General features: G+C 43.1%; 1 non-coding gene across 1 annotated transcript; it reads left to right on the top strand.

Annotated features, from left to right (window-relative positions):
- The first annotated feature begins 70803 nt into the window (after positions 1 to 70803).
- Positions 70804 to 70874, top strand: Trnag-ccc. Its single transcript has one exon. It is a non-coding gene; the product is annotated as a tRNA-Gly (tRNA).
- Positions 70875 to 144179: the final 73305 nt, after the last annotated feature.

Below are 144179 nucleotides of genomic sequence, written 5' to 3'. Positions count from 1 at the left end.
GTAAAAGAATTGATCTATAGTATTCGTGGGTATACGGAGATACACTGTCATAAGTGCCGAATACAGCAGTACACTTTCCATAGTAGAATTTCTCGACTCAGTGGCGTTCGTAAGACTGGTTGAAATCGCTTGGAAAGTCGCTATTGCGAGCGTCAGGTTGCAGGCGATATCGCATGCGATGTATCATGCCAGCAGTCGCTCGTATATGGCGCTATGGCTGGAGGCGAAGCAAAACCTTAATCTCTCAGCGTATGGTCTCAAAACTTTATCAAAAGTAAAACTGACGTGGTCGTTACAGAGAAAGAAAAGGAGGAGCCATGTATTCCTGTTTCAGTTTTGATCATCACTGAGTAGGAAGTATGGCGGCCATATTTAGTTTAAATACCGCTTTGTAGTTGTCTAGGTTGTCCAGGCGACGAGTTGTCTGCTAGATGCTTAACACTAAGAAAACGTTGGCTCGGAAGACAAAAATGTATGTAAAGATTTGCCCAGCGTTATCGGCCTTTTAAGGGCAATGCCCGGCGATGTGCAAAAGAGCAAAAATGTGCCACGCCATCGGAGCTACTTAACTGTCGATTGTGAAAAGACTTTTCCAGCCGCTTCCGAGAAGTGCCACTAATCCTCGTTACGGAGAAGGACTTCCACTGCTGGAATTTCCGCTACGAGCCGCCACCAGCTGTGCAATTCGTGTGGGCGGCCTGCGTTGTTTACCGGCCCCTCCAAGGAGAGCTGGTCGTGTAATTTACGCTCGCTCCGGCCTCTGCGACAGCTACGTTCTTTGGCGCCAAGTGCGACACCAACCGACCGCGTTTCCTCGATAACAATGGCGGCTTTCAACTGAAATATGTGTATATTCTGTGATCCTTAAACCGTGAATGATGTAGTCAGCCAGCGTTGCCAACCATACGATAAATTATCGCGATATACGATAATTACAACGTGAACACGATATACGATAGTACATTGCTGATAACTGCGGAATCTACGATAATTTTTGTGAAGATTTAAAATGAAAATAAACTGATACTTGTAGTAGTTTCATACGTTAATAATCTGTTTTCATATATTTAAGTCCATACTCCATTCAATATAAGCAACTTCCTCTTTTTCTCTCGTCCACTCCCCGCAACAGTCCAACGACTCTTAACACTGTATATTCGCTTCCGGGGAATACCCTTACCGCCTAACGAATATTGTTTCACAACAATATGGGCTGTAAGGGCTAGGCCACTGTCATCAGTTGCTGGTGAAACTGGGACTTGAATGCACGGGTAGTTGTCTTTGTGCTCTTAAAAGAATAATAATTTTTTGTTCTTAAGGGAAATAAAAGTGTGGTGTTCTTTAAATAAATACTGTAGTAGTGTATTCAAATATAAATAATGGAAAGTGACAACAGTGATGTAGATTCTCCACGGACCCCACAGAAGAAATTGAGGCTGCGTGGTGAGTTGAAATTAAAACGTTTGAAACAAAAGTTCAGAAAGGAATGGTTGACTGATTTATCTTTCAAGGATTGGCTACAACCTGTTAGTGATGATGCATGTAAAGCTCGGTGTAAAGTTTGTAGATGTGAATTCAGTGCTGAGTTGACTGTAGTGAAAAATCACGCTAAAGGGAAAAAACATTTAAGTGCCGTAAAATGTGTCGGGCCTCTACAAAAGAAACTTGACTTTTCATCATAATCAAAATCGTCTGATACATTTGATAAGCGGGGCAAGAGGGCTGAAATATTGCTATGTGGATTTTTGGCAGAACATAACATCTCTATTAATACAGCCAATCACTTAACAGATGTAATTAAAAGTGCCTTTCCCGATTCTAAAGTAGTTGAGAACTTGCAGTTGGATAGAACAAAAGCCACAGGGGTGATAAAGAATGTCATAGGTAAATGCCATTTGGATGAACTGAATGAAGTTTTACGGAGATAAAAGTTCGGTTTCATAATTGATGAATCTACCGACATTTCCACTACGAAAATTTTGTGTATGTGTATGGGGTATTTTGGTGAAGATAGCTCCAAAATACATATTAAATTTTGGCAGTTGTTATAGCTGTTTGACGAGAAAAATGCAGAGGCCGCTCATGAAGGTGCCACTGCTAATCGTTTGTACGATCTCGTACGTAAAACCTTGTCAGTACATAATATTCCTCCCGAAAATTTGGTAGGATTTGCTTCGGATGGGTGCAACACAATGATGGGGAAAGATAATTCTGTTGCTAGTCGAATAATTAGAGATTTTCCTGGTATTTTTATACAGAAATGTATATGTCTTTCATTGCACCTATGTGCAAGTGAGGCTTGCAAACAATGACCAAGACCATGTGAAGACACAGCAAGGGATACATATTCATTCTTTAAGAATAGTTCAAAAAGAATAGCCCAGTTTGTGGAATTCCAACAGTTTTGTAATGTCGAACCTCACAAGATACTGCATCCGTCTCAAACAAGATGGTTATCTTTGTTAACTGTTGTTTCACGTATTCTAGAACAATGGAATGCATTGCAATTATTTTTCACTTGCAAGTGGGAAGAAGAAAGACTGTATGCAGCTCAACAGTTAGCAAAGTCATTCAGGGACAACTTTGTACGTGTATTTTTTATATTTCTCGAGTGGATTCTACCGAAATTTGTGTCTCTGAATCAATATTTTCAAAGCGAGAAATTAGTAATTTGCTCTTTGCATGATAAAATGTGCAAAATGTACAAAGAAATCCTTCTCTGCTATATATCTCCTGATTATATCAATACAACTGATTTGACAGATATAGATGCAGCAAACTCAGCCCAACTTGTGCCTTATACGCAAATGTATTTAGGCGTAGGTGTGATGGACTTCATGAGCCAATCTGAAAACATCTCACAAAAATCTAAAGTGACTGATTTCTACTACAGAGTGCAAGTTTCTTATAGTATCTTGTTGTGAGATAAAAAAGCGGTGATTTCAACAATTCTGTTCTAAAAATGAGTTGGTTAACACCAGAAATAGCATTGTCAAGAAGTGCTGCAAGGCCGTCAACGCTTGTTCCACTTATGAAGTCGGTTCAGAGGATTTCTCCAAAAGACGAAAGGCTTATGCAAATGATTGATGATCAGTGGAGAGCATTGCCACATGCAGAACTTCCCGAAAATCTACGGTCTAAAGAGGTGGACGAATTTTGGGTGTTCATAAAGGACGCTAGGGACCTTCATGATAAACAAGAGTTCCTCCAAATAGGAATCTTTGTGCTGGATATATTAGCTTTACCACATTCTAGTGCTGATTGTGAGCGAGTCTTTTCAAAAATGAATCTAGTGAAGACACCATTGAGAAATAAGTTACATTCGGGTACAGTCAGCGCATTACTGCTCACTTCCCAGCGTGTGAAGAATTGTGTACAGTTCGAACCAATCAGTGCAATGACTGCATCAATGAACACGTCGACATTTATGATAAGAAGAAGGAATCTCATCGGGATAGTGACGCCGATTTCGCCGATGTGGAGTTCGACAACGATGCTTATTAGGGTAAGTTTAATTATGTTATTATTTTTAATTATATTACGTACACAGTGCTACTTTTCCATCGGGGTTAGCGAATTTTCCTTGCAAAAAATCTGTGATGCTTTCGACAATTCCGAGTTTATCTGGTTCTGAACGTATTTTTAGTACTTAGCATCGCGATTAGAGACGTTTTGGTTCGTAATTAGGAGGTTTTATGGATAAAAATTTTAAAAGATGAGAAGACTTTGCCATTCGCCATTGAAAACAAGTATTGTGTACGTCATATTATCAGCATTATTGTTTTTGTTTTTTTAAGGTTATCAATATACGATAATTTTAGATAAAAAACGATAATTTTAAATACAAAATGCCATAATTTTATCTTCTGGGGTTGGCAACGCTGTAGTCAGCACAAGACGTCATTACTTTGGATGTCACATCTGCATCTGCTGACTAGTGGCGTCGTTCATTTGCAGGCAACTTCGGAAATACTTTTCAATTCGTTTTTACTGTAAATGTACTATTTTCAATAAAGATTCTTTTTACTACAATGGTTAAATCTTGTGAGCGTTTTGTTTCTCAAAAAGATATATGGGAGCAACTAATATTTCGTTCCACAGCTAAAGTTATTTTAAAACATGAACAAAATTTGCTTACACTTCTTACGAGATTGAGTCAGTGAGTTTACTGGCTGAAGCAAAACATTGAGTCGTTACCATAGAGTAAATATCTCTGGAGTGAGCATTGCGTTCTGCGCATGTTGTCAACATTAAACCAGGATTGTCACGTATTTTCGGGACTTTGCTGTGCGTGTGTGCTTTCCGCAGCGTTTGAAGTTTATAATATCAAGAGTTTTTGTTGTGTTTTCACCGTTTGTTGATAGTGTAATAGCGATGGTGGATTACTGTTGTTGCTACGGATGCAAAGAAAAATATGTGGAAGGAAGGATAGTAACTTTTCATGGGTACATACCACGTAGGTCTAATTATAGTTATCATATTAGTAAGAGACACTGTATACGTTAATAATTTCGAGACGCATTATAATTAAGGCTTGATTCTGTAGACCTATTTTTCAACGATTTTATGACTATATAATAGATATTACGGCTCGTAAAAAAGCTTACAAACAATCGCTTCCTCTCGTAAATTTGCTAGTGGAACAGGAAAGGGAATGGTTAGTTGTTTCAGCAAATACTATCCTCCATGCATTTATCAGTGACTTGTCGATTATGTGTGTAGATTACTCAGTCTACTATTTATTTAATAAACTGGGAGCCATTATGTTCAATGCGTTAAATAAATAAATAAAAAAGTTTCACAAGTAAGAAAAATTGTGCTTTAAGTCACAAAACGAGAAAATAAATAACCAGAATTATCAGCAAAAAGGACGATTTAGCAGGGATATAAGCACTAATGTGTGGCAAATTCGGTGTTTTTCGGACACTTGCAAAAGTACTCGCGTACTGTCAAGTCGTTTTGCAAGACTATCACTGCAAAAATGTATGTCAGGCTCTGTAATACTATAAAGTGCCGCATCGTACCGAAAACTACGGTACCAAAAATCGAGTCCATCTGAAATGTGACACCTATCGCAGAGAAGCAAAATGCAATATCACTTGCCCTTAAAAGTTACGTAGCTGGTTTATTCCCGGTATCAAATGGATACTGTTAAAATGTCTGCGCAACATATATAAATAATCCACGACACGTACGAAAAGAATCCGTCTGTACTAGGGATGTAGTGTCATTCTAAATATACAGGGCGCTACACGGACAAACGCACGACGTCCCGAGAACACGTGACCAGACCGGCAATGAATGATGACAACACAAAATCTGTTCTGCGCATGTGAATGCCCACTCCAGAGATATTTACTCTATGGTCGTTACCAAGGACAACTACTTTGGTGTCCTTATCTGTGCCCAAAAATGGATCTCATTTTGTTTTTGTTAAAAAAAGTGAAAACAGAGAAATACATGTTTTAAAATATTTTCCTTGCAATATTATAGAACACCTACATTTTACTCTTACAGAATATAAAGAAGAGTTAATACAAGGAAAAATTATTTTCAAGAATCTTACACTAGCGAGACTGAAAAATAGTTTCCGAACTCGGCCCCCTGTAAACATAATCAAAATAACACTAAACAAAGTTACCAGTTGGTATTAAATCAGAGGAACATAATCTAGTTTCACAGTAGGTATAACATAAAATCTTGCAGAGAGTTGTAGGATTTCTGTGCTGACCCCAACACCCGTCCTATACAATGTTTCTGAAGGCTTTAAATCTGACAGTTTGGTTATGTGGAGTTTGAGAAATTTCGTCTTTGAAAGGATGCCCATTATTATTACTCTCTGGTAATTGTGCGCCCATTTTTCACAAACCGCTGCGAGTAAGCCCACAGCAGTTCTTCTGCACGATATTTAGTCTATCTAAAACTGTAACTTTGCCACAGTACTCCAAAAGAGGACGGACAAACGTAGTGTAGGCAAGTCTCTTCAGTAGATCGGTTTCATCTTCTGAGTGTTCTGCCAACGAAGCACAGTCTTTGGTTCACTTTCCCCGTTTTTTCTGTTTGTTTTTTCCAATGAAGATGTTCGCAATTATAGTTCCTAGGTATTTTGATGAATTTTCGGCATTTAGATTTGACTGATTTATCTTGTAACCGAAGTTTAACGGATTCCTTTTAGTACTCATGTGAATGACCTCAGGCTTTTCATTAATTAGGGTCAATTGCCAACTGCCAGCACAGAACCACAAAATAGCAATATTCGAAAGACCTGCCAAATTGGGGAATGTAGAGAGAAGAACAGGAGAAATCATTTCTGTACAAAGAGCAGCAAGTATGTTTGTGGATCATGTTTAGGCAACGCTGAACGCAGGTGCTAACAGCAGGTGGCTTTGACAAAGCGAAATCAGGGTAATAAATGTTTTTTCTACTATAGATTGTGTTTTTGCTGAGGGAAGTTATGCATTTTACATTCTGTTATTATATATATCTGGCCTGATAATTAGGTATAAAATGTTGCTTCTAGCATGTAATTCTTGAGAAAAAAGCACAACTATATCCTGGTGAACTGTATGAACAGTATGAGACAAGTTAGCATGTATCCAAATTTGTTTACTGTTTAAAAAAAAAGGCAAATAAAACTGTACCCGCCAAAATAAGTGGTTCAACTGGCTCTGAGTACTATGGGACTTTCATCTGAGGTCATCAGTCCCCTAGAACTTAGAACTACTTAAACCTAGCCGGCCGCGGTGGTCTAGCGGTTCTCGGCCCGCAGCCCGGAACCGCGCGGCTGCTACGGTCGCAGGTTCGAATCCTGCCTCGGGCATGGATGTGTGTGATGTCCTTAGGTTAGTTAGGTTTAAGTAGTTCTAAGTTCTAGGGGACTGATGACCGCGGATGTTGAGTCCCATAGTGCTCAGAGCCATTTGAACCATTTTACTTAAACCTAACTAACCTAAGGGCATCGCACACATCCATGCCAGAGGCAGGATTCGAACCTGCGACAGTAGCGGTCACACGGTTCCAGACTGAAGCGCCTAGAACCGCTCTTCCACAGCGGCCGGCCAAAATAAGTGCTTGGTCCTTCTAGACAGACTATTATCCTCAGTCCTAGTGTTAAACGCAAGAATTATTGAATCTGCAGGCAGAATGGCACCTAAGAAATGCGAAACTTAGGAATCTTTTACTACTCTTGATAATAATAGATTGTGGTGCAAACTCTTTTTCAAAACTTTGATGTCTTCGGGAAAACCCAAAACATGAAAAAGAAATAAAGAAAACATATACAAAAGACCCTACGACATATCTTAGAAGCTAGATTAAGGAAAGGCAAACCTACGTTTCTAGCATTAGTAGACTTAGAGAAAGCTTTTGACAATGTTGACTGGAATTTTCTCTTTCAAATTCTGAAGGTGGCAGGGGTAAAATACAGGGAGCGAAAGGCTATTTACAATTTGTATAGAAACCAAATGGCAGTTATAAGAGTTGAGGGGCATGAAAGGGAAGCAGTGGTTGGGAAGGGGGTGAAACAGGGTTTTAGCCTCTCCCAGATGTTATTCAATCTGTATATTGAGCAAGCAGTGAAGGAAACAAAAGAAAAATTTGGATTAGGTATTAAAATCCATGGAGAAGAAATAAAAACTTTGAGGTTCGCCGATGACATTGTAATTCTGTCAGAGACAGCAAAGGACTTGGAAGAGCAGTTGAATGGAATGGATAGTGTCTTGAAAGGAGGATATAAGATGATCATCAACAAAAGCAAAACGAGGATCATGGAATGTAGTCCAATTAAGTCTGGTGATGCTGAGGTTATTAGATTAGGAAATGAGACACTTAAATTAGTAAAGGAGTTCTGCTGTTTGGGGAGCAAAATAACTGATGATGGTCGAAGTAGAGAGGATCTAAAAAGTAGACTGGCAATGGCAAGGGAAACGTTTCTGGAGAAGAGAAATTTGTTAACATCGAGTATAGATTTAAGTGTCAGAAAGTCGATTCTGAAATTATTTGTATGGAGTGTAGCCATGTATGGAAGTGAAACATGGACGATAAATAGTTTAGACAAGAAGAGAATAGAAGCTTTCGAAATGTGGTGCTACAGAAGAATGCTGAAGATTAGATGGGTAGATCACATAACTAATGAGGAGGTATTGAATAGGATTGGGGAGAAGAGAAGTTTGTGGCACAACTTGACTAGAAGAAGGGATCGATTGGTAGGACATGTTCTGAGGCATCAAGGGATCACCAATTTAGTATTGGAGGGCAGCGTGGAGGGTAAGAATCGTAGAGGGAGACCAAGAGATGAATACAGCAAGCAGATTCAGAAGGATGTAGGTTGCAGTAGTTACTGGGAGATGAAGAAGCTTGCACAGCATAGGGTGGCATGGAGAGCTGCATCAAACCAGTCTCAGGACTGAAGACCACAACAACAACAATACAATAGATGACTATTGGCTGCAGTGTCTTGCTTGCTTGACGCAATTGTCAAAAATATGCATTTTCAGCATCCCACAGCTTGTACTCGGACAGTATCAACAATAAGGCACTTAACAGCAACTAATCTTGCAGCTGCCGTTGGCACCAGAGGCAGCGCACCAGATAGTGATGTTACTCTAGGAATGGTGTACGACATTTGGAGTCATCAATAAACATAAGAACACCCCAAACAAAAGGAATGAAATATGCAGCAGTCGCCTGCTTTAAATATGGAACATGGTACGAGGCTTTGTTTTTACAACAACTATGCCGCCACTGTGGGCTAATCCTTGAGAACACTCAGAAGAACTCCTATGTCACCAGCTGTATAAGCGAGCCAAAGCGTAATTGACAGTTCCAGTAACGACAGTGTCCCCTGAGTATTTACTTTCAAAAGCAGTCAGTACGCTGTCAAAGTCAAGAAAACATATTATCAACGAAACATGTGCAGAAGAAGAATGGGAAGTTCAGATAAGATTAAATGTATTTAAATTTGGGCACCATTCAGCTACTTTCCTGATAATCTGTTCATTACCTTCGTATTTCAGATTATAAATTTTAAAAAAATTGTAACCTTTAGTTACTACAAATAATGAATGAATGTGTGGTTTGTTCGTGCGTGTTGCAATATGGTGTGGTAGCAATACATTAGAAAACGTTTATTATAGAAAAAACTCTTGTATTGAGTTACGTATCCGTAGTGTCATATCAAAATCTTCGACGTCATTCATTGAATTTTTCGCCTGAGAACTAACATATTTTTACTAGATGGATATGCAGGGTGATCCAAAAGTCAGTATAAAATTGAAAACTTAATAAACCACGGAATAATGTAGATAGAGAGGTAAAAATTGACACACATGCTTGGAATGACGTGGGGTTTTTATTAGAACAAAAAAAACAAAGTTCACAAATTGTCCGACAGATGGCGCTCGCCAGCAAAACGTCAGTGACTGCGCATGACAATGGTGTATAAAAGGAGCTGTAATGAGAGAGAGAATCAGATGCGCCAGCAGTCGCAGCATGTTGATGTTACCTGAAAAGGCGCTTTTAGTGAAGCTGTATTATCAGAGTGGGGAGTGTGCTAGTTCAGCGTTACGATCCTATAGCCATAGGAGGGGATTCGAACGGGTAAAGGTCCATCGACAGATGCAGCTGTGGCGAGAATGATTTCGAAGTTCGAAGCCGCGGGTTGTTTAGACGATAGACCCCATAGTGGCCGACCGAGCACAAGGCGTAATGCTGCTGAGACAGTTCAGGAAGAAATGGAGACGGCAGTGGGTTCGTCTATGCACGGGGCAGTCAGCGCTCGTGCAGTCGCACTTCCCACCGGCATTCCATACACTACTGTTTGGTTGGCACTTAGGCGTACCCTCCGATGCTATCCGTACAAAATCCATCGGCATCATGAACTGTTACCTGGCGATTTAGTGAAGCGGAGGGCATTTGCGGTGTGGGCGTTTCAAAAGATGGAAAAGATGGTGGAAGATGACGATTGGTTGAGTAACGTGTTGTGGACCGACGAAGCTCATTTCGCGCTCCGAGGGTCTGTCAACGCCCACAACTGCAGAATTTGGGTTACCGAAAATCCTAGAATTGTCGTGGAAACTCCATTGCACGACGAGAAAGTCACGGTATGGGTTGGATTTACACATCTACCGTTATCGGGCCTTTTTTCTTCGAGGAAATGTTCTGGTTTTGTAACTGCTACCGTGACAGGTGAGAGGTACGCCGATATGTTACAGAAGCGCATCATCCCCAGCCTGGCTGATAAACACGTGCTGGAACGTACGATGTTTATGCAGGATGGCGCTCCACCCCAAATTGCTAGACGCGTGAAAGATCTCTTGCGCGCGTCGTTTGGTGATGATCGTGTGCTCAAGCCGCCACTTTCGTCATGCTTGGCCTCCCAGGTCCCCAGAGCTCAGTCCGTGCGATTATTGGCTTTGGGGTTACCTGAAGCCGCAAGGGTATCGTGATCGACCGACATATCTAGGGATGCTGAAAGACAACATCCGACGCCAATGTATCACCATAACTCCGGACATGCTTTACAGTGTTGTTCACAACATTATTCCTCGACTACAGCTATTGTTGAGGAATGATGGTGGACATATTGAGTATTTCCTGTAAAGAACATCATCTTTGCTTTGTCTTACTTTGTTATGCTAATTATTGCTATTCTCATCAGATAAGGCGCCATCTGTCGGACATTTTTTGAACTTTTGTATTTTTTGGTTCTAATAAAACTCGATGTCATTCCAAGCATGTGTGTCAATTTGTATCTCTCTATCTACATTATTCAGTGATTTATTCAGTTTTCAAATTCATACTGACTTTCTGATCACCTGGTATATGTTGAACCTTAACAATCAACTCGAAAAGTGCCCTGTACTGCAGCTGTCTCCCTCCCCTCTCCCTCCTTCCCCCCCCCCCCCCACCCCCCACCCCCCTGCCTCCTCACCATAGCGGACCCTTAGCCTCTCGATTCTGCATTCTCTTGGACGCTAATGGGACCATGAAAAATTAATAGTGTAGGCTTTCACCAAACTGTAGCAGGTTGCAGAAGTTACCCGCTTCACTTGTTCCTTATCACTTATCCATTATGCTTTGACAGTAGAACAAGTTTTTGAGTGTGCTGTGTTTTCCTTTATTTATCCTAGATGTTGGCAGGTAAGCCTTTCAACCTACATGTATCATGGAGTAGAAGGATTCGAGGTTGGTTGATGTTTATGATGAAATCGTTTCATTTAGATACTTGGTCAAAAATTTATTGTTTTAACAAAACGTAAGCCCTAGCCGCGTAGACTGGACCCCTTTCGGTTGCTTGCACGGGAATCCTCACTTTTTCATGTCTAAATTCCGCCTGCATTAGGGCACGCTGTTTCATCTTTGAACTCTCTTTCAGATTCCAAAAGCAAAATGGTGAGGGTTGATAAAAAAGCGGGGTCTGTCTAAAATGACTACAGTTACGATGCAGTTCAGAAAATGAAGACAGGTCGGACTAACGGCGTTAAACACTTACGTGATTGTCCAGCGTGAAGTACCGTACACCTGCGAAAGCAGCAAGACAGGGTTAACAGGGTACATCGAGGAAGTTCAAAGAAGAGCAGCACGTTTTGTGTTATCGAGAGATAGGGAAGAAAGTGTCATGGACATGGCAGAGGATTTGGGGTGGACATCATTAAAATAAAGGCGATTTTCGTTTCTTCGGGGTCTTCTCCCTCTGCCAGGCACTTAAATGTGATTTGCACAATAGCCAAGTAGAAGCAGATGCAGGAGTGTATTTGGTACTCTTGTGGCCTTATATACTGAAGGTGACTCTTTTGCCAGCTTGTACGTAAACTGACGTCTGCTTACTTTTAATCTGTTGCCTCCATATAGAGTACCCATGCATTAATAGCTGCCAAGCGCAGTACATTGGAAAAACATGCATGGGGCATCTTCAATATCTATACTTCTCATTGTCAAGTCCAGCCATTCGATTAATGACGTCAACACTGTACTTGCTGTTATTCAAGTAAGTCACTGACTCTGGTAGCTTTTCGGAATGTCGTTCATCGATAGTAAATGTTTCATGCATTCAACTCAAAAGAAGCACATTTTGAGTCCTTTTCCCCTAAGCTAAGCTAAGTCCCGTTCAAGGTCACCCCCCTAGCGTGCTACCAAGAACGACACAGCCACCAAAACAAAAAGTGAATACATTTTTTTATTAAAAGGAAGAGAGATAAGGAAAGGACAGAACACATTTTATTGTCTATAATAAATCATACAATCACCGTTGATCTTTATTTTACAATTGCCATTGCCAACTTCAGCCCATAAAAAGAGTTACTCATCAGCATTTAATTTCTTCTTCCTTCTCGTAGTCAAAACAAATGGCATGCTTGGAACAAGAGTACCATAAGGCTGTTTAGCCAACAGTTCTGAAGTCTCAGCAATACTCCATGTCTTCCAAGCCAAAATGTTAGCATCTGGAAATGCTTCAAGGCCACCATAATCTGCTTGATTGCCCCATACTACAGCAAGTGACAGCCAGGTACTACCTCCAAACACTGCTTGTACATCACAGGTAAAGTTCAGATGGAGTCCACGAAAAACATTTAGACCTCCAATCAATTGCTGTTTATTAAACTGCCCAGCCAAGTCAATATCAATAGCCTTCAAACTGCGATACACAGGTACACATAATTTTGAAAGTATGCTTGTGTGCAACTGCGCTGCAGCAGATTTTGCTAATTGAGGGATTTCCCTTCTAGATTGCTTCACTGTGCCTTCACTACTTGTGCTCTTACATTTCGGCTTTCTTCAAGGCATCTGGCTGTGAAAACATTCTCACATTTAACATCTCTTCCTGAGATAACAAAGGCGTGCTCAGCCAGAGGAAAACATGTCGGGCGGTGCTCATCTTTGCCTGGGTAAGGAAATCCATTCACCGATCACTCAGAATTTGTATCAACTACAAGCCAAAACTTTATTCGAAATTTAATTTTTTGCTCTACAATGAATGATAGAGCATCTAGCGTTGCATTGAAATAGTTGCTCGTCCACAGCGACATTTTCACTTGGAATGATGTAACACAGTGAGGAATTGGCAATGAAAGGATTTAACAAGGACGTAGCAGGTGAAAAGTAATCTGTCCTGAGTCTTTGGGAAGGTGTGGTCTTTCCATCAAGTCGCATAAACAGCAAAATTTCAGTAAATTTTTGTTTACACATCTGCACCCATCAAAATGCAGGATGACGATATTTCCAGTAGGAGTTCATTGCGCCAATTTCCAGAAAGCTTCTAAATGCTTAGTTCTTTGCCGTCATGTACCTCATAAATATTTATTAACGGTCATAGAAAATGGGAACTGTAGATTAAACAATTTACAAGGATTAAGTCCACTAAAACAGAGCACCCGTCAGAAACTTTAATAAAACTTTACTCAGATGATTAAGCAAAATAACAAATGATGATCAATTCGGCTTTTAGAAAGGTAAAGTTACCAGGGAAGCTGTTGTGACGTATACTTTTTAAAGAAAACAAGGCCGAAGCAAAATCAAAACATGTTCATCGGATTAGACACCAAGAAAAAGCGTTCGAGAATATAAAATGGTGCAAGATGTTTGAAATTCTGAGGAAAAAAGCAGTATGATGTAAGGAAAGACGGGTAACATACGGTACGTACAAGGCACAACAGGGGACAATATGAATAAGAAACCTAGAACGAAGTGCTGGGATTAAAAAATAAAAGAAAAAAACCGGATAAGACAGAGATGCAGTCTTTCGCTCCTATTGTTCAATCTATACATCAAAGGAGAAAGGACGGAAATAAAGATTCAGGAGTGGAATTAAAATTGATGGAGTAAGGTTCTCAACAATAAGACTCATAACATTGCTATCCTCACTGAAAGTGAAGAGAATTACAGGATCTTGCGAATGGAATGAACAGTGTCATTAGTACAGAATTTGCAGTTAATTTGCAAACGAAGGAAGACGAACGAGAAATTTAACATCTGGATTTTTGAACACGAAGTAGATTAAGTTAAGGAATTCTGCTACCTAGGCAGCAATATAACCCATGACGGACGGAGCAAGGAGGTCATAAAAGTCGGACCAGCAATGACAAAAAGGGCATTGCCGGCTAAGAGTGGAGTGGTAGAAATGTGATTAGCGAGAAAGTTAACATCAAAATTGATGAACAGGATACAGACGAAGTTAAGTAATTCTGCTACATTGGAAACAAAATAAGACGTGATGGAGGGAACTACAGGCAAAGCACAGGCAAAGAGAACATTCCTGGCCAAAAGCAGGAGACTACAAGTATCAAACATGGGTATAACGCTAACAATACCAACTTATTTTCCATAACGTTTGTTACCAGGGGGTGGGTGTACTTCATGCCAAGCCTAAAAAAATGAAAAAAGAATACAAAACCAGCTAACTGTTATTGACTTATATTAACAAAATATTTTTAAAGACATGCAGAGCTGTTGGTAGTGTCCTGAACATGAAAATATCTTTTAGCATACTCCAAGAAACATCACCGCGCTTTCAATATCGTGTGAAAATGAGTGTTGTTGACTTTTACTCGCTACATACTATTTAAAGACATATTGATGTGTAAGTAATGTCCTGAAACTGAAAATGTTGAATAAAACATTAATTAGGAAAAGTTACATATACACTAAGACAAACTTTTTTGATAAGTTTGATTGAAAAATTTATAGTTTTTATTTCATCTGGTGTAAGAAGTCATTATAGATAATAAATATTTGTTTAAAAATTTTAAAATTTAATTTAACTGAGCAGATTGTAGTATTGTCAAAGAGTACACAAGTACCTCCATCCCCTTGGTACTACGGGGGTTAATTTGAGTAACAAATTTCTCGGAATGTGCGTTTGGAGTAATGTGTAGTGTGGTAATCAATCATTTACTGTGAGGAAACCTGAAAAAACGAGAGTTGAAGAGTTCGAGAAGAGGTGCTACAGAATGCTGTTGAAAATTAGATGGAAGGTAACAGATGAGGAGGTTGTCGGTGGCGGCATGTGTTACGATGTCAGCGAATAGCTTCCATGGTAGTGGAGGGAGCTGTAGAGGGCAAATGCTGTGGGGGAACACAGAGGTCTTAAAATGTCCAATCAGTAGTTGAGGACGTAGGTTGTGTTACTCTGAGATGAAAAAGTCGAGGATAGAAATTAGTGGCGGCCCGGGTCAAAACCTTATCACTAGGATCATTCATTACGAAACCTGTTGTAAAGCACTAATAATGAGTAAAAGCATCGGTTAGTGAAATGTTGGTGTCGCATATTCTTTTCTTTGGATCTACAGCTCTTGCCGTTCTTTCCGTGTTTGCAGCTAGATCATAGGACCCAGGTTCCGCCATGTACGCAAAAATTCTGTTTTTTTTTATTTTTTTAAATTTTTAACCAAACATGTTTCTTCACATCTGTGCCATCATCAGTGGATTTTGTTAATTGAAAACTATAAAAAATGAACATAGTTTAGGTTGTAACTCATCTAGCTAAAAGTGCGACCTAAAGGAAGTTTTTCGCTCGGTTTTCTTCTTACCGCGATTGTACATTAAATGGTTTTGCAGGACAATCTGTATGGTGTTCTGCGCTGATAGCTTGTCATCTGCAAATCAAACGATGTAAATGTGAATTTCATCGGCGAGTTAACAGATTCCTTAATTCTTAAACGTTTTGCCACTTCTAAATCACGTCCTTTAAAAATCAAGGGATGTCTTCACTCTCCGATGAAATTCACATTTCCACTGTTCGGTTTGCAGATTTCAAGCTGTCAGTTCAGGAAACCATACAGTTGGTCGTTCAAAACCATATAATGTTAAATCACAGTAAGAACAATTTGCTAGATCAGTTACAACCTAAACTACACTACTGGCGATTAAAAATTGCTACACCACGAAGATGATGTGTTACAGACGCGAAATTTAACCGAAAGGAAGGAGATGCTGTGATATGCAAATGATTAGCTTTTCAGAGCATTCACACAAGATTGGCGCCGGTGGCGACACCTACAACCTGCTGACATGAGGAAAGTTTGCAACCGATTTCTCATACACAAATAGCAGTTGACCGGCGTTGCCTGGTGAAATATTGTTATGATGCATCGTGTAAGGAGGAGAAATGCGTACCATAACGTTTCCGACTTTGATAAAGGTCGGATTGTAGCCTATCACGATTGCGGTTTATCGTTTCGCGACATTGCTGCTCGCGTTGGTCGAGATTCAATGACTGGTAGCAGAATATGGAATCGGTGGGTTCGGGAGGGTAATACGGAACGCTGAGCTGGATCCCAACGGCCTCGTATCACTAGCAGCCGAGATGACAGGCATCTTATCCGCTTGGCTGTAACGGATCGTGCAGCCACGACTCGATCCCTGAGTCAACAGATGGGTTTGCAAGACAACAACCATCAGCACGAACAGTTCGACGACGTTTGCAGCAGCATGGACTATCAGCTCGGAGACCACGGCTGCGGTTACCCTTGACGCTGCATCACAGACAGGAGCGCCTGTGATGGTGTACTCAACAATGGGAAAACGTCATTTTTTCGGATGAATCCAGGTTCTGTTTACAGCATCATGATGGTCACATCCGTGTTTGGCGACATCGCGGTGAACGCACATTGGAAGTGTGTATTCGTCATCGCCATACTGGCGTATCACCCGGCGCGATGGTATGGGGTGCCATTGGTTACACGTCTCGGTCACGTGTTGTTCGCATTGAAAGCACTTTGAACAGTGGACATTACATTTCAGATGAGTTACGACCCGTGGCTCTACCCTTCATTCGAGTCCTGTGAAACCTTACATTCCAGCAGGATAACGCTCGACCGCATGTTGCAGGTCCGGTACAGGCCTTTCCGGATACAGAAAATGTTCGACTGCTGCCTTGGCCAGCACATTCTGCAGATCTCTCCGCAACTGAAAACTTCTGGTTAATGGTGGCCGAGCAACTGGCTCGTCACAATACACCAGTCACTACTCTTGATTAACTGTGGTATCGTGTTGAAGCTGCATGGGCAGCTGTACCTGTACTCGCCATCCAAACTCTGTTTGACTCAATGGCCAGGCGTATCAAGGCTGTTATTACGGCCAGAGGTGGTTGTTCTGGGTACTGATTTCTCAGGATGTATGCACCCAAATTGTGTGAAAATGTAATCACATGTCAGTTCTAGTAAAACATATTTGTCCGATGAATACCCGTTTATCATTTGCATTTCTTCTTGGTGTAGCAATTTTAATAGCCAGTAGTGTATGTTCACTTTTGTACAGATTTAAGTTAACAAAACACACTGATGACGGCACAGAGACGCCGAAACATCTCTGGGTAAAAGAAAGAACAGTGTTTTTGCATACACGGCGGAACCTATAACCTGTCATCTGTCGGTGTCGATACGAAAGTGAGATGGATACCAAGGAAATCGATACGTTTTCCGCGTCGCTAGGCGGGAGGTTCGCGTGCCGCCGCGCCGCCCTTGGGGCGTACCACAGCTGGTGACATTGCGGCGTCCCGTCCGTGCTGAGGTTCTTATCGGCGCTCCGGCGCGGCGGCGTCAACAAGTGAGCGTGTGTTTGGCTGTGGTGGGAGGCAGCGGCAACGCCGCCCGTCACACGCTGCACTCCAGAGCACCACGCCCACCTGCTCGTGACGGAACATTCGAGTACTCCACATGTGAAGCTGGCCAATGCGAACGGGGACCGTGGTATCTGGCATCTCCCGGTAAACACTTTACAGAATGTTACGAGAGGCGACGGGAACACCGTTATCTGGGCGTCTGTGCCTCTTTATTTAACAGTTGTATACCAATGGGGGGTCAGTAACTGACCCGAACGAAGTTTTTAGGCTAAAACTCCTGTCGTGTTCAATAGTTTATTTAATAAATACATGACATTTGTTGTTGTGGTCTTCAGTCCTGAGACTGGTTTGATGCAGCTCTCCATGCTACTCTATCCTGTGCAAGCATTTTCATCTCCCAATACTTACTGCAACCTACATCCTTCTGTATCTGTTGGTCTCCCTCTACGATTTTTACCCTCCACGCTGACCTCCAATGCTAAATTTGTGATCCCTTGATGAATCAGAACATGTCCTACCAAACGGTCCCTTCTTCTTGTCAAGTTGTGCCACAAACCTTTCTACTCCCCAAAATGGCTCTGAGCACTATGGGACTTAACATCTTAGGTCATCAGTCCCCTAGACTTAGAACTACTTAAACCTAACTAACATAAGGACATCACACACATCCATGCCCGAGGCAGGATTCGAACCTGCGACCGTAGCAGTCCCGCGGTTCCGGACTGCAGCGCCTAGAACCGCACGGCTACCACGGCCGGCTCTTCTCCCCAATTCTATTCAATACCTCCTCATTAGTTACGTAATCTACCCATCTAATGTTCAGCATTCTTCTGTAGCACCACATTTCGAAAGCCTCTATCCTCTTCTTGTCCAAACTATTTATCGCCCATGTTTCACTTCCATACATGGCTACACTCCATACAAATAATTTCAGAATCGACTTTCTGACACTTAAATCTATACTCGATGTTAACAAATTTCTCTTCTCCAGAAACGTTTCTCTTGCCATTGCCAGTCTACATTTTATATCCTCTCTACTTCGACCACCATCAGTTATTTTGCTCCCCAAATAGCAAAACTCCTTTACTACTTTAAGTGTCTCATTCCCTAATCTAATTCCCTCACCATCACCCGATTTCATTCGACTACATTCCATTATCCTCGTTTTGCTTTTGTTGATGTTCATCTTATATCCTCCTTTCAAGACACTGTCCATTCCGTTCAACTGCTCTTCCAAGTCCTTTGCTGTCTCTGACAGAATTACAATATAAAATATTCAAATAATTTTATGGGGATATAGTTAGCCGAGTTTTGTTGAAAGTTCATATATATCGTAAGACTCATGCAGCAAAAAAACAAACATATAGATGGTAGAGCACTTGCCCGCGAAAGGCAAAAGTCCCGAGTTCGAGTCTCGGTCCGGCACACAGTTCATATCAGCGAACACTCTGCTGCCGAGTGAAAATCTCATTCTGGAAACAAATACAATTTTCAAGTTGCGATAATAGACCCTCGTGATTTCCTTGCAACACGCCGAGAACGAAGAAGCGCTATGAATGTACGAACCAGAGGCATCAGTGGCATGATTCTCCTATGGTACGTGCCACAGCAGCCGTGAAAGCAAACGAGGCTTCTGTGAAAGGTGCTGCAAGAATATTCGGAGTGCCTCGTACCACTTTGCAGAGATTTATTAAACTTGATAAAATCACTAAACAAACGGTTCAAAAGACAAAGCTTGGAAGGAAACCGACTTTGAATGCAGACCTCGAAAAACAGCTAGTTTGTTAACTGCTTGAGATGGAACACAAATTCTTTGTATGTCCTTTGGTGGTTCTGAGAAGAATGGCATTTTTACTTGCCCAGAGAAATACACTACTGGCCATTAAAACTGCTGCACCAAGAAGAAATGCAGATGATAAACGGGTATTCATTGGACAAATATATTATACTAGAACTGACATGCGATAACATTTTCACGCAATTTGGGTGCATAGATCCTGAGAAAACTGTACCCAGAACAACCACCTCTGGCCGTAATAACGGCCTTGATACGGCTGGGCATTGAGTCAGTCAAAGCTTGGATGGCGTGTACAAGTACAGCTGCCCATGCAGCTTCAATACGATACCACAGTTAATCAAGAATAGTGACTGGCGTATAGTGACGAGCCAGTTGCTCGCCCACCATGGACCAGATGTTTTCAATTGGTGAGAGATCTGGAGAATGTGCTGGCCAGGGCAGCAGTCAAACATTTTCTGTGTCCAGAAACCCCCATACAGGAACTGCAACATGCGGTCGTGCATTGTTGTTGTTGTTGGGGTCTTCAGTTCTGAGACTGGTTTGATGCAGCTCTCCATGCTACTCTATCCGTTGCAAGCTTCTTCATCTCCCAGTAACTACCACAACCTACATCCTTCTGAATCTGCTTGGTGTATTCATGTCTTGGTCTCCCTCTACGATTTTTACCCTCCACGCTGCCCTCCAATATGAAATTGATGATCCCTTGATGCCTGAGAACATGTCCTACCAACCGATCCCATCTGCTAGTCAAGTTGTGCCCCAAACGTCTCTTCTTCCCAATCCTATTCAATACTTCCTCACTAGTTATGTGATCTACCCATCTAATCTTCAGCATTCTTCTGTAGCAACACATTTCAAAAGCTTCCATTCTCTTCTTGTCCAAACTATTTATCGTCCATGTTTCACTTCCATACATGGCTACACTCCATACAAATACTTTCAGAAATGACTTCCTGACACTTAAATCTATACTCGATAACAAATTTCTCTTCTTCAGAGACGCTTTCCTTGCCATTGCCAGTCTACATTTTATATCCTCTCTACTTCGACCGTCATCAGTTATTTTTCTCCCCAAATAGGAAAACTCCTTTACTACTTTAAGTGTCTCATTTCCTAATCTAATTCCCTCAGCATCACCCTACTTAATTCGACTACATTCCATTATCCTCGTTTTGCTTTTGTTGATGTTCATCTTATATCCTCCCTTCAAGACACTATCCATTCCGTTCGACGGCTCTTCCAAGTCCTTTGCTGTCTCTGACAGAACTACAATGTCATCGGCGAACCTCAAAGTCTTTATTTCTTCTCCATGGATTTTAATACCTACTCCGAATTTTTCTTTTGTCTCCTTCACTGCTTGCTCAATATACAGATTGAATAACATCGGGGAGAGACTACAACCCTGTCTCACTCGCTTCCCAACCACTGCTTCCCTTTCATGTCCCTCTACTCTTATAACTGCCATCTGGTTTCTGTATAAATTGTAAATAGCCTTTTGCTCCCTGTATTTTACTCTTGCCACCTTCAGAATTTGAAAGAGAGTATTCCAGTCAACATTGCCAAAAGCTTTCTCTAAGTCTACAAATGCTAGAAACGTAGGTTTGCCCTTCCTTAATCTAGCTTCTAAGATAAGTCGTAGGGTCAGTATTGCCTCACGTGTTCCATCATTTCTACAGAATCCAAACTGACCTTCCCCGAGGTCGGCTTCTACTAGGTTTTTCATTCGTCGGTAAAGAATTCGCGTTAGTATTTTGCAGCTGTGAGTTATTAAACTGATAGTTCGGTAATTTTCACATCTGTCAACACCTGCTTTCTTTGGGATTGGAATTATTATATTCTTCTTGAAGTCTGAGGGTATTTCGCCTGTTTCATACATCTTGCTCACCAGATGGTAGAGTTTTGTGAGAACTGGCTCTCCCAAGGCCGTCAGTAGTTCTAATGGAATGTTGTCTACTCCGGGGCCTTGTTTCGACTTAGGTCTTTCAGTGCTCTGTCAAACTCTTCACGCAGTATTGTATCTCCCATTTCATCTTCATCTACATCCTCTTCCATTTCCATAATATTGTCCTCAAGTACATCGTCTTTGTATAGACTCTCTATATACTCCTTCCACCTTTCTGCTTTCCCTTCTTTGCTTAGAACTGGGTTTCCATCTGAGCTCTTGATGTCCATGCAAGTGGTTCTCTTTTCTCCAAAGGTCTCTTTAATTTTTCTGTAGGCAGTATCTATCTTACCCCTAGTGAGATAAGCCTCTACATCCTTACATTTGTGCTCTACCATCCCTGCTTAGCTATTTTGCACATCCTGTCGATCTCATTTTTGAGACGTTTGTATTCCTTTTTGCCTACTTCATTTACTGCATTTTTATATTTTCTCCTTTCATCAATTAAATTCAATATTTCTTCTCTTACCCAAGGATTTCTACTAGCCCTCGTCTTTTTACCTACTTGATCCTCTGCTGCCTTCACTACTTCATCCCTCAGAGCTACCCTTTCTTCTTCTACTGTATTTCTTTCCCTCATTCCTGTCAATTGTTCCCTTATGCTCTCCCTGAAACTGTGTACAACCTCTGGTTTAGTCAGTTTATCCAGGTCCCATCTCCTTAAATTCCCACCTTTTCGCAATTTCTTCAGTTTTAATCTACAGATCATAACCAATAGATTGTGGTCAGAGTCCACATCTGCCCCTGGAAATGTCTTACAATTTAAAACCTGGTTACTAAATCTCTGTCTTACCATTATATAATCTATCTGAAAGCTGTCAGTATCTCCAGGCTTCTTCCATGTATACAGCCTTCTTTTATGATTCTTGAACCAAGTGTTAGCTATGATTAAGTTGTGCTGTGTGCAAAATTCTACCAGGCGGCTTCCTCTTTCATTTCTTAGCCCCAATCCATATCCACCTACTACGTTTCCTTCTCTCCCTTTTCCTACTACCGAATTCCAGTCACCCATGACTTTTAAACTTTCGTCTCCCTTCACTATCTGAATAATTTCTTTTATTTCATCATACATTTCTTCAATTTCTTCGTCATATGCAGTGCTAGTTGGCATATAAACTTGTACTACTGTAGTAGGCGTGGGCTTCGTATCTATCTTTGCCACAATAATGCGTTCACTATGCTGTTTGTAATAGCTTACCCGCATTCCTGTATTCCTATTCATTATTAAACCTACTCCTGCATTACACCTTTTTGATTTTGTGTTTATAACCCTGTAGTCACCTGACCAGAAGTGTTGTTCCTCCTGCCACCGAACTTCACTAATTCCCACTATATCTAACTTTAACCTATCCATTTCCCTTTTTAAATTTTCTAACCTACCTGCCTGATTAAGGGATCTGACATTCCACGCTCCGATCCGTAGAACGCCAGTTTTCTTTCTCCTGATAACGACATCCTCTTGACTAGTCCCCGCCCGGAGATCCGAATGGGGGACTATTTTACGTCCGGAATATTTTACCCAAGAGGACGCCATCATCATTTAACCATACAGTATAGCTGCATGCCCTCGGGAAAAATTACAGCCGTAGTTTCCCCTTGCTTTCAGCCGTTCGCAGTACCAGCACAGCAAGGCCGTTTTGATTAGTGTTACAAGGCCAGATCAGTCAATCATCCAGACTGTTGCCCCTGCAACTACTGAAAAAGGCTGCTGCCCCTCTTCAGGAACCACACGTTTGTCTGGCCTCTCAACAGATACCCCTCCATTGTGGTTGCACCTACGGTACGGCTATCTGTATCGCTGAGGCACGCAAGCCTCCCCACCAAGGTCCATGGTTCATGAAGGTGGGGGGGGGGGGGGGGGGGGGGGTCGTGCATTATCCTGGAGAAATGTAGGGTTTCGCAGGGATCGAAAGAAGGGTAGAGCCACGGGTGGTAACACAACTGAAATGTAACGTCCACTGTTCAAAGTGCCGTCAATGCGAACAAGAGGCGACCGAGACGTGTAACCAATGACACCCCATACCATCACGCCGGGTGATACGCCTCGAATACACGCTTCCAATGTGCGTCAACCACGATGTCGCCAAACACGGATGCGTCCATCATGATACTGCAAACAGAAACTGGATTCATCCGAAAACATGACGTTGTGCCATTCGTGCTCCCAGGATCGTCGTTGAGTACACCATCGCAGGCGCTCCTGTCTGTGATGCAGCGTGAAGGGTAACCGCAGCCATGGTCTCCGAGCTGATAGTCCATGCTGCTGCAAACGTCGCCGAACTGTTCGTGCAGATGGTTGTTGTCTTGCAAACGTCCCCATGTGTTGACTCAGGGATCGAGACATCGCTGAACGATCCGCTACAGCCATGCGGATAAGATGCCTGCTAGTGATGCGAGGCCGTTGGGATCCAGCACGGCGTTCCGTATTACCCTCCTGAACCCACCGATTCCATATTCTGCTAACAGTCATTGGATCTCGACCAACGCGAGCAGCACTGTCGCGATACCATAAACCGCAATCGCGATAGGCTACAATCCGGCCTTTATCAAAGTCGGAAACGTGATGGTACGCATTCCTCCTCCTTACACGAGGTATCACAACAACGTTTTACCAGGCAACGCCGGTCAACTGCTGTTTGTGTATGAGAAATCGGTTGGAATCTTTCCTCATGTCAACACGTTGTAGGTGCCGCCACCGGCGCCAACCTTGTGTGAATGCTGTGAAAAGCTAATCATTTGCCTATCACAGCACCTTCTTCCTGTGGGTTAAATCTCGCGTCTGCCGCACGTCATTTTCGTGGTGTAGCAATTTTAATGGCCAGTAGTGTAGTTTGACAACCCCTTTTAAAGGAGGGGAAGCAGGACGAGCTTGGGATGACCTTTTTCTTGAGAGACTCGAGGATCATCCGTCAATTCTTGAACTTTTTGGAATTTCATATGCCAGAACGTTAGGTTTCCATAAAGAGAAGGTGATGGTTTTCTTAGTTTTATTGGCAGACGCTTTCAACAAACACTCATATCTAGCAGACCGAGTTTATAACGTGGACGAGACAGGACTGTCATTGTCCAAAGCAAAATTCCAAGAGTAATAGGGATGAAGGGGAAGAAAAAAATAGCATCTCTAACGTCTGCAGAAAGAAGGGCTACAAACACAGCTATCGCATGCTTGAGCCCTTCGGGACAAATTTCTCGAGAGCCAACGTGTCCCAAGCTCAAATGAGAGGCTGCTACCCTGGTGCAATTGGTTGAGCCCATCCTTCAGGATGCAACCGCCTGACATACGAAGATCAGTTGACGAAGTCGCTAGACAAAAGTGCTGTCAAGGAGAGGTCGTTGAGTTTCTCTGAGGCCGCCCTGCAGACAGAGGTGCAAAATCCAAAGGCCTTCAAAAAAAGAAAATTTGTTCCACAAAACTATGTGATTCATCATCTGACTCTTCAGGCTCCTGCAGCCCTCACCTCGTGCACCGCAGAAATGAGCTTCATGTGAACGATGGGGATTCACCAGACTCAAGCGATCCGAGCTGCATCTTTTGTGACGAAAAGTTTCCTCAAGACAGGATAGGTGTGCATTAAATGTGTTATGTGCCAAATGTGGGCACACTTAGATTATCTTGTGGCTAAAGGAGCTGGTTACGTTTGCGAGCCGGCCGCGGTGGTCTAGCGGTTCTAGGCGCGCAGTCCGGAACCGCGCGACTGCTACGGTCGCAGGTTCGAATCCTGCCTCGGGCTTGGATGTGTGTGATGTCCTTAGGTTAGTTAGGTTTAAGTAGTTATAAGTTCTAGGGGACTGATGACCTCAGATGTTCAGTCCCATAGTGCTCAGAGCCATTTGAACCATTTACGTTTGCGATTACTGTAAATAATTTCAGATTTCATGCTTTTTGTAGACTATTCTACCATTTTGTACTGTTTTTACCCATTTAATAAAAATACTTCAAAAGATTTCTTGCTCCTGTTTTTGGATGCCCGTATTTGCACCCCCTTTTCTTAAGTTCCATTTTACAAGTTTTTTGTAAAGCGTTGTTCCCGAATAGAAGTAATGGATACTAATGATTGTTTCGCCTCTCATAATTCCTTGGCTTTTATTGAAGGTTTTATGTATTCGTATGGCTAGGATCCCCCGCCCTCCGTCGGCAGACCGTTCACCGGGTGCCGGCCTTTCAATTAGACGCCACTTCGGCGACCTGCAGTCGATGATGATGATAGGATGATAATGACAACAACACAACACCCAGTCCCTGTGCGGAGAAAATACCCCGACCCAGCCGGGAATCGAACCCAGGCACGTCATGCTGTACATTCAGCTACCGGGGGCGGACTGTATTGAAGGTATATGAGACGTTGCGGCTCATATCGATACTGCCACTCTGGTGGTTTATCTTTCCTGCCACGGTCAGGGCGGTAAGCAGCGCCCTCTGGGGCCTACGCGAGGAGTAACGAGGCGAGGTCCTGTGGGGGGTGTTCTCCGGGACGTGGTGGGAGACGGTTGTCGGGTTGACGCAGCGGGTGTTGGACTGGGCCTATTGCATGGAGATATACAAGTTGGCTCTGAACGGAAGGCGCCGTAGCAAGCAGCGGGAAGCGGGCGTCCTGTAATTTGTGTGAAGGAGTAACGATTTTTGCATTGGATGTCCCAGTGGCTCCCGAGAGTTGCGGTGGCTGCTTTCGGAGAAGAGAATTGGTAAGAGCTTGTGTCTACGCTCTTTTCCGTACGATGTTGCTGCCTGCCGTTATAAACGGGTGAAAATCAGGCGCTTGTATTGACTATACCGGAACTGGTGAAGTAAAATTACATTTGTGATTGAGTCTCACTTGTACTGTGACAATTTAGAGGCGAAAACTGTGGTGGTTTCATTAGGTCTGGTTCTCTGCTGTGCAACTGAGAGAGTCAGTTATTTGGGGTAACTGAGGGAGCACCATTATGTTGGTCTAAGTGATACGTTCTCCACGTTTGGTCTATGGCTTTGCGAATCGAAATCGTGGGGGAGTACACGTGAGAGCAATTTGCTATTGTATTGATGGTTATGCTGTGTAGACTATTCTGTGGTGTGTTAAATCACGCGCTGATTTGTAGCCGATCTAAGCAGAAGTTACCATTGCTACTTGCTTACGTGCTACTGTCCTTATGATTGGCCTTGTTTGTCTTTTGATTGTGCGTGTGCTCACGGCAAAAAAAAATTACCGCTATTATTCATAAGAGTTGTCTAGTAGGGAAATTGCTTTAGCTTTTATCATATGCTGGTCTGTTTGCCTGTCACATTGGCTTTCTATGCAGTAACTGAAGGAATGTGTATGGTTGTTCAAGATTGTTGGCTTACTAATATTTGAACTGGTGTTGAGGTTAAGGGCGAGATCAGCATCCCTCAAACCCGCACGCTGCGCGTGGTTAAATGTTCCGCTATTGGGGAGCCGGCTCTCTGTTCTTGGATTGTGTAAGGATACGTGATGAGTGCATCGCTGTAGTTTTTCGCGTGCTAAACTGCGGGGTGTCGGTGCCGTCCTAGGGCTAGACTAGTGATGTGTGTTATGTTGAAATGGAATTAACTGTACCAAACTTAAGAGAGCTTTTAGTTTGTTTTAGGTCTGTACATGGAATGATGTTGATGTTTTGTCGATTGCGGCAATAACTTCCTGTGTGGGGAGATCCTCTGAGGGACTTGTATTGTACTGTTGCAGTGCAGTCCATCTGAAACGTGCTGCTTAAAACTTGGGACTGCAGCTCTCTGATGTTATATATTACTGTTTAATCTTAAATGTCTTGGATGTAATATGGCTGTTGAGGATTATGTAATTAATTTTGATCGCTGGTTCCTTAAAGGAGGTATTTCGTTTTAAAAAATGTGCTCGGTCAGAGCCTTTTTAAATATGATTTTAACTCATCATTCAAATTTTCTAGTCTTGCTTTCTTACAAGGGTTTCAGTTAAATGATTGCTTTACCCCTGTTTCAATATTTGAGTGACTTAAAGGAAAAGAATATTATTTTGTAATTTGTACTGATTGTTCCTTATGGGTAATACCTGACTTGTGTTCAATAAATGAGTGTCTAGTCAATGGTGATGCACTGTTCTATTGCTAACCTACCCCTTCCACTCCACAGCCTATTGAGCTGCCTTGTGTCGAAATTGCGTTCAGAACACCCCTCTGACCTGACACCGCAGTATAAAACCTAGAATTTTTACAAAAGAAGGTACCTTTAGGTCAAAAAGAAAAGAGGGTGTGCATATTTACGCCCTTTCCAACACATTTACAAAAATCACTGTTTATGAAGAATGTGTAGTGTTGTCATGATCGACAACGGTAGCTGACGGACACATTAAAAAAAAAAACTTTTAGTTACGAGTAAGCAAGAAGAGACAGCGGAGCATGGTACGAAGCCGAAGCCATTTAGCGATTGGTGTTTTCGTTGAAGAGTCAATGTACACACTGTCCAAGCAGCAGAGAGAGAGAGAGAGAGAGAGAGAGGAGAAGAAGAAGAGAGAGAGAGGGGGGAAAGGAGGGAAACAGAGAGAGGGTTTTAACCGGTAAGTGGAAAACAAGTTGACACATCCGCTGCAGAATGTCACGTCGAGGTCAGCAGGAATGTTTCCACAAAGAAGCAGACCTGAGCATTTCGTGGCGTTCGTGTGCCAACTTCATTCGCGGTTTCCATATTTTTTTTTTCCTCCTTCTTTTGCCCCGCCAGCCTGCAAACCGGATGTTGAGGAGGCAACTGTGTGTAGAGAGTGATGCCAGGGTACGCACGCGGCCGGCTCCTGACGTAACTGCTTGCTGAGGAGAGTGTGTTTGCTTTCGCAGGCGCGCAGTCCGCGGGTACAGAACGGCCTCGCGATATTCACATCGCGACGTTGCGTGGGCGGTGACGTACGTAGCGTCAGGCGCGCTGCAGCCGGCTCGAGCACGTAAACACGACCAGCTACACACTGCAACCGGATAGATTCTACAAGCCGCCTTTTTTTCTTTCTGTGTCACAGATGTCAGCATTATAAAAGTGTTACGTCCAGTGGCGACTTGTGCGAGATTCTACCAATATGCCACAATGTGTTGGCCTACAGCATTTTGACTTACAAGGGTAGTAATGGTGACTAAATTGAATATATCAAGGTATACAATTTGCAGTGTTTACACCGATGAGCCAAAACATATGATCACCTGCTTAATATACTACTGGCCATTAAAATTGCTACATCAACACGAAATACAGATGATAAACGGGTATTCATTCGACAAATATATTATACGAGAACTGACATGTGATTACATTCTCACGCACTTTGGGTGCGTAGATCCCGGGAAATCAGTACCCAGAAAAACCACCTCTGGCCGTAATAACGGCCTTGATACGCCTGGGCATTGTGTCAAACAGAGTTTGGATGGCGTGTACAGGTACAGCTGCCCATGCAACTTCAACAAGATACCACAGTTCATGAAGAGTAGTGACTGGCGTATTGTGACGAGCCAGTTGCTCGGCTACCATTGGCCAGACGTTTTCCATTGGTGAGAGATCTGGAGAATGTGCTGGCCAGGGCAGCAGTCGAACATTTTCAGTATCCAGAAAGGCCAGTACAAGACTTCGCAACATGCGTTCGTGCGTTATCCTGCTGAAATGTAGGGTTTCGCAGGGATCGAATAAAGGGTAGAGCCACGGGTGGTAACACATCTGAAATGTGACTTCCACTGTTCAAAGTGCTGTCGATGCGAACAAGAGGTAACCGAGACGTGTCACCAATGGCACCCCATACCATCAAACCGGATGATACGCCACGAATACACGCTTCCAATGTGCGTTCACCGCGATGTCGCCAAACACGGATGCGACCATCATGATGCTGTAAACAGAACCTGGATTCATCCGAAAACATGACGTTTTGCCATTCGTGCACCCAGGATCGTCGTTGAGTACACCATCGCAGGCGCTCCTGTCTGCGATGCAACGTGAAGGGCGGATAGCCCGTGCTGCTGCAAACGTCGTCGAACTGTTCGTGCAGATGGTTGTTGTCTTGCAAACGTCCCCATCTGTTGACTCAGGGATCGAGGTGTGGCTGACCGATCCGTTACAGCCGTGCGGATAAGATGCCTGTCATCTCGACTGCTAGTGATACGAGGCCGTTGGGATCCAGCACAGCGTTCCGTATTACCCTACTGAATCCACCGTCCAACGCGAGCAGCAATGTCGGGATACGATGAACCGCAATCGCTATAGGATGGATGGATGGATATGGTGTTATGGGACAATCGCTATAGGCTACAATCCGACCTTTATGAAAGTCGGAAACGTGATGGCACGCATTTCTCCTCCTTACACGAGGCATCACAACAACATTTCACCAGGCAACGCCGGTCAACTGCTATTTGTGTATGAGAAATCGGTTGGAAACTTTCCTCATGTCAGCACGTTGTAGGTGTCACTGCCGGTGCCAACTTCGTGTGAATGATGTGAAAAGCTAATAATTTGCATATCACTGCATCTTCTTCCTGTTTGTTATATTTCGCGTCTGTAGCACGTCATCTTCGTGGTGCAGCAATTTTAATGGCCAGTAGTGTAGCTTGTTGGACCATCTTTGGAACGAAATACATCACTGATTCTTCGTACCAGGGATTCGATAGTCTGATGGTACGGCTGAGGCGGTATGTAGCATTAAATGTCTACACACAGTTGCACACATTTCGCGTAAGTAACTGGTCGCTGATATGCGTACGCTGTGATAACGTCCCATAGCGAGCCAGATCGGTTCTGTAGGATCTACATTAGGCGAATTTGGTCTCTGAGGTATCAACCTCACTATAATGTTTCGCAATACTTGTGGCATCTGTAAACAAAACGAACTCTGCTTCTGGCAGTGTGACTGATGAGAGATCAAAAATGGCTCTGAGCACTATGGGATTTAACTTCTGAGGTCATTAGTCCCCTAGAACTTAGAACTACTTAAACCTAACTAACCCAAGGACATCACACACATCCATGCCCGAGGCAGGATTCGAACCTGCGACCGTAGCGGTCACGCAGTTCCAGACTGTAGCGCCTAGAACTGCTCGGCTACTCCGGCCGGCGATGAGAGATCATTAACGTACAGTGAGCAGTGATTAAGATCTCTGGTTGGTAATTTGTCAGCCTGCGTTCGATTCCTGCTGCCCCCATAATTTTTTTTCATTTATTTTATCCGTCGCAATGTTCAACGATTAGTCACAGAATTTAAATACAACTTCTGTGATGAGCCAAAACGTTATGACCACTGCCCACTGCGACATTGGATGCCACCTGGTGGCGTTGCGGGCACGTGACACGGTAGCAGAGGTACGTAAGTAGAGCAGACACGGACGGGGATCACCCTAGCGAAGATGTGGGTGTAGATGGGTAAAACCATTGAGATAAGCGACTTTAACAAAGGGGAGATTATTATTACACAGTGCCTGTGAACCAGTGTCTCGAAATCGGAGAAGCCGGTCGAATGTTCACGTGCTACTGTCGTGGTCAGTTACAGTAAGAGGTCGAAGGTCAGTGACACTACCTGTAGGTAGGTGCGACGTCCAAGTCTCTTCACAGAACGCAGGGTTCGGAGGCTTGTCTGCTCTGTAAAGTAGGCACGGAGACAAGGACAATTATACTGTTGAAAGGTGACATCGCCGTCGCGGAAGACGACAAGCATGAATGCAGGCGTTTCGCAGCTGTCAGTGTGCCATCGATATCACTTCGGGTCCCATCCAAGTTCACGAGAATATCTCCCATAGCGTAATACTGCTCCCACAGAACTGCTGTAGCGTCTTAACAAATCTCTGTTTGCAATGCGAATTTTGTCAGAACTAGGGGATATAAAAATGAACAAGCTGGTGTACTATGCTTTCTTTCATTCCATAATGTGATATGGGATTATTTTTTGGGTAATTCATCAAGCCGAGCTAAAGTTTTCTGGGCACAAAATTGTGCAGTAAGAGTTATACATGGTGTGAACTCAAGAACATCCTGCAGAAGCCTGGTTAGGGAACTAGGGTTACTAACTACTGCTTCCCAATATATTTATTCCTTAATGAAATTTGTCATTAAAAATATATCACTTTTTCAAACCAACAGCTCGATTCATGGAATCAATACTAGAAATAAGAATAATCTTCACAAGGATTTAAAGTCACTTGGTCTTGTACAAAAAGGTGTGCATTATTCAGGAATACAAATTTTCAATAGCTTGCCAGGAGCCATAAAAAGCTTAACAACCAATGAAATTCACTTTAAGAGAAGCCTAAAGGATTTATTGGTGGCCAATTCCTTTTACTCCATTGATGAATTTCTCACAAGGGAACTTCCCCATCGCACCCCCCTCAGATTTAGTTATAAGCTGGCACATTGGATAAGCCTTGAGATACTGAACACAGATCAATCGAGAAAACAGGAAGAAGTTGTGTGGAACTATGAAAAAAATAAGCAAAATATACAAACTGAGCAGTCCATGTGAAAGATAAGCAACATCAAGTATATTCCTGACTTAGTAGCGCCGTGGTCCCGTGGTTAGCGTGAGCAGCTGCTTAACGAAAGGTCCTTGGTTCAAATCTTCCCTCGAGTGAGAAGTTTAATTTTTTATTTTGAGACAATTATCAAAGTTCAGGTACTCACACATAATCAACTTCGCTCTCCAAAATTCCAGTTCATGTTCAGATTTGCTTGGACATATGCAGGATTTGACGGTCTACACGCGGAAGAATTTGAAAACGTTAAAAACATATGTTTTGACAGAGCACAAGGAAAACTGTGCGACTGTGAAACTGTTGCATTCATTTGTTGCAGTTTATGTGACAAACTCTTATGTTTTCATCACTTTTTTGGAAGTGATTATGACATCCACAAGAAAACCTAAATCGGGCAAGGTAGAAGAATCTTTTCACCCATTCGCCAAGTGTACAAGTTAGGTGGGTCGACAACATATTCCTATCATGTGACGCACATGCCGTCACCAGTGTGGTATAAAATATACCAGAGGTGTTTTCCTGTGGAGGAACTGGTTGACCTATGACCTTGCGATCAAATGTTTTCGGTTCCCATTGGAGACGCACGTCCTTTCGTCTACTAATCGCACGGTTTTGCGGTGCGGTCGCAAAATACGGACACTAAACTTATTATAGTGAACAGAGACGTCAATGAACGAACGGACAGATCATAACTTTGCGAAAATAAAGACGGTAAATTTTTCAATCATGGGAAGACTTGAACCAAGGACCTTTCGTTCCGCAGCTCCTCACGCTAACCACGAGACCACGGCGCAACTATGCCCACAACGTACTTAGTGTTACATATCTTGCGAATGGACTACTCAGTTTGTGTAATTTGCTTATTTTTTTCATAGTTCCACACAACTTCTTCCTGTTTTCTCGATTGATCTGTGTTCACTTTTTCAAGGCCTATCCACTGTGCCAACTTATAACTAAATCTGAGGGGGTAGCGATGGGGAGGTTCCCTTGTCAGTAAAACCAACTGATTTATATATAGAAGCACAATATAACTTCTGCACAATTTCAGTGCAGCAATGTGTTCATTGTAAATATGTGTGTGTGTGTGTGTGTGTGTGTGTGTGTGTGTGTGTGTGTGTGTGTATGTGTGTGTGTGTAAGTACAATCTAACTTCTGCACCATTTTAGTGCAGTAACGTGTTCATGATAAATAAGTATTATAGTAGTATTACATGTTTATTACCTTATAAATAAACATTTTAATTTTAAATTCAGTGCATTAGTATTTGTAAAATGACTCTTTCATATAGTGTTCATTAATAAATGACGATCATTCCACTTGCGACCTGTGGAATGGTACATCAGCTTATTTGTTTTAGTTGTAAATATTTGTCATGTATTGTTTTTCTGACATGTTCCATATCCTGGAGGACCTCCTCGCTACGGATCAATTGGAATGAAAGTACATCTAATCTAATCTAATCTAATCCACCCGCCTGCGTCCGTGGTGCGCTGCACGTTTCGATTCGCCGCTCACTTCGACGACGGCATTTGTGGAGGCGACCATCGACATAGTGTAGCAGCTGATGAGTCGACGCGTTCCATTGATCGACGGCTGAATCCTGATGGTCCCTTGTTCACTGCAATCGTAACTGACGATGTCGGTGGGTCAACATGTCATACTGTATTTATGGCCTGCTGCAGAGCTCCATATTCAACAACGTAAGATGAACAATGTGCTCCGAAACACTTGTGTACGCACCAGCATTGTGTTCTTTCATCAGAGAGGCTACAGGTCGCCATCTATCCTACTTTACAGAGCAGACAAGCCTGCGAACCCTGCGTTCTGTGAAGAGACTTGGACGTCGAACCTACCTACAGGTAGTGTCACTGACCTTCGACCTCTTACTGTAACTCACCACGACAGTAGCACGTGAACATTCGACCGGCTTCTCCGATTTCGAGACACTGGTTCACAGGCGCTGTGTAATAATAATCTCCCCTTTGTTAAAGTCGCTTATCTCAATGGTTTTACCCATCTACACCCACATCTTCGCTAGGGTGATCCCCGTCCGTGTCTGCTCTACTTACGTACCTCTGCTACCGTGTCACGTGCCCGCAACGTCACCAGGTGGCATCCAATGTCGCAGTGGGCAGTGGTCATAACGTTTTGGCTCATCACAGTAGTTGTATTTAAATTCTGTAACTAATCGTTGAACATTGCGAGGGATAAAATAAATGAAAAAAAAATATGGGGGCAGCAGGAATCGAACGCAGGCTGACAAATTACCAACCAGAGATCTTAACACTGTACATTAATGATCTCTCATCGCCGGCCGGAGTAGCCGAGCAGTTCTAGGCGCTACAGTCTGGAACCGCGTGACCGCTACGGTCGCAGGTTCGAATCCTGCCTCGGGCATGGATGTGTGTGATGTCCTTGGGTTAGTTAGGTTTAAGTAGTTCTAAGTTCCGAAATCAGATACTGGATTGTAAGGCGTACCCAGGAGCAGATATAGACTCAGATCACAATATAGTAGTGATGAAGAATAGGCTGAAGTTCAAGACATTAGTCAGGAAGAATCAATACGCAAAGAAGTGGGATACGGAAGTATTAAGGAATAACGAGATACGTTTGAAGTTCTCTAACGCTATAGATACAGCAATAAGGAATAGCGCACTAGGCAGTACAGTTGACGAGGAATGGACATCTCTAAAAAGGGCCAGCACAGAAGTTGGGAAGGAAAGCATCGGTACAAAGAAGGTAGCTGCGAAGAACCATGGGTAACAGAAGAAATACTTCAGTTGATTGATGAAAGGAGGAAGTACAAACATGTTCCGGGAAAATCAGGAATACAGAAAAACAAGTCGCTGAGGAATGAAATAAATAGGAAGTGCAGGGAAGCTAGGACGAAATGGCTGCAGGAAAAATGTGAAGACATCGAAAAAGATGTGATTGTTGGAAGGACAGACTCAGCACACAGGAAAGTCAAAACAACCTTTGGTGACATTAAAAGCAACGGTGGTAACATTAAGAGTGCAACGGGAATTCCACTGTTAAATGCAGAGGAGAGAGCAGATAGGTGGAAAGAATACATTGAAAGCCTCTATGAGGGTGAAGATTTGTCTGATGTGATAGAAGAAGAAACAGGAGTCGATTTACAAGAGATAGGGGATCCAGTATTAGAATCGGAATTTAAAAGAGCTTTGGAGGACTTACGGTCAAATAAGGCGGAAGGGATAGATAACATTCCATCAGAATTTCTAAAATCATTGGGGGAAGTGGCAACAAAACGACTATTCACGTTGGTGTGTAGAATATATGAGTCTGGCGATATGCCATCTGACTTTCGGAAAAGCATCATCCACACAATTCCGTAGACGGCAAGAGCTGACAAGTGCGAGAATTATCGCACAATCAGCTTAACAGCTCATGCATCGAAGCTGCTTACAAGAATAATATACAGAAGAATGGAAAAGAAAATTGAGAATGCGCTAGGTGACGATCAGTTTGGCTTTAGGAAAAGTAAAGGGACGAGAGAGGCAATTCTGACGTTACGGCTAATAATGGAAGCAAGCCTAAAGAAAAATCAAGACACTTTCATAGGATTTGTCGACCTGGAAAAAGCGTTCGACAATATAAAATGGTGCAAGCTGTTCGAGATTCTGAAAAAAGTAGGGGTAAGCTATAGGGACAGACGGGTCATATACAATATGTACAACAACCAAGAGGGAATAATAAGAGTGGACGATCAAGAACGAAGTGCTCGTATTAAGAAGGGTGTAAGACAAGGCTGTAGCCTTTCGCCCCTACTCTTCAATCTGTACATCGAGGAAGTAATGATGAAAATAAAAGAAAGGTTCAGGAGTGGAATTAAAATACAAGGTGAAAGGATATCAATGATACGATTCGCTGATGACATTGCTATCCTTAGTGAAAGTGAAGAAGAATTAAATGATCTGCTGAACGGAATGAACAGTCTAATGAGTACACAGTATGGTTTGAGAGTAAATTGGAGAAAGACGAAGGTAATGAGACGTAGTAGAAATGAGAACAGCGAGAAACTTAACATCAGGATTGATGGTCACGAAGTCAATGAAGTTAAGGAATTCTGCTACCTAGGCAGTAAAATAACCAATGACGGACAGAGCATGGAGGACATCAAAAGCAGACTCGCTATGGCAAAAAAGGCATTTCTGTCCAAGAGAAGTCTACTAATATCAAATACCGGCTTTAATTTGAGGAAGAAATTTCTGAGGATGTACGTCTGGAGTACAGCATTGTATGGTAGTGAAACATGGACTGTGGGAAAACCGGAACAGAAGAGAATCGAAGCATTTGAGATGTGGTGGTACAGACGAATGTTGAAAATTAGGTGGACTGATAAGGTAAGGAATGAGGAGGTTCTACGCAGAATCGGAGAGGAAAGGAATATGTGGAAAACACTGATAAGGAGACGGGATAGGGTGATAGGACATCTGCTAAGACATGAGGGAATGACTTCCATGGTACTAGAGGGAGCGGCAGAGGGCAAAAACTGTAGAGGAAGACAGAGATTGGAATACGTCAAGCAAATAATTGACGACGTAGGTTGCATGTGCTACTCTGAGATGAAGAGGTTAGCACAGGAATGGAATTCGTGGCGGGCCGCATCAAACCAGTCAGTAGACTGATGACAAAAAAAAAAAGATCTAGGGGACTACTGTCTTCAGAAGTTAAGTCCCATAGTGCTCAGAGCCATTTTTGATCTCTCATCAGTCACACTGCCAGAAGCAGAGTTCGTTTTGTTTTCAGATGACACAAGTATTGCAATAAGTTGTATGTCAAGTGTAGTTCTAGAAAGATCTGCTAATGATATTTTCATGGATATTAATAAATGGTTTAAAGCCAACTCACTGACATTAAACTTCGAAAAGACTCACTATATGCAATTCAGAACCTATAAGAGGTTTCCACCCAGCATATGCATACAGTACGAAGAAGAGCAGATAGAAGAGGTTGACAGTCTTAAATTCCTGGGATTACAACTTGATAATAAATTCGGTTGGGAGGAGCACACCACAGAACTGCGGAGACGCCTTAACAAATCTTATTTGCAATTCGAGTGTTAGCAGAGATAGGCGACATAAAAATGAAAAAGCTTGCATACTTTGCCTACTTTCATTCCATAATGTCATGTGGTATAATATTTTGGGGTAACTCTTCAAGTCAAACAAAAGTTTTCAGAGTCCAAAAGCGTGTAATACGTATTATTTGTGGAGTAAATTCACGGACGTCCTGTAGAAACCTCTTCAAAGAAGTTGGTATACTAACTACTGCCTCTCAGCATATTTACTCCTTAATGAAATTTGTCCTAAATAATATATCTCTTTTTCCAACAAACAGCTCAGTTAATACATACGATACCAGGAACAAATATGATCTGCACAAGGACTTAAAAGCAGTTACTTTAGTTCAAAAAGGGGTCCACTACTCAGGAACACTCATCTTCAATCATTTGCCAGCAAACATAAAAAATTTAGTTACAAATAAAGATCAGTTTAAAAGTAGGCTGAAAGACTTACTAGTGGCCAACTCCTTCTACTCCATTGACGAATTTTTTAATAGAAACAAATGATGTATTATATATACTCATACTACTAGTATTGTTGTTTCAGCTTAAAAAAATGATGTATTGTATATACTCATACTACACTCCTGGAAATTGAAATATGAACACCGTGAATTCATTGTCCCAGGAAGGGGAAACTTTATTGACACATTCCTGGGGTCAGATACATCACATGATCACACTGACAGAACCACAGGCACATAGACACAGGCAACAGAGCATGCACAATGTCGGCACTAGTACAGTGTATATCCACCCTTCGCAGCAATGCAGGCTGCTATTCTCCCATGGAGACGATCGTAGAGATGCTGGATGTAGTCCTGTGGAACGGCTTGCCATGCCATTTCCACCTGGCGCCTCAGTTGGACCAGCGTTCGTGCTGGACGTGCAGACCGAGTGAGACGACGCTTCATCCAGTCCCAAACATGCTCAATGGGGGACAGATCCGGAGATCGTGCTGGCCAGGGTAGTTGACTTACACCTTCTAGAGCACGTTGGGTGGCACGGGGTACATGCGGACGTGCATTGTCCTGTTGGAACAGCAAGTTCCCTTGCCGGTCTAGGAATGGTAGAACGATGGGTTCGATGACGGTTTGGATGTACCGTGCACTATTCAGTGTCCCCTCGACGATCACCAGTGGTGTACGGCCAGTGTAGGAGATCGCTCCCCACACCATGATGCCGGGTGTCGGCCCTGTGTGCCTCGGTCGTATGCAGTCCTGATTGTGGCGCTCACCTGCACGGCGCCAAACACGCATACGACCATCATTGGCACCAAGGCAGAAGCGACTCTCATCGCTGAAGACGACACGTCTCCATTCGTCCCTCCATTCACGCCTGTCGCGACACCACTGGAGGCGGGCTGCACGATGTTGGGGCGTGAGCGGAAGACGGCCTAACGGTGTGCGGGACCGTAGCCCAGCTTCATGGAGACGGTTGCGAATGGTCCTCGCCGATACCCCAGGAGCAACAGTGTCCCTAATTTGCTGGGAAGTGGCGGTGCGGTCCCCTACGGCACTGCGTAGGATCCTACGGTCTTGGCGTGCATCCGTGCGTCGCTGCGGTCCGGTCCCAGGTCGACGGGCACGTGCACCTTCCGCCGACCACTGGCGACAACATCGATGTACTGTGGAGACCTCACGCCCCACGTGTTGAGCAATTCGGCGGTACGTCCACCCGGCCTCCCGCATGCCCACTATACGCCCTCGCCCAAAGTCCGTCAACTGCACATACGGTTCACGTCCACGTTGTCGCGGCATGCTACCAGTGTTAAAGACTGCGATGGAGCTCCGTATGCCACGGCAAACTGGCTGACACTGACGGCGGCGGTGCACAAATGCTGCGCAGCTAGCGCCATTCGACGGCCAACACCGCGGTTCCTGGTGTGTCCGCTGTGCCGTGCGTGTGATCATTGCTTGTACAGCCCTCTCGCAGTGTCCGGAGCAAGTATGGTGGGTCTGACACACCTGTGTCAATGTGTTCTTTTTTCCATTTCCAGGAGTGTATTAGTATTGTTATTTCATCTTTAAAAAAAAAAAAAAAAAAGAAATTGACATGTTCCACATTCACGAGGATCTCCTCAGCACTGATCTATGGAACGAAAAACTAATCTAATCTCTAATCTAATCAGGCACGCCTTTGCCTGAGCTGCAACTCACGTCTCTCATACTCTACGCTCAACCTTTTAGAGAGCATTTTCCTAGAGCTCACTCAGGCGCTATATTGTAGGAACTTGAAAGGGTGCTTCTACTCACATAGTTTTATTTTATCTAGAGTTTCTGTCAACGGAATCAGTGACCTTCCAGGAATCGACAAACATCTCTTGAATTCAATAATCTGTGGCAAACGAGTGACTGCAGATTAAATATTTGTTCGGAACATCATCTGCCCTTCTTAAAACCACCTTAACATTCGCCTACATTGTTCTCCGCTGTTGTTTCTACTCTCTTTATTATATAATCTTGGAAGACATGTTATACACATAAGCAAATGCTTTCAAAGAAAATCCTTTGTCATTGTTAACATCTTGTTTATGGTCTTCGGTATGTAATGGTTGTGTCAACATCACTTTCCGCTTTTCGTGGCAGTTCTTCTGTTTCCCAGGTTTTTTCAAAGCTTAATTTTAGCTCATTTATTTTTGGTTAAACTCATTTCAAAAGTTCTGCTGTAATAGAGTCTTCTCCGCTAGCTTTGTAGGGCTTTGGCAACTTCGGTAGCTGGGTATAATTTTCTTCTAGACTTTCAAGAGGATTTGAGCAATCGAGCTTATGCATTGATTCTCGACAAATAAGAAGCTCATAAAAACATTTTTCAAGTATTTCCAAAATTTCAGTGTTATGTAAACCAAATCGTGAGTGTCATCCCATGTCTTTCTGTTGTTAGATTTACATTCGAAGTAGATATACCTATTTGATTAAATCTCCATAGATCTACTGGGAGCAGACCTCTTCAGCAGATCATCTACAGAAAACTGTTTCATTCTAAATTACTCGCTTATTTTACCATCATCTAGCCTATAGTCTTTTGGCTTTCCCGCCATTTTTTTCTGGGAGGGGAGGGGAGGGGAGGGAGAGAGAGCGAGGAGTAGTGATGGGACAACCTCTGGTGGTGGCGCTGTGCACTAGCTGAGTCGATCTATTTCAAGGTGAGCACACACAGAAACATCTTCCAGCAGGACAATGCCTCCAATCTACAGCAGCATAGTTAGGTAATTACCAGGTGTAGGTGCTGGGTATGAGCTTTCCCCACCAAATAATGAGATTCAACCCCTGAAAATTGAATTTTGTTAATAAACAGTCTATTCTGTGCTACGTAATTGGCATCGACTTCACTTTCGAATCGTGACATCCTTCCTCTCTAGTACAGACAGATGGATGTGGGGAGGGGAGTGGGGCTATGGAAGGTGAGGGCAGGGGTTATTTCCCAGAGGAGAAGGAATTAATTATGTTATCGATTTAATTAATTAGTCAATTAATTTGATATCAAAACTGTGCCTGACTGGCGAAAGATTTCCTAGAGTGGTGGAGGAGGAGAAAGCAAAAAGGGAGGGGTGGGCGTTTCTCGGAAGGATGGATTATCCCCAGGGTGTCATAAATCAACCCCCAGATGGCCATAAATCAGTTAACAGAACCATAGGTTAAGGAGAGGAGGAGGAGGTCATAAATCAATCAAGTTCACCCTTGAATGTATGCATGCCCCTGAATGTTTGAAGTCTGCACAAACACTTGCACTTTTCAAGGTCATTTAAGGTCAAATTTTATCCAGAATGCCCATAACATTAGTAAATTGAATGTAATAATTTTATGTATATAAATTAAACTGTTTGAATATATATATATATATATATATATATATATATATATATATCATAATTATTAGTTTAACACAGTGAGGTAGAAAATGAAAAGAAAAAAATATTGATAACAGCAGGAACAGAACCCGATGCAACAAATTACTAGGCCCTGCGCTAGACCACTCGGCAATGGCGCCACCACAACAATAGATACTCAAAATTTTCTCATACTCTTTGTTTGTGCAACACATTACATGCACTTTCAAAGAAAAATACTGATCCAGTACTGTAACGTAACACCCTTGGTGCCATCACGGATAACGTCACATCAGAACATGCACAGTCGAAAGCAGATATTTGCATCCCTTCTCTCTGAGATGATCATAGAGCAGTTGACAATCATTTCAGCACTCGACAATGGTTTTTCGTTGTCACAGAGAAAGTGTACCGGCATTGTCCCAATTCGTAAAGAGCTGGAATGCAAGTAGATCAGTGTCTGAAGCTAGAAATGTTGGTTGGATAGTAAAGATGAAGACCAGTGGCAGTAAAGAGTGCGTCGACAGGGACAGTTGCACTAAGAAGTCGAGTGGTTGTTAATTAATACTGGTATGCGACATTTAAGGAAGAAAGTGACCTTCACCTGATCTGTCGGTTTCAGGTAACATAGCTCTAAGAAGCTTGGACCACATCTATAAAGAACTGCTGCAGTATGGGGCAGAAGATAATTATAAGAAATACGCAACGAGACAAACCGAAACGACTTATTCCAAGACAGTAATGTGACTGAAGTCACTGAGATTCATTATGCTCCTCTGGATATTGGAAAAGGTGGGACATGGTTCTTAATAGGGTGTGTGATCACCACAGCCAGTAGTGCGTAGTCTGCATCGTGCTCCCATGCTGGCCATGGGGTTGGTAACGAGTTAGTGTGGTAGGGCGTTCCATTGCTCAACCAGCGCTGTTAACAACAGTTAGATGGTTGTTGGTGTATGTGGCCGTGCTGCAATATATCTCTCCGAAGCATCCCAGCACACCACAGGTGCTCAAAGGGGTTTAGGGTGCTCAATGGGATTTAAGGTGGGTGAGTGGGCATGCAGGTCCGATCGCTACATATCTTCTCCTTCAAAGCACCACCCCACTTGCGCAGTTTGATGCAGTAGCGCATTGCCATCGATAAAACTGAAGTGAGGGCCGGGTTCACCCCTAAAAAAAGGCACATGAGGAAGGAGCACAGTGTCACAATAAGCTTGAGTGGTGATTGTGCCGTGTTCAGTACGTCCATGAAACAATATACCTCTCTACACCATGGCACCTGGTACACAAAAATGTTCATGGGTGCTTTACGTGTTCCCAACTCTCGCCATAGCAGAATTGTCGAACATGCTCCTTTTGGTGGTTCATGTGTTACGATGGGGGGAAGCAAAATGTACTTTGTGCACTGACCTCTAACGCCTTGATCACGTACATTTATCGGTTAAAGTTGTTGTGAGACTGTACTCCTTTCCCACGTGCGTCTTTCCAAGGGTGCTCACGGCCTTGAGAAAGTGTCATGATGATCTCTCTACTGGCAAAAGATTCCGGACTAGTTCCTCACTCTTGTCTCTGGGAGTGGACTGCCAAGGGGGGGGGGGGGGGGCAACGATGTGAAAAAAGAGATTGAATAACCAGCGAAAGGATAACATTCTACGAGTCAGGGGGTGGAATGTCAGAAGTGGGAGGGAAAATAGAAAATCCGAAAAGAGACATGCTAAATAATTTTATATAACATTGTCGGAGAACAGTGATCTTATTGTGATAAAATTATTTAAAAGCAGTCATTATCGCAGCCGATGTTTACTTCTGACCGGTTTCGGTCTTTTAATTACGGACCATCGTCAGAATTTGGACTGTAATAATAAAAGTAAGAGTGCTATTGAGCCGTGTATCGACTCGTGGCACACCTTGTGTTTAGATTGCATTGGTTTTCCTTTCCTTCCCCTGACATGTTTGTTTGATATGTTGTCTGTCATTAAGTGGATGCTTGGTTGTCTTTTCCCTCTGTTACCGATATCTGCGTTTTTGCTTCCGGGAAACTGCTATGGAGGAAGTGAGATCTTTGACTGGTTGTAACCTCGTGTGGTGGTGCGGAAGTAGGGGCGTTGCGTGCAGTGAGTGTGGTGGACACGGGAGGGCAGTGTGGCTCTCCAGCGCGAAGCAGGCGTGGTCGGTTGTACCGAGTCGCCACGTGATGTATGTCGGTTGTGTGTAACGAGCGGGTCGAGTTGACGGAAGAGCTCCCCGCGGGTTGGTTGTATACAGAATCGCCCCACGAGTAGTTTCTGTTCATTTCCCCTTGGTGGGACGTTAACAAGCTTCTTTGAATCCTCCGTTTCAACACTGGAGTTTAAAAGGAGACACCTAACAGGAAGGAGCGGTCACTACCCGTCAACGTTGCAGAGAAGACGTGAACTCCGGTGACAGAGCGTGTTGTCGCGTGACCGTGGCGTGTCGGGTACGCTGGCGACGCGTGCGCGGTCGGATGTGTGGATCCTTGCCATCGGAGGTCGTGTACTGCCTGTTCGAGCATAATTGCAAGTTAAGTTCGTGGAAGGTTTAATCATTAAGTAATAATTTTGTGTAACCAGCGTCTCTTCTGCCTTGTGGCCTCCGGTGACCGGGTTTCCTGTCCCTGGCACCGGTGTAATTGAAGACAGTGATCTTTCCTCCTCCTCTCGTTACTGCCTGATGGGAGGTATAGCTTTGGCAGTTTAATTGTTTCGCTATTCTGTCGTGTGTTATGAGTAAATTCGTGCTTCTTGTTGTTTGCTCATGTGGTCGCTCATTCAGGACTGTGTGGTGTAATGTTTCCTTGCATGAGATTAGCTCTAATTCTGTCAGCAAGTTAAGTCATCTTATAATAAGTTTTCGCTGACTAAAAGTCAGTGCAGTGACCAGCCTGAGAGTGGCAATTGTGTTTACGGGCGTATTTAAATTGGCCAGTATTCTGCCTAGCCTGCGCACCCCTGAGTTGGTGATTTGTGGCCGCCTTACACGGGTCCGTCATACCTGTTATGTTCTAATGATATTCCAGGACACTTTTGTTTAAAATTTTTTTAAATTCCTCCAAGTTTGCAAATTCCTATTATTGCCATTAATCGTGTGTTTGCTGAGACCTGTTTAATTTTTTAGTGGTGGTGTTGGTAGCTTCACTACTGCACCGTACTTTATTAACAAAGTTCTGTATTTACTTTAGTAGCCTGTTTGCTAATGTTCTTTAAATTTTTTTAAATTGTTGTATTGCTATAAATTACTTGATTACCATTAGCGGCGTGTTTTAAAAGGTTGTTTGTTGTCGTACTGTTACCTTCTGTGTTTTTCTTAAAAAAAATTTAAAATTGTTGTATTGCTATAGAATACTTGATTGCCGTTAGTGGCGTGTTTTAAAAGGCTGTTTATTGCCGTACTGCTAGTTTCTGTAAGATAGGAATAAAACATTTGTGAAAATCTCAACTCGACAGTAAACTACGAGAAATTTGGCCCCGTTTCCTAACTTGTGGTGTGGCTTGTAGCAACTGTAACCACTGTGTGTGTCAGCTATGTTACACAGAGAAGCCAATGTTATAAATGTATGCTATAAAATGATGCATCATTACCCGTCTGGGTTACGGCGGTGGAGCCTAAACCGCTGTGGATTCCTCAGTCACTGTAAGTGATGCTGATGTCTAAGCAGCCACTAGTTATATGTGCTAGAGAGAGGGCGCTCTAGAGCCAAAGGCATCGCCGTCAGCCCATGTGAAACCACTTACATATCACTTGAGTCTTCATCCTTGAACATTTATCTTTTAAATTTAACTGCTCAAGAAACGAAATTACTTTCATTTTTGGTTCATAATCTATGTTACAGCCAGCCTCAAAATGTGTAGTTCGTTACTGCTATTTATGCGTAATGAAACCAAATGTATGGTGTATTACTATGAACATTATACATATTGACTTATTTGTATTAGTGTCGTATATGTGTGCTATCTCTTGGTACCTGTAATAACGTATTAGGACTCCGTTTCCATGGAGATGTGTCTGTCAGTTGTCATAGATGTACTTGACGCTTGTATAACACTGGAGGTCGATATCACTCACCAAAGATAAGAGGCGTTGTTTACAGAAGTGGCGCCAGTTTAGACATATTTCATTACTGTGGATAATCTCCAATACATCACTGTTCGCAAGAGGAAACGATTCGTTGAAAATAATTTACAAACATTCGGAGCTTAGAATAAAAACATATCTTCAGAAGAGCATTAAAATTATGTGTACACGTCATTTGTAAAATCGTTGACGTTACTGGTATTATAAATTAATATTTCTGAGACTGTTTCACGTTTTATATCACGAGAGAGTCACAGCTATTAGAATAACGAGGTTCATTTGTAAAATTTGTTGTCTATTTGATGCTCAAAATCGTACAACTGACTGCTTAAAAATCAGAACCATAGATACAGTAGTTGGCGGAGCAAGTATCCTCTGTTTCAAAATACGTCTTTTTCACGAAAATCTAACTGTTCACTTAACAGAGCTAACGGGCTTTTCCTATAGTGACCAAAAATTTCCAATTTTTCCAACATATTTAGAAGTAAACCTTTAGGGCCGGTGTGAATAACCTGAAGATTATTCATGATGTCACCTTCAGAATGTTTTCTGTGTTGCCCAAAAACTTATTTGTCACATGATGTACCTGAGATATGGTCTTTCAATCGAGCTTTAAAATTACGACTAGTCTGGTTAAATATATTTTGTCACAATAATCATCGACTGCGATCAAGACTGCTTTTAAATAATTTTAGAAATGCTAATACTCAGTCTCGATAAAGTCGAGATCAGTAAGTGAAATGGAGAGAAGACAAAGATTTCTGGTCGAATGAGAATAGGGTAATATGTACAGCAGCAGAAAATGGTATATCTGGCGTAGAATTCGTTACGAATCGGAAGGTAATGCAGAGAGTTAGTACTGTTAACAATTCAGTAGTAAGATTGTTTTCATCAGAATCAACATCTATCGAACACCGACAACAATAGTTCAGGAATACATGCAAACAGAAGATGAAGAGATACAGAAATTATATGTGGATATTGAACAGGTAATTCAGTACGTATAGGGAGATGAAAATATAATAGTCGCCGGGGACTGGAAAGTGGTTCTAGAGGAAGGAATAGAACAAAGAGTTACGGGAGAATATGGGCTTGGTACTAGGGATGAGAGAGCAGATAGAGGAATGGAGTTCTCCCGTAAATTTTAGTTAGTAACAGTGAATACTCTCTTCAAGAATCGCAAGAGGAGACAGAGAGAGACCATTCACAGCAGAAACGCTCGCTATTGGCTGCAGCCCCTGACGTCACACCGCAACGCAGCAGTGTGATTATCCGGCAAAAGCGTCGCACCACAGACGCTGTGGCGTGTAACTCGTTGATTTGACTTTCGGTTTGGTTCCGTACACAGTTGGACAAATCACATCAAGTGGCAAGACAGATGAGTTACACATTAGGACTAAACAAATCATAGTTAAGATGAAAAATAACTCACTCCTTTGACAAAGAATCGGTATTTAATGAAGCCAGTTCCAAATTTCTGCTGCTGTTTATCATATGAAGATGGAATCTTTAGCTGCTTTCTGTTTATGGTAAATTTCTTCACGACTTCTCAATTTTGCTACTTGATTCAGATACCTAATCGTTGTAAATGTTCTTACACAATGAGAAATTACTGTGTCATAAACCTCAGGACACTTTTGTGTCAAAATGGAGCACAGAAACTTTAAATTTTTTGGTTTCACAACCCATTTACATGAAAAGCAGCAAATTTTGTTTCATATACTTCACTTTTTGCTGCTGGGAAACCTACAGATTTGTCAATGTTTTGGCACTTAAATGCAGTATAACCTGCTACGCATTTCACCGCATCTGGAAGAACGTCCGAGATTACTGAGTTATCGTCCACTGCGACCACATGTATTAATAAATTTTCTTCAACATTCACAGCATCTGGCTATTTCTCGCACTGGCGATTCATCAACACGAAGCTCACTTGTACTGAAACCTAGGGGCGCAGAGTCTGAGTCGATGTAACACATGTTTAATTCTTCAGTAACCAGAGTTTTTCCAGAGTAACAAATATCACTTGCTTTACCATCAATGTACGTAGACACCCTTTTCCTTCCTTCAAATGGTGTAGGGTTATTGTAAAAGGTACCTAATCCTTGTACACCAGAAAAAAATTTGCAGGCAATCTTGATTTAGTAGGAAAGTTAACATGTAGCTGACTTTCATACTTTTTAGGCTTTCGAGAAGGTCAAGGAGAGATTTTATTTACTTTATGAAATCTTCTGCGAAAGTCAACAATCTGTGTCGATCACCAACTCGCATTGGCGAAAAAATGTCTAGGACTCTCTTTAGTCTATTCTCCTGATTTATGAGATTCATTCCAAATCCACATGAACATTCATCTTTTGGAACTCTACAATTCAAGACATGAAAGACCTCGTTAACAAGTTCATTAAAGCTACTTTCAATGTCTTTGTGAAGAACGCACACCAAGACCTAAGTTGTTCGTAATGAAAATAGCTGAGCACTCGTCCAGTTACATTTAAGTGTGCTTCGGTAACGCGGTGTGTTATCGTTAGGTCACTTTTTTACGTTTCAAAATTCCTTGTATAGCTTACTTAGTCATTAGGTAGTGTAATGAAATGGTTCCTCAATAACCGTAACACATGTGGTACATTGAATAAAATACATAAATTTTCGGTTTCGTCTGCTGGACTGACGAACCTGTTTTAGTTAAGCCAAAGGAGTTCTTATGTTCTTCATCGTTGGGGATTCTGGATTGCTACTCTGCATGAAGGCAGTCGGACGTCGGTGAAAATTAGTAAAGCTTCACCAGTGTTTTCGTTCTCCTTTTTTCACAGGAAACTTCCAGTCTGGTTGCCCTCCACTGGTGCTAAAACTTTAGAATTACGAAGTTTCATTTAAGTCGTGATGTGTCGTAGTTGTAATTAATCAAAAAACTTAGGTTTGTTTATAAATAAATAAATCTTCTGCTACCAGTCACGATTTTTCTTTATTTTACTTATCGCACGACGCGTTTCGAGAAATAATTCCCATTTTCAAGTGCGTTTTCTGAGTGTATTCAGCCATTTTTTTTATGTCAGTGTGTGTGTGTCTGCTTCATTTAGTTGACTTTTACTGTAATACATAAGAAACTCGCCATTTTTTAGTTGGGTATCAATTCTTTTTGTGAAATTAGTGGCTAAAATTTAGAAGAATTTGTACTTACAGTTTTCTAATGGTCGATTTGTGCAGAGTCTCACACAAACATCACACACAACTTGTTGTACACTTTACACATCGAAAATATCTTGTATAAACAAAATAGTTACAAAGATTTTCTTGCAGGTAGTCCACAGAGATGACATGATAGGTCTTCCACAGATTATGATATACTTTTGTACAGAAGTTATTTATCTTAACAATTTGGCTCATAAATTACTTATATTGATTTTACAATTGTGCTTATTTCTATGTTTTGCTACTTTTATTTAAGCATATTATCAAAACATCTGAAGAAATTCACTGATTCACTTTCAAGGTTTTCACTTAATATTTTATCTTCATATTTTCTGTAATGTGAATATATCTCCAGTTCTTCAAGCAAATCCATTTTATGTCATATTAGAACAAATAAGCCCTCGGTCACAAATATTAAGTCAAAATTGACCAGGTTTCGACGCTACTATGAGCGTCGTCTTCAGAATTAAACTAACTGTTCTAAAACATATTAGGTATATAATACATTAATAAAATTAAAGTTTGTACTGACTGGAAAAAGATGCAGTACTTACAAGTCACATTTTAAAAAATCTAAGCCGGAAAGGCGACGTCATGAATAGTTGTAAATAAGATGGGGAGCCGCTAAGGGCTGCTCGTACATGAGTAAACAAGGGTTGCAACAAGACTCTTGAGGTCTTCATGGAAAAAAGTTTGTGATTGCCTACGGAACTATGATTGTGCCGAGAAATGCACCTCTTTGTCCGAAGCAAGTCGATGGCCACGGGGCTCCAAAAATATGGAAATTGCATGGGGGCTTCCCATCGAAACTTCTGGAGCGGTGCTTATATCGCACAAGTCGTCAAGGCGCGGAGTGTTAATTTGGCTGTTACGTCACGGCACTGGGAGATACCGCGTCCGCCGCTGCTGGGAGCACGACTGCCCTGATGGGCCGCCAAATGGGGGAAAACGGCCGCCTATCTTAGCATAACGACGTGACGACACGCAGGAAGTTTCCGCGTGACGACGCAGCTCGGCGATAAGTTGCGCAGCGCCCAGATGGGCCGCCGGCCGCTGTTGATACTCCAAAGTCTCGCCGGAGCTACCCTGCATCCTGGTCGGTATTTCCCTGCGCAAGTGCCTCTGTATCACAACATTTCAGCTTCGTCGCTAACATTCACCCTCTGTACGTGCTGTTGTTGTTGTTGTTGATACAGCTCTCTACACTAGTCTGTCCTGTCGAAACACTCCCGATTCGGCGACAATGAAATGTACGTGGCGTGCTTCTTCTCGGCGTCGTCTAGTGTCCACGGGAAATCAGTATTTAATTGAGAATAGAGATACGATTTTATGTATGTAGACACAAGTGGAAAGCGAAAATTTGTACCGAGAATCGAACCTGGGTCTCCTGCTTAATGAACAGGTGCGTTAGCCACTAAGCCTGTAAGTAGGCTGTTTAGATGTAAGTAGGCTGTTTAGGTTTTTATGTTGGTAACGCCACGTAGCGCTCTGTATGACAATCACTGGCTGTGCTGTGTGAAGTCTGTGGCTGGTTGGCATTGTTGGAATATTTGCTATTGTAGTGTCGGGCAGTTGGATGTGAACAGCGCGTAGCGTTGTGCATTTGGAGGTGAGCCACCAGCAGTGGTGCATGTGGGGAGAGAGATGGCGGAGTTACGAGAACAGAGTACAGTTGTAAGACTGGATGTCATGAACTGATATATATACAGGGTGAGTCACCTAACGTTACCGCTGGATATATTTCGTAAACCACAACAACAACTGACGAACCGATTCCACAGACCGAACGTGAGGAGAGGGGCTTGTGTAACTGGTTAATACAAACCATAAGAAAATGCACGAAAGTATGTTTTTTAACACAAACCTACGTTTTTTTTAAATGGAACCCCGTTAGTTTTGTTAGCACATCTGAACATATAAACAAATACGTAATCAGTGCCGTTTGTTGCATTGTAAAATGTTAATTACATCCGGAGATATTGTAACCTAAAGTTGACGCTTGAGTACCGCTCCTCCGCTGTTCGATCGTGTGTATCGGAGAGCACCGAATTACGTAGGGATCCAAAGGGAACGGTGATGGACCTTAGGTACAGAAGAGACAGGAAAAGCAGTTTCCGTTTTCAATTACGGAGAGGAATAGAGTGTGTCCCGACATGTCAGGCCAATAGATGCTCAATGTGGTGCATTAACAGAGAATGCGTTGCAGTTCTACCTGTTTACCGATGAAGCGGCTTTCACTAACCACGGGGCAGTGAATCTACGGAACATGCATTACTGGTCCCATGGAAAATCCTCGCTGGCTCAGACAGGTAGAGCGACAGCGACCGTGGACTGTAAATGTATGGTGCGGAATCATTGGCGACCACCTCATTGGTCCTCACTTCATTGCAGGGGCCCAAACAGCTGCAACATACATCGCGTTTCTACAAAATGATCTGCCAACGTTGCTCGAAAATGTAACACTGGAAACGCGTCGACGTATGTGGTATCAGCATGACGGTGCACCTGTACATTCCGCAATTAACACTAGGCTGACCCTTGACAGGATGTTCGACGGGCGTTTCATAGGACGTGGAGGACGCATAAATTGGCCAGCCCATTCTCCTGATCTTACACCTCTGGACTTCTTTCAGTGGGTTACGTTAAAGGAGAATGTATACCGTGTTGTGCCTACAACCCCAGAGGATATGAAACAACGTATTGTGGCAGCCTGCAGCAACATTGCACCAGATGTACTGCGGCGTGTACCACATTCATTACGCCAGGGATTGCAATTGTGTGCAGCAAATGATGGCCACCACATTGAACATCTATTAGCCTGACATGTCGGGACACACTCTATTCCACTCCGTAATTGAAAACGGAAACCACTTTTGTACGTGTACATCACCCCTCATGGTAATGTACATGTGCGTCAGTGAAGAAGACCAATAAAAATGTGTTAGCATGTGGACGTAATGTGCTGTTCCAATCTCTTCTGTACCTAAGGTCCATCACCGTTCCCTTTGAATCCCTGCGCAATTCGGTGCTCTCCGATACACACGACCGAACAGCGGAGGAACGGTACTCAAGCGTCAACTTTAGGTTACAATATCTCCGGATGTAATTAACATTTTACAATGCAACAAACGGCACTGATTACGTATTCGTTTATATGTTCAGATGTGCTAACAAAACTAACGGGGTTCCATTAAGAAAACGTAGGTTTGTGTTAAAAAACGTACTTCCGTGCATTTTTGTATGGTTTGTATTAACCAGTTACACTAGCCCCTCTCCTCACGTTCGGTCTGTGGAATCGATTCGTCAGTACTTGATGTGGTTTACGAAATATATCCAGCTGTAATGTTAGGTGACTCACCCTGTATATAATGAGTTTTGAACACTGTTAAGCTAAATACATTGTTTGTTCTCTATCAAAATCTTTCATTTGCCGACTATGCCTATCAGTAGTTAGTGCCTTCAGTAGTTAGAATCTTTTATTTAGCTGGCAGTATTGGCGCTCGCTGTATTGTAGTAGTTCGAGTAACGAAGATTTTTGTGAGGTAAGTGATTCATGAAAGGTATAGGTTATTGTTAGTCAGGGCCATTCTTTTATAGGGATTATTGAAAGTCAGATTGCGTTGCGCTAAAAATATTGTGTGTCAGTTTAGTGTTGATCAGAATAAGCAAAGAGAGAAATGTCTGAGTACGTTTAGTTTTGCTCAGCTGTTTGAAAATCAAATAACGTAAGGGGTTTTCCAGCACAGTAATTCACAAATTTTTCTAAGGGCAGGTTTCAATCCACCTTGGCACAGCAGGTCACACAGTTGCACGGATTGCCTTGACAAACCTGCCTCACCGATGCAAAGTCTCACTTCCTCCCAGTCCACTTTAAATTCTGCCTTACACACGAATTGCTGAGGCTCTCCACATTCTGGGATAGCACATCAGCACCGAACATAAATGGGGGATCCTGCCTGAAACCCCACTGCACGTACTTTTACAAATTAATTCCCGGCCTTGGTTCAAAATTTTCACTCACCATTTCAGTCTGTATAAACTATGTGATCAAAAGTATTCGGACACCTGGCTGAAAATGACGTACAAGTTCGTGGCTCCCTCCATCGGTAATGGTGGAATTCAGTATGGTGTTGGCCCACCCTTAGCCTTGATGACAGCTCCCACTCTCGCAGGCATACGTTCAGTCAGGTGCTGGAAGGTTTCTTGGGGAATGGGAGCCCATACTTCACAGAGTGCTGCACTGAGGAGAGGTATCGATGTCGGTCGGTGAGGCCTGGCAGGACGTCGGCGTTTCAAAACATCCCAAAGGTGTTCTATAGGATCAGGTCAGGACTCTATGCAGGCCGGTTCATTACAGGGATGTTCTTGTCGTGTAACCACTCCGCCACAGGTCGCGCATTATCAACAGGTGCATGATCGTGTTGAAAGGTGCAATCGCCATCAACAGGGGGAAGCAAGCAGGTTGAGAATAGTTCAAGTGGCTCTAAGCACTTCGGGGCTTAACATGTGAGGTCATCAGTCCCCTAAACTTAGAAATACTTAAACCAAACTAACCTAAGGACATCACACGCATTCATGTCCGAGGCAGGATTCGGACCTGCAACAGCAGCAGCAACACGGTTCCGGACTGAAGCGCCTAGAACCGCTCGGCCACAGCGGCCCGCAAGCAAGAAGGTGCTTAAAAGATCAATGTGGGCCTGTGCTGTGATTGTGTTGTGGCTTGGCAAGACAGCCAAGTCACTATGCGAGGATGCCGAAAGGCACGCGTTTAGCTCACGCAGACTGGCGTGAGGTCTGGAACAGTTAAGGGAATTAATAATAGCAAATAAAGTACGTAGTTGATGTAGTACTTAACTTTAATCCATAATTGGAGAACATCGCTCTTGTTGATACATCAATAACAATCTCAATATAAACTGGTAATGGCGCCTTGCTAGGTCGTAGCAAATGACGTAGCTGAAGGCTATGCTAACAATCGTCTCGGCAAATGAGAGCGTATTTGTCAGTGTAGCATCGCTAGCAAAGTCGGCTGTACAACTGGGGAGAGTGCTAGGAAGTCTCTCTAGAACTGCCGTGAGGCGGCGCTCGGTCTGCAATCACTGACAGTGGCGACACGCGGGTCCGACGTATAGTAATGGACCGCGGCCGATTTAAAGGCTACCACCTAGCAAGTGTGGTGTCTGGCGGTGACACCACAGATTGTGCCACGTAAAGGAACAAAGGGTGCAAACTCTCTCCATGCACAAAAAGAGGAAGAAAACCGTGCAACACCACCGGAAGGAACTGCCCAACGTACAGGATGTTGGAAGAAAGGCTAATTTCGCGAATTGACTATGGCTGAGGCCATAACTGAACTCAGGAAGCCTAAAAGGAAATCCCCAAGCAAGAGGTTGAGGGATGCTCTGAGAGCAAGCAAATTCAAACAATTTCTACAAAAAGTCATGCAACCAAGATCTATGGTTATAATAATGAAAGATGTATGTGTACAAACAGATCCGTGCGAAGAAGAAGCTCCCTCTCCTCCCTGCTGGGGACCTGGGTCGAACCAAGAACCTTCTCGGCCACGAAGGCATCCTGTACCTGGGAGTTCACTTCCACATAGTAAAGAATCAGAAAATACCGCACAAGTCCAGTTTGATGAAGTGACTAGCACAAACTCATCCCCTGATTCACCAACCCAGAGAGGAATGGGAATAGACCCCCAACGAATATACCCCAACCTGGAGCATGCACTGCAACTTTCCAGATTGGAGGAGCCGGCAATCCTCACCACGGCACTAAGACATGTGGTACGTGTCGGCCATGAATATGGCAGAGATGTCACCTTCCCAGTAATGGAGGCTGTGGATAGAATCCAGCTCAAGACAATGAATCTCCCCACCGACTTCGGAGCCCTGCGAGATCTAGTTAAAAAGGTATTTGAAAGACGTAACGAGAATTTCAACATAGAAGAACTATATCATCAAGCAGTAATAACCAATGGTAGAGTAGGTCACGACTGGTCCAAAAACTGGCCAGAATCACATATTCATACCTACTTCCCACGTGAACCAAATAAACGTGGGTCAGATAAACGCACACAACAGTAAAATAGTCTTGCAGGAACTTCGGAAGGTGGTGGAAGAGAAGAGTCTAGATGTACTCTGTCTACAGGAACCGTACTCTCAAGCGGGACGAATCCCATACTTGGCTGCCAATTGGCAAATAATATACACCGGAGTAGAACCAAAAGCCGCAATAATAATCACTAACAAATCATTCAGAGCCACGGTCCTCGCGCAGTTCTCGAGCGAACACTGCAATGTCGTGGAACTCCAAACATCGACAGGAATGATCTACATCTCAAACATATACTTCCAATATGGGCGAGAAATAGATGAGTTCTTGGAGATACTCACACAGGTTACCACGGCACTGCGGGGACGCAGGATGATAGTGACGGCAGACATAAATGCAAAGTCCCCCCTTTGGTTCAGTGGCACTCACGATGATCGAGGGCTAAAGGCCGAAGAGACGATAATGGCATTACAACTGGTGGTTGCAAACCAACAAGGGAACCCCCCCACCTATACAGGCGGCGGGGGAGATGGCACAAATATAGATGTGACGTTGGTAACACCAAACCTCATCACAAAAGTCAACAACTGGAAAGTGTGGGACAGAGCAACCACCAGTGACCATAACTTAATTTCTTTCAATATTGGGGAAAGGGAGTGCCACAGGGACATGGGGTGGGAGCTGCAGTTCAATTATAACAAAGCCAACTGGGACCGTCTCGCGGAGGAGTGCAACATCCCGACATTGCTGGAGGGTGATGAAAACGTAGACGAATACGCCGAAGAGCTGGTACAGGCTATCAGCAGGGCGGTGCGAGCCGCGGTACCAACCAGGAGGAGAGCCGTCGCGGCCACCCCCCACACCATGGTCGGCTGAATTAGAACAGATGCGCCAGGCTGTAAGGAGGGCGAGGAGGTACTACCAGCGGAGTGTCGTCTGGAGAGAAAAACAAAGATGGTTACAGATCTACAGAGAGAGTAAGGATCAATTCCAGCAGGAGCTCAGGGCTGTCAGACTCAGAAGTTGGGAAAGTTACGTGAAAAGCCAATTGGCTACGGACCCTTGGGGAGTCCCATACAAGTTAGTAAGAGAGAAAATAAGATCACCTATGGTGCTTTCCACAGTCAGGGACGGGGACCGGATGACGGGCACGTGGCAGGAAACTGCCGAGGCCCTCCTCCGGGTCCTGTTGCCTGACGACGTGGAAGAAAATGAGACAGATGAATAGAAAGGAATGAGAAGAGAAGACCAAAGGGACTACAGCAATAACACAAGAACTTACCCCTTCTCTGAAGAGGAAGTCGCTGCCCAAATAAAGGCCCTTAAAAAGGGTAAAGCTCCTGGCCCGGACGGCATTACTGCGGAAGTGGTGCAATTCCTTGCCCCCCAGCTCGTAGCTCCTCTCACTAAGTTGTACAACGAGTGCCTACAACTCGGGAAATTCCCAGCAATTTGGAAAAAAGCAAATGTAATAATAATCAAAAAGAGTCCAGACAAAGATCCTACAGAAATCAAGTCCTATAGACCTATCTGCTTGCTAGATGTACTGGGCAAACTTTTTGAGAGGCTACTAGCACACAGACTGACAGCACACCGCATGCTGTGTGGGATGAGCGACAGACAATTCGGTTTTCGGTCTGGGTGCTCTGCGTCTGACGCAATCGCCCTGGCTGCCGAGGTCTGTGGCTCTGCCCCGCACAAGTATGTTGTCGGCATCATGGTAGACATCAGTGGCGCCTTCGACAACCTGTGGTGGCCCTCACTCTTTTCCCGCCTGCGGGAAAAGAACTGTCCAGGGCTACTATACGGCTGTCTGAGGAGCTATTGTGTAGACAGGGAGGTCTGGCTATCGGCCCCTAGCGGCACGGTCAGGAAGATTGTGACCAAAGGATGTCCTCAGGGCTCTGTCCTGGGACCTCTCTTTTGGGACATCAATATGGAGCCTCTACTTGAAGATCTAAAGAACTGTGACGATGTGCTAGAGGTCATAGCATACGCAGACGACCTCCTCTTGCTGGTCGGCGGCCGAAGCTGTGAGGATCTAGAACCGAAAGTGGAGAGAGCCGTAACTGTACTTACATCGTGGTGCCAAAGAAGTAAAATGACTATTGCGCCCAACAAATCAACATATTTGCTTCTCAAAGGCCAATTGGTCAGAAATCCCACAGTAAGAATCAACGGCATGCCAGTTCTTCGGCGCCGTGAGGCCCGATACCTGGGTGTAATCATCGATGAGAGGTGGAACTTTGCATCACATATTGACACCGTATCCCAAAAGTCACTGGTCTTACTAAATAACCTCATTGGAATAGGTCACAAGCGATTCCACCTGCCACCAAACTTAATAAAACTATATCACAATAGTATTCTGACCTCCATAGTAGGATACGGATCAGGAGTCTGGGCACACAGACTCACGAGGGTCATGCCTGCCATGGCCGTAAGAAGAGTGCAGCGGAACATGCTTCTACGTTCAGCAGGGGCTTACAGAACTACACCAGGAGGAGCGCTATTAGTACTAATGGGGATTTGTCCATTAGACATAAAATTCAGGGAGCAAGCCGCCTGGTACTGGGTGAAGAAGGAAAACAGGGATAAAATCAGGGAAATACTTGGGGTCTACGCGGGGGACAGGTATGCTATCAAAAAGAGGGGAATTGAACTTTGGCAGAATCAATGGAGTAGTGAGGATACGGGACGCAGAACTTATGAACTGCTACCAGATATCGAGGAAAGGTTAAAATTTACATTTTTCACACCCACAAGAGGAATGCTGCACTTTCTTACTGGACATGGACCATACCCGACATATCTATGTCGGTTTAGGAAACAGGCTACACCAGCGTGCGACTGTGGTGCTGTGCAAGGTACCCCAGAACATGTGGTGTATGAGTGCCACCTCTTCGATGATGTGGCCCATGATCTACGACAACAGCTACCAAACAAGGACACGTACCACATACTAAGAAGCGAAAGCACTTTCAACATCTTAAATACTCTCACTGATGTGATATCAAAGAAAGTAATTAAGAACTTTCTTAGGGACAACCATCAGTAAAGGACTAACACTTCCACCGAATTAGACTCGTACACCCTTCCTGTACCGCCAAGTGGGGACCTGGCCAGCCGTCATACGGCTGGAATCCGCCTTACCCTGGACTAGGAGGGAGGGGGGTACAAAACACCGGATTTGACCGCACACCAATTGTGACATGTAGTTAGATTAGATTAGATGTAGAAGATAGAATAATACCTAGAGTAGACTGCAGCGACACCAACTTAAGGCCAGCCCAGTGCCAGGGGCACGCCCACTGGGATTAGCTCAGTGGGCCGTGGCCAACACCAGTAGGTTTATAGTAGCACTGGCACACCTGTAACGCTGCAGATAGAATGTAGACTTAGATTAAGTAGCTTAGAATCCCATAGCGGTTATACTAGAGTAAAACTAATAGAAGTACCTGTAGTGTAGAAAAAGCTGCATTAATTGTATCATTAGTAAGACCCACTAATGTAGTTAGGTAGTGGGTTATATGAATAATATAATGTGATGTTATGAATAAAGAATTTAAAAAAAAAAAAAAAAAAAAAAACTCTCCATGGAAAACACGACCACACCGTAACACCACAGCCTTCGAATTTTACTGTTGGCACTACACAGGCTGGTAGGTGACATTCTTCAGGCATTTTTCATACCCACACCCCGCCATCGGATCGCCACTTCGTGTACCGTGATTCGTCACTCAATACAACGTATTTCCACTGTTCAATCGTGCAACTTCTACGCTCCTTATACCAAGAGAGGTGTCGTTTGGATGTTGTCTGCGTGATGTGTGCCTTATGAGTAGCTGCTCGAACATGAAATTGAAGATTTCTCGCCTCGCGCCTGTCATAATGTGATGGTCTAGATAGATATCTGCCTATTACACATTACAACTCTCTTCAACCTTCGGCGATCTCTGTCAATCAAGCCAGCCGCTGTGGCCGAGCGGTTCTAGGCACTTCAATACGGAACCGCGCGACTGCTACGGTCGTAGGTTCGAATCCTGCCTCCTCGGGCATGGATGTGTGTGATGTCCTTAGGTTAGTTAGGTTTAAGTAGTTCTAAGTTCTAGGGGACTGATGACCTCAGATGTTAAGTCCCATAATGCTCACAGCCATCTGAACCATTTTCTGTCAGTCAACAGACGAGGTCGGCCTGTACGTATAGTGCTTCTAACATTCTGCGTGGTGTCTGTTTGTTCTATATCGTGTCTCCCTACCACTTTCGCGCAACGATGCTCTCAGCGTGTTTTTTAGGGAATTGACTAGTTTGAACCTGGGACCTATTGCTGGTAAGGAGACGCCAGACCACACATGACATGAAGAATTCAGAAGAGTTCAGTGAGACTAGCGATGATATAACCAAACAATGATTTCAGCGTCAGCTCCACTGCACTCCCTGTAAAAGAATCTTAATACTAACTAAATTTAGTGGAAGGGGTTCAAGGCTTTCTTATTTTTAGTTAGCTGGTAAAATAACGTCGAAAAAGCACAGTTAAGTTTACCATTGGAAATTTTATTCTACTCACAAAAAATTGTTTATAAATTGCACTATTGATAAAAGGAACTGTTTTAATACAGGATGGTTGAAACGTCCCCTTTTGAACAATTACACATGACTGTGCTTAAAATGACACACAATATTTTTAGCGCAACGCAATCTGACTTTCAAAAATCCCTACAGAAGAATGGCCCTGACTAACATTAACCTATACCTTTCACAAATCACTTACCTCACCAAAAACTTCGTTACTCGAACTACTGCAATACAGCGAGCGCCACTACTGCCAGCTAAATAAAAGATTCAAACTACGGAAGGCACTAACTACTGATAGGGATAGTTAGCAAATGAAAGATATTAATAGAGAACAAACAATGTATTTACCTTAATATCATCAAAAGTCATAATATATATAGGAGTTCATAACATCCATTCTTACAAATACCAAATTCCGCCATTTCTCTCTCCACATCCACCACTGCTAGCGGCTCACCTCCAACTGCGCAACGCTACGCGCAGTTCACATCCAGCTGCCGCTGCCCAACACTACAATGGCAGACAACTATGCAAACTAGACACAGACTGCACACAGCACAGCCAGTGATTTTTATACAGAGGTGGCGTTACCAATAAAAAAACCTAAACAGCCTACTTACATGGTAAAAACCAACTGCGTTCAACAAAAATGTGAACGGCTATTCCCTGAATGGTTTCCAAGTTCTACAATGGATCGAAGGATGACCTATGCCGCATCACATCTATAATGTAGGTTTAAATTAAGTTTCACAAAAGAGAAAACTATCAAAATGGTCTACAGTGAACCTCAATTATTTTTAATTACTTATCTAACTTGTCGTAAATTAGAGTGGCTGATGTGGCTTCCCAATAACTATATAACAGAAAAATCATCGCATTTCAGATTTTTACTTCAAGTGGCAAATGTGAACACCATGAGCTTTAATTGACGATCGACACTAGTATTACGCAAAAAGGGGGTGTAACAGATGAGACTTCTGCAGTTCTGAGTGAAGCTTTATGCGCTGTTATGCGGCATCGCGTGCGTTCGTTACCTTGTCGGCGTTCGTCAGGGGGCGGCGGGCAGCACAGCTCCGCTCACCTCGCCGTCTCGGAAGCAACTCTCTCCTAACTTCTTCTTACTACAATTTACCGAAGTTGGTTTAAAAAAAATCATCTGGCTGTGTTTTCATCTGACCAATCAGGGTCTCAATGTTAACCTTAAGCTCCGCCTACAAAAATTCTGTCTATCCAATGAGAAATGTTATACTTTTTGTGGTGGGGCAATGTTTTTAAAGTAACAGAGACATGAAAAAGTCTCACGCTAAAACTTGCAGCTGGTGTGGTCCTTTTAGCGTTATCGTAAGATCTATACTGTTCTTCTGGAGTGCTCTATCTTTTAACATGGGCTGGGGGGTGGTCCTGACGTAACAGAGACGCGAAAAAGTCTCACACTAAAAACTTGCGGGTGGTGTGGTCCTAGCGGTTAGCTGGCGACGTGGGTATCCGTCCCTTATCGTAGCGCCTTCTACCTTAACACGGTTCTGCTCTCGGCTTCTGTTCTCGTTTCTCCCCTCGGAACTGCGTCTGTCTCACGGTGGGAAGGTATGACATGCATTTAGGCATTCTTGTGTTAGTCTGTGGTATTCCATTTGCTCACTTGTTACTCGTATTACTTTGGTTAATGTAATGTCACGATTTAGTCAGAGCTATGTGACATACTACTGGATTTGCTTATCATGTCAGGGTTTTCATGGAAGGTGTTGGATTTGCCTGACACCTTACATATCACCACCCTTCGAACTTAATTTTTGTACTGAAGTTAGGCAATGATTGAATGGTTGTCTAAGTCAGTCAAAAATTATTCCGTTATCTAAATTTTGTTGCCTACTGTTCAGCCATGTTATTCTGGTTCTATGCTAGTTTGTATTACTAATTTATATTTTTATATTCTTCCACATTATTCTAAAAAATGACAAGAGAAGAATATTTTAATGCTATTATTAATTTTTAATCATTTTCTTTCTTTATGTAAGTGTGAAGTTTGTTTTTTAAGAAGTTTGTTATCGAAAGTGAGGAGTCTTTCACATCGATTTTCTTAGAAATATATTTTTTTATAAATGTAGTAATTAAGTAAAATCTATTCCTAACACATTTTCTAAATATCATGTACAAGTGAAATGTTTTTTTTCTAGACACTCATTTCAACAATGTTACATTAACAAATAAGAATTATTTCCAGGAAGTGTTTTGACAAAGAAATATACATAACAAGTATTGAGATATTATCCTAACAAATGGGACAAATGTGTAAAAGAAGGGAAAACATCCAACAACATAATTTTTTATTCTTTGTTTTTATAAGGAGAAAAGAAGTAAAATATAGTTATTCTTTTAATTTTATGAGGAGAAAATAAGTGGCATATAGTTTTAGTGTTTATTATGCCTTACTTTTGTTCTTTATATACTGTTCATTTCAGAACGAGTGACTTATTTTTATCGATAGTCTATTAGTTACTTAAGTCTATAGTCAATGACTGTTATTTTGTAGTTCATTAACTATCTGGTGTGCTTAACTTATTTAGTTTTTCACACGTTTCTTTTGCACAATTCCTACATCACATAATTTGATTTCACACATTCACACAATCCTATGAATGTTTAAGCACGAGGTTGGCGAATGTTTTTTGCACGAAGGTGATGGACTTGAGCGAGATGGATGTGGGCAAGTATTTGATGTACAGCTTCGTTTGTCGTTCCTTGTTGGCTTTGCAAGTGTGTGTTGCTGTTGTGGAGGTCCCATGATGGAATGGAGCTGTGAGTGCAGAATCTCGTGGTTTACTGGCTTTGTATGTGTGAAAGTCATCGTTATGTGTCGCTGAAAGCGGTCGTTTTTCGTTGTAATGCTTCACAGACGACTAGTTTACAATAGGATAGGGATTTGGGAAGGTATGTCGTCTATTCTTCTCCCATCTTCTTTCTTGGTCTCAATCTTGCGAATCTTTAACTTCTGTTCTTCCTGCTTTTTCTCTGCTTCTTACTTGCTTCTTGGTTCTTCTCTGGGCAGGATATGGAAATATTTATTTATAACTAGTCGCTTTGAAGTTCTCCTCTTAGTAACAGTTTGATAAATTGTTTGGGCGTGTCATTTTTACTTTGTGGAAGTTTTCTTCAGTTTCGTGCATCAGTGTGTTGTTTAATAGCAGTAGTGTGACTTTTACACATATGTTTTTTTTTGCCAGTGGTGGCTTGCCCAAGGGGTCTTCTCGTCGGGCCGTTTTTTGCTCGCTCCGCTGAGTGGGGGCGTTCAGGGGTTTACGAGTGGTGAAAGTCTGGTGTTTGCTTGTCAGTCCCTGCACCGGTCCCTTCTGGTGTTCGGTGTCCTGTCGTGTCTCTGCAGGGTTCCATGTTCTGTCCCAGCAGATATACAGCCCACTTCAGCTACAAGGGCCTTCTGTTGGTCTCGCTGTCCATTCCCTTCTCTCCACGCTTCTGCCTTGTAGGATCGTGTCTTGCTAATTACGTCCTTTTCTTTCTTGATACTTGTCACGTTGCAACTTGTGGGTCATTGTATCTCGTCCTTGCTGGAGTTTTTACAATGGTTCTTACAAAAAGTTTTACTTATAATCATCTAACTTATGTCTAGTACCTACATTGTAATACGCCTTCTTAAAAACCTTTACAAATTTCGGCGCCCTTTCCATGTTACAATTTTAAGATATTTTAAGTCTTAACTTCTACAAAAATCCTCAAATTCGTTTTATTTTTTGTGTAGTGTCGTGGTGTATAGCATTTTAGTATTTCATGCTGTTAGACTATCTACGCTTTATCCCTTCACCTTAATCTATGGTACTATTGGTGCTATTTTTGTTTTTGTTTTTATTGAAACTACTTTCATTTTCCCACCTTCCTCTCTCTTCATTCTTCTTTCTCCTGACGATCTTATCTGCAACATAATCTTGAAATATTGTGCTGATTATTTACCAGTAATAAAATTAATCTTCAAACTTGTACTGAAAGTGTTTAATACTGCCAGTCTTAGGTAAAAATACCTCTGCTTTATCTCGTAAAATACTCTCTAATTCTCTTTTACTGTGTTCCGAAATACCTTGAACTTATTGCAATTTTTCGTCGATTGCTTTATGGACTTTTAACATGAGTTGAGGTGATTCCCCCTTTTGTGCATACCATTCTAATTCTTCATCCTCTTTATCTCGCATCATTCTTAATTGTTTGTTTATAACTGGTATTTCTTCTAATTTTAGATTTTGCTCAAAGAGAAGTGTGACATTCCCGAATGTTACACTACCTTTCCCCATATCTATTATCGCTCGTTTCTCATTTAAAAAATCTGCACCTATAATCAAATCTACAGTTAGTTTAGGTATAATCACGAAGTTGGCTTCGATCTTTTGACCTTGGCATGAAGGAGTTAACCTTGTTTGTCTCGTAACTTCCGCAGCATTGTTTCTAATAGGACCTCTTACTTTAATCTTACGTGTTTCCAGAACTGGCAATTCCTCATTGGCATTACACTGCATGAATAAATTTTCTGAGATCGCAGTCAGTTCACTTCCGCTATCAGTTACAATATTGCCTGGGATATGCTTTACCATGGCCTTCACAACTGGTTGAATTTGAAAGGGTTGGTCCTGTTCTTCTTCTTCTTGCATCAACGAATCCTCCACTGAATCATACATGAGTCTTTTTAGGAATTTCCCTTGTGAATTCGAACTTTCTGTAGGATAAGCGTCGACTGCTACGTCTCTCTCTTTTATTTCCTCTTCTCTATTTTTTCCTTCATTTACGCTTTCTTCAACATCCTCTACTTTTTTCTCATCCTCGTCTATCTTCTCCTTCTTCGTCTCTACTTTCACATAATCGCATCTAAATGCTCTAATTATCGCTTCATAACTTCCTTCATTATATACGTTGGGTTGTGTGTCCACTCGTAACTTATTTTCAACTTCTGTCGACTGCACGATATCCTCATTGAATTCGCTTTCCCTGGTTTCCATCTCAAATAGCTCTGCAATACTCATTACTTCGTCCTTTCCTCCTACATTCGTTGTGCATGCCTCTGGTAATTCATCTTCCTCGTCAGTATTCTCCCAATTAATTTCGTCCCAACACGATATTGTTATTTTCTTGTCTTCGTTTTCATCTGGTCCCTGCGGATTTGTTTCTTCCTTCTTCTCTTGTCGTGATAAGATTTTTTCTTCTCTGTTCAAGGTGCTGCATTTGTCCTGGGTCGGTGCGTCATTCTCTTTGGCATGGGCGCTTAGCTGTCAATTCGAATGTTTATCGGGGTTTGGTGGTCTTACCTCCACCTCTTCTATCTGTATTCTCTTTTCTTGTTCAGCTTGTTGATAGTGGTTTCTTTGTTGATAATTCGTCGGTCTATTGGTTCTCCAGTACCCGTTCCGGTTGTCGTTATTCCCTCTGTAATAGTTGTTGCCGTTCCTGTGTGAAATATAGTTATTGCCATATTCTCTTCTAAATCCATAACCGGTTCTTTGTTGAAATCTATTGTCGTTTCTTGGTGCGAAGTTATCACATGGTTCGTAATTATTGTTTTTCGTACTGTGTCTTGTGGATTCCACTGCTTTTTGCTTTCGTTTTCACGTGCGCTTCGTCTTTTTCTTGCTTCATCTTCCGAAAATATGAACTCTAGTTCCCTTAGAATACCTTTAAATGCTTCGTCATTGCCTCCGCGACCTACTAATGATTGCTGGTATTTCAATGGTAACTTCATCGCGCATAATTTAATCAACTCTCCGTCACTGTATGGTACATCTAAGGATTGATTTTTCTTTGCGATTGAATCGAAGAATTTCACGGGACTCTTCTCTCCTGAATTTTCAAAATATGGGTTCTGTAATAATTCGTACTTCACTCTGTTCTGTGCTTCGCTGGACCAATATCGTGAGAGAAACTTCTCTCTGAAATCTTCGTACGATCGGCATGTCGCTGCAACATTCTGCATGGTTTCTGCGACTGTTCCTGACATGTGTGCACATATAAAGTCTAATTTGTGTGCTAGCGTCCAGTGTTCTGGTAATCCTACTCGGAATTGATCAATAAAAGTTCGTGGATGTAATGAGTTTCCTTCTCGAAAGTGTTGAAATTTTCTGTGAGGAAATGATCGTTGTCGTACTTCGTCATAGTTCCATATGAAATTCGCGATTCTTCGCCACTTTTGTTTCTGATCATTTCTCCCGTCGTTTTTTTTCGGTTGTGGTAGATCCATTGGATAATGTCCACTGTAACTTTCGCCTACCCTTACGTAGTATCGTTGGAGTGGTACGCAATAATTTTCTTCCATCGGTTGTGAACGAGTAGCTGAATGCATTGCACTGTACTCTTCGCAACCTGGCTTTCCATTGTAAGGTATTGGTTCGGTATCTTGTCTGGCTAACCTTGCTGCTTCATTGCACGATCCAAACTGTCTTGAAACATACATTTGTGGTTCCGCATGTGTTTGTGATGACGTTTGTTTATCAAGAATTTCGAAACGTGTTTGTTGCTGTGCAGGCTGTCTGATTTCACGTATGCTACTTTCCGCCTGTGATTGGAATCGAAAATGCGTAATATCTTCGTTAATTCCTTGTTTTTCCGGTGCTGTTACAGATACGGATGTGGTTGCAGACTCTGTGCCTGTTCGATCCTGTTCACTACGCTCTTCAATGGTTTGCAACAACTCTGTTCGTAATTTCTGAAATTGTCGCTTCGTTTGCGCTTCTATTTTGACTATGCGGTTATCATATCTTTTCAGCGCTACTTTTGTGATACGTTTGTGTAACACACTGTTTTCAACAATTTCACGCGCTGTACCTGCTGCTTGTCTAGTGATTACGTTTATCTGTTTCTCTAGTTTCTTGACTTCTCCCTGGGTGTTGTTACGTAATGTTTTGATCTCGTCCTGAATGTCATTACGCAATGTTTGTACGTCCGCTTGTACCTTGTCAATGTCTGTTCTCAATTGATTGTGACCTGTTATTAAGTTTCCTATCACTTTTCGAGATTCTTTTGCCTCGTCTTCAATATGACTTAGGTGTAACTGAATTTTTTTGTTTTGTTCTTTAATCTCACGCATTTGTCTCGTGGTTTCTGCATTTTGTTTCGTCATTTCTGCATTCTGAATTTTAATTTGGTTCGCAATTTCTTTATTTTCTCTTGTCATGGTTTCCGTCATTAATTGTAATAATTCTGCCAGATTGGTGGGTCCTATTGCGTTTTCTTCCGACGTCCTACGCTTTGTGATTTCGCCCAAGTGTTGGTTTGCAACCGATTGCATTGAACTGTGCTGTGACACGTTTCTGCTCGAATTCCTTGGACTCTGTGGTGAGGGAGCTCTGATTACTTGTACTATGGGTTCTACGTATTCAAGACGCAAGTTAGAATCCTCATCGACTGTCTCTCTACTTTCCTGCTCCTCTGTCGTATGCTGTCTTACGTTTTCTATGCCTTGACGTACATTATCCTCGTTATGGTGCGTTATATGTCCTATTTCTCGCGATACTGCATCGTCTGTTGTACTGTCCTCTATTCTCTGTCCATTTTCATGCTGGATCTCTACTTCAATTCGATCAAGGTCTCGATCTACCATTGCTAATCTTTCCGAAACCCTTATTTTCTGTTTTAAAAGAAATTCACGCTTCCTACTTCGAGTCAACATGCGCTCATACGATCTCACGCGTTTCATAAACTTTTTGTTCACACGACTTGACAAACCATTCACTTACTTGTTGGGTCAGAACCAACTTGTCAACGATGTATCCGCCACCTGTGCGCTTGCATTGGAGAGAAAACTTAATTCTAACAACTTTTAAAATTCATAACTTAATTATGCTATTGTCTCTGCTAGAATGTCTCACTATTTTATTGAATACTTTCTTACTATCTATCGCTGCAGCTAATGTTTTCTACTACTTATGCCATTCAAAAAAAAATATTTTTTTATAACGAAAATTTTTCAATAGGATATTTTTCTGACCTAGTTAGGCATGTGGTCGACCTTCAATCATGGTATTTTACCATCCTGGCAGGCTCGCCATTTTCTAACATTCTGGGTGGTGTCTGTTTGTTCTGGATCGTGTCTCCCTACCACTTCCACGCAACGACGCTCTGAGCGTGTTTTTTAGGGAATTGACTAGTTTGAACCTGGGACCTGTTGCTGGCAAGGAGACGCCAGCCCACACGACATGTAGAATTCAGAAGAGTTCAGTGAGACTAGCGATGATATAACCAAACACTTATTGATTTCAGCGTCAGCTCCACTGCACTCCCTGTAAAAGAATCTTGGTACTAACTAAATTTAGTGGAAGGGGTTCAAGACTTTCCTATTTTTAGTTAGCTGGTAAAATAACGTCGAAAAAGCAGTTAAATTTACCATTGGAAATTTTATTCTACTCACAAAAAATTGTTTATAAATTGCACTATTGATAAAAGGAACTGTTTTAATACAGGATGGTAAAAACCAACTGCGTTCAACAAAAATGTGAACGACTATTCCCTGAATGGGTTCCAAGTTCTACAATGGATCGAAGGATGACCTATACCGTATCACATCTATAATCTATGTTTAAATTAAGTTTCACAAAAGAGAAAACTATCAAAATGGTCTACAGTGACCCTCAATTACCTTTAATTACTTATCTAACTTGTCGTAAATTACAGTGGCTGATGTGGCTTTTCAATAACTATATAACAGAAAAATCATCGCATTTCAGATTTTTACTTCAAGTGGCAAATGTGAACACCATGAGCTTTAATTGACGATCGACACTAGTATTACGCAAAAAGGGGGTGTAACAGATGAGACTTCTGCAGTTCTGAGTGAAGCTTTATGCGCTGTTATGCGGCATCGCGTGCGTTCATTACCTTGTCGGTGTTCGTCAGGGGGCGGCGGGCAGCTCAGCTCCGCTCACCTCGCTGTCTCGGAAGCAACTCTCTCCTAACTTCTCTTTACTACAGTTTACCGGAGTTGGTTTAAAAAAAAACTATCTGGCTGTGTTTTCATCTGACCAATCAGGGTCTCAATGTAAACCTTAAGCTCCGCCTACAAAAATTCTGTCTATCCAATGAGAAACGTTATACTTTTCGTGGTGGGGCAATGTTTTTAAAGTTTGCAACGTAACAGAGACGCGAAAAAGTCTCACGCTAAAGCTTTCAGCTGGTGTGGTCCTTTTAGCGTTATCGTAAGATCTATACTGTTCTTCTGGAGGGCTCTATCTTTTAACATGGGCTGGGGGGATGGTCCTGACGTAACAGAGACGCGAAAAAGTCTCGCGCTAAAAACTTGCGAGTGGTGTGGTCCTAGCGGTTAGCTGGCGACGTGGGTGTCCGTCCCTTATCGTAGGGCCTTCTAACTTAACACGGTTCTGCTCTCGGCTTCTGTTCTCGTTTCTCCCCTCGGAACTGCGTCTGTCTCACGGTGGGAAGGTATGACATTCATTTAGGCATTCTTGTGTTAGTCTGTGGTATTCCATTTGCTCACTCGTTACTCGTATTACTTTGGTTAATTTAATGTCACGATTTATTCGGAGCTATGTGACATACTACTGGATTTGCTTATCATGTCAGGGTTTTCATGGAAGGTGTTGGATTTGCCTGACACCTTACATGCTGTACGTGTTCCTTCACGTTTACACTTCACTATCACATCGGAAACAGTGGACCTAGGAATGTTTGTGGAAATCTCGCGTACAGACGTTTGACACAAGTGACACCCAATCACCTGACCACGTTCGAAGTCGGTGAGGTCCGCGGAGGGCCCCATTCTGCTCCCTCACGATGTCTAATGACTACTGAGGCCACTGATACGGAGTGCCTGGCAGTAGGTGGCAGGGCGATGTACCTAAAATGAAAAACGTATATTTTTGGGAGTGTCTGGATACTTTTCATCACATAGTGTACATAAAGTAATGAGACCACTAAAGTCTCTGAAATCTATTTTACTTGTATAGGTACCTTCATCTGGGTTTCAAGCTGGATCCCCCTTTTACGTCCGATGCTGTGGTGTTATTCCAGAACATGGAGAGACTCAGGAATTCTGTTCTCGTATAAAGGTAAATTAACCGTAGACTGGGGCGCCTGTGAGAATTTGGATTAAGGAGAGAGGCATGCCAGGGTAATCTACGCGGTTCAGTAAACCGCTATGCAAGTTGGCTTAGTTGTTAACGCATCTGTCTAGTAAGCTGGAGACGCGGGTTCGATTCCTGGTCTTTGTAAAAAATTTCACTTCACTCTTAAATCAATCTATATGAAATTTAATTGTAGTTGTACGCTCAAAAGGTCTTATTTTTGGCATGCTCTGTCGAGAACTTCCAGGTATTTAAACATGCAGTCAAGAATTATGAAATTCATCTGCATTAGTTACTCGCTTTCCACCAGAGATGGCTGCTGGCACTCGTGAGAGCTACTGTGTCACGTGCTATGACGCATGCTCCGATGCCGGTCTTTCTCGTGGGACCCGCCCCGATTAACATGACGTTGTTTGTCACTAAACAAAATAGCAGCCCATCGGTAAATTACTACATCTACACTACTGGCCATTAAAATTGCTACACCAAGAAGAAATGCAGATGATAAACGGGTATTCATTGGACAAATATATTATACTAGAACTGACATGTGATTACATTTTCATGCAATTTGGTTGCGTAGATCCTGAGAAATCAACATCCAGAACAGCCACCTCTGGCCGTAGTATCGGCCTTGATACGCCTGGGCATTGAGTCAAACTAAGCTTGGATGAAGTGTACAAGTACAGCTGCCCATGCAGCTTCAACACGATACCACAGTTCATCAAGACTAATGACTGGCGTATTGTGAGGAGCCAACTGCACGGCCACCATTGACCAGACGTTTTCAATTGCTGTGTGGTGTAGTGTTCTGCGAAGGCAGCAGCATTTAAAGATTCTCTGAGAAAATGCCGCACTATTACAATAAATGTCACATTCCATGGAACAAGAACTGCGTTTGCATGAAATTCACGTTTTAAGTGTATTTGGTTTCATGCTTTACCGTTGCAACGCAGAAAAAAAGGAAACTGTGGTGATACACTCTTATAAGGACAAAATCCCCGAAATCATTATTTACGCTGTTATTTACAATACAAAACATTATATAGTAATTACACTGTTATTATTTAAAATACAAAACATTAGGAAGTAATTTTTAATCGTGGCAACAGTTCTCAGTAAGCCATGTGAGGGAGAAATTCAAATTTTCGAACTGTTCCATTCAAAAATGTTCCAAATTAAATTTGAAGTTTCTGTAAAGGCTGCTACAGAAGAAGAATCAGTAATTAAACTTGAGCTGCAGTTGAACAGTGTTCCATTTTAGTTTTAGCAACGAAATTTTCTGTGTTTATTGTTGAGAAAAACAACTGTAAATCGCAAAACTATTTGCACAGTCTTTATTGCTGAGAAACAGGAACATGGTAAGTAACTATGAGCACAGTCATCTGTTCGATTAAATTTTCATTCCATTTTTGTAGAGCACAGTATCTTTCTTTTTATCAAATGTCGTCCGTCACACTCCTTTTGCAAATCACTTCTACTGTTTGGAGCAACACACTATAATCGTCATTTACTCCCGTTTATGCGTCGCTGGTACTGACTGCTACAGATATCAGAAATAAATGACTGTTCGTCTGCAGTCACGTAATTAAATATACTCAGGAAGTTAACAGTATGCATTTTCGGCCATGTTTTCTGTGATTGTTACGGCACAACTTGTATATTATGGCTCCCGGTTGAGTGCAGTTTGCAGTTTACGTTTTCCGGTAAGTTTAGTAATCCCGTTCCACTGCCACCTATTACAATTCTCTACAATGCATAGTAGTATCCTGCAATAATGATCATCAAATTACCACAATTAGTACTGTAGCAAGCTATGAACATCATGAGAGCGACAAACACAAAATGTTCTGTACTATAATAAAGATCACTGTATCTTAATAATATCTTTAGATAGCCACGTTCGAAGTCACTATTTAATCACAATGTATTTATTCCACTACTAATTGTGTGTTCGAGCTCACAGTAGCACGGCCACATCGTATTAGCCTATTGCCGTTAATTGTTATATTTGTGGGCGGAGATCGCGGTGATCGTATTTTATTGGGCGACAGCACTATCTTAATACTATCTTAATGTTAAAAACCTCAATGAAGGAAATAACAAATTTCCGACATTGCAACTACTTTAAAAAACGGAAGAGCACTTAGTTCTGGCTGCACTGCTGGTGTAGTGGTATCATGCAAGATTCCCATTCTTGCGACCCGGGTTCGATTCCCGGGCAGTGCATATATTTTTATTTTCTATCTTGGGTCACATCTACCATGGTCTTAAATAATATTTAATATTATTTCGGTTTTCCTGTTGTGATTAAATAGTTAGTTCTTTTTTTATTTGTAATCAAGCATATCTTCATATGAAATACAAGTTGAATGTGAGTACCAGCAGTTGCTCGACGTACAACTAAGCACGTCCGAGTGTGGACTGTAAAATACGTGAAGTGTTTAAATTGTTTGCAAATTTGCACTATACAATAATCCAAGGTATCACTTTCCTTATAGTAACAACGCGTTACGCTGTTGTGCGGCATTTTCAACTGTATCAGTGAGCGGAATGCTACGCATCTGAGACTGAAGAATTACTCTTTCTGTGCTTTAATTTATAGTTATCGAGTAGAGCAAATATGATGCTTACATTTCAAAATTCTGAATAACCGATATTTCGAATCTTATTTCGTATCAGAAAATGTTCTGGGTGAAAGATTAATTGTGGAAGAGTTCCCTTTTCCCTGATTTTGCAATACAAAGTAAGTACCAGATGGTTGTAATTGAAGTGCAGCTCGTCCCAGAGGTCCAGTGTGGGCTATCACTAGCATATGACAGAGAAACTTAGTAAATACACTACTCTACTGCGTTAATGGCGAACCAGTTTACGCTGTTAAAAAAATTGTTCCAATTTTGGCCACCAGGTGCAAATCTGGCGCCGCGAATGCAAGAAAGACGTATAGAAATGTTTCCATATGTAATCGATTAGGAATGGGATGTGCGTAGAAAGTTCAAATAAGTGAGAAATGCATAATACTGATTTTCTTATTAACTGCTGTTCACACAATTTGTTCAATACGACCACTGGAGATGCCAAAGAGATGCTGTACAGCGTGCAGATTTGCCCCTGCTGCCCAAAAGTGGAACTACTTTTCTTGCAGCATAACTCGGTTCTGCAGTAACGCTTCCGCATATCTAATAAGTTTCGCTGCTATACGAGATTTGTAGCACACACTGCGCCTCCGTGAGTCGCGGCACATTAACTATGGCCACCTGACACTAGCGGAAATGTGTTATTCGCTAATCCATTGTTGAAATCTCCTAGTTAAATGACTTCGATATGTAATTATATATACTAACTCATCATCTGCCACAGTAGCATAGTAAACTTCATACTGAAGCATTCAAAGCTATGAATTATTGACATCGTGCTCTCGCGTTGGCCCGTGCAAGCACGGTCTAGTGCTTCTCATTTCGCCAGAAACAACTGACATGTGCTCAGCGCTACTCTCCTGCGTAAAATTTACAGAAGTTCTTTAAAGCTCCGCCCAACGGACAAAGGGGGCAAAGATTTCAACCGCTTGCTTTGCGTCGACAGATATTCATTCACTCAGTTTGGGGTAAACCTTTTTTATTTTTCGACATAGTCTCCTTCTTGACTTATACATTCCGTCCAACGCTGTTCTAATTCGTTGATCCCTTCGGAATAATAGGAACTGTCGAAGTTTGCAAAATAGCTATTAGCTGCTGCAATTACCTCCATATTTGGATAAAATCTTTGTCCCGCCAGCCATTTCTTCAAATTGGGGAAGAAATAGTAGTCCGAGGAAGCCAAGTCTGGAGAATAGGGGGATATGAAACGAGTTGGAATCCTATTTCCAATAATTTTGCGACCACAACTGTTGAGGTGTGTGCTGGTACATTGTCGTGATGGAAAAGGACTTTTTTGCGGTCCAATCGCCGGCGTTTTTCTTGCAGCTCGGTTTTCAAACGGTCCAATCAATGATGAATAATATGCGCCTGTAATAGTTTTACCCTTTTCCAGATAGTCGATGAGGATTATTCCTTGCGAATCCCAAAAGACAGTCGGCATAACCTTTCCGGCCGAAGAAATGGTCTTTGCCTTTTTGGTGCAGATTCTCCCTTGGTAATCCATTGTGTAGATTGTTGTTTGGTCATTGTTGTTTGGTCTCAGGAGTATAGAAATGTATCCATGTTTCAACCACAGTGACGAAACGACGTTTAAAGTCCTGCGGATTCTTCCTGAACAGCTGCACACCATCCTTGCAACACTTCACACGATTCCGGTTTTTGGAAGCATAGTCTACTCCTCTGCTCGGCCGTCTATTCTTCGGCGTCTCGACTCTATCCACCACCGTGGATTACGTTTAGTGTCTGGAGCTTTTTACACCAGCCCTATGGAAAGCCTTTATGCTGAGACTGCTGAAGCTCCGCTGTCCAATCGGCGGGCAGTCCTTCTGAGTCGTTATGCTAGCCATCTGTCTTCCATGCCTGCTAATCCAGCCCATGACCTTTCTTTCGACGCCTCCTTTGATGTCGGGTATGCAGGCCGCTCCTCCTCCCTACTACCCCCGGGAGTCCGCTTCCGTCAACTGCTCCATTCTCTTTCCTTCCGCTTTCCTAAAACCTTCTTGACAACTTGGGGTACAGCACCGCCTTGGCTCCGTCCCCGGATCGACTTGCTCAGAGACCTATGTCAATTTCCCAAGGATGGTACCCCTACACTTGTTTACCGTCGGGCATTTGCTGCTCTATGTGCACAAATGACGGAAGCCACATTTATTTACACCGATGGCTCGAAAACATCGTTAGGTGTAGGGAGTGCCTATATTGTTGGCGACACCCCAAATCACTTTCGGCTTCCCGACCAGTGTTCGGTTTATACTGCGGAGCTTTACGCTGTTCTCCAGGCTGTCCACTACATCCGCCGCCATCAGCGGATACAGTACGTAATCTGCTCAGATTCTCTCAGCTCTCTCCTAAGTCTCCAAGCTCTTTACCCTGTGCACCCTCTGGTCCACCGGATTCAGGACTGTCTGCTCTTGCTGCACCTGGGGGGCGTCTCAGTGGCGTTCCTCTGGCTCCCAGGACACGCTGGTATCTGTGGAAATGAGGCGGCCGATATAGCGGCCAAGGCTGCAGTCTCTCTTCCTCGGCCAGCTATTCAGTCTCTTCCGTTTACCGATCTACGGAGCGGTTTATGTCGCCAAGTTGCTCATTTATGGCATGCGCATTGGTCAACACTTCCCCATTGCGGGAAGTGAAAGCCCTTCCTTGCGCTTGGACCTCTTCCTCCCAAACGCGTCGTCGGGAGGAGGTAATTTTAGCTAGACTCCGGATAGGGCACTGTCTTTTTAGTCATCGACATCTTTTAAGCGGTGATCCTCCCCCACTCTGTCCCCACTGCTCTCAGCTGTGGACGGTCAGACACCTTTTAATTGAATGCCCCTATTTTAATCCGTTACGCTCCCGTCTACAGCTATCGCCTGATCTATCGTCGATTTTAGCAGATGACACGCGCTCAGCTGACCGCGTTCTACAGTTTATTAGTGACAGTGAAATGACGTCAGTCATTTGAAGCTTTTTTTGGGGGACAACCAACCCCTTTCTATAGTGGATTTTTAAGCATTCCTTCTGCCTTTAGTTTCTCAAATTTTATGACTTTGTTCCCATTGCTGCTGATTTTAAATTTCGTTTTTTTCCTGTTTTCTACGTCAAGGGCTGGGCGCTAATGACCATAGAAGTTTTGCGCCCTAAAACCACAAAAAAAAAGATTCCGGTTTTGGTCAAGCGTGAGCAATCACGGAACCCTTCTTAGGCTAGGCGCAAATTGAGACGAGTATAGCGCGTGTGGCGCGACGCAGCGCAGCGCGTGTTTTTGTAACATCACAGGTTCAAATGAGACCGCGCAAATTGCGACGCGACGCGACTGGGACGCGACACGCGCCTGCGCCAGGTCGCGCGGCGTTGTGGTTGAGGCACAGTTTCTCGCGCCGCGCGTCGCGCGTGCCTCGCTAGCATCGTGGGAAATTTGAGGCGGGGAGCGGAAAAGTAGCCCGGCCATATGCTCACATCGGAACGGCGCATATGAGCAGTGGTAATATTGCCCATATGATAAATTTTGCCTTACTGTGTACTGAATTTTATTGCCTTTGGGTAGTATTTCGTTTTTCGCCATTTAAACGCTCCAGCTTTCTTCGTTAGCACGTTATACTTTTCTGTTACTTATATGTGCATAGTTTTGTTTTGTTTTTCTTCTGTCAAGAAAAATCTATACTTCAGTAACTGATGAGCCATTGGCCACTGGAATTGCACCATACGCCCCCCCCCCCCCCACCCCCGCCCCCCCCACCCCCCACCAGATGTTTTCAGATCGCAAGAAGGGACAGAGGGTAGTGAATAAGGAAGCAAGGAATATTATAAAATCATGTGATTAAGCATCAAGGCAGGACAGAAAAGCAAGGTTATCTTCTCGCTGCCTAGTAAGCTAGCGTATCTGTACGATCTGTTACAAAAATTTAGAAATGGATAATCTCCACAGGTGTGATCCCTTTGTGCATCTGGTAAAAAGCGTCCAAAATCTGAAGTATAGAAGTTTCACTGTGATTACTCTGATATGGATGTAATAATGTAATACGACACACTGTACTACATGCATATGAACAACATATTTCCACTGCAAGCTAGAAACAGTCGAAAAGCAGTCACAAATAACAGTGTTTTAATTGGTTCGCCGTGATGAGAAAAAGCATTTCAATAGTCGTATGGGCATTATCAGCATTAATAAACTAATTATACAACAACAGGCTACACAAATGAAGAAAATGGTCGGTATTATTACGAAAGTAGGAATATCCTAAAAAGTGTTATGATTAGATATATTTAATTTGTTGAAATGTGCTGCTGACAAAGGCAGATCTACTTTCATGACAATGTTTTTCGAACTCCATCTCACAATGCACACATGGCTAGCTTGTGCATTCCTGTCGTGCGCATTATCCTTCGGTGCTGACAATACACTCACCATCGTGTTGTGCGACATATCAATTATTTATTTTTCTCAATAACAACAATTTTATTCGCGATCACGCATTGTCAGTTTAGTAAGCCCTAGGTGAGTAAACAGAATCTGGCATGTGCCTATCATTCCGCCTGAAGGAACGCTCGTCATTATTTTAATACTGCTCAGATCAAGAGAAGGAATAAAATCCTTTGGTAAGTTTCCATTCCAGTCGCTCAGTGTTAAAAATACGATGGGTTACGGGGATTCCACCAAAATTCCAACAGATTTGTCAATATGTTTTTGTGTGAGTTGTTAACCTTTTCTCATTCGAAGAAGCATCACCATTTATGAGTAAAGGCCACATTTCTCTTGGTGACTGATTTAATTGTACTTCCTTTGTCACAATGTAATTTGCCAAACTCATCTCACATCAGCTAGTGAGACAGAATTCCGAAACGGAGGGCCTCATTAAACAAGTAATTGGCAATCACAGAGCTCAATAGCTTACGATAAACCTCGTAGTATCGGTTTGCAGTAACATATAAGAAGAAATTTCATGGTTATTTTCATACTAGGAAGCTCTTGTTCGCTAGCTGTCGATAACTCTTAATAAATTACAGTCACTGGAGTGAAATAAATAAAAAAAAGAAGTATAAGTAGTGATATATCGCCATAGATAAAAAAGTTTCGTGTGTTTAATAATTGGCAAAACACTCTCCTCTTTGTGTGCTATCATTCGCCAAACTTTCGTTTCGATGTCTCGAGCGGTTTAGGAGATACGAGAGATGTTGCGAGTATTTCATTCTCGCGGGCGTGAGATCGGAAGTGAGCGCGCTACATGGGATCCATTTTCTCGAGATCGGAGGCAGATAGAGATCTCCTCCCAAGTCTGAACAAAAATTCAGCATGTTAGCTGAATTTCATACGCAGCAACATATGGTGTAATACGCACCAAACGCAAAATCATAGCGACCCCTAATTTTCGTTGCAAACTTTTTGAGTTTTGCGTAGTGTCTCACTAAAATGTGTACATCACAGTAAGAATGGTCATTAGCGAGGTGATGGGCACTTCGTCACGAAGCTGACATATAACGCTACAAGTAAGGCAAAAATCATATATTTTCAGAGAATAGTTTCTGTAAAATCGTTTGAGAAAGATAAGAGGTTGCGCGCGCTTCGATTCAGTCAGCGCAGAACGTCGCCAGTCGGCTCGTGCGAAGTATGGTGTACGCGTCGCAATATGCGCTGCACCCGCGCGACCCGTGCGGCACGTGCGTGTCGCGCTGTAGTCTAGTGTCACGTCACACGTGCTATACGCTTCTCAATTTGCGCCTAGCCTAGGGATAGCTTTCTCATGTCCAAATGTTTATACAAAATATTATGTACCCGTTCATTCGAGATGCCCACAGCACTAGCAATCTCACGCACTTACCTCTTCCGTCATCCATCACCATATCATGGATTTCATCAATGATTTCTGGAGTCCTAACCTCCATAGGGCGTCCAGAACGTTCAGCATCACTTGTGCCCATATGGCCACTCCGAAAATTTTGAAACCACTTATAAACTGTCCTAATCGAAGGTCAGAGTCACCGTAGTGTTTATCAAGCTTCTCTTTAGTCTCCCGGGGCGTTTTACCTTTCATAAAGTAATGTTTAATCACCACACGAAATTCTTTTTCGTTCATTTTTTGACATTCACTCGACTTCCTTGATTCAGACGAACGCCAAACACAATGAAATAGACCAATATGGCTGAAACGTGGTGCGCGTTCTTTCCAAAGATGCTACTAACGAAACATGACCTCGATACGTGCCGGCAGTGCCATCTCTCGGACTTTGCACGGACTTTCCTCGTATCTTATTACTATGTCACTGTGAAAGAAACTTATGCTGTAATAACAGCCATCAACATTTTCCTTAATCATACTTTTACTATGTAAATTTTATTTCAAAAATCGTGTGCAGTCACATTCTGCGTAAACGCTATTTATGCTCTGATTGTTTCGCTGTTAATACGTACTGTGAAAATGGATAATACTATTACCTACTTCGTAGTGAAACACGCGCACGGAACACCGCTGATGACCAGAAACTAATTGTTCTCAATGTTTTTCACAAGACTACAGAGAAAAAAACCAGCTTTCACATTTTTCGAGACACATTGTGCATTAAACAAAATACTGGATTCGAGTTTCATGGGTGGCATAATCGGCAGCGCTGTAGAATGTTAACTGTGTATACTAAGAGGCGGCGGTTCAAATCCCGATGTGATCAACGAACTTTTAGTTCGGTTGTAAGTGGGCTGTTTAGGTTTTTATGTTGGTAACGCCACGTAGCACTCTGTATGAAAATCACTGACTGCGCTGTGTGCAGTCTGTGGCTGGTCGGCATTGTTGCAATACTGTATTTGCCATTGTAGTGTTGGGCAGTTGGCTGTTAACAGCGCGTAGCGTTGCGCAGTTGGAGGTGAGCCGCCAGCAGTGGTGGATGTGGGGAGAGAGATGGCGAAGTTTTGAGAGCGGATGATCTGAACGTGTGTCCATCAGAGACAGTAAATTTGTAATACTGGATATCATGAACAGATATATATATATTATGACTTTTGAATACTATAAAGGTAAATACGTTGCTTGTTCTCTATCAAAATCTTTCATTTGCTAACTATGCCTATCAGTAGTTAGTGCCTTCAGTAGTTAAAATCTTTATTTAGCTGGCAGTATTGGCGCTCGCCGTATTGCAGTAGTTCGAGTTACGAAGATTTTTGTGAGGTAAGTGATTCATGAAAGGTATAGGTTATTGTTAGTCTGGGCCATTCCTTTGTAGGGATTTTTGAAAGTCAGATTGCGTTGCGCTAAAAATATCGTGTGTCAGTTTAAGCACAGTCATTTATAATTTTTCTAAGGGGACGTTTCATACGGTTTGAATAGCTAAATCATTTAAAAATGAAAGTCGTCAAATATGTCTTAATTAACTTGTACTTAACGATCATTTTTCAAAAAAATGCATGTCTTCTAGTTTCTAATTGAATATCGCTCGCAAAATTCTCGTTTTCATTGCGGACATAAATTATCAGTCATCGATATTTCATAAAACGTTGTTAAAGGCTGTTGATGCTAAGAAAATATGACGCTTTAAATTATTTGGAGAAAAATGAAAAAGTCTTTATTTGACTATGCACATTGCTTTGTGGGACAGATGTGGCCACACACGAGCCAGAGCGGTAAGCGTCCTTGAAGCATGGAAAACAAATTTCACTGCTTCGAGCACACTGTAGAAATTTTTTTTACAGTTATCAACGTACCACTTCAGTCTGAACCCAACAGAATTGGTCTGGAGTCAAGTTAAGGTATTTTTCGCGAGGAATAACAAGATATTTAAGCTTCCAAACGTATTTGAACTAATGCGCGATGCATTGTGGCGCACCAATGCCGAACGATGGCGAAATGCGGAATAGCGCGTCATAAAAGAGGAGGAGAAAATGTGGATTTTGTAGTGGGTTGGGATTCGATTGCTGATGGCCACGTTATCAACGCGGCAGTACTGAAATGTATTTCACTGAGTCCGATATGGAAGACGTTCAGAGATTTCCGAACTACTAACTGTAATACCTTCAGTGGCTTCGATATTTTATGTGGGAGATCAGCTGTGCGCTTTTACTCCGCTCATAGCTCATGCAGGACAAGTATCCTTTTTAAAGTGAGGAATTTTCATCACTCTTGTTGTGGTGTCACCGCCAGACACCACACTTGCTAGGTGGTAGCCTTTAAATCGGCTGCGGTCCGATAGTATACGTAGGACCCGCGTGTCGCCACTATCAGTGATTGCAGACCGAGCGCCGCCACACGGCAGGTCTAGAGAGACGTCCTAGCACTCGCCCCAGTTGTACAGCAGACTTTGCTAGCGATGGTTCACTGACAAATTACGCTCTCATTTGCCGAGACGATAGTTAGCATAGCCTTCAGCTACGTCATTTGCTACGACCCAGCAAGGCGCCATTATCATTTGCTATTTATCTTGTGATGCATGTACCGTCAGACCGATGTTCACCAATTATGGATTAAAGTTAAGTATTCCAACAGCTACGTACTTTATTTGCTAGACTCAAATCCTTTAACTGTTCCAGACCTCACGCCAGCCTCCGTGAGCTTCTTTCGGCTTCACCTCGTAGTGGCTTGGCTGTCTTGCCAAGTCACAACACTTGTTTTAATTGTAATACTGTGTTAGCTAAGATCGAGAGTATGTTACGTTTTCCGTTTGGTCAACTAAGAAGCGTTGTGCCATATGTTATTTCCTTCTGTTTAAAAAGTAAATGACTTTCAAAGCTATATTGTTCTCTGCTGTGTCTCTCTACATCTTTAGTGCATCTGTTCACATCACTGCTGTTTAGCTGGATCACTTACCTGGCCAGTGCTGTCCAAGTTATATGCGTCGGTAAAGCTGTTGCCCCGCATCGTCAATGAGACGATGTACGCGTAATGCACAGCATTAAACGTATCCTGTACTTGGGCCAGCCTGGCTTCCGCTCCACGACATCCAATTTATTTATTTAATCGTTTGGTGATTTTATACAATATACAGTTGATACAAGGCAATATACATATGATATAAGGCAAGATTAAACCTTAAAGTCCGTGTTTTTCAACCAATTAATTAAGCTGGGTGTTAGAGTGAACAAGTCGTCGGGAATTCCAGGGTATGAATGAAGTGGCTGTTGTGTGATGTCCTTAGGTTAGTTAGGTTTAAGTAGTTCTAGGGGACTGATGACCATAGCTGTTAAGTCCCATAGCGCTCACAAGGGAACCTCCCCATCGCACCCCCCTCAGATTTATATAAGTTGGCACAGTGGATAGGCCTTGAAAAACTGAACACAGATCAATCGAGAAAACAGGAAGAAGTTGTGTGCAACTACTGAAAAAATAAGCACAATATACAAACTGAGTAGTGCATGTGCAAGATATGCAATATCAAGGTTAATTTGAGCTCACTACCGCCGTGGTCCTTTGGTTAGCGTGAGCAGCTGCGGACTGAGAGTTCCTTGGTTCACGTCTTCCCTCCAGTGAATATTTTAATTTTTTTTCAATTTACGTGACAAACTCTTATGTTTTCAACACTTTTTTGGGAGTGATTATCACATCCACAAGAAAACCGAAATCGGGTAAGGTAGAAGAATCTTTTTACCCATTCGCCAAGTGTACAAGTTACGTGGGTCAGTAACATATTCCTGTCATGTGGCGCACATTCCGTCACCAGTGCCGTATAGAATATATCAGACGCGTTTTGCTGTGGAGGAATCGGTTTACCTATGCGATCAAATGTTTCCGGTTCCCATTGGAGAGGCACGTCCTTTCGTCTACTAATCGCACGGTTTACCTGTGCGGTCGCAAAACACACACACTAAACTTATTACAGTGAACAGAGACGTCAATGAACGAACGGACAGATCATAACTTTGCGAAAATAAAGAAATTGAGGAGACTTGAACCAAGGACCTCTCGCTCCACACGCTTACCACGGGACCACGGCACTCCTGAGCTCCAATAACCTTGATGTTGCCTATCTTGCGCATGGACTACTCAGTTCGTATATTTTGCTTATTTTTTCATAGTTCCACACAACTTCTTCCTGTTTTTTCGATTGATCTGTGTTCAGTTTTTCAAGACGTATCCAGTGTGCCAACTTCTATCTAAATCTGAGGGGGGTGCGATGGGGAGGTTCCCTTGTCAGAGCCATTTGAACCATTTTATGAATGAAGTGGACAGCGTTGGACTGAATGTTCAATTGTCTGCTCTTCTTGATTACATTCACACATTGGTGAACTGATCCAGCCCCATTTGTACCTGAAGTATCTACAACAACCATGTCCAGTCCTTAACCTGTTGAGGCGGCACCTGCGGTTCCTCGGTAGGTCAAAACCTTTTGGCTTCTTTGTGGGACCAAGGTAATGGGCTCTTGTTCCCAATGTTTTTGTTGTCCATTCATGCTTCCAGCTTTCATTTAGATCAAAACCATCCGCGATGAATTGTCCTGCAGTAACACTTGCTGGTCTTCTTGGTCGCAATCGTTGCTGTGGCGGATGACAGAATTCCTGGTGCAGTGGTAGAGAGGGTGATGCAGAGATTTTCTTGTTCTCCGTCACTAGAGGTTGTTTCCACCTTAGGTGGAGGGATGTGACTCAATACAGGTAACCAGTGGCATGGGGTTGATTTGATGGAACCAGTAATACAGCGCATTGTGTCGTTACGTTTTGTGTCTACCTTCTTCACACGTACACTTTCCAACCAGACAGGTGCACAGTACTCAGCAGCAGAGTACACAAGACTGATGCCAGTTAAACGCGGACGAATACATACCGTAATGCTGACAAGAGTTTTATTCCTATGATGAAGGGAGTGCAGCAGCAATAATAAAAATTTTTCGTAGAATCTAACGCTGGTGCACACTTTAGTTTCCGACGTAAATTAAACTGAATGAGAGGCAGTGCATGAAGAGTTTCTCAGACAAACAGAAGCTAAACGATGTCAAAGTTAGCGAAAGGAGGGCTATGCGTGAAGCGTTCAGAGAATTCGAAGGCAAAATTCTATGTACCGACTTGACAGAAAATCCTAGGAAGTTCTGGTCCCACGTTAAATCAGTAAGTGGATCGAAACAGCATATCCAGACACTCCAGGGTGATGATGGCACTGAAACAGAGGATGACCCGCGTAAAGCTGAAATACTAAACACTTTTTTCCAAAGCTGTTTCACAGAGGAAGATCGCACTGCAGTTCCTTCTCTAAATTCTCGCACAAATGAAAAAATGGCTGACATCGAAATAAGTGTCCAAGGAATAGCAATGCAACTTGAATTACTCAACAAGTCTACTGGACCTGACGGGATAACAATTCGATTCTACACAGAATACGCGAAAGAACTTCCCCCCTTCTAACAGCCGTGTACCGCAAGTCTCTAGAGGAACGAAAGGTTCCAAATGATTGGAAAAGAGCACAATTAGTCCCAGTCTTCAGGAAGGGTCGTCGAGCAGATGCGCAAAACTATAGACATATACCTCTGACGTCGATCTGTTGTAGAATTTTACAACATGTTTTTTGCTCGAATATCATGTTGTTTTTGGAAACCCAGAATCTACTGTGTAGGAATCAACATGGATTCCGGAAACAGCGATCGTGTGAGACCCAACTCGCTTTATTTGTTCATGAGACCCAGAAAATATTAGATACAGGCTCCCAGGTAGATGCTATTTTCCTTGACTTCCGGAAGGCGTTCGATACAGTTCCGCACCGTCGCCTCATAAACAAAGTAAGAGCCTACGGAAAATCAGACCAGCTGTGTGGCTGGATTGAAGAGTTTTTAAAAAACAGAACACAGCATGTTGTTCTCAATTGAGAGACGTCTACAGACGTTAAAGTAACCTCTGACGTGCCACAGGGGAGTGTTATGGGACCATTGCTTTTCACAATATACACTCCGGGAAATGGAAAAAAGAACACATTGACACCGGTGTGTCAGACCCACCATACTTGCTCCGGACACTGCGAGAGGGCTGTACAAGCAATGATCACACGCACGGCACAGCGGACACACCAGGAACCGCGGTGTTGGCCGTCGAATGGCGCTAGCTGCGCAGCATTTGTGCACCGCCGCCGTCAGTGTCAGCCAGTTTGCCATGGCATACGGAGCTCCATCGCAGTCTTTAACACTGGTTGCATGCCGCGACAGCGTGGACGTGAACCGTATGTGCAGTTGACGGACTTTGAGCGAGGGCGTATAGTGGGCATGCGGGAGGCCGGGTGGACGTACCGCCGAATTGCTCAACACGTGGGGCGTGAGGTCTCCACAGTACATCGATGTTGTCGCCAGTGGTCGGCGGAAGGTGCACGTGCCCGTCGACCTGGGACCGGACCGCAGCGACGCACGGATGCACGCCAAGACCGTAGGATCCTACGCAGTGCCGTAGGGGACCGCACCGCCACTTCCCAGCAAATTAGGGACACTGTTGCTCCTGGGGTATCGGCGAGGACCATTCGCAACCGTCTCCATGAAGCTGGGCTACGGTCCCGCACACCGTTAGGCCGTCTTCCGCTCACGCCCCAACATCGTGCAGCCCGCCTCCAGTGGTGTCGCGACAGGCGTGAATGGAGGGACGAATGGAGACGTGTCGTCTTCAGCGATGAGAGTCGCTTCTGCCTTGGTGCCAATGATGGTCGTATGCGTGTTTGGCGCCGTGCAGGTGAGCGCCACAATCAGGACTGCATACGACCGAGGCACACAGGGCCAACACCCGGCACCATGGTGTGGGGAGCGATCTCCTACACTGGCCGTACACCATTGGTGATCGTCGAGGGGACACTGAATAGTGCACGGTACATCCAAACCGTCATCGAACCCATCGTTCTACCATTCCTAGACCGGCAAGGGAACTTGCTGTTCCAACAGGACAATGCACGTCCGCATGTATCCCGTGCCACCCAACGTGCTCTAGAAGGTGTAAGTCAACTACCCTGGCCAGCAAGATCTCCGGATCTGTCCCCCATTGAGCATGTTTGGGACTGGATGAAGCGTCGTCTCACGCGGTCTGCACGTCCAGCACGAACGCTGGTCCAACTGAGGCGCCAGGTGGAAATGGCATGGCAAGCCGTTCCACAGGACTACATCCAGCATCTCTACGATCGTCTCCATGGGAGAATAGCAGCCTGCATTGCTGCGAAAGGTGGATATACACTGTACTAGTGCCGACATTGTGCATGCTCTGTTGCCTGTGTCTATGTGCCTGTGGTTCTGTCAGTGTGATCATGTGATGTATCTGACCCCAGGAATGTGTCAATAAAGTTTCCCCTTCCTGGGACAATGAATTCACGGTGTTCTTATTTCAATTTCCAGGAGTGTATATATATATGACCTAGTAGATAGTGTCGGAAGTTCCATGTGGCTTTTCGGGGATGGTGCTGTAGTATACAGAGAAGTTGCAGCATTAGAAAATTGTAGCGAAATGCAGGAAGATCTGCAGCGGATAGGTACTTGGTGCAGGGAGTGGCAACTGACCCTTAACGTAGACAAATGTAACGCATTGCGAATACATTGAAAGAAGGATCCTTTATTCTATGATTATATGATAGCGGAACAGACACTGGTAGCAGTTACTTATGTAAAATATCTGGGAGTATGCGTGCGGAACGATTTGAAGTGGAATGATCATATAAAATTAATTCTTGGTAAGGCGAGTACCAGGTTGAGATTCATTGGAAGATTCCTTAGAAAATGTAGTCCATCAAGAAATGAGGTAGCTTACAAAACACTCGTTCGACCTATACTTGAGTATTTCTGATCAGTGTGGGATCCGTACCAGGTCCGGTTGACAGAGGAGATAGAGAAGATCCAAAGAAGAGGGGCGCGTTTCGTCACACGGTTATTTGGTAAGCGTGATAGCGTTACGGAGATGTTTAGCAAACTCAGGTGGCAGACTCTGCAAGAGAGGCGCTCTGCATCGCTGTGTAGCTTGCTGTCCAGGTTTCGAGAGGGTGAGTTTCTGGATGAGGTATCGAATATATTGCTTCCCCCTACTTATACCTCCCTAGGAGATCACGAATGTAAAATCAGAGAGATTCGAGCGCGCTCGGAGGCTTTCCGGCAGTCGTTCTTCCCGCGAACCATACGCGACTGGAACAGGAAAGGGAGGTAATGACAGTGGCACGTAAAGTGTATAAATGTAGATGTAGATGTGTAGATGTACCAAGTCAGAGTGTCCGTGCTTTCCAGAAGAGTTGGGGATCTTGTGGTGCGGTTCATTTCTCGTGCAGGCACGCACCCACTCCTGCAGTGCTGCGTAATGTTGCGCTCTGGCTTCACACCGAGACGCTTGGTTCAGCGCCAAGAGCAGGTCTGCTGAACAAGCAGTTCTCCCCTCCCCCTCGCGTTGCCCGCTTGTATCAACAGTCCTGCCAGCGATTTCTCTGCAGTTCAGCAAACACGACCTGCGTCACGCGAGCTGCACGGTGAAAAAAGAAATAAGCGCCGATGCGAATGTGAGCCGAGCGCATGCGTCAAAACAAGGTCAAGATCGCAGTAGAGACGCGCCAACTATCATGTAAAACGCGCACCTCTCCTCGTTCGCTTTAAATAACCTCACATCAACTGCGCTACGTAAGAAGCAAGTTCTGTACGACTTGTAGCTGATGATTTACAGACACCATGTCACTAATTGCGCGGCCCCTCCCGCCGGAGGTTCGAGTCTTCCCTCGGACATGGGTGTGTGTGCTGTTCTTACGAGGTAACGTCCCCATCGCACCCCCCTCATATTTAGTTGTAAATTGGCACAGTGGATAGGCCTTGAAAAACTGAACACAGATCAATCGAGAAAACAGGAAGAAGGTTCGAGAATGAGATTTTCACTCTGCAGTGGAGTGTGCGCTGATATGAAACTTCCTGGCAGATTGTGTGTCGGACCGAGACTCGAACTCGGGACCTTTGCCTTTCGCGGGCAAGTGCTCTACCAACTGAGCTACCCAAGAACGACTCACGCCCCGTCCTCACAGCTTTACTTCTGCCAGTACCTCGTCTCCTCCCTTCCAAACTTTACAGAAGCTCTCCTGCGAACCTTGCAGAACTAGCACTCTTGAAAGAAAGGATATTGCGGAGACATGGCTTAGCCACAGCCTGGGGGATGTTTCCAGAATGAGATTTTCACTCTGCAGCGGAGTTCTGGAAGGTTCGCAGGAGAGCTTCAGTAAAGTTTGGAAGGTAGGAGGCGAGGTACTGGCAGAAGTAAAGCTGTGAGGACAACGCGTGAGTCGTGCTTGGGTGGCTCAGTTGGTAGAGCACTTGCCCGCAGAACGCAAAGGTCCCGAGTTCGAGTCTCGGTCCGGCACACAGTTTTAATCTGTCAGGAAGTTTCAGGAAGAAGTTGTGTGGAACTATGAAAAAAAAAGCAAAATAGACAAACTGAGTAGTCCATGTGCAACATACGCAACATCAAGGATAATGTGGGCTCAGGAGCGCCGTGGTCCCGTGGTTAGCGTGAGCAGCTGCGAAAACGAGAGGTCCTTGGTTCAAGTCTTCCCTCGAGTGAAAAGTTTAATTTTTTATTTTCAGACAATCATTATCTGTCCGTCCGTCCGATGCGATCACTTTTTTGGGAGTGTTCATCACATACACAAGAAAACCTAAATCGGGCAAGGTAGAAGAATCTTTTTAGGCATTCGCCAAGTGTACAAGTTTGGTGGGTCGACAACATATTCCTGTCATGTGACGCACATGCCGTCACCAGTGTCGTATAGAGTATATCAGACGTGTTTTCCTGTGGAGGAATCGGTTGACCTATGACCTTGCGATCAAATGTTTTCGGTTCCCATTGGACAGGCACGTTCTTTCGTCTACTAGTCGCACGGATTTGCGGTCGCAAAACACAGACACTAAACTTATTACAGTGAACAGAGACGTCAATGAACGAACGGACAGATCATAATTTTGCGAAAATAAAGAAAGTAAACTTCTCACTCGAGGGAAGACTTGAAGCAAGGACCCCACGTTCCGCAGCTGCTCACGCTAACCACGGGACCACGGCGCTCCTGAGCTTACATTATCCTTGATGTTGCCTATCTTGCACATGGACTACTCAGTTTGTATATTTTGCTTATTTTTTTCATAGTTCCACACAAATTCTTCCTGTTTTCTCTATTGATCTGTGTTGAGTTTTTCAAGGCCTATCCACTCTGCCAACTTATAAATCTGAGGAGGGGTGCGATGGGGAGGTTCCCTTGTTAGCATAAGTTATTTTAAGTAGTGTGTAAGTAGCAGCTGTTTGGTCCCTTAGGAATTCACACACATTTGAACATTTGATGATTTGGAAGATAAACTATTTTTCCTATCCTCATCGTTATCGTAATCTTGCGGGCTTTCAAAACGACTACGCATCCTCCCACTCAAAGTTGCAATAGGGTAAACCTTGGTTAGTTCGTGACATTGCTTATTCCGTGATACTTTGTTGACTCCTCTTCACGGATTTATCAACCACGCTAGAAGAGCAGTCGCTGACCCACAGACGGCAGAACATGTCCCCTACCTGCAACAGCATTTCGCGCCGCGTTACCGGCGGCCTCGGCAGCACAGTCAGTTGTTTACTTCCGCTGGGCGTAGTTGTCTTTCGCTTTCGCGCTGCAGAATCCCACGTGTTTTCAAAGTGCTGAATGCTCCTCATTTTAACAAGATAACATTTTTTGATTTTGCACAGTTGTTTATGTGATACAAATAAATTTTTCCGATTAAGATTTGTGTATTTGCTTTCGTTAGTGTAGACGTAATAGCCTTAGCTGCGCTAGTAAAATCTTAGCATTTTAACTGCCACCATACGCTACCCTAGACTGTCTTCGCAAATACTGGCTACTAAACGCATTTAAAAGCGTATATTTAATTATTTGTAGCAGCATGCCCGTGGTATAGATAGAGCACTTCATTTTAAACCAGATAATACCGGGTGATCAAAAAGTCAGTATAAATTTGAAAACTGAATAAATCATGGAATAATGTAGATAGAGAGGTACAAATTGACGCACATGCTTCGAATGACATGGAGTTTTACTGGAACCAAAAAATACAAAAGTTCAAAAAATGTCCTTTTCATCTGATCAGAATGGCAATAATTAACATAACAAAGTAAGACAAAGCAAAGATGATGTTTTTTGCGTTAGCAGAAGAGCCAACAACGTGTTACGAGTGGAGGCAGAAATGCACGCGTTATAGCTCACGCAGGCTGGCGTGAGGAGGGAAGTACTATACTGACGTGAGGTCTGGAACATGACAAGGGATGAGAATTCAGAAAGCGGACGTAATTAGTTTAATACTTAACTTTAACCCATTAATGATGAACGTCGCTCTTGTCGGTACATGATTCACAATATTATCTGTTCAGATTACATTCTTGAAGGTAGTAATTATAGTAACTGAATAGGGCGCCTTGCTAGGTCGTAGCAAATGACGTAGCTGAAGGCTATGCTAAACTGTCGTCTCTGCAAATGAGAGCGTATGTAGTCAGTGAACCATCGATAGCAAAGTCGGCTGTCCAACTGGGGCGAGTGCTAGGGAGTGTAGACTAGACTAGGCCTGCCGTGTGGTGGCGCTCGGTCTGCAATCACTGATAGTGGCGACACGCGGATCCGACGTATACTAACGGACCGCGGCCGATTTAAAGGCTACGCCTTAGCAAGTGTGGTGTCTTACGGTGACACCACAATGTTCTTTACAGGAAATGCTCAATATGTCCACCATCATTCCTCAACAATAGCTGTAGTGGAGGAATAATGTTGTGAACAGCACTGTCCAGAGTTATGGTGAGGCATTGGCGTCGGATGTTGTCTTTCAGCATCTCTAGAGATGTCGGTCGATTACGATACACTTGTGACTTCAGGTAACCCCAAAAGCCAATAATCGCACGGGCTGAGGTCTGGGGACCTGGAAGGGCAAGCGTCACGAAAGTGGCAGCTGAGCACACGATCATCACCAAACGACGCGCGCAAGAGATCTTTCAGGCATCTAGCGGTATGGGGTGGAGCGCCATCCTGCATAAACAACGTACGTTCCAGCAGGTGTTTATTAGCCATGCTGGGGATGATGCGATTCTGTAACATATCGGCGTACCTCTCACCCATCACTGTAGCAGTTACAAAACCAGAATCAGCGCCATCTGTCGGACATTTTGTGAACTTCACTTTTTTTGGTTCTAATAAAACCCCATGTCATTCCAAGCATGTGTGTCAATTTTTAGGCCGGCCGAAGAGACCGTGCGTTTCTAGGCGCTGCAGTCTGGAACCGCGAGACCGCTACGGTCGCAGGTTCGAATCCTGCCTTGGGCAAGGATGTGTGTGATGTCCACAGGTTAGTTAGGTTTAACTAGTTCCAAGTTCTAGGGGACTAATGACCTCAGAAGTTGAGTCCCATAGTACTCAGAGCCATTTGAACCATTTTTTTTGGTCAATTTTTACCTCTCTATCTACATTATTCCGTGGTTTATTACGTTTTCAAATTTATACTGACTTTTTGATCACCCGGTATATTAAATTTGCCTATCACGGATTAACCGACCTATCACGAATTTTACCAGTTTTTTTCTTCTCCATGTTAGATGCCTCCATAATATCGCAAATATGCTAACCCAAATATTATTACAGCAGCAAGATTGGTAAAAGAGGAGAAGTACTCAATTTACAAGGCATAAAAGCATTGTAAAGTGCCATGAAAGACTTTCTTAGCAGGACTGAAGGTGAATTTGTAGGCCTACCCAAATAAGGGAAACCGTTTTCTTTACCTGTACAAATGGAACAAAGAATATGCAATTACATACTTTCCATGCAGGAATTAGGATTCGGATTGACTGTAGTTCAGATTCGAAAACTGGTATATAAACTGTTTACAGCAATTGGTAGGAAACATCCCTCCAATGGAGAAGAACAAGCTGCTGGGGACTGGTGGTGGAAAGATTTTAAAACGCGTTATGGGCTTACCTTAAAATTGCCTAAAAATATTGCTGCTTATAGGTCTTCAATGGGAAATAGGTCAATAAGTACTGACTTTTTTCAAAAATTAGAAGCATTAGTCACAGATCTAGGAGTTCAAGATCGTCCAGATCTAGTATGGAATTGCGATGAGACAGGACTCTCATATGTGGTGAAAGCATCCAAGATCGTTACAGCAGTTGGCAAAAAGTATGCATATAGCAGAACGTTTGCTGATCGAGGTGAAAATCACACATTGCGTGCCTGTGTCACTGCTAGTTGTGACTGGATACCAGCTATGGTGATATTTGCGGATGTTCGAATGTCAGAAGATCTTCTGAAAGACGTAATTCTTGGCACCATCCTGAAACTATCACCAAAAGGGTGGACAAATGGAGAACTTTTTCTGGAATGGTTCAATCATTTCATACAATGTATGCCTCCTGCAAGACCTATAATTTTAGTAATGGATTCCCACGGATTCCATATTTCACAGGAGGTCGTTGATCTGGCCAAGAAGGACCAGATCATTCGTCTGACATTTCCTTCTCAAACTACTCACATTCTGCATCCATTGGATGTAGCGGTATATAGGCAAGTTAAAACATCATGGGGAAAATCTTTAAATAGCTACAAGGTCAAGAACCCAGGTCTCAGACCAAAGAAATCTGATTTCTACAAATTTCTGAAACCTGCTTACTACAGTGCTTTCAGTCCTGAGACCATCATATCAGCTTTTAGGAAGACTGGTATATATCCATTTAATCCTGCCGCTGTGACTGATGAGGCAAAAGCAGCATCAAAGCTGACAGACAAACCTGCAGAAGACGATGTGGAACCAGCATTAGATGATTCAGAAAGTCATTCAGACGTGAATGAACTTCTTGCTCTGCCTGTCTTAACAGATGATGGGAACAAATGCAAGCGGAGGAGAAAGACGGATAGCAAGGCAAAATGTCTGACTCCAATTCTAGAAGCAGCTCCCAGAAGAACCAGAGGTAGGTGAGCCGTGGCGCTCGTTACTGGCGCGCCAGTCTCTTGGATGTCCATTATCGATTCTTCGATGTTTCTTATCTTTGCTTGCCTTGTTGTTTTCCGCATTCGCGGGGCGAGTGGCAGTTGACGTTTGCTCGGGCTACCTGCTGAGACGCCGCGAGGTACGAGGTGGGAAGCAGCCACGTATATGTGGAGTTGGTTGTACGCGGTCTGCCGGTTCAGTATGGAGGATGTGTGTTGGCTGCCTGCCTGTCTGCTCTCCTGATTTCGCTCTCCGTGCCTTGCGACCGCCTAGCTTGGGTTGCTGCCTGGTGTATCCTACACGAGCCATACCGGACGTCCAGCGGAAGTGAAGCAGCCTTGTGTTTCTTTAAAGAAAAGGAGCAAATGTATAAGACCTTTTGTAACCAATTTTGGTGGCCTCTTAAGTGTGGCCTTCGCGTTTACACTGCCTTTGGGGAGAGCTAATTCTTTTAAATTTAAATAGTTGGGGTTCCCTGTCCTTTATAATCTTTTGGGGGTTTTATTTGAATTTTCTCTTTGGGGTTCCTTCCTTGTGCTTGGTTAAATGTTTACTTACATAGCGGGAAGTGACTCCTGGTTAAAACTTGGAGAAGGTGTTTGATGTTAGTGCCGCTTCCGGCATTTGTCTTTTCAGTTAAGTGTTGTCATCCCTTCGAGCGACCTGGTGTCACTCCTCGTTAATTAATGCTGGTTTATGTGTACTTAATTCTGAATTGGCCATTTGAATTAATATTATGGAGCGCAGTATAGCACTAAGGCAACCTCATTGTATACCACCTTGTGCCCCGGTCTAGTACCTTAATTTTCAGTGGCACGAGTTAGCTCCACTACCGGTTTTACTGATGTGCTCCCTTCAAAATCTTGTCTTGTATAAGTTTGCCCCATGTGTGCCTGGGAACACAGAGATTAGCTTTAGTGTGACTTCAGTGGTAGTCAGTTAACGGAACCTTCATTTTGGGTTGGCTTCCACTGAAGAGTTTGAGTGGAGCGTAGTGTGTTTGATTTGTTACTCACTTAATTACTGTAAGTTTGTTTATTTAATGGGGAGCAAGACATTTAAAGACTGTCGGTATTAACTTCCCTAGTTTCGGGGTGTTGCTAATTCGTCCCAAATGGCCTACTACTTATTCAATGGCAAGGCTGTTGATTAGTTGGTTACTGTGAGTACAAATTCACGCTATTTTTTTGTTACCGAACTTGTTGAAGTGTCTGTGTCGTGATTCAATCACTAGCCACGTGTTTCAGCTAAGCTGATATGAACCTTACATTACCTCCTTAAAATTTGTTGCCAGCAGAAACCCTTAAGACAACTAAGTTTTGTCACTGCTTATGTTAACCTTTACTGGGTGCAATATTTCATGTCGTTAAATTTTGTCTTAAAGTGTTTATTTCTCTGATGTAATAAACGAGTGATAAAAGAAAACAGCAAAGGGGCCTGGTCCTTCCCATTGTGTCTGGTTTGTAACACGTATCAGTAGGCCCATGCATTTTCTAAAATGTTATCTCACGTTCTTCATTAACAGAGTTGACAGTTGTTCCTTTGAGTTATTGTTTACTTATTTTAATGAAATTCATTGATTTATAGGTAGGCCACGAAAGGAAGATACATTAATCACAACCCATCACCCCTGGAGTGACAAAGAAGAGGACGAAAGATGACAGTAAATGTGGATCCTGTGGCCACAGTTATTTAGAAGACGTGAGGAAAAAATCGGGGGCACTATGGATTCAGTGTAGTTTTTGTTTAATGTGGTACCATTCGAAGTGTCAACATACTTTTGTAGAGAGTGAGGACGTTTATTTGTGCAACGAGTGTCAAAACCTTTCTGGTGAAAACTAAAATGAGGCTTTCATTTAATCAGTAAATTCAGTTCAGTGTTTTTGCTCATTACTTCGTCAGTACTTTATGATTATTATCGCAAATAAGCCTCAATGTCGTAAAATGTCAAAATAAAATCGTTTATAGAAATACAATGCTTCCATTATTTAATTAATCCATTATCACGAAATTACCCAAGCAGCGTCACGAACTTACCAAGGGGTATCACGAAATAACCTACAAAATTCTCAGTTGATGATATCGTAAGAGAGAGAACGTAGAATCAACTAATCATAACATTGTGCATATTGAGTAATGCATTTAAGGACAGGTTTACATATGTAATTCAGCAGGCTTCCAAAATATTTTTTATGTACTTTAAATTAACTTAATACAGAAATCCTCACGAAATTAACAAGGTTTGTCCTATTAAAAGTTTTGGCTGGTTTCGTTGTCTAGGGGCCGGGAAACGTAGTTGCCGCATTACAGGCCAAATACTGCTGAGTCTACAGTATACGATATGAATATACACTTGAATCGGATGGTCAAAGTTCCTGTCACTCGGCAACTGCGAATTTTGAACTTAACATAGACGTTTACGAATGAATGATTGCAATTAAATAAAATCTGCAGGTACTATCTTAACGACTTTAAACGATGAGTACGATAGTGGAAGTACTTTTAAGAATGCGGTATATTTCTGCGTAACACCTATTGGTGTCGATGGTCCAGCAATTAAATAAATTATAAGCTGAATAACAGGGAAACAATACATTCCTACTGCATGTAATTAGTTATGAACAACAACTTAGCGCTCGAGATACTGACTTCTAAACGCACACTACGTCTTCGCTGTAGAAACCTCGGAAATCTCACAAGTTCACAAGTCCGCACTCCGAAGTATTTCGATATCTCGCGACCACGCGCAAACCGCTCTCTCTCACGACCGCGCGTCCCTCGCGCCGCAACACCTAGCACTTACCCTGTCCTGTGCCGTACTCCCCACTATCACGCCGTGATCGACTAGAGCGGTCGCGCCACGTCTTCACGCCCACGCACCCACACAGACATAATGAAACACGTACGAAATGCTGGATTCACATTTAAACAACTTGAAATTAAATAAATATTGCTACGGCTGGACCATAAACACGCTCTAACACACATTATTAGATACATAAACAAATCAAATAACCATATATCAAAGGAATAGAAAAAAAAGGTAGGCCAGTAGCGTAATGTCTCTGTGCTTTCTAAAACACAGTAACTATTTAACCAATTTCTTCATGAGTAGTATATGTCGGATATAAACAAATACATAGATGAATGAATTTACACTACTGGCCATTAAAATTGCTACACCAAGAAAAAATGTAGATGATAAACAGGTATTCATTGGACAATTATATTATACTAGAACTGACATGTGATTTCATATTCACGCAATTTGGGTGCACAGATCCTGAGAAATCAGTACCCAGAACAACCACCTCTGGCCATAATAACGGCCATGATACGCCTGGGCATTGAGTCACACAGAGCTTGGATGGAGTGTACAGGTACAGCTGCCCATGCAGCTTCAACACGATACCACAATTCTTCAAGAGTAGTGACTCGCGTATTGTGACTATCCAGTTCCTCGGCCACCATTGACCAGACGTTTTCAATTGGTGAGAGATCTGGAGAATGTGCTGGCCAGGGCAGCAGTCGAAAATTTTCTGTATCCAGAAAGGCCCGTACAGGACCTGCAACATGCGGTCGTGCACTATCCTGGTGAAATGTAGGGTTTCGCAGGGATCGAATGAAGGGTAGAGCCACGGGTCGTAACACATCTGAAATGTAACTTCCACTGTTCAGATGCCGTCAGTGCGGACAAGAGGTGAGCGAGACGTGTAACCAATGGCACCCCATACCATCACGCCGGGTGATACGCCAGTATGGCGATGACGAATACACGCTTCCAATGTGCGGTCATCGCGATGTCGACAAACACGGATGCGACCATCATGATGCTGTAAACAGAAGCTGGATTCATCCGAAAAAATGACGTTTTGCCATCGTGCACCCAGGTTCGTCGTTGAGTACACCATTGCAGGCGCCCCTGTCTGTGATGCAGCGTCAAGGGTAACCACAGCCATGGTCTCCGAGCTGATAGTCCAAGCTACTGCAAACGTCGTCGAACTGTTCGTGCAGATGGTTGTTTGTCTTGCAAACGCCTCCATCTGTTGACTCAGGGATCGAGACGTGGCTGCACGATCCGATACAGTCATGTGGATAAGATGTCTGTCATCTCGACTGCTAGTGATACGAGCCCATTGGGATCCAGCACGGCGTTCCATATTATCTTCCTGAACCCACCGATTCCATATTCTGGTAACAGTCATTGGATCTCGACCAACGCGACCAGCAATGTCGCGATACGATAAACCGCAATTGCGATAGGTTACAATCCGACCTTTATCAGAGTAAGAAACGTGATGGTAAGCATTTCTCCTCCTTACACGAGGCATCACAACAACGTTTCACCAGGCAACGCCGTTCAACTGCTGTTTGCGCATGAGAAATCGGTTGGAAACTTTCCTCATGTCAGCACGTTGTAGGTGTCGCTACCGGCGCCAACCTTGTGTGAATGCTGTGAAAAGCTATTCATTTGCATATCACAGCATCTTCATCTGGTCGGTTAAATTTCGCCTCTGTAGCACATCTTCGTGGTGTAGCAATTTTAATGGGCAGTAGTGTATTTATAAGCATGCTGCTACTGATTTTTCGTGTAACTGTGGAGCACTTATGGCCTGATGCGATCGATAGTAATCGGTCACTTTGACCTCCAATAACTCATGTACTATTCAAGTTGCAGGCATGTTTGTACGATCCTGCTGCGTGAAAGATTTCTCAAATGCTAAATTTAAAATTTCAGCTTTCGTTTTGCTGTCTTCCGTTGTCAGGCCAGACTGATCAGTGAGTGACTGGATGGAAGCCTTCGACCCGCTTACCGATTTTACTTCCCTTTCAAATGGGTGGGGCTGAAAAATTATGGATGCAAAGTAGGCAAACTTTACTGAAGAGCGAAAGAAACTGGTAGAGCTGCCTAATATCGTATAGGGTCCCACGCATAAGTGCCCCAAAACGACGTGGCATAGGCTCGACTAATGTCTGAAGTAGTGCTGGAGGGAATTGACACCATGAATCTTGCAGTGCTACACATAAGTCCGAAAGAGTACGAGGGGGTGGAGATCTCTTCTGAACAGCACGTCGCAAGATATCCCAGACATGCTCAATAAGGTTCGCGTCTGGGGAGTTTGGAGGGCAGTGGAAGTGTTTAAACTCAGAAGAGTGTTCTTGGAGCCACTCTGTAGCAATTCTGGACGTGTGGGGTGTCGCATTGCCCAATTGCCGTAGTTCAAACGCACAATGGACATTAATGGATGTAGGTGATCAGGCAGGACGCTTTCGTACGTGTCACCTATCAGAGTCGTATCTGGACGCATCAGAGTTGCCGTATCACTCCAACTGCGCACGCTACACACCATTACAGAGCCTCCACCAGCTTGAACATTCCCCTGCTGATATGCAGGGCCCATGGATTCATGAGGTGGTCGCCATATCCGTACACGCTCACGCAGTGTTCACAGGGCGTGCACAAAAATTAAGATACACCTAGAACACAACACGTTGTAATGTCTGATATGGTGTAGGATACCTGTCGTCATTCAAAACAGCTACCAGGAGTTTCAGAATGCGTAAATGCAGGTCCTACATAGTTTTCAAGGGAATCTTATATCCTGAGGTGACAAAAGTCATGGAATACTTCCTAATATTGTGTCGAACTGCTTTTCACAGGCGTAATGCAATATTTCGACGTGGCGTGGTCTCAAAGGGTCGTTGGAACAAGCCGCGCGGGGTAGCCGAGAGGTCTCAGGCGCCTTGTCACGGTCCGCGCGGCTTCCCCCTCGGAGGCTCGAGTCCTCCCTCGGGCATGGGTGTGTGTGTGTCGTCCTTAGCATAAGTTAGTTTAAGCTACATTAAGTAGTGTGTAAGCTGTAAGTAGGCTGTTTAGGTTTTTACTGTTGGTAACACCACGTAGCGCTCTGTATGAAAATCACTGACTGTGCTGTGTGCAGTCTGTGGCTGGTTTGCATTGTTGGAATGTTCTAGTGTTGGGCAGTTGGATGTGAACAGCGCTTAGCGTTGCGCAGTTGAAAGTGAGCCGCCAGCAGTGGTGGATGTGGGGAGTGAGATGGCGGAGTTTTGAGAGCGGATGATCTGGACGTGTGTCCATCAGAGAGAGTAAATTTTTAAGACTGGATATCATGAACTGATATATATATTATGACTTTTGAACACTATTGAGGTCAGGACTGCCTTTATGGATTGTGAGAAAATTTTAGCTTTTGACCAACATTGCATCAATAAGTGTGTGCATTTGATATCTTTGTTATTGTAATTATGAAAAATTTTGTCAAATCAGTATTGGCCAGTGCCCTAAACAATTTGTAAATTTTTTTGTGGGGAGCATGGGGGCTATGTAAGTAGGCTGTTTAGGTTTTTATGTTGGTATCGCCACGTAGCGCTCTGTATGAAAATAACTGGCTGTGCTGTGTGCAGTCAGTGGCTGGTTGGCATTGTAGGAATATTCACCATTGTAGTGTTGGGCAGTTGGATGTGAACAGCGCGTAGCGTTGCGCAGTTGGAGGTGAGCCGCCAGCAGTGGTGGATGTGGGGAGTGAGATGGCGGAGTTTTGAGAGCGGATGATCTGGACGTGTGTCCATCAGAAAGAGTAAATTTGTAAGACTGGATGTCATGAACTGATATATATATTATGACTTTTGAACACTATTAAGGTCAGGACTGTCTTTATGGACTGTGAGAAAATTTTAGCTTTTGACCAACATTGCATCAACAAGTGTGTGCATTTGATATCTTTGTTATTGTAGTTATGAAAAATTTTCTCAAATCAGTATTGGCCAGTGCCCTAAACAATTTGTAAATTTTTTTGTGGGAAGCATGGGGGCTATGTAAGTAGGCTGTTTAGGTTTTTATGTTGGTATCGCCACGTAGCGCTCTGTATGAAAATCACTGGCTGTGCTGTGTGCAGTCAGTGGCTGGTTGGCATTGTAGGAATATTCACCATTGTAGTGTTGGGCAGTTGGATGTGAACAGCGCGTAGCGTTGCGCAGTTGGAGGCGAGCCGCCAGCATTGGTGGATGTGGGGAGTGAGATGGCGGAGTTTTGAGAGTGGATGATCTGGACGTGTGTCCATCAGAAAGAGTAAATTTGTAAGACTGGATGTCATGAACTGATATATATATTATGACTTTTGAACACAATTGAGGTAAATAGATTGTTTGTTCTCTATCAAAATTTTTCATTTGCTAACTATGCTTATCAGTAGTTAGTGCCTGCAGTAGTTAGAATTTTTTATTTAGCTGGCAGTATTGGCGATCGCTGTATTGGAGTAGTTCGAGTAACGAAGATTTTTGTGAGGTAAGTGATTCATGAAAGGTATAGGTTATTGTCAGTCAGGGCCATTCTTTTGTAGGAATTATTGAAAGTCAGATTGCGTTGCGCTAAAAATATTGTGTGTCAGTTTAGTGATGATCAGAATAAGTAAAGAGAGAAATGTCTGAGTACGTTCAGTTTTACTCAGCTGTTTGAAAACCAAATAACGTAAGGGGTTTACCGGCACAGTGATTCATAAATTTTTCTAAGGGGACGTTTCCAAGCTTAGGGGCCAATGACCTCAGCAGTTTGGTCCCATAAGACCTTACCACAAATTTCCAAGTCGCTGGGAGTCCCCTGCAACCATCCAAAATTGCAAAAGTGTTACCGGTGCAGAATTTTGTGCTCGAACTCACCTATCGATTACGTTCCAGAAAAGTTCGACGGGATTCATATCGGGTGTTCTCGGTAGCCAGATCAATCGTTGGGGGAGTTGTCCAGAATGTTCTTCAAACCAGTCGTGTACGATTGTGGCCTAGTGTCATGTTTGGGAATATGAAGTCCATGAATTACTGCAAATGGTCTTCAAGTAGCCGAATATAATGATTTCCAGTCAGTAATCGGTTCAATTTGACCAGAGGACCCAGTCCATTCCATACAAAAACCGCCCTCAGCATTAGGGAATCACCACCAGCTTGCAAAGTGCCTTGTTGACGCCTTGGGTCCATGGCTTCGTGGAATGTACGTCGCACTTGAACACTACCATCAGCTGTTACCAACTGAAATCGATGGAGCCGATGTCGGTCGTCTGCTGCCATAGACATTATCGCCATATTGTCCTAACGAGTACGTTCGTCGTACGTCCCAAATTGATTTTTGCGGTTTTTTTACGCAGTGTTGCTTGTCTGTTAGCACTGACAACTCTACTCAAACGCCGCTGCTCTCGGTCGTTAAACGAAAGCCGTCGGCAACTGCGCTGAGAGGTAACGCCTGAAATTTGGCGTTCTCGGCACACTCTTCACACTGTGGATCTCGGATTTCCGAAATTGAGTGTCCCATCCATCTAGCTATAACGACAACTCCGCGTTCAAAGTCAATTCCAGTCGTTCGGCCACAATCAAATCGGAAATCTTTTCATATGTACCACCTAAGCACAAATGACAGCTTCGCCAATACACTGCCCTTTTGCACCTTACGTACGCCACCTGTATATCTGCATATCGCTATCCTATTACTTTCTCCTTCCTGCAAAACAGTGACAAGTCCAGGAAACAATGATGGCGGTGGAGACCGATCACAAGCCTTTCGTTCCAAAGCAGACTACAAAGGCTCGTTAATTTCGATATCTGATGACTGTGGTGACGAGGGGAGATGGAAAAATTTTTCTCGTGCCCACAAAACCAGTTCTGGATGATGCGAGCTGTATGAAGAGGGGCGCTTTCCTCTTGGAACACAGCATCATCATTGGGGAAGAAACTATGGTGTGCATACTGTAAGACCTTCGATACACACACTATTAGATTATTTGACTTGTCGCTATAATGAAGTAGGCGAGTGTCAACAATATGTCTCGTGGTCTTATTGTGGCGTGTTATCTGTTGGGTCAGACGATAGAAATGTCACTTGCACTCTTAGAGTAGCAGATTGACGGTGACCAACTTTAAACAGAACTTGATTAATTTTCACACACATTTACTAAAATGATAACAAGCATAAAATTACTTAACTTGATTCTGGATGCTATTTACAATTGACAATCCGAAGTTCCTTTGGCCTTGGTACGTTAATCTTATTCTCACATATCTCTGATACTTGACAAAGTGTCTATACATTTATCTTCATGGCTATGTACAGGAATATGATAATCTTATTAGGCGCAGACTGAAACTTGACTATAGACTGGTACAGACTGGTGCAGACCAATGCAGACTGACTAACTGGAGGTCTGTACACTCGTTATAATACCTCACGCATTAATGTATCACTGCGCAAGTGTGACCCGCGAGGAGAAAAGGTTCTACGTTAGCAGCAATCTCATTGGCTGCGTTACATATTAATACGCGGATCGGTGGAAGCAGAATTTGGTCCATCTCTAAGGCAGCACCATCTCGTAGTGCGGAGATGGACGAGCACTGCGCCTGCGCTGTTGCACTTAGCGGGGCGCACTCTAGTGGGAAAGTTGTGTACGCGCTGACTATGCGGAACTATGTACACAACAGAAACACAGTACTAGTGGTTGGACCTAATCAACAAAATGGTCACATAACCTTTGACCGTAATGCGACTTTGCCTAGTAACCAAGGGGTCTGCTGAATACCGCGATATGGTTCCCCAAATCATCGCCGAACCCCTATTTCACTCTTGGGACGTAAACTCGGCTACAAGTTGGAAACATGTTGCCGAGACTCATCCGGCCATACGACTTTCTTCCATTGTTACATAGACCAGTTATATTCCACGACATCACGTTTCCCCGTTATGGACATTTGCATCACTGGTGTATGGCTTTGAAATTCCGGCTCTCCCTGCAGTTCTCCAGAGCATTGTTGTTACGGCGTTGAATGGATTCTCGAGATCGACATTTAGTTCTGCAGCGACCTTTGCAGCTGTAGTCCTCTTATTTTTCGTCACAATCCTCTTGTTTCGCAAGCTCCGAGATGATCGTCAATTGAACAATAACCCGAGTGTAGAAAAAAAAATTTCTTTAGTTCACGTCTATGGTCAAAAATTTTAGTCATTAGACTACCAGTTTCGGACTATAATGACCATCTTCAGACCTGTCCTATAAAATCATGTCCTAATATACTGGAGCCATAGCGGATCGTGAAATGCGAAACACAAAATCAGCGCAGCATCGTCAAATACACCGGGTGATCAAAAAGTCAGTATAAGCCTGAAAACTTAATAAACCACGGAATAATGTAGATATAGAGGCAAACATTGACACACATGCTTGGAATGACATGGGGTATTATTAGAACAAAAAAAATAAAATAAAATAAAATAAAATAAAATAAAAATAAATAAATAAAAAGTTCCCAGAATGAGATTTTCACGCTGCAGCGGAGTGTGCGCTGATATGAAACTTCCTGGCAGATTAAAACTGTGTGCCCGACCGAGACTCGAACTCGGGACCTTTGCCTTTCGCGGGCGAGTGCTCTACCATCTGAGCTACCGAAGCACGACTCACGCCTGGTACTCACAGCTTTACTTCTACCAGTATCTCGTCTCCTACCTTCCAAACTTTACAGAAACTCTGGTTAGGCAAAGGTCCCGAGTTCGAGTCTCGGTCGGGCACACAGTTTTAATCTGTCAGGAAGTTTCAAATAAAAAAGTATTGCTAGATGCGTGAAAGATCTCTTGTGCGCGTCGTTTGGTGATGATCGTGTGCTCAGCCGCCACTTTCGTCATGCTTGGCTTCCCAAGTCCCCAGACCTCAATCCGTGCGATTATTGGCTTTGGGGTTACCTGAAGTCGCAAGTGTGCCGTGATCGATCGACATCTCTAGGGATGCTGAAAGACAACATCCGACGCCAATGCCTCACCATAACTCCGGACATGCTTTACAGTGCTGTTCATAACATTATTCCTCGACTACAGGTATTGTTGAGGAATGATGGTGGACATATTGAGCATTTCCTGTAAAGAGCATCATCTTTGCTTTGTCTTGCTTTGTTATGCTAATTTTTGCTATTCTGATCAGATGAAGCGCCATCTGTCGGACATGTTTTGAACTTTTGTATTTTTTCGGTTCTAATAAAACCACATGTCATTCCAAGCATGTGTGTCAATTTGTACCTGTCTATGTACATTATTCCGTGATTTATTCAGTTTTCAAATTTATACTGACTTTTTGATCACCCGGTATGGCTCTGAGCACTATGGGACTTAACATCTATGGTCATCAGTCCCCTAGAACTTAGAACTACTTAAACCTAACTAACCTAAGGACATCACACAACACCCAGCCATCGCGAGGGAGAGAAAATCCCTGACCCCGCCGGGAATCGAACCCGGGAACCCGGGCGTGGGAAGCGAGAACGCTACCGCACGACCACGAGCTGCGGGCGATCACCCGGTATATAAATAGTAGTAGTAGTAGTAGTAATAGTAGTAATAGTAGTAATAGTAGAGGGTTTTTTTTGTTTTTTTTTTTTTTTTTTTTTTTTTTTTTTTCGCTCTGTAGTAAGGTCTTCAGCGCCTGCTCGGTAACATCGTGAGACGGGTGTCAAGAAAAAACTCAGAACAGTAATATGAAACAGAACATAAAACACATGTAACAAGCTTTGACCATAGCTGCTAAGGTTCAGTGACCGTGTCAGAATTATATTGGAACAAATAAGCCCTCGGTCACAAATATTAAGTCAAAATTGACCTGGTAGCGACGCTACTGTGAACGTCGTCTTCAGAATTAGACTAACTGTTCTAAAACATATTAGGCATATAGTACATTAATAAAATTAAAGTCTGTACTGACTGGAAAAGATGCAGTACTTACAAGTCACATATTAAAAAAGATCTAAACCGGAAAGGCAACGTCACGAACAGTTGTGAGCTGGCGAGTCGCTTAAGGGCTGCTCGTACTGTGAAAAAGGGTTGCAACAAGACGCAGCCCCATAAATTAACATTCCTACTTTCAGGCAAGATACGGAAGTTGGGATAGAAAAAAGGGTCGCTACAATAGGTCCGCTAAATAACCTGACGTTAGTCCCACACACCGTGTATGGGAGTATTTGGAACGGTGTGTGATTCGTAGCATTAAACAGCCCGGCAGTTTCGTAGCTCCACGGTATCAAATTGTCAATTACTTGCCTAAGCGTTATACAGGACCCTTGATGAACCTTGTGGAGTCCCTTTCTCGCCGTAAGAGGTCACTATGAAAGCTAGAGGAGGTTTTGCAGGGTATCAGGAGGCGACTCCTTTTCCAGTCAGGTGTGTTTTGCGTGTTCCAGAGGGACTGCTGGAGTCTCCAGACGCTGCGTCTGAGTCTCCAGCCGCGCCGCCGCCAGAGCTGGCAACCCGGCCACGCGTCTCGTATTCCGCTGCAGACGCAGGCGCATACGCACTCGCTCACGCACGCAGCAGACGCAGCGCACGCACCGTCACGCACTTCCCGGCCGGAGGGACGCGTCCCAGCTGCGGATGGGAACGCCGGCCCACACCGGCAAACGCAGCACGCATGTCCACCCTCTCCGAGGAAACCAACTCCACAGACTGCTTCATAATTCAGCGGGCGCTGAGCTGGAAATTTGAGGGTTGTAATTCCATAATTTCATCTATGGAAGTCGAATGGAAATACTGGCAGAAGCCGACCTCGGGGAAGATCAGTTTGGATTCTATAAAAATGTTGGAACACGTGAGGCAATACTGACCCTCCGACTTATCTTAGAAGAAAGATTAAGGAAAGGCAAACCTACGTTTCTCGCACTTGTAGACTTAGAGAAAGCTTTTGACAATGTTGACTGGAATACGCTCTTTCAAATTCTGAAGGTGGCGGGGGTAAAATACAGGGAGCGAAAGGCTATTTACAATTTGTACGGAAAGCAGATGGCAGTTATCAAAGTCGAGGGACATGAAGCAGTGGTTGGGAAGGGAGTGAGACAGGGTTGTAGCCTGTCCCCGATGCTATTCAATCTGTATATTGAGCAAGCAGTAAAGGAAACCAAAGAAAAGTTCGGAGTAGGTATTAAAATCAATGGAGAAGAAATAAAAACTTTGAGGTTCGCCTTTGACATTGTACTCTGTCAGAGACAGCAAAGGACTTGGAAGAGCAGTTGAACGGAATGGACAGTGTTTTGAAAGGAGGGTGTAAGATGAACATCAACAAAAGCAAATCGAGGATGATGGAGTGTAGTCAAATTAAGTCGGGTGATGCTGAGGAAATTAGATTAAGAAATGAGACACTTAAAGTAGTGAAGGAGTTTTGCTATTTGGGAAGCAAAATAACTGATGATGGTCGAAGTAGAGAGGAAAGCGTTTCTGAAGAAGAGAAATTTGTTAACGTCGAGTATTGATTTAAGTGTCAGGAAGTCGTTTCTGAAAGTATTTGTATGGAGTGTAGCCACGTATGGAAGTGAAACGTGGACGATAAATAGTTTAGACAAGAAGAGAAGGTTTCGAAATGTGCTACTACAGAAGAATGCTGAAGATTAGATGGGTAGATCACATAACTAATGAGGAGGTACTGAATAGGATTGGGGAGAAGAGGAGTTTGTGGCACAACTTGACTAGAAGAAGGTATCGGTTGGTAGGACATGTTCTGAGGCATCAAGGGATCACCAATTTAGTACTGGAGGGCAGCGTGGAGGGTAAAAATCGCAGAGGGAGACCAAGAGATGAATACACTAAGCAGATTCAGAAGGATGTAGGTTGCAGTAGGTACTGGGAGATGAAGAAGCTTGCACAGGATAGGGTAGTATGGAGAGCTGCATCAAACCAGTCTCAGGACTGAAGACCACAACAACAACAACATTTCATAATCGCCGATTCTGATTTTAAGTTTCTCGCTGTTCTCATTCCTGCTACTTCTTATTACTGTGTCTTTCCTGTATTTACTCTCAGGCTACATTATATCCTCTTTGGATTCTTCATTCCATTCAACAGACACTCTAATTCTTGTGTAATTTCTCTGAGTGCAATCTCTCTCTTGAACTCTCATTTATTTTCCTCTATTGCTTCTTCGATGTATAGATTGAACAATACAGGCGAAAGAATACACCCCTATCTTATAAAACTACACTCCTCCCGAACATGCCACGAAGGCGCAACGGTTCCGACCGGCCGCCGTGTCATTCTCAGCCCATAGGCGTCACTGGATGCGGATATGGAGGGGCAAGTGGTCAGCACACACCTCTCCTGGCCGTATGTCAGTTTACGAGACCGGAGTCGCTACTACTCAGTCAAGTAGCTCCTAAGTTTGCCTCACAAGGGCTGAGTGCACTCCGACACCCCTATCTTATACCCATTTTAATCCAAGCACTTCGACCTTGCTCTCCCGCTATTGTTGTTCTCTCTTGATTCTCGTATGTATTGTATACTACCCGTCTTTCCCTGTAGCTTACCCCTGTCTTTCCTAGAATTTCGCACGTCTTGCAGCATTTGAAGCTATCGAACACATTTTCTACGTCGAAAAATCGTATGACTTTTTCTTCAGTCTTGCTTGCATTATCAACCGCAACGTCAGAATTGCCCCACTGGTGACTTTACCTTTCCTAAAGCCAAACTAATCGTCTTCTAACAAATCGTCAGTTTTCTTTTCTGTCTTCTACATATTAGTCGGTCTCTGTGGCCGAGGGGTTCTAGGCGCTTCAGTACGGAACCGCGCGCCTCCTACGGCCGCAGGTTCGAATCCTGCCTCGGGAAGGATGTGTGTGATGTCGTTAGGTTAGTTAGGTTTAAGTAGTTCCGGGTTCTGGGGGACTGATGACCTCCGATGTAAAGCCCTATAGTGATCAGAGGCATTTGAATCTACATATTATTCTTATCAGCAACTTGGCTGCATGAGCTGTTAAGCTGATTGTGCGATAATTCTCGCACGTGTCGGCTCTTCCTATATTCAGAATTGCGTGGACGATTTCTTTTTTTTGAAAGTCTGGTGGTACATCACCAGTCTCATAGATTCTATACACCAACGTGAATAGTTTTATTGCTACTTCCCGTAATCATTTTAGACATACTTATGGAATATTGTCTGTTACTTCTGTCTGATTTGATCTGTAGTCGTGTATTTTATCGTGAACACTAGTATATTCTTTCGTCCGAGTTTCAGTGCTTAATATTCGTTTTCTGTTGTTTTGTATTTCTTGAATGTAGAATATACCGCAGTTAAGGAATCGAATATGGGCTCTTCTCATTGTAATGTGGTACTGAGCTTCCTGTTTACTTACAGTCTCTTGATTTTGCTGTTCACTTATAACCCCATGCTCAACTTCGATTACTCGGTGTTCAAAGTGACTGCTTGATTCACATCTGCAGGTAGGATAGAGTCATTTGCTTTGAAGGCCACACGTTATGGCATCACCTGCACTGGGTTCCATTTGTTGTAGGAAGCTGACGGCGGCCGAGGTGTAACATCGCAGGACCCTGTTTGGGTGTACTCTCGGTAGCCAGAATGACGCAACCATATGTATCAACAGTTATATCGGCTGGGCATACTCCAAGGCTCACAAACGTGGCTGCAGCCGGTGTAATCTTGAAAGCTCCGGAGAGAGTAGTAGATACACTTCACTGCGCCCGTCTCAGTTTTGTCCGGTAGCTTTCCAGTCCCAATCTCGAAATATCGAATTTCTCGACAAGTTCAACTTAATTGTCAATTCCGTTGAAGAAAACCTCCATAAATCTAAGATATCCTGTTCGTTTTGGCCCACTCTATAGACCGCAGCGACTGCCATGGCAGACCACCCCACAAACACTCTATTATTCGAAACCATCGGCTGTTTAACAATCGACAGTTCGAACTGTTTCGTCACTTGTTCAGATAAGTTTTTCGTCTTTCGATTCTTAGATAATACATTTCAATGTTTAGCTTACCTTTTTACATTAAGGTGTATGATGCACGTTAGTTTTTGATACTAAAGGAGGTAGTTTAATTCTATCTTATGTAATTTATTTAATTAAGGTAATTTTTATTTACTTAATTTACCCTATCAAGGACAATCAAACAATTTAAAATCAAAGATGATAAAATAGTCTATATTAAACTTAGCGGAAGTCCAAGTCAGCAGTTTACTTTGTTTTTCCCTCTATGACGACCAGTTTCGTACCCTGGAGGTATATCTTCACGTCCTATAAAACTTTTGAATACATTATGGGAGTGACAGTGATCAATGTGTCACAAATATTTACTATTAAAAACAGTCCTGATCACGATTTATTTATTAAGGTGACCGGTTTCGACCACTACTGTGGTCATCTTCAGACCTACAAGACGTATACAAAGCTTTAATTAGAGGGCTACATACGTTAAAGAAAATACATAAAGTTATAAAGCTATAAAGCGATGAATTACCATTGAGTAGGGACCTCTTTCTGCTGGAGAATCACTACTGGAGGAACCAGTGCACCTCTTACTATATACAATGGAGGCTCCGCCCACTTCTGACGGCATGATGTCATTACTAACCAATGAGTTATAAGTCGAATAACAACGTAAAATTTCTTAGTTAAAAGAACATTGTCAAGAATAAAAATAAATACACACTAAATTTAGCTCATTAAACAGCTATTGTCAATTAAGAAGCGTTAAAAATATTTAAATATGTAGGATAAATGAACTTCGGTTTGGCAGTACATGGGTTGCCCTCTCAAGGCCTGTAAGTGAACCATTTGGAAGCACTGGTTGCCATGGTGAAGTTGGACGCCGTTCCAAAGATGAGGCAGCAGGCTTCTTTCCACTGAAGTTGTAAAGTCGATAGGCAAACTAGTGGTTGCCATGCTGTCAAAAATCATCTGACTTGTATAATGAGAAATATGTCTTCGATTATATACGCCTGTTCAAATGGCTCTGAGCACTATGGGACTTACCATCTGAGGTCATCAGTCCTCTAGAACTTAGAACTGTTTAACCCTAACTAACCTAAGGACGTCACACACATCCGTGCCCGGGGCAGGATTCGAACCTGCGACCGTAGCAGTCGCGCGGTTCGGGACTGAAGCGCCTAGAACCGCTCGGCCACAACGGCCGACTATAAGCCTATTGATTTGTAAGTACAAGTGAGAATATGTTTGTGATATGTTGATTGGCTAGCCATATAATGTCAATAATGTAAATGCTAGCATCTTGTACGCGCCTAGAACCGCTCGGCCACAACGGCCGACTATAAGCCTATTGATTTGTAAGTACAAGTGAGAATATGTTTGTGATATGTTGATTGGCTAGCCATATAATGCCAATAATGTAAATACTAGCATCTTGTACGTGTTGCAAAGATAATGTAAGCAGTTTGTCAAATAAATAGTTTCACTACCTGGTTCCCTGACATACCGTGGGTTACATGGTGCAGACTATGATGTTTCTGTGATGACCTTTGACGATCGCTTTACTAATGTTTATGTTGCTTGCTGCTTAAACACAGTGACATGAAGTCTAGACATGTGATTTATTTCACAGCCTAATAATATGATTAAGTTACGTGATCGCCAGCCAATTAACGTATCATGAAAATGTTCTCACTTTTACTTACAAAACATCAGGTTTATATTACTCGAGACATATATTTTGAACAGACGATTTTTTTACAAATAAGTGAAAAAATTCATTCATCATCTATACCTTAATTATGCTCTTACCCTACTTTTCTGCTATTTGTACGTTTATTGTGTATTCATTTATCCCAATTTTAACACTCGATAATCACCTAAGGCTAAAATGAGGATCGTGTAACAAAGCATTTCATACAGTCAAATGGGGGTTATACTTTTCCATACAGATAGACTGTTTAGCGTTCGTGGATGAGTTAGTTATTTCTTCAGACTCAATGGAAACAACCGCTACACAAACAGAACTGTTCAAAGAAGAAGCTGAAAAATGGTTCAAATGGCTCTGAGCACTATGGGACTTAACTTCTAAGGTCATCAGTCCTCTATAACTTAGAACTAATTAAACCTAACTAATCTAAGGACATCACACACATCCATGCTCGAGGCAGGATTTACGACCGTAGCGGTCACGCGGTTCCAGACTGTAGCGCCTAAAACCGCTCGGCCACCCCGGCCGGCAGGAGCTGAAAAAGCAGGTTTATAAATCTCCTTTGAGAAGACCATATCTATTACAAACATTAAGGCAGCCTCAAACACAATGAAGACGTTATATGGAAAAAATGAGAGAAGTAACAAGTTCAAGTATCTAGGAGCAAGACATTTCGGCGAAATAAGCCATTAAAGTAAGAATTAAGAACATGGAAACAGCACACTACTTCACTAAGGACGTATGTAATAAGAAATCGATATCCGTCTACGCTACCCATACGCAGCACTCTACAATAATTCGTGCAGAAGGACTTTACGCAGTACAATGTTTAACTCTGAAAAAAAAGGCGGTGATGGATGCACTAGAAATCATGCAAAGAAAAATACTAAGGAAAATTCTGGGAGAATTTAAAGAGCAAACACAATACAGAAGACATCATAATAGAGAACTTTATACACATACTGAAAAAATTAGAAACATGATTAGGGAAAGAAGAATAGCTTTCTTCAGCCACAACTAAAGGATGAATTCCAACTGATTGACATAAACACTGTTCACTTATTTCGGTAAAATAAAAATGGAAAGACAAATGGTGCAAAGATATCGTGAAAAGACTGATACTCAGAAAGAAATTACAGGACTCCAAATGTTTCTCAGGAATTCGAACATCTTGCACCGTCTGACATTGCCAAACTCTTTTTATAGGTCGACAAATCCCATGAACGTGTCTTGGTTTCTCTTCAGTCTTGCTCCCATTACTAACTACAACGTTAAAACTGCCTCTCTGATATCTTTACCGTTCAGAAAACCGAACTGATCGTCATCTAACACATCCTCAATTTTCTTTTCCGTTCTTCTATACATTATTCTTGGCTGTAACTTTGATGTATGAACTGTTAAGCTGTCTGCGAGATAATCCTCGAACTGTCGGCTCTCGCCGTCTTCGAAACTGAGTGGATGATGTCTGTTGGTATATCGCCAGTCTCATAGATTCTACAGACATTGGTGAATAGTCGTTCAGATCCCAGTTCCCCAAATAATTGAGAAATTCGGAGATAATGCTTATTTCAGCTCAAGTCATACAAAGCTCTTTTAAATTGAGATAATGCTTATTTCAGCTCAAGTCATACAAAGCTCTTTTAAATTTTGATTCCAATATTGATCCGCTATCCTTTTATTGTCGTCTCATGTTTCTTCTCCCATTACGCCATGAGATAGGTTCCCCCCCCCCCCCCCCCCCCCCTTGTAGAGCCCCTCAATGTACACTTTCCACCTATGTGCTCTCAATGTTATCGCTCTCGATTTTAATTTCACCAAAGGTTGCTGTGACTTTTCTGTAACCGAGAGAGGTGGCGCAGTGGTTAGTACACTGGACTCGCATTCGGAAGGACGACGGTTCAATCCGGCGTCCAGCCATCCTGATTTAGGTTTTCCGTGATTTCCCTAAATCGCTCCAGGCAAATGCCGGGATGGTTCCTTTGAAAGGGCACGGCCGACTTCCTTCTCCATCCTTGCCTAATCCTATGAGACCGATAACCTCGCTGTTTGGTCTGTTCCCCCAAACAACCATCCAACCAACTTTTCTGTATTCTAAATCAGCCTTTCCCACAATCATTTCTTTTTCGATTACTTCACATTTTTCATGTAAGTATTTCGCCTTAGCTTCTCTGTATTTCCTATTTATTTCAGTCCCAATCGACCTGTAATTCTGAATTCTTGAATTTTCGTCAACATAATTGTACTTTATTCTCTCAACGATCAGCTGAAGTTATTCTTCTGTTATCCATGATTTCTTAACTGTAACGTTCCTTGTGCCTATTTTTTTCTTTCCAGTTTCTGCGATAGCTTTTCAACTGAGCTACATACTGAGCTATTCATTATCGCAGTGTCTGTATCCTCAGAGAACTTCAAGCGCATTTCTTTCCTTAGCTTGCGTTTCCTCTTTGTGTATTGACTTTTTCTGTCCCTTAAACTTCAACCTACCGTACTCTTCGTCGTTCCTAAACTGTGGTAGCCTACATCTGCTCCTGGGTACGCCTTACAATCCAGTATCTGATTTCGGAATCGCTGCTTGACCATGATGGAATCTAACTGGAATCTTCCTGTATCTCCCTACCTTTTCCAAGTTTACCTCCTCCTCCCCACATCAATGTCGTAACGCAGAAGTTACGACAACTAAAGAGGGAGACGCTCGGGCGTCTGCCCTATCATCCTCATCTTTGCCCATCCGATTATCATGCCTTCAGTTTCCCAACAAAGACCTTTAAGAGTCAGAGGTTCCTGTCGGACTAGGATGTGTAGCAGGCAGTTACGGACTTCTCGACACAGCAGGACACGGTGTTTTAACAAGCGGATATCTTCAACTAGGTGCTTTGCTGGAATGATTGCCTCAATGCTAACGACGGTTTTTCCTGACTGGGCGTCCGTTTTTGGACTGCACGACCTTCGGAAGGAATCTTTTTGATGTGTCAATCGTTTGAAATAAAAACTGGTGTTAGATGAGAGAACTGCTAGTCGCCTTTATTGTTTAATTCATTTCTGAAAAAGTTGTAAGGATCTGGAAACTGAAGTTAAAAAAAATTACAAAATTGAGCCGATAATTCTGGGAAGAAAAGCAAATAGAACCGAACTAATTGCCTTGTTTTGGAGACAGTCTTTCAATACTTGCAGAAAATCTGACAGAAACAGCTAGTCAAATTCCAGAACAAAAAAGCGAATAGAAATTGTCTCAAAATTTCAACTGAAGAAATAACATTCATGACATCAAGATGCACAAAAATACAGAGAAACATAAATAGATAAAATAGAGTGAGATACTAAATTTAAATGTCTTGGAGAAGGTATACAGCAGAATGAAGTAGAAAAATTTGTAGTAGATGCAGAAGCTAATAAAATGGAAACAGCATTCGCTTTTGTCAACAAATATCTACCACAAGAAATGCATATCTGGAAAAACGAACCCTTAGTAGCACACAGCATCAGAATGATTATATGCATGTAAATTCTTAATGCTGAACAATAAGCTGTGTAGAACAGAGATGCTTGAAAGATGTTATTAGAAAAATAATGGGTTACATAAAAATTAACGACAGTTGGAAAATGATTACGTAGGGATATAACGGCTCTTCTTCTTGATGATTTGGTTTGATTTGTACTTCGCCTCGGCTAAAACTCGGCGACAATCGGTAGAGTGTTGGGATCGTTATCAAGTTACGAAGACGACGTTACACAAAATAACAGTGCTGAACCGAAATGTCGACGTGCGTCAGATATTTGCTTCACCAATAATCGTAATTAATCGTTCGTAATCGATGTTTAACTGATTAATGATGAAATATTAATGAGAAAACCAATATAGTCACATCCACAACAAATTCCCTACAAGCTGGTCGTAATTTCAAGTATCTAAGAAATCGTAACAGTGGGCTTGTTATTTGAGTCAAAGATTCTACACAAGCGCCGAGCGCTACAGTCAAATATTATCGCTGCGCGTAATTATTACTCAGGAGTAAATTGTCTGTCAGTGTTCGTTGCCTAAATCACTGTCAAAGTAATGTTTAGTTCAATTATCTAGTTAAAAGTTCACTTTATTCTAGTAGGTAAAAGTCCTCCGTTCGAATTCTGATGCCGAGATATTTGAAGTCAGAAGATCGTATTACTGCGTCACAATAGATCGCAATTATTCAATCTCGAAAACAATCTAAGCTCACCTACATGTACGAGAATTCAAATATATGACCTGCTTCGGCTAGCTCTCGTAACATAGTGACAATGCATTCAATTATGCTTAGTCATTACTCACGATTCCCAAAGAGTACACACACGGAGTAGTCTTTGGGATCATTGGTTCTACTTTGCGAATGTTAATTTATTCTAATTTTGCGATTTGTTGTGATTTCGATTTTAATTTTACTGAAAATTAATCTTTCTTTCGTAGATTGCTAAATTGTCAAGTCTTAGATTCCTGATTTAATTACTTGTTATTGTCCTAATAATAGTGGTAAATGGAACTTCGCCCTCTTATTCACTTTTCTGGGAATTTGGGACTTGGGGGAAATCTTTGGGGTATTGGGAGCTAATTTTTGATTTTTATTTCTCGTCCGAGGAAGTGGCATTACATGGAGAAAGTATCAGAAGTAATGGCGAAGTCAAAAGTAATCGTCTTCAGACACAATTGAATGAGAAAAGGCTAACGCAACAAATATTCCTGTATTTCTGGAAAAAGAAATCGACAGTACCACAGCTTACAGAAATAAGAAAATAACTAGATAGAAGCAGCATCAAAGAATCGGAAATAGCAAAGGGAAAACATTTTAAAGTTAAAATACAAAATTTAGAATGCTTTCCTGGAACAACATTGAGAGAAGGAAAGACACCATTTGGGGGGGGATGGGGGGGTGTGGGTGTGGGGAGAAGATGAGGAAGTACGTGAAAAATAGCAGACAATAAGAAAAAAATGAGGAATTTATGTTGTTGTGTGTCCCCAGTTGGTGACATAAGAAAATAAAAACTGTAGGTGTGGTATAGCCGTTTCCGGAAACCAACTGGAGCACGCAGAATTTATCAATGTCTCGTAACAGAAAATCTGCAGAGGCTGTGGTTTTTTTCCCCCACTTGTTGCTGGGCTGGCCTCTCTTTGTGTTGTCGAGGTTTCCCAACCTGTTAGGGGAGTCCCCACCCGTAATCAGGTGGCCCGTCTGGTCGCAGGGACGCCCCGCTGCATCTGCAGTCAGGTCCATTATACTCCCCCACCCACCAGGGGAGCCGCCAACCGCCGGTTTCTTGCCCCCGAGTCGTCCACGTGTGTACGGCTGCAACGCGAGGGAGCCTTCGGAACAAAAAAGAAAGGGAGAAAAGAAAAAGTTTTCTTGCTGAGTGTTGGAGGGTCACCCCAGGTCATGTGCAGCTGTGGAAGGGAAAGCCCCAGCAGAAGGGAAAAAAATAAAATAAATGCCGACGTGGAGGGTGGAGTGAAGGGGGCGATGTCGTGGGAGAGAGATGAAGGATGCCGATTTCACGGACGGGGGACTCGCCAACTACCTGCTGTGGGGGTGGGGGGCTGGCGGTGTCCTCCTTCCCCCCAGGGTTTAACGCCTCGAAAGCCAGGGCACAGATGCTCGCACCTCTCTCTCGCCTATACGGTTTAGATTTCGGGACTGACACATAGTGGATTTGTCTATCGCCCTTCTTTCACTAATTGCTTCTTTTTCCGCGTTCGTGCCTCGTATTGGTTCAAATGGCTCTGAGCTCTATGGGACTTAACTTCTGAGGTCATCAGTCCCCTAGAACTTAGAACTACTTAAACCTAACTGACCTAAGGACATCACAAACATCCATGCCCGAGGCAGGATTCGAACCTGCGACCGTAGTGGTCTCGCGGTTCCAGACTGTAGCGCCTAGAAACGCTCGGCCAAACCGGCCGGCGTGCCTCGTATTACGAGGGGCGTAAATAAGTAATACACCACATTTTTCTGAAAGCAGGTTGTTTTATTCGAGATTCCAGTACACCATATTATTTCCCACTCTTTTGGCAACAGAAACCAGTACACTCCTGGAAATGGAAAAAAGAACACATTGACACCGGTGTGTCAGACCCACCATACTTGCTCCGGACACTGCGAGAGGGCTGTACAAGCAATGATCACACGCACGGCACACCGGAAACACCAGGAACCGCGGTGTTGGCCGTCGAATGGCGCTAGCTGCGCAGCATTTGTGCACCGCCGCCGTCAGTGTCAGCCAGTTTGCCGTGGCATACGGAGCTCCATCGCAGTCTTTAACACTGGTAGCATGCCGCGACAGCGTGGACGTGAACCGTATGTGCAGTTGACGGACTTTGAGCGAGGGCGTATAATCGGCATACGGGAGGCCGGGTGGACGTACCGCCGAATTGCTCAACACGTGGGGCGTGAGGTCTCCACAGTACATCGATGTTGTCGCCAGTGGTCGGCGGAAGGTGCACGTGCCCGTCGACCTGGGACCGGACCGCAGCGACGCACGGATGCACGCCAAGACCGTAGGATCCTACGCAGTGCCGTAGGGGACCGCACCGCCACTTCCCAGCAAATTAGGGACACTGTTGCTCCTGGGGTATCGGCGAGGACCATTCGCAACCGTCTCCATGAAGCTGGGCTACGGTCCCGCACACCGTTAGGCCGTCTTCCGCTCACGCCCCAACATCGTGCAGCCCGCCTCCAGTGGTGTCGCGACAGGCGTGAATGGAGGGACGAATGGAGACGTGTCGTCTTCAGCGATGAGAGTCGCTTCTGCCTTGGTGCCAATGATGGTCGTATGCGTGTTTGGCGCCGTGCAGGTGAGCGCCACAATCAGGACTGCATACGACCGAGGCACACAGGGCCAACACCCGGCATCATGGTGTGGGGAGCGATCTCCTACACTGGCCGTACACCACTGGTGATCGTCGAGGGGACACTGAATAGTGCACGGTACATCCAAACCGTCATCGAACCCATCGTTCTACCATTCCTAGACCGGCAAGGGAACTTGCTGTTCCAACAGGACAATGCACGTCCGCATGTATCCCGTGCCACCCAACGTGCTCTAGAAGGTGTAAGTCAACTACCCTGGCCAGCAAGATCTCCGGATCTGTCCCCCATTGAGCATGTTTGGGACTGGATGAAGCGTCGTCTCACGCGGTCTGCACGTCCAGCACGAACGCTGGTCCAACTGAGGCGCCAGGTGGAAATGGCATGGCAAGCCGTTCCACAGGACTACATCCAGCATCTCTACGATCGTCTCCATGGGAGAATAGCAGCCTGCATTGCTGCGAAAGGTGGATATACACTGTACTAGTGCCGACATTGTGCATGCTCTGTTGCCTGTGTCTATGTGCCTGTGGTTCTGTCAGTGTGATCATGTGATGTATCTGACCCCAGGAATGTGTCAATAAAGTTTCCCCTTCCTGGGACAATGAATTCACGGTGTTCTTATTTCAATTTCCAGGAGTGTATTTCAATACCATCCCAGTGCGACTTTACAAAGAGTACTCTGTGTCTTACCTAGATTGCATTTAGCGTGATCTCTCGCTCAGCAAACGGACTGGAAAAAGCGCAGGTGACTCCATTACATAAGAAGGGTAAAAGAACGTATAGCGTCCCCAGTGAAATAATACGAAAAGACTTAAAAACAGTATTTTAAAGAAGAGACATTTAAAAATTGAATAATATATCTTTTTATCATGTACCCGTAAAATAATAATTTCTCTGTGTAAGTTTCGAGTGCAAAGAAATATAACAAAATGATCTAAAGAGAGGACAAGATACGTTCTTATGCTAAGTTTTTAGTCGTCTTCACTTCTTCACTTGTCTAGGTTGCGTGTAGACAGACATCTTGCGAGTGCTGGCAAATGTAAGCATATTTATACTAATTAAGCAGATAATATATTGATTTAATATTATTGTTCACTTCTAATTTGTAAGAGGTGATCCCGATTTCATGTCCGCCTTCCTTTGAATTAACCTGCATTCGAGTACAGTTCAACAATCGCAGCGGCCGATGCAACCAACGACGCCATTACGTGGCGATATTAACTTATAAAAAATTAGCGGAAGCGAAAAACTCGCCCGCTATTAACATAATATATATTTTTCTCCACAGCCGCCCGACGTTGCAGGAACTACGTAGCTTTAAGATTCTTACTTTCAGTACAACAGCCGAGAGCCAGAGCCAGGACTCCGACTACAGTGCAATGGTTAACGGAGGTAAGAAAAAATACTCTCGCGCGTGTGTGGGCCGCAATTGTAATTAATAACTAAAGATCTTTTGCTTTAAAGTGAGCTGACTAGCCGAGGAAATTAATATGACAAGTTTATTCCATTGTTCAACTTATATGCTCATGTCTTAAGATTCAGCGAGTCTAACATTCATTAACGTAATAAATAATTTAAGTTTAATATTGTTAAAAAGGAGAACTTCACAAATGCATTTAATCGTAAATCAAAATTGAATGAAATATCATTTTTATTAAGGCCCACCACGTACGTCGGTGACAATCAAAAATAATAATAATATATTAAATTACGACGGTCGACGGACGCGAGAAACGGACCCGCAGAATTACAGACCAAAATCCCTTACATATGTTCCCTGCATAATCCTCGAACATATTCTCAGTTCGAATATAATAAACTTTTTTTGAGACTGAGAAGCGTATTTCCACGAATCATCATGGTTTTAGAAAGCATCGTTCGTGCGAAACTCAGCTTGCCATTGTAAGTAGGCTGTTTAGGTTTTCATGTTGGTAACGCCACGTAGCGCTCTATATGAAATTACTGGCTGTGCTGTGTCAACTCTGTGGCTGGTTTGCATTGTTGGAATATTTGCTATTGTAGTGTTGGGCAGTTGGATGTGCACAGCGCGTAGCGTTGCGCAGTTGAAAGTGAGCCGCCAGCAGTGGTGGATGTGGGGAGAGAGATGGCGGAGTTTTGAGAGCAGTTGATCTGGACGTGTGTCCATCAGAAAGAGTAAATTTGTAGGACTGGATGTCATGAACTGATATATATATATTATGACTTTTGAACACTATTAAGGTAAATACATTTTTGTTCTCTGTCAAAATCTTTCATTTGCTAACTATGCCTATGAGTAGATAGTGCCTTCAGTAGTTAGAATCTTTTATGTAGCTGGCAGTATTGCAGTAGTTCGAGTAACGAAGGTTTTTGTGAGGTAAGTGATTCATGAAAGGTATAGGTTATTGTTAGTCAGGGACATTCTTTTGTGGGGATTATTGAAAGTCAGATTGCGTTGCGCTAAAAATATTGGGTGTCAGTTTAGTGTTGATCAGAATAAGTAAAGAGAGAAATGTGTGAGTACGTTCAGTTCTACTCAGCTGTTTGAAAATCAAATAACGTAAGGGGTTAACCAGTACAGTAATTGATAAATTGTTCTGAGGGGTGGTTTCACCCTTACCTCACATGACAATTATGAATGAAGGGCCAGAGGCAGATTCCATATTCCTACATTTCCGGAAAGCGTTTGACATGCTGCCTCATTGCAGGCTGTTAACGGAGGTACGAGCACATGGAATAAGTTCACAGATATGTGAATAGCTTAAGGACTTCTTAAATAATAGAAACCACTGTGGCCTCTTAGATGGCGAGTGTTCATCACAGACAAGGGCATCGTCAGTAGTGCCCTAGAGAAGTGTGATAGAAGCGCTGTTGTTTTCTAGATATATAAATGATTTGGCGGGCAGGGTGTGTAGCAATCTGGCTAATGATGCCATGTTGTACGGTAAGATGTCTGAGTTGACGTTGTAGGAACATACGACTTAGACAAAATTTCAGTTGGTGTGATGAATGGTAGCTAGCGATAAATGTGGAAAAATGTGGGTTAATGTGGATGAGTAGGAAGAAAAGCCTGTAATGATCGGGTACGGTATTATTAGTGTCCTGCTTGACACAGTCATGTGGTTTAGATATCTAGGCGTAACGTTGCAAAGCGATATGAGATAAAATGAGCATGTGAAAACTGTGGTATGGAAGACGAGTGGTCGACTCGAGTTTATTGGGAGAATTTTACGTAACAGTCGTTCAACTACAAGGGAGAGGGCTTATAGGACACTGGTGCGAGCTGTTCTTGAGAATTGCTCGAGTGTTCGGGATGCGTACAAGATCAAGTTGCGGAAATTCAGAGGCGGGCTGCTAGTTACTGGTAGGTTCGAACGACACGTTAAGTATTACGGAGGTGCTACAGGGACTCAAATGGAAATCATTGGAGGGAAGGTGACGTTCTTTTCGAGAAACACTATTGAAAAAATTTAGAGAACCGGCATTTGAAGCTGACTCCTGAACGGTTCTACTGCCGCCAACATACGTTGCGCGTAAGAACCACGAAGATAAGACACGAGAAATTAGGTTCAAAGTGGCTCTGAGCACTATGGGACTTAACATCTAAGGTCATAAGTCCCCTAGAACTTAGAACTACTTAAACGTAACTAACCTAAGGACATCACCCAAATGCATGCCCGAGGCAGGATTCGAACATGTGACCGTAGCGGTCGCGCTGTTCCAGACTGAAGCGCCTAGAACCACTCGGCCACGAGAAGTTAGGGCTCATACGGAGGCATATAGACAGTTTCGATCTGTTTACGAGTGGAAATGGAAAGGAAATGGCAGGTAGTAGTACAGGGTACCCTCCGCAACGCACCGTATGGTGGCTTCGGTTCAAATGGTTCTGAGCCGGCCGCGGTGGTCTAGCGGTTCAGGCGCTCAGTCCGGAACCGCGCGACTACTACGGTCGCTGGTTCGAATCCTGCCTCGGGCATGGATGTGTGTGATGTCCTTAGGTTAGTTAGGTTTAAGTCGTTCTAAGTTCTAGGGGACTGATGACAACAGATGTTAAGTCCCATAGTGCTCAGAGCCATTTGAACCCAATCAAATGGTTCTGAGCACTATGGGACTTAACATCTGAGGTCATCAGTCCACTATATCTTAGAACTACTTAAACCTAACTAATCTAAGGACATCACACACATCCATACCCGAGGCAGGATTCAAACCTGCGACCATAGCAGCAGCGTGGTTCCGGACTGAAGCGTATACCCTCCCCAGTGAAATGCTAAGAAAAGACTTAAAAACAGTATTTATAAAGAAGAGATGTTTAAAGTTGAGTAATAAGTGGCCACTAGCCACTCAGGCGAACATATATTTTTTCTAATGTATCTGTATTATAATAATGTCTCTGTGTAAGTTTCGAGGGCAAAGAAATATAAAGATGCACTCGAAACAAAATAATCTAAAGAGACGGCAAGATGCGCTGTTTTGTTAATTTTTTTAGTCGTCTTCACTTCTTCTCTTGTCTTGGTTGCGTGGAGGCGGACATCTTGCGAGCGCTGGCAAATGTAAGCATGTTTGTACTAATTAAGCAGGTAATATATTGATTTAATATTATTATTCACTTTTAATTTGTAAGAGATGATCCTGATTTCATGTCCACCTTCCTTGAATTAACCTACATTCGAGTAATTCACAGTGGAACAATCGCAGCGGCCGATGCAGCCAAAGACACCATTACGTGGCGATATTAACTTATAGAAATTGGCGGAAGCGAAAAACTCGCCCGCTATTAACATAATATACATTTTTCACCACAGCCTACCGACGCTGCAGAAGATACGTAGCTTTAAGATTCTTATTTTCAGTACAACAGCCGAGAGCCAGAGCCAGGACTCCGACTACAATGCAATGGTTAACGGAGGTAAGAAGAAATACTCTCGCGCGTGTGCGGGCCGCAATTGTAATTAATAACTAAAGATTTTTTGCTTTAAAGTGAACTGACTAGCCGAGGAAATTAATATGAAAAGTTTATTTCACTGTTCAACTTACATGTTCAGTCTTTTAAGATTCAGCGAGTTTTACAGTCATTAACGTAACAAATAATTTCCACTGAAGATTAATATTGTTAAAAAGGAGACAATTTCACAAAAAGCATTTAATTGTAAACAAAAATTGAATGAAATATCATTTTGATTAAGGCTGACCACGTAAGTCGGCGACAATCACCATTACCAATCAATTTGTGTAGTACAGCCGGCCGGAGTGGCCGAGCGGTTCTAGGCGCTACAGTCTGGAACCGCGAGACCACTACGGTCGCGGGTTCGAATACTGCCTCGGGCGTGGATGTGTGTGATGTCCTTAGGTTAGTTATTATAGGTTTAAGTACTTCTAAGTTCTAGGGGACTGATGACTTAAGACGTTGAGTCCCAGAATGCTCAGAGCCATTTGAACCATTTTTTGTGTAGTAAATAATAAATTAAATTACGACGGCCGACGACGCGAGAAGCTCCCAGAAGCGCTCGGCCACAGCGGCCGGCACTTGTGCTGTCCTACGTACTTCGGCTTTGGAGTACTTTTCGAATTGCTACGCCATTTCACTCGCACTTGGACGTATGTGTTATGCGTACTGCAGCATAACGATGTCTGCAGCGTACCTGGAACACGTACTCTCTCCGGATAATGCACAACTGCTGCTGCGCAATGGACTTAGAGTGGGACGACACGTGCGACTTAACTTAGCTTTAGCCCGTTGTAACACGACAGACACTCTGGGTTACGACATGTGATTGCTTCAAATTCTACGCCTCTGCTCATACAATCATTTTATTTATGTTTACCACATGCCCTCTCACTCTGTGATTCGAATATATGCTCATCATTTCTGTCCTAGAAATTAGGACTGGTGATATTTTTAAGAATATCGGGAATACGATACATCGATATTTCAAATGATACTAGCAGATTTCGATATATCGAAACATGTACGTATGTATCAATACATCGAAGGGAAGTATTTCGAAGTACCAGCCCATAAAAATATCGGTTGCACATTTTAAATACACTGTTGGTTTAAGAGATGTGTATGTAAATATCGATTTATTATTAGATATTCTATACATCAACAAGCTAGAAGCCTGCCTACGCCTTTTTTTAACGCAACTGGTATGCTGTTTCTTCACACCGGAAATCTTGTTATTACGTTCGCACCTCCATCCCCTTAGTGCAAGCTGACTACTACTTTGTGCCACATATACCTGCTTCACACAGTCAAAGAGAAAGACTGGGCGATTTGCAGTAGGGTTTTGCACTGTATTCTGTATTCGAACATTATGAAGTTCCTTGAACAAAACGATTTATTGACACATAGTCAGCACGGATTCAGAAAATATCGTTCTTGTGAAACACAACTAGCTCTTTATACTCATGAAGTAATGAGTACTATCGATTCCATATTTTCAGATTTCCAGAAGGCTTTCGACACCGTTCCTCACAAGCGTCTTCTAACCAAACTGCGTGCCTACGGAGTATCGGCTCACTTGTGCGATTGGATTCGTGATTTACTTTCAGAAAGGTCACAATTCGTAGTAATAGACGGAAAGTCATCGAGTAAAACAGAAGTAATATCCGGCGTTCCCCAAGGAAGTGTTATAGGCCCTCTATTGTTCCTATCTATATTAACGACATAGGAGACAATCTGAGTAGCCGTCTTGGATTGTTTGCAGATGATGCTGTCATTTACCATCTTGTAAAGTCATCAGATGATCAAAATGACTTGCAAAATGATTTAGATAAGATATCTGTATGGTGCGAAAAGTGACAATTGACCCTGAATAAGGAAAAGTGTGAAGTTATTCACATGAATACTAAAAGAAATCAGCTAAAATTCCATTACGCGATAAGTCACACTAAGCTGAAGGCTGTAAATTCAACTAAATACTTTGGGATTGCAATTACAAATAACCTAAATTGGAACGATCACCAAACCAAAGACTGCACTTCATTGGCAGAACACTTAGAAGGTCTACTAAAGGGACTGCTTACACCACGCTTCTCCGCCCTATTCTGAAGTATTGCTGTGCTTTGTGGGATCCACATCAGGTGGGACTGACGGATGACATCGAAAAAGTACAAAGAAGGGCAGCTCGTTTTGTATTATCGCGAAATAGACATTATACGTGAATTGGAGTGGCAATCATTATTTCGTTGCGACCGGACCTTCTCATGAAATGTCAATCATCAGTTTTCTCCTGCGATTGCGAAAACATTCTGTTGGCACCCATCTACCTCACGATAAAATAAGAGAAATCAGAGCTCGCACAAAAAATTTTAAGTGTTCGTTTTTCCCACGTGCCGTTCTAGAGTGGAAAGGTAGAGAGGCAGCTTGAAAGTGGTTCATTGAACCCTCTGCCAGGCACTTTATTGCGAATAGCAGAGTAATCACGTAGATGTAGATATAGGTGAGGGAAACTTAAAGAGTTGTTATATTTCTCTTGACATTGAAAGTAAAATTATGTTCTCTTACAATTTCCAATATTTACCGAAAACACCCATAACTCTAATAAAACTTGGCCGAGCAAAATCCAAATTCACTTTTTCAACCGTCAGATGAAGCGAAGGCCTTTGATATACATCACAATAACATTCTATTTGTTTTTTATTTTGGCGTTTTTCTGGAAAGTTTTGTTCTGTATGTTTTAACCGTGCCAACCGCCTTTCATCTCGCTTCAGTCAATACGGTATAAACACGATTTCCATGCGAGCAGAACCTGCGATTTGTGATGGACTTCAAATGTAATACAGATCTACTGTCCATGATGTTGGCATCAGCATTACTTAAAATTATATGGTACTTTGTTCGAATCAGATAACACTCTGTAATTCTGACGTGTAACTCACTATATTTAAAGCAGATCCCTCAGCTGGTTGAGGAGGGTGGGAGGTGACTGGGCAACCTGGCACCTTTTGGATCTGTGTGATGAGCAGTCGCTTTGACAGGTAGAGACGTGTATGTTTTTCAGGACGATGCTGTATTGTTTACGCCTACCGTGAAGGTGGTAACAGTAGTGTAGCGAGATAGTTCAGTGTATGTCACTGGTTCTGTTGTTTACGCCTGGAAGCCAAATAAGCAAACCTTCTGCAAAAATTTGTTTGTCAGTTCTAAAGTTAAAAAGTGCCGCGAACATAAAATAAATCCGTGGGTCTGGTACCTTACACACCGACAGGAATTGTGGATTTGGGATTATATGTTGCTATTAGTAATGTCAATTCAAATGAGCATACATCTCAAGGGGGAAGAGGTAGCGTTTGATTTCATTTATTTTGAACGGTTTCGCAGATATCCTCATATATTCGTTGTCCTAGTGACAACAAGTCACAAGCTAAAATCACCGCTCGGCACCATCGTAAATAAATCACATGTCGTTATGTTGTTGTGTAATGTAAATGCATTAAGTTGTTCTGAAAGCGGTGCTGATATTCAAGACAATAAAAGCGGGTTAAAAGCGGTGAGCTATCTGGGGAAGTTAACCTTGCATTAATGAGCAACTGTTTCACCAGGTATCCAGTCTAACTTACCCAATTCCCAACCTTACTAACATTAATTATAATCTTTTAATAGTCATCTTACGACAACCGGTGATATATATATAAAAGGGAATTTAAATAAAAAGAAATAAATCAGTTTATATTTGGACATTTATTTTAACATTGATCATTGTTCTGTTAAAATTTCAGCACATTAAACTTGATTCATAACTAAACTGGTGCCTTATTTAGGATTGTGAAAATGTGAGTTTGTAATCTTACGGAACACATCAAATATGGAGCCAATATTGGGGAGACTGCATACAACACAGCATTCATAAAATAACACACGAAGAACATTAAAACATATGCAAGAGGAAATTACACCACATGCTTCACATGGTCAACTTGGTTTACACAAAGAGTGTAACTGCACAATAATTTTGATAATTAAAATAAATTACATCGAAACGCAATTTACAAAAGAAAAACCTCGAACTGGCTACTATCGTCTTACTATTAACCTGATGGGTCAAAAAATTGTATAAGCACGTGGTACTGGTCTCACAAAGTACACCCCACGTGGATTGAACATAAAGGAAAGTTGCTATATTGAAAAATACTGTCAAGACGAGACGTTATCATCTCACACACATTCGCATTTAAGATTGATGACCTTAGTTACAGTTACGGATCATCAAAACGTGGTTCCAATTTACTCATAAAGTAGTGACAAAGCAACTACTGGAAGATATTCTGAAATTCACACTCGAATTACACTGCGTTGCAATTTAAGATAACATAAGATATTTTAGATCTAAATCTGAAATAAAGGTGATTAAATTTTCAGTTAGGCTGAACTTAAGAAATCCATTGTCCTACAGACTTAGCAGAGACGCGCTTAGCTGGAGATCTTGCCACTTCAGACGCTCGCTGCGGACAGACTGGCGTGGGCCCCTCCTCAGGGTGCCTCACAGATACAAAAGGAAGTGACCACAGAGGCAGCTTCCTATGCCAACATGACAAGGGACAGACAGGACCATACCAACAACAGAAACCTCTTTGCTTTTAGAAAGCATAGCTACCTGTTCCGACGTTGGTCCTACTGTTCTCTAGCAGACAGGCTTGTCTGCTACAATCAAGCATGCAACTAGAAATACATTTGCTCATTCATCCTTTCACACAGAAGGGGGATGACAGTATCTTATCATATACAGTATATAAAAGAAAGCGGATGTAGGTTCCGTATGAGACTATGTGACATGAATTACGTATGAACTGTGTTTTAAAGTGTAGCAGTGTGACAGATCGTTCTTGTTTATGTGTAAAAGTAACACGTCCCACTGCTCAGTCTCCTCCCAGATACAGTCAGAAACACCACAGTAAATTTAGAAGAGGAATGTATGCCGTAAATGACAACAGATTTAAGAAATTAACATGAAAGGAATCCAACAGAGACCTTTCAGTTGTTGTTGATGGTGACGATGATGATAAAGATAATGTTGTGGTATTTAGTCTGGACACTTGTTTGATGCATCTCTCCTCACTAGACTATTCCCTGCAAACCTTTTCATCTTGCATAACTACTGCAACCTACATCCTGATGAACTTTCTTGTTGCAGCCGAGTCTTTCTTCCCTACATTAACAAATAGACGATTCTTTGCCCCTCACGATGTGTCCTATCCACCTATCTCATCGTTTAGTCAAGCTGTTCCATAAATTTGTTTTTCCCAAACTGGATTCAGTACCTCCTCATGAGTTAACGTAATCTACTCATCTAATCTTCAGCGTTCCCCTGTAACACCGTCTTTCAAAACCAACTATTCTCTTCATGTCTCAACAGCTTATCATCCACAGCTCATTTCCATACAAGACTTACTCAATGCAGATACCTTCTGAAAAGATATACTAAAGCCTAGTTTACACGACGACACTCATTTGCATGCAATTGCGCTACCGGCCACTGCGAACTGAAACTAAACACTTTCGGCGTGTTCCAACTTTGGGGACACTAGCTGCATGAGTTTTGAGGTTATGTGTGTCCTTAGAGTGTAGACAAACTGAAATATGCACTGAGGAACGGAGAACAATGTTCGCTTTTTGGATACCTGTGTTTTGCACAGGTGTTTGTGGGATTTCGGTGATGCTGATAACAAAAATAAGCAATATATTGCTGCTCCTGAGACCTTCACGTGCGATCGGAACACAGAAAGTTTGACAATATCTGAGCTGCATGGCAAATTTGTTTGAATCAGAAGCACATATACAACAGAATTAAGAAAAAGACAAGCAAATGTAATTCTTGCTGTGGAAATGCTCTCGTCTACAGGATTAGAATCCCATCGTTCGTTTTTTTTTTTTAAAGAGATATTGTTGACAGGAGGGAAGACTACACAAATCTTTATGCAATATTCATCTATTTAAAACGTCGCAGTAGTGCTCCCCATTCACACATGTTTGAATTTTGAAATATTGCCAGTGTACAGATCTTCAAGAGAGTAGTTTGCAAACCATTCTCTTCTTAATGCGGCCTGTTCGAATAGTTACTGCTGTTCATGTTAATAATTATACCTGTTAATGTTAATAATTATTAGTGTTAATGAAAAAGCGTCATCACCAACTAAATCGGCATCTTATAGCATGCCGAGTGTTCTCGATTGTAATGCACGCAATATGATACATAATTTCAGTTCAGTTCTGGCGAAGTGCTTCATGTATTACACTATCTTTAATCGTTATCGCAAAATTACGAGGGTCACTCCAAAAGAAATGCACACTATTTCTGTAAAAATAGAGTTTTCATCCTGCATGTATGAAAGTTTTACAGTGTTTGTTTTCAAACTTGGTTCAACCTGTCTCCGTGAGTAGCGCCGTCACAGCATGTCTTCAAGATGGCTGCTACTCTTGACATTCGTCAGAAGCAATGTGCTGTCAAAGAATTCCTGTGCTGTGAAAACGAGACAGTGGGAAACATCCACAAGAGGTTGAAAAAGGTGTATGGAGATCCTGCTGTCGATCGCGGTACAGTTAGTAGGTGGGCAAGCGGGCACGGCAGTATTGAGGATTGTCCTCGCAGCGGCAGGCCTCGTGCTGCACACACTCCAGACAATGTGCAGAGAGTTAACGAATTGGTGACTGCTGACAGACGCATCACAGTGAACGAATTGTCACGCTACGTTGGGATGGAGGAAGGAAGTGTTTGCAGAATACTGAAAGTGTTGGCGTTAAAAAAGGTTTAGCTAGGTTCCCAGGATGTTGACAGTGGCTCACAAAGAAACAAGAAAAACTGTATGCAGCGAACTTTTGGAACAGAACGAGAATGGTGGAGATGAATTTCTTGGAAGAATTTTGACAGGTGATGAAACATGGCTCCATCATTTTTCACCAGAGACGGAGAGGCAATCAGTGGAGTGGCATCATGCAAATTCACCCAAGAAAAAAAAATTCAAAACCACACCTTCTGCTGGAAAAGTTATGGCTACGGTGTTTTTCGATTCCGAAGGACTCTTGTTTGTGGACATCATGCCAAGTGGAACCACCATAAATTCTGATTCATTTGTGACGACACTGAAGAAGGTTCAAGCTCGACTGAGTCGTGTTCGACCACATCGGCAAAAGCAGGATGTTTTGCTGTTGCACGACAATGCACGGCCACATGCCAGTCGAAAAACCATCGAAGCGATCACAAAACTCGGATTGACAACACTGAAACACCCGCCTTACAGTCCTGACCTGGCTCATGTGACTATCATCTCTGTGGGAAACTGAAAGACTCTCTTCGTGGAACAAGGTTTGAAGATAATGACTCCCTTGTGCATGCTGCCAAACAGTGGCTCCTACAGGTTGGCCGAGAATTTTACCGTGCGGTTATACAAGCGCTGGTTCCAAGATGGCGTAAGGCAGTTGAGAGGGTTGGAAATTATGTGGAGAACTGAAAATATTGTTCCTAAAGAATGTATCTACACACTGTAAAACTTCGAAACATGCAGAATAAAAGATTGATTTAAAAAAAAATAGTGTGCATTTCTTTTGGAGTGACCCTCGTAACTCTTTTTAGAAGAAACGTGAACACATCTGGTGACATTCTAAGATAATTAAAAGAACTTCCTTGGTCTTCCATTACAAATTATTTCAGTAAAAATGCTGAGAAACCGAGTCACGAATGGAAACACGTTTCTTTTTTTTTTTCTTATGCAGCGATTCCATGCACAAGCTTTAACTCCATCTCAACTCGTGCGACGTGCACCTGCCAAAACTTTCATTCCAGACACGACTCACGGACCCACAAAACGACGAAACTGTAATGTATACTGGTTACGCCGTGTCGACAGTCAAATATGAAACCAATTGCGTGCAACCCATTCCGCGCAACGAGTGGTGTAGACCAATGTCGTCGTAACTTCAGATTTGGTTAACAAATTCCCCTTTTTGCTTGCCAAATACTACCTTGGCCAGAAAGGGCGCTAAATCTGTCCCCAATTGAGAACGTTTGGGGCAATATGGGCACGGTCCTCCAACCATCAGGGGATTCTGACGGTGTAACGCGCCAGTTGGGCAGAACTTGGCACGATATCTCTGACAAGGACATACAACAATTCTACTAATAAATGCCAAGACGAAAAACTGCTTGCGTCAGAGCCAAAGGCGGACCAACGCGTTATTTACTTCCTCACTTTGTGGAGATCACTCTCTTTGAATAAATCACCTAATTTTTCGGAAATTATGATCGTTTGTTTTCCTGTACATGTACGTTACGTTTACGGATTTCCATCCTACTCAGATGATTCCCTGTTGGTATGGTTATTTTTTGTCTTATAGTAAGCCGAGCATATAAGGATCACGATAAGCTTAGTGTGGTGTCACCGCCAGACACCTCACTTGCTAGGTGGTAGCCTTTAAATCGGCCGCGGTCCGTTAGTATACGTCGGACCCGCGTGTCGCCACTGTCAGTGATTGCAGACCGAGCGCCGCCACACGGCAGGTCTAGAGAGACTTCCTAGCACTCGCCCCAGTTGTACAGCCGACTTTGCTAGCGATGGTTCACTGACAAATTACGCTCTCATTTGCCGAGACGATAGTTAGCATAGCCTTCAGCTACGTTATTTGCTACGACCTAGCAAGGCGCCATTATCAACTGCTATTTATCTTGTGATGCATGTACCGTCAGACCGATGTTCATCAATTATGGATTAAAGTTAAGTATTCCAGAAGCTACGTACCTTTTTTGCTAGTCTCTATTCCTTTAACTGTTCCAGACCTCACGCCAGCCTGCGTGAGCTTACACGTGTGCCTTTCGGCTTCCTCTCATAGTGGCTTGGCTGTCTTGCCAAGTCACAACACCTAGAATAGTCGTTGATTAAAGACACACACTGTCCATCACTGCCTCCGTGTCTGCCATTGCGTTCACCTGAGTATTTCGTACTACTTGTCTATTTCTCATCTTCCAACCTCACCACACTATCTTATGCGCATCAGTGTATACAGGGTGGTCCATTGATAGTGACTGGGCCAAATATCTCACGAAATAAGCATCAAATGAAAAAACTACAAACAAAGAAACTCGTCTAGCTTGAAGGGGGAAACCAGATGGCGCTATGGTTGGCCCGCTAGATGGCGCTGCCATAGGTCAAACGGATATCAAATGCGTTTTTTTTTTTTTTTTTTAAATAGGAACCCTCATATTTTATTACATATTTGTGTAGTACGTAAAGAAATACGAGTGTTTTGGTTGGACCACTTCTTTCGCTTTGTGATAGATGGCGCTGTAATAGTCACAAACGTATAACTACGTGGTATCACGTAACACTCGACCAGTGCGGACGGTATTTGCTTCGTGATACATTACCCGTGTTAAAATGGACCGTTTACCAGTTTCGGAAAAGGTCGACATAGTGTTGATGTATGGCTATTGTGATCAAAATGCCCAATCGGCGTGTGGGATGTATGCTGCTCGGTATCCTGGACGACATCATCCAAGTGTCCGGACCGTTCGCCGAATAGTTACGTTTTTTAAGGAAACAGGAAGTGTTCAGCCACCTGTGAAACGTCAACCACGACCTGCAACAAATGATGCTGCCCAAGTAGATGTTGTAGCTGCTGTCGCGCCTAATCCGCACATCACTAGCAGACAAATTGCGCGGGAATCGGGGAGATCAAAAACTTCTGTGTTGAGAATGCTGCATCAACATCGATTGCACCCGTACCATATTTCTATGCATCAGGAATTGCATGGCGACGACTTTCAACGTCGTGTACAGTTCTGCCACTGGGCACAAGAGAAATTACGGGACGATGATAGATTTTTTTGCACGCGTTCTATTTAGCGACGAAGCGTCATTCACCAACAGCGGTAACGTAAACCTGGATAATATGCACAATTGGACAACGGAAAATCCACGATGGCTGCGACAAGTGGAACATCAGTGATCTCGGCGGGTTAATGTATGATGCGGCATTATGGGAGGAAGGATAACTGGCCCACATTTTATCCATGACAATCTAAATGGTGCAATGTATTCTGAGTTCCTACGTAGTGTTCTACCGATGTTACTATTATTTCATGACAAGTGGATTGGTCGTCGAAGCACCATACCATGGCCATCATGTTCACCGGATCTGACGTCCCTAGATTTCTTTCTGTGGGGAAATTGAAGGATATTTGCTATCGTGATCCACCGACAACGCCTGACAACATGCGTCAGCACATTGTCAATGCATATGCGAACATTACGGAAGGCGAACTACTCGCTGTTGACAGGAATGTCGTTACACGTATTGCCAAATGCATTGAGGTTGACGGACATCATTTTGAGCATTTATTGCATTAATGTGGTATTTACAGGTAATCACGCTGTAACAGCATGCGTTTTCAGATATTATAAGTTCACAAAGGTACATGTATCACACTGGAACAACCGAAATAAAATGTTCTGTATTTTAATTTAAAAAACCTATCTGTTACCAACTGTTCGTCTAAAATTGTGAGCCATATGTTTGTGACTATTACAGCGCCATCTATCACAAAGCGAAAACAGTGGTCCAACTAATTCATATTCCTTTACGTACTACACGAATATGTAATAAAAAATGGGGGTTCCTATTAAAAAAAACCGCAGTTGATATCTGTTTGACCTATGCCAGCGCCATCTAGCGGTCCAACCATAGCGCCATCTGGTTTCCCCCTTCAAGCTAGACAAGTTTCCTTCTTTGTAGTTTTTTCGTTTGACGCTTATTTCGTGAGATATGTGACCCTATCACGATCAGTGGACAACCCTGTATATTGGGAGCCCATAAACTCCACTAACAATAATTTTGGGGTTTTTGATGGATGCTATCCGAGCATTTTATACGGTGTTTTCCGGTCCGGAAAATAATTCAAAAGTTAGGCAAACTAATTTACGTCATCTGCCCCGGGTGTGCATATTTTATTTTATCCACTCTGTATAGTTGACGCATGGTCTCCTGTGGCTCCTTACAGAGTAAACTGAGACCAATCATGAATTTTAATGAACTAATATTTGACCAAAACACTGACTTCTTAACTTTTGTCTGTTCTATTGTTTACTAGTCTCGTCTCAAATCAAAGCGGCCTGATCCTGCGAATTCAGGTTTTAATTATTCAATAGTGTATTTAAAGGATGTAGTCACGAAGACGTCCTGCTAGATCTAGGAGGGGTGTGCAAGTCCAACTCGTGTGAGAACTTGTGCCCGACCTGAAGAACCCGATCTTCGATTTCATATCTGCCCCTGCTTGATGCAACCGAGCATCTGAGGCACAAAACTTTAATGACGGCGAGCGGATGCCGATATACAGGGCGTTACAAAAAGGTACGGCCAAACTTTCAGGAAACATTCCTCACACACAAAGAAAGAAAATACGTTATGTGGACATGTGTCCGGAAACGCTTACTTTCCATGTTAGAGCTCATTTTATTACTTCTCTTCGAATCACATTAATTGTGGAATGGAAACACACTTTGTTACAGGAAATGTTCAAAATGTCCTCCGTTAGCGAGGATACATGCATCCACCCTCCGTCGCATGGAATCCCTGATGCGCTGATGCAGCCCTGGAGATTGGCGTATTGTACCACAGCCGTCCACAATACGAGCTCGAAGAGTCTCTACATTTGGTACCGGGGTTGTGTAGACAAGAGCTTTCAAATGCCCCCATAAATGAAATTCAAGAGGGTTGAGGTCAGGAGAGCGTGGAGGCCATGGAATTGGTCCGCCTCTACCAATCCATCGGTCACCGAATCTGTTGTTGAGAAGCGTACGAACACTTCGACTGAAATGTGCAGGAGCTCCATCGTGCATGGACCACATGTTGTGTCGTACTTGTAAAGGCACATGTTCTAGCAGCACAGATAGAGTATCCCGTATGAAATCATGATAACTTGCTCCATTGAGCGTAGGTGGAAGAACATGGGGCCCAATCAAGACATCACCTACAATGCCTGCCCAAACGTTCACAGAAAATCTGTGCTGATGACGTGATTGCACAATTGCGTGCGGATTCTCGTCAGCCTATACATGTTGATTGTGAAAATTTACAATTTGATCGCGTTGGAATGAAGCCTCATCCGTAAAGAGAACATTTGCACTGAAATGAGGATTGACACATTGTTGGATGAACCACTCGCAGAAGTGTGCCCGTGGAGGCCACTCAGCTGCTGATAGTGCCTGCACACGCTGTACATGGTACGGAAACAACTGGTTCTCCCGTAGCACTCTCCATACAGTGACGTGGTCAACGTTACCTTGTACAGCAGCAACTTCTCTGACGCTGACATTAGGGTTATCGTCAACTGCACGAAGAATTGCCTCGTCCATTGCAGGTGTCCTCGTCGTTCTAGGTCTTCCACAGTTGCGAGTCATAGGCTGGAATGTTCCGTGCTCCCTAAGACGCCGATCAATTGCTTCGAACGTCTTCCTGTCGGGACACCTTCGTTCTGGAAATCTGTCTGGATACAAACGTACCGCGCCACGGCTATTGCTAATCCATACGTCAAATGGGCATCTGCCAACTCCGCATTTGTAAACATTGCACTGACTGCAAAACCACGTTCGTGACGAACACAAACCTGTTGATGCTACGTACTGATGTGCTTGATGCTAGTACTGTAGAGCAATGAGTCGCATGTCAACACAAGCACCGAGGTCAACATTACCTTCCTTCAGTGGGGTAAACTGGCGGTGAATCGAGGAAGTACAGTACATACTGACGAAACTAAAATGAGCTCTAACATGGAAATTAAGCGTTTCCGGACACATGTCCACATAACATCTTTTCTTTATTTGTGTGTGAGGAATGTTTCCTGAAAGTTTGGCCGTACCTTTTTGAAACACCTTGTATACGTAGAATCGTAACATTGCTTCGTCAGAGGAGGAATGTTTCGTAAGGGGTCACCTTGCAGATGCAAATCCGGACGCTGTGACAGAGCGCACACACCCCTGTACTAAGTGTTCCGCGCACTCGTCCTGTTATTACGGCAGGTGTGTTTACCAACTGAGTGCAGGCGCCGTAATGGGGCTCCAGGTACGTCTGTACGTGATCTAAGTAATCTCGCTGATTGCGTATTTTCTAATCCACGAGAGCAGCGCTCAGTGAAATTTGCGGCAAACAGAAATCTGTGAAACCTGTGCCCGGTACTTGCTTCCTTTGTGTCACGGCTAACCTGCGTCCGGACCGTCGTAACTACTGTAACTACCTGCTCCTTATACACGGCCGATAGAGCTCCTCTACCACAGTAGCCGACTGTATGAACAAACAGCCTTAGTGCCGCCCTAGCTGTCGTATAGTTGACATCGTGCGACTTGTGTATTTTCGCCACAACAGTTCCGACATGGAAGTTTCAAAGACCATTCAGAGTAACGTCCATGCAGTTGCGTAGCCACACAGTTTGCACCCGGTGGAGGCTTGTAATTTGTCACTCCCCCCTCCAGTTTTATGGAAGAGAACGAATGAATAAAAACGTTTAAAAAACCGAGAATTTTACTGATTATTAATGAAGCAGAACAAGTTACCAAAGATCTCCTTAGGGTCAGGTGACTAGCACATAGCTACGAGTGGTTGGTTGGTTTGTGGGGATTAAAGGGACCAGACTGCTACGGTCATCGGTCCCATTTTCCAAATACTAAAAACACCCACAGAGAATAAAACGATTAACAGAAGAGAGCACAGACGACACAGAACAAGAGAAACTTTGAGCTACGAGTGATATGAGGTGGAACGAACATGTGAGAGGCATCTACATCTACATCTACATCCATACTCCGCAAGCCACCTGACGGTGTGTGGCGGGGGGTACCTTGACTACCTCTATCGGTTCTCCCTTCTATTCCAGTCTCATATTGTTCGTGGAAAGAAGGATTTTCTGCATGCCTCTGTGTGGGCTCTAATCCCTCTGGTTTTATCCTCATGGTCTCTTCGCGAGATATACGTAGGAGGGAGAAATATACTGCTTGACTCCTCGGTGAAGGTATGTTCTCGAAACTTCAAAAAAAGCCCGTACCGAACTACTGAGCGTCTCTCCTGCAGAGTCTTCCACTGGAGTTTATCTATCATCTCCGTAACGCTTTCGCGATTACTAAATGATCCTGTAACGAAACGCGCTCCTCTCCGTTGGATCTTCTCTATCTCTTCTATCAACCCTATCTGGTACGGATCCCACACTGCTGAGCAGTATTCAAGCAGTGGGCGAACAAGCGTACTGTAACCTACTTCCTTTGTTTTCGGATTGCATTTCCTCAGGATTCTTCCAATGAATCTCAGTCTGGCATCTGCTTTACCGACGATGAACTTTATATGATCATTCCATTTTAAATGACTCCTAAAGCGTACTCCCAGATAATTTATGGAATTAACTGCTTCCAGTTGCTGACCTGCTATATTGTAGCTAAATGATACGGGATCTTTCTTTCTATATATTCGCAGCACATTACACTCGTCTACATTGAGATTCAATTGCGATTCCCTGCACCATGCGTCAATTCGTTGCAAATCCTCCTTCATTTCAGTACAATTTTCCATTGTTATAACCTCTCTATATACCACAGCATCATCCTCAAAAAGCCTCAGTGAACTTCCGATGTCATCCACAAGGTCATTTGTGTATATTGTGAATAGCAACGGTCCTACGACACTCCCCTGCGGCACACCTGAAATCACTCTTACTTCGGAAGACTTCTCTCCATTGAGAATAACATGCTGCGCTCTGTTATCTAGGAGCTCTTCAATCCAATCACACTATTGGTCTGATAGTCCATATTCTCTTACTTTATTCATTAAACGACTGTGGGGGACTGTATCGAACGCCTTGCGAAAGCCAAGAAACACGGCATCTACCTGTGAACCCGTGTCTATGGTCCTCTGAGTCTCGTGGACGAATAGCGGGAGCTGGGTTTCAGACGATCGTCTTTTTCGAAACCCATGCTGATTCCTACAGAGTAGATTTCTAGTCTCCAGAAAAGTCATTATACTCGAACATAATACGTGTTCCAAAATTCTACAACTGATCGACGTTAGAGATATAGGTCTATAGTTCTGCACATCTGTTCGATGACCCTTCTTGAAAACGGGGATGACCTGTGCCCTTTTCCAATCTTTTGGAACGCTACGCTCTTCTAGAGATCTACGGTACACCGCTGCAAGAAGGGGGACAAGTTCCTTCGCGTACTCTGGTAGGGAAGGCGAATTTTAGGAGAAAATGGTTCACCTGTAAAGGAGACCACATATTGGGCGCTGGTGCGACGTCTTCTTGAGTACTGCTCGAACATTTGGAATCTGTAGCAGATCGGATTGAAGGAAGAGATCGAAGCAATTGAAAGGGGGGCTACCGAAAGATTAGAACAACATGTGTTACGGAGATGCTTCGGGAACTCAAATGGGAATCGCTGAAGTGAAGGTGACTTTCTTTTCGACAAACTCTATTGAGAAAATTTAGAGAAGCGGCATTTGAAGCTCACTGCCGAACGATTCTGCTGCCGCCAATATATACAATATTGTGGGGATTTAATTGTGATATCCGACATCTCGCCCGGCAACCATTTCTAGAACAAGTACGTCGGGAAAACCTCAAGCAACACAAGACATAATTTGACAAGACATTGCCTAAAGCACGTAGGATTGTCAGTTTCGTAATTGCGGCAAGAATGTGCGTAAACGATACCAGTTTACTCTGTACACTCTGGCGAGCACCCAACGGTGGCCGACGGATTAGAGATGCAAACTCAGATAGGGGCAACCACGGCAGAAATATTGACTTTCGACGATGAATCGCCGCAACTAGTTGTGGTGAGGATGCGGGAAACGGCAGTTAAAAGTGACCTCTCTCTGCCAGCGTCGTAAAGTTTCGTCAGCCCGTTTGGCTGCATCTGCGCAACTAACTGGTCCTCTTGTGACTGAACTACGCCACATTTTCCGACTCTACTATGGAAGTAACTGAGTCATTCCCACTAACCGTAGAGTAGCTATCCGTCGGCATCAATCATATTAGACAGATAACACTCGCCCCCGTGTTCCTAATATAGGGTTGATGCATATGATGGTAGTGTTTTTGTTTTTGCATGATGGTATTCTGGTTGCTATTGGTTTATTTATTGCCTGTCATTTCTTACTTGCAGTTCACTGTTGCTGTTTGAGTTCACATATTTTCATTTTGACATGTGAAGATTGTGATTGGAGCTGTGGACGCTAGAAAATGGAGTGCCAAGTCGAGAAATCGGAACATTTCCGACATGTTCTTCTGTTTGAGATCAGCAGTTCAACAGAAGGATAACAGCAGCGGAGGCAGCCACAAGCATTTGCGCCGTCTGAGGAGAAAATACAAATCTATAGAGCACGCCAATAAAATAATTTTCTCATTTTAAGAAGGACCGTTTTGACATTAGTGAGTCTCAACGTTAAAGATGACCTTCGGAGTGTGATTGGTATCGTTTAAAAGCATTACTCCTGAATTAATCATGTCAGTGTAGTCGCGAAACGGGAAGTATGATGAACTCTGGTCATTCCATCAACATGTGACGTATACATGCAACGAACGAGGTTGAAAAATCGATATATCATTACCCCATGTTCTAAGCCAAAATGACAAAAATAAGCAGGTCGTCGTGCGTTCATCTCAGCTTGCTCGTCATCAATTTTCCCCCGTCGGAGGTTCGAGTCCTCCCTCGCGCATGGGTGTGGGTGTTGTCCTTAGGCTAAGTTAGTTTAAGCTAGATTAAGTAGTGTCTAAGTCTAGGGATACGGAAGTACTAAGGAATGACGAGGTACGTTTGAAGTTCTCTAACGCTATAGATACAGCAATAAGGAATAGCGCAGTAGGCAGTACAGTTGAAGAGGAATGGACATCTCTAAAAAGGGCCATCACAGAAGTTGGGAAGGAAAACATAGGTACAATGAAGGTAGCTGCGAAGAAACCATGGGTAACAGAAGAAATACTTCAGTTGATTGATGAAAGGAGGAAGTACAAACATGTTCCGGGAAAATCAGGAATACAGAAATACAAGTCGCTGAGGAATGAAATAAATAGGAAGTGCAGGGAAGCTAAGACGAAATGGTTGCAGCAAAAATGTGAAGACATCGAAAAAGATATGATTGTCACATTAAAAGCAACGGTGGCAACATTAAGAGTGCAACGGGAATTCCACTGTTAAATGCAGAGGAGAGAGCAGATAGGTGGAAAGAATACATTGAAAGCCTCTATGAGGGTGAAGATTTGTCTGATGTGAAACAAGAGTCGATTTAGACGAGATAGGGGATCCAGTATTAGAATCGGAATTTAAAAGGGCTTTGGAGGACTTACGTTCAAATAAGGCAGAAGGGATAGATAACATTCCATCAGAATTTCTAAAATCATTGGGGGAAGTGGCAATAAAACGACTATTCACGTTGGTGTGTAGAATATATGAGTCTGGCGACATACCAAATGACTTTCGGAAAAGCATCATCCACACAATTCCGAAGACGGCAAGAGCTGACGAGTGCGAGAATTATCGCACAATCAGCTTAACAGCTCATGCATCGAAGCTGCTTACAAGAATAATATACAGAAGAATGGAAACGAAAATTGAGAATGCGCTAGGTGAGGATCAGTTTGGCTTTATGAAAAGTAAAGGGACGAGAGGGGCAATTCTGACGTTACGGCTAGTAATGGAAGCAAGGCTAAAGAAAAAATCAAGACACTTTCATAGGATTTGTCGACCTGGAAAAAATGGTGCAAGCTGTTCGAGATTCTGAAAAAAGTAGGGGTAAGCTATAGGGACAGACGGGTCATATACAATATGTACAACAACCAAGAGGGAATAATAAGAGTGGACGATCAAGAACGAAGTGCTCGTATTAAGAAGGGTGTAAGACAAGGCTGTAGCCTTTCGCCCCTACTCTTCAATCTGTACATCGAGGAAGCAATGATGGAAATAAAGGAAAGGTTCAGGAGTGGAATTAAAATACAAAGTGAAAGGATATCAATGATACGATTCGCTGATGACATTGCTATCCTGAGTGAAAGTGAAGAAGAATTAAATGATCTGCTGAACGGAATGAACAGTCTAATGAGTACACAGTATGGTTTGAGAGTAAATCGGAGAAAGACGAAGGTAATGAGAAGTAGTAGAAATGAGAACAGCGAAAAACTTAACATCAGGATTGATGGTCACGAAGTCAATGAAGTTAAGGAATTCTGCTACCTAGGCAGTAAAATAACCAATGACGGACGGAGCAAGGAGGACATCAAAAGCAGACTCGCTATGGCAAAAAGGACATTTCTGGCCAAGAGAAGTCTACTAATATCAAATACCGGCCTTAATTTGAGGAAGAAATTTCTGAGGATGTACGTCTGGAGTACAGCATTGTATGGTAGTGAAACATGGACTGTGGGAAAACCGGAACAGAAGAGAATCGAAGCAATTGAGATGTGGTGCTATAGACGAATGTTGAAAATTAGGTGGACTGATAAGGTGAGGAATGAGGAGGTACTATGCAGAATCGGAGAGGAAAGGAATATGTGGAAAACACTGATACGGAGAAGGGACAGGATGATAGGACATCTGCTAAGACATGAGGGAATGACTTCCATGGTACTGGAGGGAGCTGTAGAGGGCAAAAACTGTAGAGGGAGACAGAGATTGGAATACGTCAAGCAAATAATTGAGGACGTAGGTTGCAAGTGCTACTCTGAGATGAAGGGGTTAGCACAGGAAAGGAATTCGTAGCGGGCCGCATCAAACCAGTCAGTAGACAAAAAAAAAAAAAAAAAACCTAGGGACCGATGACCTCAGCAGTTTGGTCCCATAAGAACTTACCACAAATTTTCAAGTTTAGCCATAAATTGGCTTATGGTGGTGTCTTTATGCTAACATAAGGAAACCTACGTTTCTAGCATTTGTAGACTTAGAGAAAGCTTTTGACAATGTTGACTGGAATACTCTCTTTCAAATTCTAAAGATGGCAGGGGTAAAATGCAGGGAACGAAAGGCTATTTACAGTTTGTACAGGAACCAGATGACAGGTATGAGAGTCGAGGGGCACGAAAGGGAAGCAGTGGTCGGGAAGGGAGTGAGAGAGGGTTGTAGCCTATCCCATATGTTATTCAATCTGTATATTGAGCAAGCAGTAATGGAAACAAAAGAAAAATTCGTAGTAGGAATTAAAATCTATGGAGAAGAATTAAAAACTTTGAGGTTTGCCGATGACATTGTAATTCTGTCAGAGATAGCGAAGGACCTGGAAGAGCAGCTGAACGGAATGGACAGTGTCTTGAAAGGAGGATATAAGACGAACATCAACAAAAGCAAAACGAGGATAATGGAACGTAGTCGAATGAAATCGGGTGATGCTGAGAGTATTAGATTAGGAAATGAGACGCTTAAAGTAGTAAATGAGTTTTGCTATTTGGGGCGCAAAATAACTGATGATGGTTGAAGTAGAGAGGATATAAAATGTAGACTGGCAATGGGAAGGAAAGCGTTTCTGAAGAAGAGAAATTTGTTAACATCGAGTACAGATTTAAGTGTCAGGAAGTCTTTTCTGAAAGTATTTGTATGGAATGTAGCTGTGTATGGAAGTGAAACGTGTACGATAAATAGTTTAGACAAGAAGAGAATAGAAGCTTTCGAAATGTGGTGCTACAGAAGAATGCTGAAGATTAGATGGGTAGATCACATAACTAATGAGGAGGTATCGAACAGAATTGGGGAGAAGAGGAGTTTGTGGCACAACTTGACAAGAAGAAGGGACCGGTTGGTAGGACATGTTCTGAGGCATCAAGGGATCACCAATTTAGTATTGGAGGGCAGCGTGGGGGGTAAAAATCGTAGAGGGCGACCAAGAGATGAATACACTAAACAGACTCAAAAGGATGTAGGTTGCAGTAGGTCCTGGGAGATGAAGCTTGCAGAGGATAGAGTAGCATCGAGAGCTGCTTCAAACCGGTCTCTGAAGACCACTACAACAACAAGGAAAAGAAAGGAATGGTTAAGATCAAACGAACCACCGACTTCCATTACAAAGATCTGTGCACATCCACAGCAGATAATGTCATGCATCTGGTGAAGCAGCAGTGGTTTGGTGTACAACGAATTGCTTCCCCGTTATGTAACCATCAATGATGACATTTATTGCCAACATCGTCTTCGAGACACAGTCCAACAATAAGGAACAAGAAGACTACGTGAAGTGATGCTACATCACGATAACGCCCGCTCGGTTTGTGCTAGGCCGACAAAAGGCGCTATACAGGAGCTGGGTTGGGAATTCATTCCACATCCACCTTATCTTCCCGATCTTGTGTCCTCAGATTTTCTCCTTTTCCGCTGTCTATCGAACAATCTTCAAGGCATTCCCTTACCGGATGCGCTCCGAATATGGCTGGACGAATTCTTCGCCCCAAAATCAAGTGATGTCTACAGTCGCGGAATCGAAAATTTGCCTCAGCGTCGAGAAATTTTTCTAAATACTGAAGGTTAATACACTGAAGAGCCATAGAAACTAATACACCTGCCTTGTCTAGAGCCCTCGCGAACAAGCACAGGTGCCACAACACGACGCGGTATGTACTGCACTAATGCCTGAAGTAGTGGTGGAGGAAACTGACACCATGAATCGTGTAGGGCTGTCCATAAATCCGTAAGAGTTCGAGGAGGTGCAGATCTCCTCTGAACAGTACGTTGCAAGGCATCCCGGATATGCTGAATAATGTTCATGTCTGAAGAGTTTGGTGGCCAGCGGAAGTGTTTAAACTCAGCAATTCTGGACGTGTGGGGTGTCGCATTCTCCTACTGGAATTGCCCAAGTCCGTCGGAATGCAAAATGGAGTGGATGCAGGTGATAAGACAGAGCCTCCACCAGCTTGAACAGTCCCCCGCTGACATGCAGGGTCCTTGGAATTATGAGGTTGTCCCAATAGCCGTTCGCGTCCATCCGCTCGACACAATTTGAAACGAGTCTCGGACGACCAGGGAACATGTTATCAGTCATCAACAGCCCAATGTCGGTGTTGACGCCCCCAGGCGAGGCGTAAAACTTTGTGACGTGCAGTCATCAAGGGCTGCACGAGTGGGCTTTCGGCTCCGAAAGCCCATATCGATGATGTTACGTTGAATGTTTCGCATGCTGACACTCGTTGATTTCCCAGCATTGGAATCTGCAGCAATTTGCGGAAGGGTTGAATTTCAGCCACGTTGAACTATTCTCTTCAATCGTCGTACAGTGTGTCCGAAAAGTCTTTCCCTGATTACATAAATTGATAACTCATGCTAGAAGTAAGATACAAATATGATGCTAGAAGTAAGATACAAATATGAGACTGGTGTCTCATTGTTTACAAACTATAAAAGTTTTTTTCACACATCAGTAAACTTCCACTTGAGCACCCTTGGTAGCACGTAGCACATCTACGTGATATTCAATTTCCGTCCACACATTAGCCAACATCACTGGAGCAATCGATTCAACGACTGTGATTATCCGTTGCCGCAGGGTTTCAAGATCTGGTACACGTGTTCGGTAGACCTCGTCCTTGACATAACCCCATAAAAAGAAGTCTAATGGGGTTATGGCAGGAGAGTGTGGAGGCCAAACCGTTGGCCCATCACGACCAATCCATCGCCCAGGAAAGGTCATATCGAGATAGGCACGGACGTCCAAACTCCAATGAGGCGGTGCACCGTCTTGCTGAAACAAGACATCGGGGTGATACTGAAGCAGCTGAGGAACAGCATACAGTTGCAACATGTCCAAATACACTGCAGATGTGAAGGTAGCTTCAGCGAAGAAGATTGGCCCGATAATTCGATCGTGCAATAGCGCGCACCAAACATTCACCTTTGGACTGCATCTGGTGCCCTCCATGACCGCGCCAGGGGGTTGTGAACCCCAAATGGGCACGTTATGGCGATTCACTACTCCATTGACAAAAAAGGTCGCTTCGTCGGAAAAGGCAATTCGTCTGAGATAACCATCATCGCCCTCAATACGTGATAGCATTTCGACCGCAAAGTCATGTCGACGTGTACTGTCATTGGGCAACAAGGCCTGAACGATTTGCACTTTGTATGCACGAAACAATAAACGTTTGTGTAACATGTCACGGAGAGAGCTTTTTGGAATCTGTAACTCACGTGAGGCCCTGCAATTTGTTCGGACTTCGCAGAAAAGACTGCCTTACAGTTTTCACCCTGTCTGCTGAGGTTCTTGGTCGACCAGACCTCGGAAGGTCAGCAACCGATCCTGTGTCCTTGAACTTCTCATCCCAAGCTTTATGCTCTCGACATCAGGTGGATTCCTTCCAAATGTTGTCTGGAAGTGTCTCTGCACTGTGGCTGGTGATCGTGTCTCATGGTACCACAGGACACACTTTGCCTTCTCCTGATTGGTTAACATGGCTTCTTGGGCACTGCACCTCATCCACTACTTACGTACTGCGAACCTAAAACAGAAAAAAAAACTTTGACAGTTGTAAACAATTTGCCACAAGTGTCATATTTGTATCTTACTTCTAGCCTGAGTATCAATTTATGTAATCAGGGAAAGTCTTTTCGGACACCCTGCGTATCACGCTCTTGCAAGATCTTTTTCCGGTCGCAGATATGTCGGAGATTTGATGTTTTACTGGGTTCCTGATATTCATGGTACACTCGTGAAACGGTCCCATCGCTCGCGCGCCGACTACAACACCACGTTCACACTCACTGAAACCTTGATAACCAGCCACTGTACCAGTTGTAACCGGTCCAACAACTGCTCCAAACTCTTGTTATCTTATATACGTGTTGCCGACCGCAGTGCCGTGTTCTGCGCGTTTACATATCTCTGTATTTCAATACGCATGCCTATACTACACTACTGGCCATTAAAATTGCTACACCAAGAAGAAATACAGACGATAAACGGGTATTTATTGGACAAATATATTATACTAGAACTGACGTGATTACCTTTTCACGCAATTTGGGTGCATAGATACTGAGAAATCAGTACCCAGAACAACCGCCTCTGGCCGTAATAACGGCCTTGATACGCCTGGCCATTGAGTCAAACAGAGCTTGGATGGCGTGTACAGGTACAGCTGCCCATGCAGCTTCAACACGATACCACAGTTCATCGAGAGTAGTGACTGGCGTATTGTGACGAGCCAGTTGCTCGGCCGCCATTTACCAGACGTTTTCAATTGGTGAGGGATCTGGAGATTGTGCTGGCCAGGACAGCAGTCGAACATTTTCTGTATCCAGAAGGGTCCGTACATGACCTGCAACATGTGGTCGTGTATTATCCCGCTGAAATGTAGGGTTTCGCACGGATCGAATGAAGGGTAGAGCCACGGGTCGTAACACATCTGAAATGTAACGTCCACTGTTCAAAGTGTCGTCAATGCGAACAAGAGGTGACCGAGACGTGTAACCAATGGCACCCCATACCATAACGTCGGGTGATACGTCAGTATGGCGATGACGAATACACGCTTCCAATGTGTGTTCACCGCGATGTCGCCAGGCACGGATGCGACCATTATGATGCTGTAAACAGAACCTGGATTCATCGGAAAAAATGACGTTTTGTCATTCGTTCACCCAGATTCGTCGTTGAGTACACCATCGCAAGCGCTCATGTCTGTGATGCAGCGTCAAGGGTAACCGCAGCGATAGTCTCCGAGCTGATAGTCCCTGCTGCTGCAAACGTCGTCAAACTGTTCGTGCAGATGGTTGTTGTCTTGCAAACGTCCGCATCTGTTGACTCAGGGATCGAGACGTGGCTGCACTATC

The sequence above is a fragment of the Schistocerca americana genome, chromosome 9, assembly GCF_021461395.2.
Source record: "Schistocerca americana isolate TAMUIC-IGC-003095 chromosome 9, iqSchAmer2.1, whole genome shotgun sequence".
In the NCBI taxonomy this organism is placed as follows: domain Eukaryota; kingdom Metazoa; phylum Arthropoda; class Insecta; order Orthoptera; family Acrididae; genus Schistocerca; species Schistocerca americana.
Note: the sequence above shows the minus strand (reverse complement) of the source record. Positions and strands in the feature narration are given on the sequence as shown.